General features: G+C 43.8%; 2 protein-coding genes and 1 pseudogene across 4 annotated transcripts; 2 read left to right on the top strand and 1 right to left on the bottom strand.

Annotated features, from left to right (window-relative positions):
• Nucleotides 1–24761: 24761 nt before the first annotated feature.
• LOC120065296 (myogenesis-regulating glycosidase-like) lies at nt 24762–32075 on the bottom strand. Of its 2 annotated transcripts, none has more exons than XM_039016178.1 (3): nt 31969–32075; nt 29367–29872; nt 24762–29005 (listed from the first exon to the last, which is right to left on the bottom strand). In XM_039016178.1, exons 2-3 carry the CDS (start codon nt 29630–29632, stop codon nt 27217–27219), a joined length of 2055 nt encoding a protein of 684 aa, XP_038872106.1. In that variant the 5' UTR covers nt 29633–29872; nt 31969–32075; the 3' UTR covers nt 24762–27216. The 2 variants fall into 2 exon arrangements, with proteins under 2 accessions (XP_038872106.1, XP_038872107.1); XM_039016179.1 differs by lacking the exon at nt 31969–32075 and adding an exon at nt 31404–31524.
• On the top strand, nt 30427–55568 carry LOC120065297 (cysteinyl leukotriene receptor 2-like). Of its 2 annotated transcripts, none has more exons than XM_039016182.1 (3): nt 30427–30757; nt 52587–52977; nt 53084–55568. In XM_039016182.1, exons 2-3 carry the CDS (start codon nt 52754–52756, stop codon nt 54120–54122), a joined length of 1263 nt encoding a protein of 420 aa, XP_038872110.1. In that variant the 5' UTR covers nt 30427–30757; nt 52587–52753; the 3' UTR covers nt 54123–55568. The 2 variants fall into 2 exon arrangements, with proteins under 2 accessions (XP_038872110.1, XP_038872109.1); XM_039016181.1 differs by lacking the exon at nt 30427–30757 and adding an exon at nt 51626–51893.
• Nucleotides 55569–78645: 23077 nt separating this feature from the next.
• LOC120064788 lies at nt 78646–142427 on the top strand (annotated as a pseudogene).
• Nucleotides 142428–144179: the final 1752 nt, after the last annotated feature.

Genomic DNA, 144179 nt, shown 5'->3' with positions numbered 1-144179 from the left:
CAAGAATATGCATGTCCTTGCTTCAGGTCCTGAGCTACAGGCAGTTAGACTTGGGTATGTCATTTTTGGTGAAGATTTGAAAAAAAAGGGTACGATCCTTAAGAGGATCAACATGCCGCATTTTTATACCTATTTTCCCAAAATCAATCGGTTAAGCCATTTTACCACAACTTTGGAAGTATGCTTGGGGTCATTGTCCATTTGGAAGACCCATTTGCGACCAAGCTTTAACTTCCTGACTGATATCTTGAGATGTTGCTTCAATATATCCACCAAATGTTCCTTCCTCATGATGCCATCTATTTTGTGAAGTGCACCAGTCCCTCCTGCAGCAAAGCACCCCCACAACATGATTCTGCCACCCCTGTGCTTCACGGTTGGGATGGTGTTCTTCGGTTTGCAAGCCTCCCCCTTTGTCCTCCAAACATAACAATGGTGATTATGGCCAAACAGTTCTATTTTTGTTTCATCAGACCAGAGGACATTTCTCCCAAAAGTTCGGTCTTTGTCCCCATGTGCAGTTGCAAACCGTAGTCTGGCTTTTTTATGGCGGTTTTGGAACAGTGGCTTCTTCCTTGCTGAGCGGCCTTTCAGGTTATGTCGATATAGGACTCGTTTTACTGTGGATATAGATCATTTTGTGCCTGTTTCCTCCAGCATCTTCACAAGGTCCTTTTCTGTTGTTCTGGGATTGATTTGCACTTTTCGCAAAGTACGTTCATCTCTAGGAGACAGAACGCGTCTCCTTCCTAAGAGGTAAGACGGCTGCGTGATCCCATGGTGTTTATACTTGCGTACCGGTACTATTGTTTGTACAGATGAACGTGGTACCATCAGGAGTTTGGAAATTGCTGAAATCTGAGGTCTTGGCTGATTTCATTTGATTTTCCCATGATGTCAAGCAAAGAGGCACTAAGTTTGAAGGAAGGCCTTGAAATATATCCACAAGTGCACCTCCAATTGACTCAAAGTATGTCAATTAGCCTATCAGAAGCCATGATATATTTTTCTGGAATTTTCCAAGCTATTTAAAGGCACAGTCAACTTAGTGTATGTAAACTTCTGACCCACTGGAATTGTGATACAGTGAATTATAAGTGAAATAAATCTGTCTGTAAACAATTGTTGGAAAAATTACTTGTGTCATGCACAAGGTAGATGTCCTAACTGACTTGCTAAAACTATAGTTTGTTTAACAAGAAATTTGTGGAGTGGTTGAAAAACAAGTTTTAATGACTCCAACCTAAGTGTATGCAAACGTCCGACTTCAACTGTATAAGAATTTGTTCTTAACTGACCTGCCTAGTTAAATAAAGGTTCAATTAAAAAATGAAGCATGTTTCTACTCCTTATTTACTTAGGCTTGCCATACAAAAGGGTTGAATACTTATTGACTCAAGACATTTCAACTTTCATTTATAATTAATTTGTAAACATTTCGAAAACATATTTCCACTTTAACATTATGGTGTATTGTGTGTAGGCCAGTGACATGTAATCCATTTCAAATTCAAGCTGTAACACAACAAAATTTGGAAAAAGTCAAGGGGTGTGAATACTTTCTGAAGGCACTGTATGTGACATCTTCATACACAGTGGGGTAACTTCCTGCTTACAGAAATGAACAACAACAACAATCTGCCTAGACTACCATTGTTGGCTCTTCTCAATGTAACCAAAGAACCTGAAGAGATTGAAGTGATGGGAGTTATTTATGTCTCTATCCAGAGCAATTCCAAACGCTTTGGGATTTTGGACCTGACAGCATGGAGGCATCCGGAGACCTGTGCAGGTCACAGCGTCAAAGAGAGCGTCAAAGGTGCCAGGCTGAGAGCTTCAAAGGGGCCAGGCTGAGATTGATGGCACGCATTCACTCAAGTCAAATCACCTGTCAGCTGGCCGTCGACATTGAATCCAATTTGTTTAATGTGGCCATTAACCTTGAAACACCTGGATTCATTTCCTGCCCTCCCCACGAGCTGGCCTTCGACCTTTGTCCACTTTAGCCACCTGCCGCCAACCTGTAAATGTGTTTGGTTGTTTTTTCTTTTTGTGTTCTATCCAGAAGCCTACTTTAAACATTAAACAAGGCAACATTTGTCAGTTACCCCACAATGTCAAAACCAAACACTTTCAGAACATATAACAAAGAACCATTGTCTGCAGAGAAAGAAAACAGAGAACAACAGAGAACAACAGAACAACAGCAGCAAATCCAATTCTGTGATCCCTGTTTGGGCCTATTGACCCAGACATTTTGGACAGGCACTTCAGACGGCCCTCCTGGGGTCCTGTTGTGTTTTGGGTGTTTGTTGATTATGAGCTCCATGTTTAAGTATCAGAGGATGGCTAATGAAGTGTGATGGGAGGGGAGGCAGCCTCAGAGACAAAATAATAAAGCCGGGGAACGGGCCGCTGAACCTGACACAGAAGGGAAGCAACGGGAGGGCTGGCGGGAGGGACTTTCTGCTTGTTAGCAGGAGCCCAATTTGGAATACAGTTGTGAGCCACTATATTCTCATCGCTAATCACACTCCTGTTCCTAAGCTCTCTTGCTGAACTCTATGCTCGGATGCAAAGAGAAAACACTGCCAGAGAAAAGCACTGTGAATATCAGGGTGGGAGAGTAAGTAATATAATATGTGCAGGACAAATTATCATCATTTTGTAGTCTTCAGCGTACATGAAAAGCAACTAGTAACACTTTTGTTTAGGGACCCTACAGTAAGATTATAAAACGCAGTCATAAGCATCTTCATAAGGCGACGAAGATTCATGAATGCTTGTCATCATAGTGGTTTAGAATCCCCACAAGTTTCACTAAAACACACAAACAACATGCACTACATGGTAATTGAATTGTCCCATTCATGGTACAATGTACAGTGGGAATATTGGTGTGCGACCTGGTCTTAGACCATTTCATATTATTCTCTACGTAAATCAGAGACATTCCATTTAGTATGATATGCTATGTTTCATATGGTATCTATTCATTTGTGGATGTCCGTCACCCAATCCGTATGATATGTTACAAATTACAAATCGTATTATATATTACCAATTTGAAAAACATACATTATGTTACGAATTTGATATGTTATGTTATGATATTTTACGAATTCTAGCTAGGTGGTTAACGTTAGCTAGGCTAGGGGTTAGGGTTATGTTTAGGAGTTTGGTTAAAGGGTTAAGGTTGGGGTTAGCTTAAAGGTTTAAGGTTAGGATTAGCTAACATGCTAAGTAGTTACAAAGTAGCTAATTAGCTAAAGTTGTCTGTGATGAGATTCTAACTCGCAACCCTTGGGTTGCTAGACATTCCTGTTATAGAGCCCCACAGTGGAGGTGCCATAATACCCATAACACCTAGCGGTTAAACACAGAAATGATTCCAATCGATTTTTCACCATTCATTTTTCCCATAGGGAATTTTAGAAACACTTAAAATAAGGGCTGTGTTTCGTGTAGGCTTACCCTGGCGTGACGGTTTGATAACCATGTAAATCTCTCTTGGACAAGGCAACTTTGATCAATATATTATACTTTATTTACTCTCAGATTCGAAAATGTTAATTAGCATCAAAGTAGATATCATGCAAGACTACAAATCCCTGCAAGTTCCTTGCACATCATCTCTAGATGACACCTTTGCTAACAGGTATTGTGTCAACTTAAAACTTGCACAAGACAGTTCATAGAATTGTCAATTTAAAGACGTATCCAATTTATAAATTACTGAATTTAGCTAACATTAGATAGTTAACCCCCTAGAGTTGATTGAAGCACCGGTGCGTCAATCTAAGTTACAAAACAAAAAAATCTAAATTCTAGAGATATTTGTTGTTTTTTTCTGCGGTGAAAAGTGGCAGAGCTAGAGTGGTGTTTGAACAAAACGTCTGTAGTGTCCGAATGGTTTGACCTACAAACTATTATTCTCCGTTTTCCTCTACAACCCCCACAAGTGTCAGAAGCCTAGTCTGAAGTCGGTGCTGTCTATTTGCCAACTTCTGTTTGGTAGCATCCAAACAGTTTAGGTTACAAACTACTGGGAATGATGGTGATCTCCATTTTGCTCTTTGACCCTCACAAGTATCACGGGACTCATCTGAAGGTAACCAGTTCCAGTTTTAAAAAACAAATGGAAGTATGAAGGTAGTTTTGTGCCTACACACAAAAAAAATTAAATATGCGTCAAATAAATATATATATTTCCTGAATCTTTTTAAATCACCTAGATTTAGGACAGACACTTCAAAACCATGTTTCTTATGATTTTTGGGGGGGCTGTCCTTTTTGCCATTATTGAATGTGTTATTCAATGCATTTCTATGGGCTTTAGTAGTAAAGGCCAAAATCTATATTTTATCAAATCATTTTTGATATATATTTTTTTATATCTAAAAGGGTCCTAAAATTCTAAATCAAATAGCTAAATGATCCATAGTACCCCCCAACTTCTAAGACTCTAAAGAATTGATTCTTATCTTTGCATCGATTCGGCACCCTCGTCCAGATCATGGTATTTGTAGTTCTTTCTGAAAGTCACATTAGCAGCTAACTAGCTTTTCATTTTTAGCGGGTAAATACAGGCGAATATATTGATAAAAGTAACATTGTCCTAGAGAGATTTACACGGTTATCAAAACATCACACCAGGGTAAGCCTACACGAAACACAGCCCTTATTTTAAGTGTTTCTAAAATCCCCTACGGGAAAAATTAATAGTGGAAAAATGATTGGAACCATTTTGACTGCTAGGTGTTATGGGTATTATGACTCATACTGGGGTACTCTATACACCCACCCATCCGTTGTGAGGGAAAAATTCTGTATTCACCTTATTTGTTGGATATGTAACAATTATTTACTTAAGATATTTCTGTCCTGCTAATGCTGAGTTTTATGGTGTCCACTCTAGCGTCCTGCTGAGTGTCGTGGACATGGCTTTTACTAGAGATAGCTGGAGCTGACACATTGATTGACCTGGTGATAAAACCTACAGCTGGCATTCCAGTGACAGGGTGTGGGGTGATTGTAACTGGGATAGAGAGGAGTAGAACAAAGGCCTGAATGGTTCTTAGACTTCCTGGCATCTGGGAAATTAGGCCAGGGTCAGGGGTTAAGATAACGCCAGAAGCAGATGAAGACAGGATGAGCCCAAAATGACTCATGGTGCCCCACAATCTTTATGGGAAGGCTGGAGACAGCCATGGTTGAAGCATTTTTAGGTTTGGTATATAAAGACACGGTATTCTCTGTATGATTCAAGCACTCGGTCAGACAGTCAAGACTGCTGGGCTGACGGCTTCATTATTGCAATAATTAATCGATATTAAATAAATATGATTGTTTGAAGAAGAAAGTCTCTCTCAGTACTGAATTTCCACAACACCATCCACCCCAACCAACCACCCTACTTTTGTTTTTGCCTTAAGTAACCATCTGTCTAATGTAACCATACCAAACGTAACGTATCAAACTAATTTGAGTGTCCCGGATTTGCATTTACTATGTTACATCTAGTCTATGAGACCAGGCTGTGGCGTGGGATTATCAGATGGAGGATGACAAAGTGAACGTTTTTTCTTGCTGAATCTGTAGCTTATATACCTCATTACAACTCTCTATTTTTTGTTAAGCAGTTAATTACTACATTTACATTTCTAAAGTGCTGAATAGGAGTCTGTTGGCCACAGTGCCACCATGATAATCAAGAGCTGGAGTAAGCATTTATCACACTCCACAATCCCTTACTCAAAATATGAATGTTGGGTGTTGACATTCCAATGGCATTACACGTCAAAACACTACTTTTGTCTGTAATACTTATCTTTCTGAACTTTAACTCATTGACATGTAGCCTGAGTGCCAGTCTGTTAGTGCTATCATGACAACTCCTTGTCACTTACTGTCATGCTAAACATGCTTGACAAGAACAGCAATGGAGTTGGCAAGAGCACAAACAGACGAGGCAAATTGACATGATCTAACAAACAAAAATCAGGATTCTTCTTAGTTGGAGTCTGAAACTCATCCTACATCATATGACATCATCCAACATTATAACATATTCATTGAGGCATTTGATGAATGCTCCACAGTCCGCAGAGTGAAGGTATTCATAGTGTCAAGGATATATCTTTAGCCACAAACATTTCCCTAACTCTTATATTGTTTTCAAACACATCCAACATGCTGGGGGATTTTTCTCATGGTTGGGGATGCTATGAATAAAATCATTGTGATCAGCATGGTCCATTTACACTTCAGCAATGTAAAAAACATTGCATTAACGCTAGATTAAAATATTAATCGTGTTCCAATTGTGATTAACGCAGCAGACCTCTGCTGCTTAATTTGTGCTCAAATTATCATAGAATTCCCATGAAGTGCATTGCGTGATTCGAGACCGAGCTTCTTGCTCATGAAAGATGGCAGTGGCAAGCATCGAAAGCGTTTTGTACTGGGGAGGTAAAGTTACAGTGCGGAAAACATACCTCTGGGAGTGCTCTTGAGCCAAAAGTGTCCCCAAAATGGCCAGAAATTTTGTCCAAACGCCAACTCCCACTGCTGTTTGATATTGTAATTAAATTAATCTGCCATTTTGAAAGCAATGTCCTGTTTCTTCCATGACTTTTCTTAAATATTTTTTATTTTACATTGCTCAGTTGTCAGAATTTTTTAATCACCAAATTTAAGATGAACTCAAAAAGAAAACCTGTTACTGCATTCTATTACATACTACTAATCAACTCTACAAATAAATTTGATAAAATGTAATAAATTGTAGTGTTTTAATAGCAATAAAAACGAAAATACATGCTGCAGTACTTTTTACAATGGTATTTATTTAGGTTGATAACAACACAGCAGATGCATCTCAAAGGGGACACCCGACACTGTTCTCTAGCTGGTATGCTGAGAAGCCCAGCGGTTGTATTGTTAAAGGGCACACCTCTTTACACCCAGAAGCAACAGTTTGTTAGCCTAAAGATTGTGTGGTCTAATGAGTTAAGACATGTATTATATATCATACTGTATGTGTGTGTGTGTGTATGTCTTGCACACAGTACAGAAAGGTAGCTGGGGGAACAGTGAGATAACTTTAGCTATTTTCGGTCCGAATCTTTTTTAATGCATGAATTCTGCAAAAGGGGTGAGTTGACGATCGCAAATCAAGATTCTCCCCTACAGTACACTAGGTCTGAGATGCCCTGGGAGAATTCCGGCACAGATGGGACATTCTGGGGGAGATAGATAGAAGAGACGTGTCGGGGGCAGGTTGCCAGATAGATAGACAGAGAGAGAGAGAGAGCACTAGCTGGCACACACACACATTAAGAGTTGAGTGACAGCCACCGGCATGCAGGTCTTATCACCGCAACACGGCACCTTGGCCTGTGCTATTATCGGCAAGATGGTCAGTGGACTGCCCACCCGCTGTCTCCGAGGAGAGGAGCTGAACACTGATTGGGTTTCATCTCAACCCAACCACCTTGGCTTCTCTCACAACCTGAAGTCCCAAAATATAGCAAGAAACCATAATAATCCAGCAGCAAGAAATTACATAAGCATTGATTTTACCAATTAGGTCTGTGTAATAAGCCAAAGGAAAGTAGTCCACAGAAGAAAAGCCGAAAACATATAAATAGACCTTAAAAATAGCCTTCCAAAACTTGGTACTTAGATACAATGGTCCATAGAACAAACCTCTCTTGACAATACATTATCCTTTAAACAAGTCTTCGAAAAGTTTCTCAAGTGTATTTGTAAATGGGTTGGTTATGTTTCCACTTGCAACTCCAGAAATATGTATTCAATGTTTATGTATTTCTATTGGTTGATTGAATTTACAATGCACATATCAATTAGGTGTTATGGCATTGGTTAAACTTTCAGATAGGGAGAGATAGCGAACTTAAATTCTTCCCAGTCTGATAATAACATGCAAGTGGTAGGTCATGTTCTGATATAATGTATTATATTTTCAGATGTAAAATGTTTTAAAGTTCACTATGTACATGTCCAGATGTACAGTACCAGTCAAAAGTTTGGACACACCGACTCATCTAGGGTTTTGCTTTATTTGTACTATTTTCTACATTGTAGAATATTAGCAAAGACATCTGAACTATGAAATAACATATATGGAATCATGTAGTAACCAAAAAAGTGTTAAACAAATCAAAATATATTTGATATTTGATATTCTTCAATGTAGACACCCTTTGCCTTGATGACAGCTTTGCACACTCTTGGCATTCTCTCAAGCAGCTTCATGAGGTAGTCACCTGGAATGCATTTCAATTAACTTCTCGAGGATAGGGGGCAGCATTTTCCCTTTTGGATAAATAGCGTGCCCAATTTCAACTTCCTTCTACTCATCCCCAAAATATAAGATATGCATATTATTAGTGGATTTGGATAGAAAACACTCTAAAACTGTTTGAATCATGTCTGTGAGTATAACAGAACTTATGTAGCAGGCAAAACCCAGAGGACAAACCATTCAGATTTCTTTTTTTTTTAAGTCACTGTCTGTTCAATGAGGTTTCATTGGGATACTAGATTTCTAATCAATCTGTTTGCAGTTCCTACCACTTCCACTGGATGTCACCAGTCTTTGGAAATTGGTTGAGGTTATTCCTTTGTGTAATGAAGAAGTACGGCCATCTTGAACGAGGGTCATTTGAAGTGTACTTTTTGAGAGACGCGTATGACTCTAAAAGTAGGGTCAGTGTGTTTTCTTCCTGTATTGAACACAGATAGTCCCGTCTATAATTTGATCGATTATTAACGTTTAAAAATACCTACAATTGTATTACAAAAGTAGTTTGAAATGTTTTGGCAAAGTTTACATGTAACTATTGAGATATTTTGTAGTGACGTTGCGCAAATTGGAAGCTGTTTTTTTCTGGATCAAACGCGCCAAATAAATGGACATTTTGTATATATATGGACGGAATTAATCGAATAAAAGGACCATTTGTGATGTTTATGGGACATATTGGAGTGCCAACAAAAGAAGCTCGTCAAAGGTAATGCATGATTTATATTTTATTTCTGCGTTTTGTGTTGTGCCTGCAGGGTTGAAATATGCTACACTCTCTTTGTTTACTGTTGTGCTATCATCAGATAATAGCATCTTATGCTTTCGCCAAAAAGCCTTTTTGAAATCTGACATGTTGGCTGGATTCACTACGAGTGTAGCTTTAATTATATGTAAAACATGTATCTTTCATCAAAGTTTATGATGAGTATTTCTGTTATTTGACATGGCTCTCTGTAATTACTCCGGATATTTTGGAGGCATTTCTGAACATGGCGCCAATGTAAACCGAGATTTGTGGATATAAATATGCACATTATCGAACAAAACATAAATGTATTGTGTAACATGATGTCCTATGAGTGTCATCTGATGAAGATGTGCAAAGGTTAGTGATTCATTTTATCTATATTTCTGGTTTTGTTACTACTATCTGTTGCTGGGAAAATGGCTGTGTTTTTCTGTGGCTATGTACTGAGCTAACATAATTGTTTGGTGTGCTTTCCCCGTAAATCCTTTTTGAAATCAGACATGTTGGCTGGATTCACAACATGTGTAGCTTTAATTTGGTGTCTTTCATGTGTGATTTCATGAAAGATTGATTTTTATAGTAATATATTTGAATTTGGCGCGCTACATTTTTTCTGGCTTTTGGCCAAGTGGGACGCTATCGTCCCACATATCCCAGAGAAGTTAACAGGTGTGCCTTGTTAAAAGTTCATTTGTGGAATTTGTTTCCTTCTTAATGCATTTGAGCCAATCAATTGAGTTGTGACAAGGTAGGCGTGCTATACAGAAGATAGCCCTATTTGGTAAAATCCATATTATGGCAAGAACAGCTCAAATAAGCAAAGAGAAACAACAGTCCATCATTACTTTAACACATGAAGGTCAGTCAATACGGAAAATATCAAGAACTTTGAAAGTTTCTTCAAATGCAGTCACAAAAAACATTAAGCGCTATAATGAAACTTGCTCTCAGGAGGACCGCCAAAGGAAAGGAAGACCCAGAGTTACCTATGCTGCAGAGGATAAGTTCATTAGAGTTAACTGCACCTAAGATTGCAGCCCAAATAAATGCTTCACAGTGTTCAAGTAACAGACACATCTCAACATCAACTGTTCAGAGGAGACTGCGTGAATCAGGCCTTCGTGGTCGAATTGCTGCAAAGAAACCACTACTAAAGGACACCAATAATAAGAAGAGACTTGCTTGGGCCAAGAAACACAAAAAAAAATCATTAGACCGGTGAAAATCTGTCCTTTGGTCTGATGAGTCCAACCGCCATGTCTTTGTGAGACGCGGACTAGGTGAACGGATGATCTCCGTATGTGTGGTTCCCACTGTGAAGCATGGAGGAGGAGGTGTGATGGTGTGGGGGTGTTTTGCTGGTGACATTGTCAGTGATTTATTTAGAATTCAAGGCACACTTAACCCGCATGGCTACCACAGCATTCTGCAGTGATACACCATCCCGTCTGGTTTGCGCTTAGTGGGACTATCATTTGCTTTTCAACAGGACAATGACCCAACACACCTCCAGGCTGTGTAAGGGCTATTTGACCAAGAAGGAGAGTGATGGAGTGCTGTATCAGATGACTTGGCCTCCACAATCACCCGACCTCAACACAGTTGAGATGGTTTGGGATGAGTTGGTCCGCAGAGTGATGGAAAAGCAGCCAACAAGTGCTCAGCATATGTGGGAACTCCTTCAAGATTGTTGGAAAAGCATTCCAGGTGAAGCTGGTTGAGAGAATGCCAAGTGTGTGCACAGCTGTCATCGAGTTAGCTCGTATGCTCTAATTGCAATGGTCGCATAAGCTAATACACAGTTATTTCAATGCTAACAGACGAATCACAAATCTACAGCCATCAATATGCTGTTGTCCTGCACATCTAATGTTCTTCCTTGTGTCTATCATGAGGAACAGTTTACATACACTTGGAGTCATTAAAACTCGTTTTTCGCCTCCCGGGTGGCGCAGTGGTCTAGGGCACTGCATCGCAGTGCTAACTGCGCCACCAGAGTCTCTGGGTTCGCGCCCAGGCTCTGTCGCAGCCGGCCGCGACCGGGAGGTCCGTGGGGCGACGCACAATTGGCATAGCGTCGTCCGGGTTAGGGAGGGTTTGGCCGGTAGGGATATCCTTGTCTCATCGCGCTCCAGCGACTCCTGTGGCGGGCCGGGCGCAGTGCGCGCTAACCAAGGGGGCCAGGTACACGGTGTTTCCTCCGACACATTGGTGCGGCTGGCTTCCGGGTTGGAGGCGCGCTGTGTTAAGAAGCAGTGCGGCTTGGTTGGGTTGTGCTTCGGAGGACGCATGGCTTTCGACCTTCGTCTCTCCCGAGCCCGTACGGGAGTTGTAGCGATGAGACAAGATAGTAATTACTAGCGATTGGATACCACGAAAATTGGGGAGAAAATGGGAGAAAATTAAAAAAAAAAATAAAAAAAAACACTCCACAAATTTCTTGTTAACAAACTATAGTTTTGGCAAGTCGGGTAAGACATCTACTTTGTGCATGACACAAGTCATTTCTCCAACAATTGTTTACAGACAGACTATTTCACTTATAATTCACTGTATCACAATTCCAGTGGGTCAGAAGAATACATACACATACAAGTTGACTGTGCCTTTAAACAGCTTGGAAAATTCCAGAAAATGATGGCATGGCTTTAGAAGCTTCTGATAGGCTAATTGACAACATTTGAGTCAATTGGAGATGTACCTGTGGATGTAAGTCAAGGCCTACCTTCAAACTCAGTGCCTCTTTCCTTGACATTATGAAAAAAAAAAAAAAATCTGCCAGGACCTCAGAAAAAAAACTGTAGACCTCCACAAGTCTGGTTCATCATGGGACCACGCATCCGTCATACCGCTCAGGAAGGAGGCGCGTTCTGTCTCCTAGAGATGAACGTACTTGGGTGCAAAAAGTGCAAATCAATCCCAGATCAACAGCAAAGGACCTTGTGAAGATGCTGGAGGAAACAGGTACAAAAGTATCTATATCCACATTAAAACGATTCCTGTATCGACATAACCTGAAAGGCCACACAGCAAGGAAGAAGCCACTGCTCCAAAACCGCCATAAACAAGCCAGACTACGGTTTGCAACTGCACATGGGGGCGAAGACCGACATTTTTGGAGAAATGTCCTCTGGTCTGATGAAACAAATATAGAACTGTTTGGCTATAATCACCATCGTTATGTTTGGAGGACAAAGGGGGAGGCTTGCAAGCCGAAGAACACCATCCCAACCGTGAAGCACGGGGATGGCAGCATCATGTTGTGGGGGTGCTTTGCTGCAGGAGGGACTGGTGGACTTCACAAAATAGATGGTGTCATGAGGAAGGAAAATTATGTGGATATATTGAAGCAACATCTCAAGATATCAGTCAGGAAGTTAAAGCTTGGTCGCAAATGGGTGTTTCAAATGAACAATGACCCCAAGCATACTTCCAAAGTTGTTTCAAAATGGCTTAAGGACAACAAAGTCAATGGATTGGAGTGGCCGTCACAAAGCCCTGACCTCAATCCCATAGAAAATTTGTAGGCAGAACTGAAAAAGCGTGTGCGAGCAATGAGGCCTGACTCAGTTACACCAGCTCTGTCAAGAGGAATGGGCCAAAATTCACCCAACTTATTGTGGGAAGCTTGTGGAAGGCTACCCGAAACGTTTGACCCAAGTTAAACAATTTAAAGGCAATGCTACCAAATACTTATTGAGTATATGTAAACTTCTGACCCACTGGGAATGTGATGAATGAAATAAAACCTGAAATAAATAATTCTCTCTACTATTATTCTGATATTTCACATTCTAAAAATGAAGTGGTGATCCTAACTGACCTAAAATAGGGAATTTTTACTAGGATTAAATGTCAGGAGTTGTGAAAAACTGAGTTTAAATGTATTTGGCTAAGGTGTATGTAAACTTCCGACTTCAACTGTACTTACATTTATTGTATTTTGTACTATTTTTGTCATTGTTATGATGTTTGATTACAAAATGCAGAGTCTGATATTAACATGCAAGCCACGAATCTACAGGCATCAACATACTGTTGTCCTGCATATCTAATGTAATTCCTTGTGTCTATCATCAGAGTAAACACCAATCAACTGGGTTTGATGGCTGGACAATCCTTTCTTTAAAAACACAAGAGAGTTACCAAGTACGATTACATCTGTTACATATGGAGTGAGAAAACTTGGCTTTTAAACATCTGTTACATATGGAGTGAGAAAACTTGGCTTTTAAACTATAAATATCTTCCTATTTACCAAACATTTCTGACCACAACATGCAATCAAGTCACTCTTCCCTGACACACACCCCCCCCCCCCCCCCCCCCCCTACTTTACTCAAACCAGGAAATTACTATGGGTTTGGCTATGGTGTGACTGGGGCAGAGCCCAAAGCCTATACACATCTCAAGGAAGCATGGAACCTTGTAGGTTACAAGTCAAAGAACATAAGAAGTTCAATAGACAAAGTGAGTGAACAAACAATTGAGAATGAGAATGTACCCTTAAATGGAAATGATGGGCTCATAGTAATGGCTGGAACTGAATAAATGGAACAGTATCAAACACATCAAACACATGGTTTCCAGGTGTTTGATACTATTCCACTCACTCCATTCCAGCCTTTATTATGAGCCGTCCTCCCCTCATTCCTGTGGAATGTACAGATGTAGGATCTTAATTTGATCGTCCTGTTACAGGAAATGTAAAACTTGTAGTATATTTGAGGTTTAAAAAGGCTTCTGAAGTTTGTAATTTCCCTTTATGAAAAATGTATCAACCCCTACAAAAATGTCCATTCATTATAATCCACCAAATAATTCACATTTCGTGTTGCTGCACGATTATTTCCTGCTTTAGCAAACTGGCTCAAAATAAGATCCTACATCTGTACTGCATAAAACTGTGTGTGAAAGCCTGAACAAATATGTAAAATTGTCCTTATGTGTCTGTATCTGCAAAGTACAGTAGCTCCAAAGCCCTTGTTAACCCTTTGGTTTTATCAGTCTTCTGCCAAATCAGTTATGCAGCATAACATACTTTTACTCAAAGAAGAACATATTCGCCAAAGTGGACTGTATCCTAGTAAAAACCTATGCTGAACATTGACATCATCATTTGCATGGGTTAATGTATGTATGATACATCTATATGAAGCATGGTTATGAGCAGATGTTTGATGGTTTCACAGGCCTATAAAACGACGATTGGGCTGCCCATAGAATGCTGTAGTATTGATGGATGGTGGACAGGTGGGGGCCCAGGAGCCACCCTCAGACGGGCTCTGTTTATTTATTCAGTCTGTCGTCTGCCCACATCGCCCAGCACTGGGCAGCATCCGTTACATTTAGCGACATCTACAGAGACAAAGTATGCTAATGAGGCTCCTGACTGAGCCTGTTTGGGAGAAACTGAGAAACTTAACACCATCCTCGTATGAACATTCAGGTTTTTTCGCCCAGCTATTATCATCAATCCTCCTAGGTTCTCTCTCTGCACTAAAGTGAAGTATGAATACCAGGAGAAATTAGATAAATATATAGGAAAAGGGTGAGGGTTGTTGGTGTGTTATTTTGGGTCACTTTAACATGACTGATCTTATGTTTATCTCTAATCTTTGAGGCCCTACCGTACTACTTTAGCTTTAGTAACCCCAGTCTAGATCTGGTAGGGGTATTTCTAGGTGTGGGAGAGACAACTCGGTATGCAGGGCTATGACCCTGGCCAGCCCTGTTTCCCCCATCGATCCCCAGGATCGAGAGAAGCATTGTCTCTGCAGACATGAATCACAAATCAGAGTCTAGACCTCTTAAATGTACTCAGGGGCGGCTTTAAAGGTGGATGGGTCACCATGGGAATGACAGTATCTGTGTAACCTCAAATGTATAATTCCTCAATACCACTGATTTAGTATTTTCATGGGACAAACTGACCACATCTCTGACCGATAGCCTTATAGTTGATCAGGTCTCTCCACGATTAGAGGGATAAGATCCAAATATAATTGGCATCACTTTGTCTTGCAAATATTTCATTTTACATTTTACTACTTACTACTATATTTTTTTGCCTTTTTCTTTATAGTATTGTATGCGTTGTATTTAATTTTTTCAAAATAAAATGCTCTAGTGCTCACAGAGAGGGAGTTGGATTGGGGGACATTTGTATTTTGCCTGGAGTCTCCTGGCTGCCCACCACTGTCCTTTTGAATAGGCTCCTAAAATTGTTAAGTCCATCACTAACTGTGCCTCTGTTTCCAACTCGCCACTTTCCCCTGTTCCAATTGTTGTGTGAGAGCATCCCATCTGCAGATCAGTCAGCACAGGAAAGAACACAGCAGCATGCTAGTGTGATGTGGTTGCCTATCGGGCAAATAACATTCTCCCTTCCTGTCTAGCAGCTATGTAGGCCTAGCTCAGCCATCCTAGGTTGATATCTCAAAAGTACAGTACCATCTGCAATGCATTTGCCATGGCCGCAGTTCAGGGTGCCATAACATCAACATTTTGGCTCGACTAGTGCCGATAGAAAATTCTCCAACTCATTTAAAAGGCATATTAAGGTATGCATAGATAGGGGTATGCATAGTATCAGGCTCAGAACTGAAACTCTGGCTCACTTTGTCTCCATTTCGGCTCAAATTAATTAGACTGAGCTGACACCAGAGCTCATGTGGAGGTGTATTCTGACAGTTGCTTTTTTTCCGGAGTATCTGTTGTCGTCACTTTAGTAACGCTCAGAACATCCAAGGGATTGAGGTATTGATCCACTCAGACCTTTCAAATAAACTCTGGATTAAATTTGCTTGTCTCCTCTTCCTGGTTGGTTTGTTGTTGTGAGGGAGGGTAGGGAGGGGGGGATTTGGGGAATTTAGTATGGATAAAGTATATTTTGAGTGTTGTGTTCTCTCTCTATTTATCTTGTTTATCTTCCTAACCTATTGCCCTCAACACACCCCTCAAGCACCTTCTAGAATCTAGTTCCACAGAAACATGGTCCTTTTTAGTTTTTATTTTCCGATAGTCCTGTTTAGTATTTAATACTGAGAATACCAAACTCTTTCAAGCCTAATATAACAAAGATATTTTAAATAATGCCTTTGGGGAAAAAAGTAGATTTATAGCATTGTGGGTAATACCATTGCATCATGAAATATTGATTTACCATGATGTTTTAAGAATAAACCATATACAATCTTTCCCATTGTCCATCATTTTACTAATGGAATGAACAATGTCCTTGTTATGCGGTTTTCATCCGACGTTGAGGGAGAGTATCTTATTGAACTCCTGGTAGTGATATGGAGTGAATGCCTGGTTCTAAGGTATGGGATTGGGGAGGTTCTTTCTGAGATGGGGCAGGTCGAGGGAAAGGAGGGACTTGGTGATATAAAGCATTGATCAGCATTGATTTAGTGTCTGTGCGTGCTCCAGCCTCTCTGTCTCTCCCCCCCCCCCCCCCCCCTTCCTCCATAATTACGCAGGTGCACCGTGTGCTGGGGACAATAAAAGGCACTCTAAAATGTGCAGTTTTGTCACACAACACAATGCCATGTCTCAAGTTGTGAGGGAGTGTGGAATTGGCATGCTGACTGAAGGAATGTCCACCAGACCTGTTGCCAGAGAATTGAATGTTCAGTTCTCTACCATAAGCCACATCCAATGTCATTTTAGATAATCTGGCACTACGTCCAACCTGCCTCACAACCGCAGTCCATGTTTATGACGTTGTGTGGGTGAGTGATTAGCTGATGTCAACGTTGTGAACAAAGCGCCCCATGGTGGCGGTGGGGTTATGGTATGGGCAGGCATAATCTACAGACAACAAACACAATTGCATTTTATGGATGGTAATTTGAATGCGCAGAGATACCGTGATGAGATCCTGAGGCCATTGTCATGTCATCCACTGCCATCACCTCATGTTTCAGCATGATAAACGGCCCTATGTCACAAGGATCTGTGCACAATTCCTGGAAGCTGAAAATGTCCCAGTTCTTCCATGGCCTGCATACTCACCAGACATGTCACCCATTGAGCATGTTTGGGATGCTCTTGATCGACGTGTACGACAGTGTGTTCCAGTTCCCGCCAACATTCCACAGGCCAGAATCAACAGCCTGATCAACTCTATGCAAAGGAGATGTGTAAGGAGATACTGACTGGTTTTTCTGATCCACGCCCCTACCTTTTTTTTAAGGTCTGTGACCAACAAATGCATATCTGTATTCCCAGTAATGTGAAATCCATAGATTATTGCCTAATGAATTTATTTCAATTGACTGCTGTCCTTATATGAACTGTAACAGTAAAATCTTTGAAATTGTTGCATGTTGCATTTATATTTTTATTCAGTATACTAAAAGAATCTCCCCATTAAGAAATGCTCACTTCAGTTGCTAGGTCGTCATGTGTTGTCCATGCTGGACGAAAAGGCTCATGTTTTCTCTCACTCTATCTCTCTCTCTCTCTCCACACACCATTAGTGTCTCTGAATAGCTAAGCCCCATTCTACTTCAGTTATCTCAGATCGAGGAGTCAGTCAGTGATTCGATGGGACTGTGAGCTGCCTTGCTGAGCATGTCACCCCTCCAGTGAGCAAACAGCATATGGCAGACCTGAGATCAGTGTGTGTCCCCAACAGGGGTGGGTGGATCTGAGTGTTTGTACAGGATACATCCCAAATGGCACTTTATTCCTTTTAAGTAGTGCACTACTAAGGGAATATGGTGGCATTTGGGACACAGCTCCATCCACTGAGCAGAGCACAGCAGGTCTCAGGTCTGTGGGAAAGTGTGGCTGAGAGTCTCTGCTGTGTCACAGCGGCAGGTGGCAGCTCTCCAGATGGCTGCTGAGGAGCGTGGAGGCCACAAGGCTGAAAATCCCATCAAGTCCCAGTTCCAGGCCTGTGCGCCAGTGCGCCATTGGACAGGCACAGCCAAACCCTGACACATGTCCTCTTCATGTCCCTCTTTCTTTCTTTCTAAATCATTTCCCCTCCTTTTTCTTCTTTCCAGGAGAATACTGCATGCCCAACAAGCCAGAATACACCACAGTGTTGCCCCAGGGTTCGTGCCCTCGCTTGTTAAATGAAGGTGTTGACTGGCTGATTGATAGACCCTTACCAGTCCCTGCACCTCACAAGTTTATCCAGTTTGCCTTAAATAAGAATCCTTTGTTGGGCAGCCTGACATGGGTGTTTGTTAAATGTAGAGTTTGATGGATGGCACCAATTTTACTCCAAACCCAGATGAGCCACCTAAGCAACACCCCCCCACAGCCGCCTCGTTCCACCACAGGTAAACCCCCTGTGTGCGAGAGGACAGGAGTATTCCAAAACGGTATCAATCACACCAAAGCCCACACCGCCGCAGCGCAATGTTTCAATTATACCTTCTTGGCCCCCTACTCAAAGGAGAGTCTCCAACCCTCTTATCACCGAAGTGCCCTCTTTATAATCCAAATTCATTGTTTGATTCACAGTTTTCTCCACTTCGATCACCCTGTCTAGTCTACAACACGGTCCTCCCTTCCTTACCCCAATGTGCCACACGTCACACCAACCTCAGAGTGGACAGATACTGCCGTCGTCCAAAAAGGCCGTCTTCCACACCACAGCGCACGGCTGTATCTGAAAGGCATGGTTTGAGATCCGTAGAGGCCGGCCCGGCCGGGGCTTTGTCGGTCTGCTGCAGTGGGTCGGAGACAGACAGGCAGGCAGGTGGATAGAAGAGATAAACAGATGCGAGCCCACGGTCTCCAGTGTGTCAGGTTCATTTGTTACCTGGAAGGACAGACATATTCCCCTCAGACGGGGCCACAGCAGCACCAGATGGGAGGTCAGTTCTGTGGCAGAATAAAAACCTTGGTTTAAGGATAAGGATTTTCTCGGCTGTGGGCTTTTATTTCCCTTGTGGTGCGTCCGAAGCAGCCAATACACCTAAGCACTCACAAGACTTATCCAAGAACTGTTGCTCTTTTGAACTCTTCTCTCTGCCACTCCTCCTTTATGTCGGTTTTCCACTGTCTTCTGTTTTCTTTTATGAAATTAGCTAAATGTGATGCTGACTGTCTTTTCAGATTTTGTATACAGTAATTATTTAACACAAGAGCAGTCATTTGATAGGCTACAATACATATTTCACTGAAAGGACTCAAGTCTTCAGTAATATTCTTCACTCTCAAGTGCCCTTTTCCTCTTAAATTTGTATTTATTTAAACGTTTTGACATTTAGCAGACACTCTTATCCAGAGTGACTTACAGTAGTGTTCGTACTGGTACATTATGTTCGTACTGGTCACATGTGGGAATCAAACACACAACCCTGGCATTGCAATTGCCATGCTCTACCAACTGAGCCACACAGGACCATGTAACCTGTATGGATGATGCATAAGGACCAGGTCCCATATCAACAGAAAAACTGACTATGAATACACTGAATACGGACTATAACAGCAACCAGATCAGAAACCCCTCTATGGAACCAACTGGTTGCATCCCTCATGCATGTCTGGTACCATGAACATCCACATTACCGGACATAACTGGTTTGAACATCACTGAATGGCAAACTGAACGAACGTCTCCACCATCTATGTAATTCATTAGGTGAGTTTTACTATCATACTATAGGCATCGCTATTGATTAGCCTAACTAGATTTAATCAATGAGTCTTGCATAAACCTCATACAGTTGAAGTCAGAAGTTTACATACACCTTAGCCAAACACATTTAAACTCCGTTTTTCATAATTCCTGACATTTAATCCAAGTAAATATTCCCTGTTTTAGGTCAGTTAGGTTCACCACTTTATTTTAAGAATGTGAAATGTCAGAATAATAGTAGAGAGAATGATTTATTTCAGGTTTTATTTCTTTCATCACTTTCCCAGTGGGTCAGAAGTTTACATACACTCAATTAGTATTTGGTAGCATTGCCTTTAAATTGTTTAACTTGGGTCAAACGTTTCGGGTAGCGTTCCACAAGTTTCCCACAATAAGTTGGGTGAATTTTGGCCCATTCCTCTTGACAGAGCTGGTGTAACTGAGTCAGGTTTGTAGGCCTCATTGCTCGCTCACACTTTTCAATTCTGCCCACACATTTTCTATAGGATTGAGGTCAGGGCTTTGTGATGGCCACTCCAATACCTTGATTTTGTTGTCCTTAAGCCATTTTGTCACAACTTTGGAAGTATGCTTGGGGTCATTGTCCATTTGGAAGACCCGTTTGCGACCAAGCTTTAACTTCCTGACTGATGTCTTTTGCTTCAATATATCCACATAATTTTCCTTCCTCATGCAGCCATCTATTTTGTGAAGTGCACCAGTCCCTCCTGCAGCAAAGCACCCCCACAACATGATGCTAACACCCCTGTGCTTCACGGTTGGGATGGTGTTCTTCGGCTTGCAAGCCTCCCCCTTTTTCCTCCAAACATAACGATGGTCATTATGGCCAAACAGTTCTATTGAGGACATTTCTCCAAAAAGTTCGGTCTTTGTCCCATGCAGTTGCAAACCGTAGTTTTGGAGCAGTGGCTTCTTCCTTGCTGAGTGGCCTTTCAGTTTATGTCGATATAGGACTCGTTTTACTGTGGATATAGATACTTTTGTACCTGTTTCCTCCAGCATCTTCACAAGGTCCTTTGCTGTTGTTCTGGGATTGATTTGCACTTTTCGCACCAAAGTACGTTCATCTCTAGGAGACAGAACTCGTCTCTTTCCTGAGCGGTATGACGGCTGCGTGGTCCAATGGTGTTTATACTTGCGTACTATTGTTTGTACAGATGAACGTGGTCCCTTCAGGCGTTTGGAAATTGCTCCCAATGATGAACCTGATGAACCTCACAGTCAACTTAGTGTTCTGACCCACTGGAATTGTGATACAGAGAATTATAAGTGAAATAATCTGTGTGTAAACAATTGTTGGAAAAATGACTTGTGTCATGCACAAGGTAGATGTCCTAACTGACTTGCCAAAACTATAGTTTGTTAACAAGAAATTTGTGGAGAGGTTGAAAAATGTGTTTAATGACTCCAACCTAAGTGTATGTAAACTTCCGACTTCAACTGTATATACAGAGTTTAAATACTATTTTAAATAGTATTTGAGCGTTAGCTTTAGCCTGCCTGGAGTGCCAGGCTGGACTGGGTTTACAATTTTCTATTGGTTCCATTGAAACAGGCAAGCTCAATCAAGCACAGCTAAAGTATTTGACATTTTTAAAAGAGTATTTGAACCCAGTTCTGGTTCTACCTAGCTTCACTAACCCAATGACTCAGCCCAGCCGACATCACTACTTTAGGCTCTCTGCAATCACTCAGGGCACTAAATGCAGTCTGTTGGTCAGATCTTGGTTGACATTAACTAAATAATTAGATATTCAGCAAAAAAATATGGGAGTGTATGCCTCGTTACCCCTGGCTCTTTAGTCCGGGTTTAGAAAGCATGGCCCACTTGACTTTGATTTAAGTGAGTTTGGGGGTGCTCACAGAAAAGTAATCAATCCCATACATTTGCATGGTAATCTAGTATTATGAATGGATATCCAGATTGAATTTAATCAATGAAGTTTAGAGTGATTACAGTCTTAAAAACTACCTTTTTCATTGACATTTCTTTTTGTTATTACTGTGAAAATGACTACTGTATACCTACTTTCTACAAAGGCGTTCTTTCCATTTATATCAACCTGAATTATGTTGCTATAGATGGTGAATTTCATGCTATTCCTGTCACACAAGTGCAAACACCACAGAGCCAAGATGACTACTGTTCAACCTAGCCAAAATATTTCAAATTGTGTTGTTATGGCTACAGGCCTCTTGGAGTGGGCCGGCCCGATCCATGGCTTTTAACATGAAACCAGGAGCAAACACGGCCTATGAGCAATGGCTATGGAATTCACAGTAGGACAGACAGACCCCGAAAGGGAAGTTTGGTGGGGTGGTGCTTGAGTTGAGACACACTGGCCCACGATCAGAACTGGCACCTCTCCTCCGCAGATGGACACACAGGTGGGGGAGGGAGCGTAAGGGCCCTTGCCAGATTTGTGTTCTCCGTGCTGCTCCGTGTGTGTGTTCCAAGTGTTTTCTGTTGCCTTGTTGCTGGTCACATCTGGACTGTGGTCCGCTCACCGTCTTCCTTTCTGAGGCTGTAATATGAATCTACACTGCACTCCAGTGGACAACAAAGGTAGTGCCACAAACTTAATGATTAATAAATGATGTGGTCATTATCTTCTGTTTTGATTTAGAAGACTACATTTGAACTAAGTTTTGAGTGAATGTTTAATATTTGATTGTTTAAAATGCAGCAAATACAACAGGTGTTACTACTTGTGGGAGAGTTGGCTATATGCATCATTTATAATGTATTTATAGTGGTGTGTATCATGGTCCAGTTACTTTTTTATGCTACTGGAGCATGGAGGCACAGGGTTATTATACATCATAGAATAGATATGTGTATCCACACTTTTCAATTCGTAAGAAGTGCTTCTTTCCACCAATGTTATTGCCTTCACATTAAATATGGATATTCACACATCCCTGTTACATAGGCCTCGAGGTCCTCTTTTAAAGCAACATTTGATCTTCCCCCGTCAACCCTCATTCAAAAGTAAAATTGCTTGTCTATCTTTTGTCCTATTAAAAACAATTCAAACAATCATTGCAGAAAAGCAAACTTACAATAGTATTGATTTCCTTTAACGTACAGACAGCAAATCGATGTGTCTCCTCAGCGCAGGCCGTGAGACTAGTTACATTTCAGAGAGGAGTCATTGACAAACGAAGTGGAGTTGCTCCAAGGCGCGTTCAGCGGTGTGGACTGTGGTGAATTTACCATCAAACCAGACCATTGCTATCATAAGTGGTCAGTATGTTTGTAAGACTAAAGAGCAAAGGTACCATCATCTTCACTTCCCCAATTTGGGTAATAAAAGACTAGTTATCAATTAAATATAATTTGACATTTACCAGACGCTTTTGTATAACATGTCAGCCTGTTTATCTAAGATTCTCTTATTGCGGTTACCCTATCCATGCATCTTTACCATCCCCTCACTCCGTGGCCCTCCCCTCTAATCCCAAACTACGAGATGATGTATTGATCAGAGGTAGCCTCCATGTAACCTGTAGAATTGCTTCATTGCTTTCCCATTATCATCCCATGATGGGCTGGGTCACTGAAAGCTACAAAAGGTGTCTCCCTAAGGGGATCTTATTCAACGGGGAACGGTGGAGAAATCTGCTTCTTCTAACGGCCAATTCTTCTAAGGTTGCAGAAGGTTGGAGGTTTGATCATTCTGTCGGCGAAGCAGCAGACACACGTTTCAGACACTGGACATGTATTACTGTACCATTCAAATACAAAGGCAGATAATTGACAATCATTAAAATTGTATATTATTTGCCACAACGTAAACATAAGGGGAAAAACAGAGTTATAAAATTCAAGCAAATTAAAGATGATCATTGTACATTTTAGTCATATGAATAAACGCTATGCATTGAAGACAAAGGCAACATGACTTCCATTGTATTGTATTGTTCCTAGAAATAGAGGTTAAATTGGAGTAGTTACACTAACTCAAGTTTTTTAGTGACATGTCAACGTCACAATGAAAGGCAACTGTGGTAATACTGTACCAGTCATATGAGTAGATCATCACCATGGCAATGACACTGAACAAAAATATAAATGCAACATGTGAAGTGTTGGTCCCATGTTTCATCAGCTGAAAAAGAATAATCCCAGAATTGTTCCATACACACAAAAAGCATGTTTTGTCACACAACACAATGCCACAGATGTCTCAAGTTGAGGGAGTGTGCAATTGGCATGCTGACTGCAGAAATGTCCACCAGAGCTGTTGGCAGAGAATTTAATGTTAATTTCTCTACCATAAACTGCCTCTAACGTCATTTTAGAGAATTTGGCAGTACGTCCAACCGGGCCTCACAACCGCAGACAATGTGTATCCACGCCAGCCCAGGACCTCCACATCCGGCTTCTTCACCTACGGGATCGTCTGAGTGGGGTGGTGAAGAGTATTTCTGTCTGTAATAAAGCCCTTTTGTGGGGGAAAAAACACCTGATTGGCTGGGCCTAATTTAATTTCAGTTGACTGATTTTCTTATATGTACTAACTCAGTAAAATCTTTGAAATTGTTGCATGTTGCGTTTATATTTTTGTTCAGTATATATTAAAACCTGCTCAATGTCCCTGATAACATAAGAATTAGCCTTAAAAAAATGTATTAAAAGAACACAACCATGTCTAAGTATTTTCAACAAAGCTGGTGGTGGTCCTTGAAATTCAGCATTAGGATATATAACTTTACATTTCAGCAAGATACTGAATGACAAAATGTAAAAAGACATCAAAATAATACCGAAGGTCCAAAGATGTCCTTACTTATGTCATTGAAACAAACTCACGTTTCTGTAGCTTTACTGATTTGCACCGTCTTTTGCCAAATTGGCAACAAGGGATGCAAAATAGTAGCTGGGGGTACCGGTCTTTCTGCTTAGCTAACTTAAATTGTCAGCAATTTGATGTTCTTGAATAGCACAGTTCAGTAGGCCTACCTCCACTAGTAATATGTAACCACATAAACACATTTAATTACACAGTAGCTTTTTGTAGTCGTGTGTAGAAAGAAAACATTTCAAAGTGTTGTATAAGCGTGTTGTATCTGGCTTAGAAAAAACAATGAAATTGATTGACATACACTGAGAATATAAAAAGGGCATTTCCAAAGCTATCCTCCTAAAGGAAAAGGACTCGTGTCACAAAGTCAGTAAGAAGCAAAAAAAAAAAAAAAAAGCTAACGTTGAGAACTTTTCCCAATCCATCCTTTGAGGCCATGAGCCATACATTCATTGCTATATCAGTGCGTACCTTTCTCTGACTAACAATACATTGATACTTTACTCTTTTGAACCTCACATTGTTATAAAACTAGCCTTACCATAGTCTTCACTGTTCACACAATCTTATGAAGAACAATGTGATGCAAGCAAATACAACTGCAAATCAAACTGTTTGACTTTATGGTGGTGGGAGACCCTCACAATAACTCTCCCACATACAAACAATGTAATCAGTCAACCTAATACACATCTACCTGTTCCAGGTCACATAATGCTGAACGTGTATTGATAAGCCTTCGCATATTGTGGTTTTGGCCGAATTACTACATTATGCTGTTCACTAGAAAAATATATAATAAAAAGGTACTTCATATAAAAGTTAATCAAAGCGGTTTCACCTGCAATGACAGTTCCTGCAAACTATGTTGCTATTTCACTCATGTTTTTGGCTTGCATACAAAATCTCCTGTCATGGGTAAAGAGTGCTCTGAAATTCAAAGGGAAGTCTGTCAGCATCTTGATGTTTTTGTTTTGTATGTACCAAAAGTGGAAAAAACTTAGGCTAGTTCCAGCGAGTCTTTCAGGAGAGCATAGATCTACTCTTGTAAGGTCGATATGAGAACTGCTATAAATAAGCAGAGATGTTATGGAGAAGCTTCTGCCAGTAAAAACAATGACCCCTAGGTGACCTAAGAGTTCACATTACCGCGACATGGTGAATCACACGTACACAGGTTCAATCTTTAAGGTCCCCTAGGACTGGCTAACAAAACAGTAAAATTTGCAATATAACAATTACAAAGAGTAGTGACATTCAAATATCGGTCAGAAGTATAATTCATGCAGTCATAAGTCATGCAGAAAATGTGGCAGTATATTATTTGTTAAACGGCATTTAAGACAGTCTGGATGGATATTTGACATATGTCACACACAGTGGTTCCAGTTCAAAGTTCAGTTCACTCAGACCTCATAGCATCTTACATATTGGATTATTTCATTATTGCCTACTTAAACAAAACTTAAATAGCACCCATTTCAAGTCCTTTCAATGAAGCCTGAAATGTAAAGACTATTTAGCCAAAGGTTGAGGGTATAATATTAAAAAGTGACACCAAATTAAATGGATAGTTTGTCACTTAAAACATTACAAGACTGAGAAAGTAATTAAGCTTTAAGCACTCAAAAATACATGTCTAATCACCTACTTCCATGTCAAGAAGTGGGTCCCAGTATGTCTGAGCGGCTTGTATGAGTGGAGGCTTGGAGATGCTAAAAGTGTTTATGTTAATTAATGGTCAGTTACCGTGAGACCAGCAGTCTTTTGCATGACAATAACCGGCTGACAAAATGTTATGACCGCCACAGTTCTAGTCCCAGATGGCACCATATTCCCTATATAGTGCACTATTTTTGCCTTCTACATAGGGAATAGGGTGCCATTTGGGAAGCACACAAGGTTAACACAACAGGGGAAATATGACACCCAACTTCCTGAGAAATCTTCAGGTGTAGAATCTCACGTGCACCTTCTTTTGATTTCAGAGTGGGGAGAACCTTAACAGAACAACCACTGACTGAACAATTACACACACACTGTATTGTTAAGTGCATTGACACAATAACAAAAATATCAGCAAAACCAAAAAATCATTAACATATATGTAAGTATACAAGGCATTTTCACATGTCAAATATACATCTTCCCTTCTTAGTGTGTTGACTCATAAATAAGACATGAGAGCATTCAAATATCAGCCCTTAAAAATATCAAAGACAGCCGATGACTATTCTGTTAATAGTCGACTGTTATGTCATGCTGAATAAATGTTTGGGTCATATGTCTCATGATACATAATTGTAATGCATAAACATATCTACATTCCAGAGGATGCTGGTGGGAGGGTCTATAGGAGGACGGGCTCAATGTAATGGGTGGAATGGCATAAATGGAACGGTAAACACAGACATGGAAACCACGCTTGACTCCGTTCCATTAATTCCATTCCAGCAATTACAATGACCCTGTCCTCCTATAGCTCCTCCCACCTGCCTCCTCCGCAACATTCCTGGTTTATTGCAAAGGCACATGTTTGAGCAAGCAGGAAAGGTTTCTCCTTGATCATTCTTCAATAATAGTGATTCTAAATTTACAAGAACACAAATGTGCTGTGAGCCCTGACATCAGAGAAAATACTATAAACAAATGCATGCAGGCCCACCCGCTAAGCTGTCCAGCCTTGTAACCCTCTTCACTAAACCCAGACAAAGTAAGCAATTTCATCAAGATCTACCGGGTAGTCTGTAAGGTGCAGAGGCTCCTTAATATCAAACCGTTCTCCCTTGTAGCTCCGCCAGTGTCCAGCCGGGAGATAGATGTCCCTCTCCTGCTTTCCAGGCTCCAGTACTGGCGCCACCATGAGGTCATCCCCTATCAGGAACTGGGAGTCAATCTTATAAGCAGTCTCGTCGCCAGTGGCGATCCACCACAGAGGTCGTATGATGGGGTCTCCTGTGTCCAGCACCTCCCCAGCAAGTTCCAGAACCCGTGGGGCCACTATGCTCTCATGGATAGCAGTGTACTTCCGGGCGATCTCCACCACCTCGTTATCATACTCCCAGGGGGGGATGGAGAACTGCATGGAGGGCATAAAAGCAGACAGCTCCAGCCAGCGGATGTAGAGCTCACGGTCCGGTAAAGTGCGCTCACCATCAGTGCGGTTCAGATAGGCGTTGCCACCGATCATGTCCGGTAGGATGAACTGGTAGCCGAGAATGCTGATGGTAAGCACGGTGGGAATAAGGGACTTGAGGCCTAGCTCATAGCCCCAAACAGAGTCCCGGTCAATGGGCCTGAAGAAGCAGGAGATGTTCTGGGACTGGTAGCCTGAACGCAGCTCGGCCCGCTCATTGTAAGGAATAGCCATCTCGGTGTAGCGACGGGTGAACGTGCTAGGGTCGCGAAGGGGTATTTTTGTACTGAATTGCCAGGGCAAGTAGTTTGTCTCGCCCGCGTCCAGCTTGAAGGAGGACACTCCGTACTTGGATCGTAAAGACCGCAGGTGGGAGGCGAACCAATCACGGGCCTCTGGGTTGGTAAAGTCTAGAATGCCCCCGATGCCGTTCCACCAGCTTACCAAAGCCGGAAGACGACCTGTAGGTTCTCGTACAAAAAGCCCTCTTTCTACACAGGTGTGAAAATTCTCAGAGTCATAATTGACAAAAGGGTGTGTCCAGAGAGAGACCAGAAAACCGTCTGTTTTGAGCTTCTGGAACATGGCTGTAGCGTTGGGAAACTTGGCCAAGTCAAAATCAAATTCCCCATAGCGGTTTGTGTAGCGATCGTCTAGCTCCAGGTGGCTACAGTTGAAGCCATGCTTGCGGATGTTGGCAGCAAACTTCAACAGTTTCTCTTGGTCTATGTCAGTCTTGTGTAGTGCCCACGTGGACCAGATGGGATGGCGGAACATGGCTTTGGAAGGCACCTTGTTGGGCTTGTTGAAGTATCTGCGCACCATGTACTTGTGAATGGATGTGACATCCAAGCCCACACAGACTCTGTAGCTGAGTTCAGCACAAGGTGCCTCACCAGGGTTTGGCTTGTAGGGTGTGTCATGGTACCTCGCCTGGAAGTACATGGTCTTCTCTGTGTCGTTCCAGCCAAGATGAAAGGGCACAGAGTCATTGATCTTAATGGCCGTGGCATTGGATGAGAGCCAGTAGCGTTCCAAGATGCCCCCAAAGCCATTTCGGTTTGAGTAGATATCACTGGTGACAAAAGGTTTGGGTGCCTGCTGCCCGGAGATGGATATAGGCCAATGCTGTATGGCAGTCTCGGCTCCACCATACCAGTGCGAGACGTTGTAGGTCATGGCGTGCTCCACGGGCAGGCTGGGAACCAATTCTTCCCAACGCACACGGTAGCATTGGACTGTATTGTCAAATACAGTCTGGATGAAAAACTTGAGTTTCCTATCACTGGTGCGCCCACAGCTCAGTATCTCCCCCTCCTTAGAACACGAGTCTAAGTCCAGGGTGCCAGACCTGTCATTCAACATTTAGAGAAGAATGATCAGTTACATATCACATTTCTTTGCATTCAAGTCTCAGGCTATATTCATGTTAGAGCAGTTGATTTATGGTTACATTTGGCACAAATATAAATACCTGAATAAGCTCATATTGTTTCTGAGATCAAATCATGACTAGTTTGATTATTTTTAAAGGGGAACTGTACCAGATTAGGGGGCAAGCATGCTTTCCATTCCCCAGTAGATTAATTTGAATTGGATACAGGTATATAATAGAAAGAAATTCTCAAATCACACTTTCCATAATGATTAATAGTAACTGTTGGTTAATGAATACTGATTGATGCTGTCCTATTCTGAAGCGAATCACAAACCTGAAAGACATCCTGAAGACAATAGCCCCTGCCTGGTTGCGAATGATGTAGCCATCCTTGTTAAGGTCCAGAAGTTCTGTCTTGAGCAGTTCAGCCTTGCGCAGAGAACCAATGTAATAGCACCATGCGGTCACCGCAGCAATCACCAGCACCAAGCCTAAGACACTTGCTACAACTAGGGGACGAGCGTCCCTTTTCAGTTTCTGTTTGATAGGTGTAGCATTGGTAACTGTGCCCCCTGCACCTCCTGGTACCACTTGGTACATTGTGGTTATTGTTCAACAGTCCCCCAGTGAAATGGGTTGTAAGAAATCCCTTAAATTGGTGAAAGTGTCTTTAAAAAGTAAAGCAGGAGTCCCCTGATTGACACACCAGTCACAACACAGTTCTTCCTATATGCAGAGACTTCTATGAGGCATGGCCTTGCAGACTGCCGAGGGAATGTCTTGGTTATTTCTTCAGTAGACGTTGCTCTCTTCCCCCACTATTTTCATCTGTTTACCTGCCTGAACGAAAAGAAAGATAACCGGCTTTTAGATCAAAAGTCTCAAGTCAAAGTTCACCCTAGCAGTTCTTCAGATCTAAAATCACAGAGAAAGAGGGAGAGTTTACTTGCTGCTGACCCCCTCTATAAATAAACCGCTCACCAATTGTTTGAAATCAAAAAGAAAACAAAGAGAAGATATTCACTTTCTCTACTATCACTTTCGTAGTTTCCCCTGCAGCAATACCAAAATGTTTGTTTGGTTCAAACACAGACCTAATTTGTATGCAATCAGGTAGATTTTGGAGTCGATGCAGGGCGAATTCAGGCCTACTCTGGGTCTTTTGTTCTAAAACCCCACGAAAGCCAAGAGGCACACATACAAAACATCCTGTCGCACTAAGTTAATATAATGCCAGTCACGGAACCTTTGACCACATTAGTGGAACTTAAGGGAAATGTGTAACCAAAGCAACAACTCCACTCAGCCATGGGGGTAGGTGGGAATAATCATCAAACCAGGGGCTAAGAGCTTGCCAATGCGCTGACTCATATGTAAACACACAGAAGCTTCAAACACACACAAAACCTCAAGGGTCTTCCCTGGTAGGCCAAAACTAAGCAGACAGGGTGGTTCTGAGTCATTAGATGGCTGATGTTAGTTACCAGGACAAATCCAGAGAGAAGTTCAATTCAAGATGCACCAGGCCCAGTGATATGTTCTCTGCCTCTCTCTGAAACCTCTTGCTTGCTGACTGGTATTCCTAACTGGTATGCCTTCATAGCCTGCCTGTGCTGCTGGGGGTCGATAATTGTAGTTAATTAGCAATCTAATGGTCTAATTCTGTGTTCAACCAGCCTTGCTATGGATTTTAACCTCAGCGTGAACGCCAACCAATCTTGAAGGGTAAGCAATGGATTTTACATTAACAGGCTGTGGCTGCCAGACCAAACATAGCACAAGTATTAGCATACAATTGCATGTGATAGCCAAGGTGATACCAAAAAATGCATGAATCATGTTTTTTGGTCAATGGTCTGTGAAGGTTAGGCCTACTAGTTGTCATTTCAGCTGATTTGCTATCAGCTAGGCAAATGTCTGTGTGAAATAAACAAAGTACTGACAGGAACCATGAACGTTTCACAAGATATAACAGCAAGGAAGTTAGTGTTTATTTTAGTAACCCCACCCTAAATATAAAATGTCCACTTGTTGAGTGAAGAACATATATTATAAACTGGGTGGTTCGAACCCTGAACGCTGATAAGCTGAACGCTGTGGTATATCAGATCGTATATCAGGGGTAGGACAAAACATTTATTTGTACTTCTCTAATTACGTTGGTAACCAGTTTATAATTGCAATATGGCACCTTAGGGGTTTGTGATATATGGCCAATATACCACGACTAAGGAATGTATCCAGGCACTCCGCGTTGCGTCGTATTTAGAACAGCCCTTAACCGCGGTATGTTGGCCATATGCAACACCCCCTCGAGCGTTATTGCTTAGTTATACCATACAAACTTTAACCCAACTAGTCTTTGTAATACCCATGAGAGATTGCGTTATCGCTCCAGCCAGGCATAAACCGTTAAGCAACTTGAAGAGTTGATGTGTTCTGAGAAAGCGTTTTGACAGCCTTGCAATTGACACAATACGCACGTCAGTCATTGACAGTGCCAAGTAGCTAGTTTACAACGGGTGAGTATAATTTGTGGAACGTTCCAACAGGAATCTTCGTAAATAACAAGGTTGCCAACAAACAACGCATACAAAGTTGTACAGCGGCATAATCACTAACCGGGTAGGTTGTGGGCTATTTAATTACGTTTTTCACGCACACGTTTATTCCGAAAATTCCTCCCTCTGGTAGTCTATGGACAAACATTAAGAATAAGTTACGTGGTGAGTTGATGCCTATTCGGCAGCTAGTTAGCTAGGTGAATTGATAATGCTACTTTGTATGCGTTTGTTGGCAACCTTGTACTTTACGAAGTTTTTGGAACAGATTCGTTGGAACGTTCCAAATTACACCCACCCACTTACAACTAAAACAAAATCTGTATATTAACACAATGGGTGTTTAATAGGAGAATTCATTGCAATAATACTCACCGCTCAAGGTAGCAAAATATCCTGTTCCACACACAACGCTTGTATGGTTGCATCGAGTCTGGTCGAATTGCTTGCGCTCACAAAAACAAGACTCCATAGGGTGCTTGGGAAATGTAGTTTCAGATGTGGAGTTCATACAAAAAAAGACGTTAAATCTTTTAGCTTTGGTCTCTCAATAGCTAGGTTTCCATCCAATTAGCAACAGATTTCATGCAACTATTCTAAAATCGGCATAAAAACCAAAATGAATTATACTTCTGTTAAGAAAAAAATTATTTAACCTTTATTTAACTAGGCAAGTCAGTTAAGAACAAATTCTTATTCACAATGACGGGCTACCAAAAGGCAAAATGCCTCCTGTGGGGAAGGGGGCTGGAAATAAAAATATAGGACAGGACACACATCACGACGAGACATTACAACACTACATAAAGACAGACCTAAGACAACAACATAGCATGTTAGCAACATGACAACAACATGGCAGCAGCACAAAACAGGGTACAAACATTATTGGGCACAGACAACAGCACAAAGGGCAAGAAGGTAGAGACAACAATACATCACGCAAAGCAGCCACAACTGTCAGTAAGAGTGTCAATGATTGAGTCTTTGGCCTGGGAGGGCGGTAATTCTTCCGTCGCCAGTACCCCTTGCAGGTCTTCCACTGAGAATTATTTCAGGCCCAAACACTTTTCTGATGATTCTCGTTTGACAAACATTCACTAATGGTTGGGGCGTATTCACTACCATATCATCAACACTAGCGCCACTTGCGTTCTCAATTGTTCCGACTGGCCGTAGGAGATTCTATAACCTGCCCTTACTTTTGCCACCTTGACCTCCTTCACCTTTACAGGGCACTCCAATAACTCGATCATGATCCCCACCACAGTTGCAACACTGATCTTCTTCACTCTGATTTTCAATACACTCCTTCCGCCTGCAAACATTTGCAACATGGCCAAATCCTTTACAGTTATTGCATTGTAGTGGCTTGTGGACAAATGCTCTTACTGCATACTTTACAAAAAACTAAAGAACCAATAGACTTTCTTCCTTTTCTCCATTCACCATGCGTTTCAGATGACGAGCACCAACCACATCTTGGATTCTCTTGAATAATTAAATATCTTCTTCCATCGACACCCCGGCTATGACTCTTAACAGGTGCTCTACTCCTTCAGTTCAAAGTATAATACTTTGGAATTTGACATTCTTGTGATTCCCAATGCATTCTTCTTCTGCTCTTCAGTGACACAATTAACCAGCAAAAGCCCACTCCTGGTCACTTCGATTGATTCCACTTTTCCCAAAACATGCTTTACCTTCTTCGATACCTCAAACGGATTTCCCAGATGCACATCCTTATTTTAAAAAATGCAGCCCAACAAGAAACAAATCCTTTTCAAACCTACACTCCTCATCCATTACAATTTTTTACATGTGTTTCCATCAAATTGACTTGTTGGGCATAAAAGGATATGCCTTTTGTGGTTAAATTCCCATGGACCGAATAAAAAATACAAGTTAAATGGGTTTCCATCACATTCAACTCTACTGATGGCTTTCTCACAAAATATGTTATTCCGTGATATAGCGAGTGTGCCATCTCTGGTGTTGGCAAATGGCTCTAGCCAACAGCTCACAGATACAGTGTGAGTATAGCCTATGTGATGAGATTATTATGGACAAAGACCAAGATTATTTTTATTTGTCAAACAGCAGCCAAGCATCAGTGATCATGTCACCAGAATAAAAACCTCAATATTTATTGGAAAGGAGCATCAAGCTCATCACCTTGCACTTTCACCTCCTGTGAAGTTCATCATAATTTTCATCTGTAGACTAATAAAATGCATGGTTTCCTGATGAGTCATAGTGGGAGGACCACACAACATGTCATCGTGTGACTCCCAAGTTTACTTCAATGTGATGGTTATTATATAAATATTTGCCCATAAAAGCGTTTCCACTGACATTTCTCGCATAATAACACAAAAAGATCAAACCATGCATTAAAGACTAAAACTGGCTAAAGAAAATTGTGATACATAAAATATGCCAGTTTCATTTAAGGAGCAAAAAACTGACAGCTGCCATACAGGTTGCAAAATAGTTGGGAGGAGATTTTCGATGTACCGATTCCATGGCACATGGTTTGTGAACTGATATACAAAACGATGCCGGATTCAAAACTTTGAGTTTTTCAATTTAAATGATCATACAAAATGCTTGCAACCAATATAATGTTATGTATATGGGGATACAACCATTACAGCTCTGCAGATTTTGCTGTGAAGAGACCGAATCATTAGATCACTTGTTTTGGTACTTCCCATATGTAGCTTGTTTTTGGTTGCAGGTTAAGTAATGGCTGCAATATTTATTTGGAGCAAACTCTGCAAATAGCACTGCTGGGTGATTTAAAAAGTCCTAGTCAATTGATCAATAATACTCTTAGCAAAGGTGTTTATCTTTCATTTACAATCTGTAGAAACTATGAGAATAGAAAGGTTCAGAACTTTTGGGAAACAGCACAGTAGAAAAATATATGGCAGCTAGAAACTGGATGTTCTTCAGAGATAGTGGGAGGGGTTTAGGATAGCTGAAGGCTGAGACTAAAAACAAACAAAAGATAACTAATGTAAAATATACTGTCCGTGAAAGTTATGTAGTATGAAAAAGCTGGAAGTGGAAGCCTAAGTCCTGTTGTCCATTAGGTTACTCCAATTAGGCGAGGGGTGGTAGAGTTAGGGGAAAATAATAAAGAAGGAAAATATATTCAAAAAATATATATTTAAAATAATATGTGGTACCAGTCAAAAGTTTGGACACACCTACTTATTCCAGGGTTTTCTTTATTTTTACTATTTTCTGCATTGTAAAATAATAGTGAAGACAAACTATGAAATAACACATATGGAACAATGTAGTAACCAAATAAGTGTTAAAAATATATATTTTATATTTGAGATTATTCAAAGTAGCCACCCTTTGCCCGATGAAGAGCTTTGCACACTCTTGGCATTCTCTCAACCAGTTTCATGAGGTAGTCACCTGGACTGCATTTCAATTAACAGGTGTGCCTTGTTAAAAGTTAATTTGTGGAACTTCTTTCCTTCTTAATACGTTTGAGCCAATCATTTGTGCTGTGACAAGGTAGGGTTGGTATACAGAAGATAACCATATTTGGAAAAAGACCAAGTCCTGAAGAGACATTTTAAAGTCTTTTTTTTTTTTTTTTTTTTCATGTCAGACATGAAGACAGTTGGAATTTCCCAACAAACTAACGTGTATAAATTGGATATGCCCTATCGAATGAATGCTGAATGTACTGTATGGAGTACAAATTGATACCGGTGATACACAAGATTTTGTATCTGTCAAACTGATTTGAGACAATGGTTTTTCTTTTGGTCTCATACATTGACAAAGGCCATTTGCTATTTTTACATTCAGAGGTCAGACTCTTACCTGAGTCCCTGTGATGAGTGTGGATGGAGGTCACCATGGTAATGCTGGATATCAGTCAGGGAGCCATCTGGCCTTTGTTGTAAGAACTTGGAGGAATCAAAGTTACTGTAATCAACATCAAGTCATATTAATCTTAATTATTAGTCTTCTCCATTAGAATGAATCACAGAGAAACTCAGCCAACCTTTCTTAGGAATCCCAATCTTGATTTAAATCAACAGTGTATATGCAACACTTCACTGCTTCATTTTCAGGTCTGACAATAGACTTTGCAGTGCGTCATTATAATAATACATGCACTGGTTAACTGATTTGGACAGTCCTATTAAAGAACCAAAACTAAAATACATAAGAAATGAATAGCTCATACTCTTCCCCTGTATGTTTTTCAGGAGTGGTTGAAGTTCTCTGATTGAGAGGTCAGTCATTGGTTTGTGTAGCCAGCCTGCAGAGGGCAGCACGTGTGTTGTTTTGGATGAGCTGAGTGGAGGCATTCGAGGTGGCTCTGTATCCACAGCACTCAGAGAGAGTGCACGTTTGCTATCTGGTGGGAGAAGAGCCACATAAGACACTGCACAACAGTAGGCCCTATGTAGGTGTAGCAGTGTGATGTTGTTCCCCTAGATTACGCACCAAATTGCACACAAGGACCAATTCAAATAGGCCAGGTCAAGAGGGGATGTTAATAATCTGATAATAATAATAATAATTCAGTGTATTTTTTTATTTAATTACAGCTGCATAGCTAATGTTTTTATTTGGTGTACAAACACTTTTTCATACCAATATTGTACATACAAGTGATTGTAAAAGTTTTGTATATTTTGGTTTGGCCCATCGCGGTTTATCTGTATTCCCATACCACTTTATCGTTCTCTTTTGCCTGACCCTCGGCTAGCAAGGTGCCGGAGAGCTGTGACTGCACCAAGGGTAACGTGTGTGTTGTCTCTTCGTGTGCAGGGCAAATAAAAAGAGTTCAACGAGCAGACCGTCAGTTGTGGCAGCGTCTTAATTGAAAACACACAACGCAGAACGAACCACGCTACAAACTGGTGCCGCGACCTGCCGACTGGTTAGCTCAAGCTGACCACCGGAGCTGTGCATGTGGAGGAGATGCGCGACCCGCGCATGCGCACTTGTTGATGGTTTGCTATAAGTGAATGTATACTGTAAATAGTGAAGGTGAATGTAGCATATTCACTAGATAATTGTATTGGCGTTTATTTGCATGTTTTGAGGGAATTTGTTTATTGCATTTTTTTTTGTATTTGTATACTGTAAATTACATTGTAGTTTAGTTCTCTATTGAGCCATGGAAGACTCTCAAGTCCATAAGATGAGTTATGCTGGGGATTTTGGTGTGGTTAGTGTGGGTAGAGGGAGGGGTGTCCATGCATTTACACCATTGGTACAGTCAGCTCCTGGGAGTAGAGTGGCTGCTAGTCCTGAGTTTACAAGCACTGGGAGGGGTAGGCTGTTTACTCCACCTGACCAGGGTCTCCCACCTCTGTCTCTTGATGTACCATTGTCCCCAGTCCTCAGTAATAATGGGACACCGAGTCAGCTTAGTGACCTTATTAAGCAGATTGGTTCAGAGATAGGAGAATCTATCAGAGCGAGTTTACTGCAGCCTGGGGCTTCAAGTCTTTCTCCTGCCCATTCCCCTGACCAATCCCAGCAGTTTCCCCTGCCTGAACAATGTGGGTCAACTTTTATTGATGCGTCCAAGCTGAATCTGGTTGTGAAGTCAGAGGTTAGTGCTCCACCTTTCTTCAGGGGTGATGGCTCAGATAAGTACTCTGTCCTGGAGTGGGAGGAGCTAATGGGAGTCTACCTAGAGAAGAGGGGTTACACTGGGTCTGAGAATGTTGGGGAGGTGATGTCTAGGCTCATGGGGAGGGCACGGGATGTGACCAAAGTCTGGATGCGTAACAACCCTGTTGTCACAGATGTTAAGGCAGTGTTCAGTGTTCTCAAGCAACACTTTGGGGATACTGTCTACTCAGGTATGCCATTAGCTGATTTCTATTCAATGAGACCATATGCTAATGAGGGTCCACTAGATTTCTGGATTAGGCTTAACAAAGCTGCAGAGGCAGCTGAACAGTACCTTGTAAGTGAGGGTAGAACCTTGCCCAATCAGTGCTCAGAGTTGGCAGTCATGTTTGTACGCAACTGTCCTGATAAAGAGTTGGCCCAAGTGTTCAAATGCAAACCCCTTCGTGACTGGACAGCCAGTGAGGTACAGGATCGTTTGGATGAACTGTTAAGGGAGCGTAAAGCATGTAGAACACAACTTTCACAGCAGGTGGCTGCTGTCTTCGACTCCCCCCAGGAGGAAGTGGTTCCTGAGAGCAGACCTAATGTGTCATCTTTTTCTCGATGTGGCCGTGAACCAGAACAGGCCCAATCTGTATCTGAGGGTGGGACATTAGAGAAAGTTTTGAGTATGCTAGAGAAGGCTCTTGTCAGCAATACTCAGTCTGTGAACAGAGGGCCCCGTAAACAGTTCCCCAAACGTGAGCGTGAGTGCGCTGTCTGTGGAAGCACTAATCACTGGACCAAAGCTCACTGTCAGATGCACCAGCTGTGTTTCAAGTGCTTCTCTCCTGGCCACATGAGCTTTGACTGTAGTGAGACTGGGAAGCGAAAGAGCCCTGGATGTGGACAGACTGGCAGGTCTGGAAAACTAGAAAGCCTCCATTCTGAGGAGGGCAATGTGGGGCAGGCTAATTTTTCCTCCACTGATGATGATGATATCCAATCTGTTTATTCTTATTTTTGTGAGTCAGTACCCAAGAACAACACAGTAATTTTTCAGAACACAATGAGAATTTCTCAGAATGACAGTTTGTTTTACACCACCGTGCTAGTACAGGATAAAGTTGAGCTGAAGGGGATGTTAGATAGTGGGTCCATGGCTACTACTCTGCGCGCAGATATTGTACCTCGGTTGAGGGAGGCAGGAGTGGTAGAGGGGAACTTTCTAGCTCCTTCAGACATCATACTGGTGGGTTGTGGTGGGACGCAAACTAGCCCAGTGGGCATGTGTGACTTGAAACTACAGCTTTATGGCTTCAGTTATGTAGTCCCAGTGCTTATTGTAGATGGGCAGGTTGATGAACTCATTGTTGGCACTAACGTGTTGAAGTCTCTGATTAGACAGTTCAAATCAAATGACAGCTACTGGCGGGTGGTGGGTACGCCAGGTCCTTCTGGCCAGTGTGAGGACAGCCAGTTCCTGCGTCTCCTATCAAATCTGGAGAGATGGAGAGGAGACTCCATCCCAGATAAAGTGGGCACCATTAAGTTGAAGAGGGCAGTAACGCTCCAACCCATGAGTGAGCATCTGGTGTGGGGCCGCTTACCCCCAAAGACAAAACTCTCTGTGGGCAGTACTGTTGTGGTCGAGCCCAGCACATCTCGTTGTGTGAATCGACACATACTAGTAGGGAGAGTAGTTACGCCTCTGTGGGGGGATGGATGGCTCCCTGTGAAGATTGTGAATCCAACAACTTCGCCAGTTACCCTGAGACGAAATGCTAAAGTGGCAGATGTGTACCCTTGTATTGCATTGGAGGATTTTGATGATGTCAAGCAGCAAGCTGCTTACCAGAACGTGGCAAAAGTACAATGTGACAGCTCACATGGCAGTCTTACAGCTAAGAGTTCAGTTGGTGGCAGTGTAGTTAATGACAACAGTACACTGAGCAATCTTGGACTTCAAGGCCTGTCTGTTGAGGAGTGTCCAGTTTCACAGTTCTGGAAAGACAAACTTGTCGGTTTAATTGAGAAGTATGACACGGTGTTCTCTAGACATAGCCTGGATTGTGGAGAGGCAAAAGAGTTCTGCCATCGCATACGGCTGACTGATGACCGCCCATTTCGATTACCTTATCGTAGGCTTTCTCCAGCTGATTACCAAAAACTCAGGGAAACACTGGATGATATGGAGGAAAAGGAAATCGTCAGAAAATCCAGCAGCGAGTATGCCTCACCATTGGTGCTGGTATGGAAAAAGAATGGGGACTTGCGTCTATGTACTGACTTTAGGTGGTTAAACGCCCGCACAGTGAAGGATGCTCATCCACTGCCTCATCAGGCTGATGTACTGGCGGCGCTGGGAGGTAATGCCTTCTTCAGCACAATGGACTTGACATCAGGGTACTACAATGTGCCACTGCATGAAGAGGATAAGAAATACACTGCCTTTTCCTCTCCTTTAGGTCTGCACGAGTACAATCGTTTGCCTCAGGGCCTTTGCAACAGCCCAGCTACTTTTATGAGAATGATGCTGACCATCTTTGGGGACCAAAACTTTCTAAGTCTCCTTTGCTATTTGGATGATCCGATGGTTTTTGCTAAGACGGAGGAAGAGAGTCTGCAGAGACTTGAGATGGTTTTCCAGCGGTTGCAGGAGCACAATCTTAAACTGTCTCCGTCTAAGTGCAAGTTTTTGAGGAGGTCTGTTAAGTTTTTGGGCCACATCATTTCTCAGGAGGGCGTAGCCACTGATCCTGCTAAGGTTCAAACCATTTTGAATGTGACTGAGAGTGAGATGATGGAAGCTGATGGTGTCACTCCGTCTCCTAGCAAAATCCGCTCTTTCCTTGGTATGGTAGTATACTATCAACACTACATTGAGAATTGTTCCATGGTTGCTAGGCCATTGTTTCAGCTGACTACAGGTCAGAAGAAGCCTAGGAGAGGCAAGGGCAGAAAGAGGCCTGGTCCCTCTCGCAGGCTCACTGCTGCAGACTGGACTGCGAATGTCAACTCGCTTTTGAAGCTTTGAAAGCAGCACTAGTTGACCAGGCACTGCTGGCTCATCCAGATTTTTCTCAGCCATTTTTGCTTTCTGTTGATGCATCTACTAGTGGTTTGGGAGCTGTACTATCCCAAGTGCAAGATGGGAAGGCCATAGCCAGGCCAATAGCTTTTGCTAGTAAATCTCTTAATCATGCACAATCCAAGTATCCTGCTCACCGGCTGGAATTTCTAGCCATGAAATGGGCCATTCATGATAAGTTCAGCCATTGGCTGCGAGGGCATAAGTTTACGGTGTGGACCGACAACAATCCACTCAAATATATTCTTACAAAGCCGAGACTTGATGCATGTGAGCAGAGATGGGTTGCAAAGCTGGCACCTTTTGATTTTGATATCCAGTACATACCAGGGCCCAAGAATGTCGTTGCTGATGCTTTGAGCAGAGAGCCATTTGTCCGCTCCAAAGTTCTGCACCGACTGACAAGAATTCCATATGATGTCCTGCTGGAGGAAGCCAGAGGTCTTCGACTGGATGATGTACAAGACATGTTCCGTCTCTCCTGTGAGCAGCCCGAGGCTGGCTGTGGAACGTCTATGGCTCCTGGGAGTGAGTTGAGTAGAGCTGGAGACGATGTCAGTGGGTTGGTTTCCTGTGAAGAGGTGTCTGCTGTCCTCCAGGCCCATCGCCGATGGGATGATGGCTGCCACAGTGAGGGCCGTTTCACATGTGCAGCACCTTGAGAAGTTGATGTCCATGGGTCAGAGCCCTTTACCTGTCCTTACACACAAGGAGCTGTATGATAACCAGTCACTGGATCCTATCATCAGCAGAGTAATGTTCTTTGTAGATAGAGGCCGGCGCCCATCTAGGAGAGAGCGAGTCTTTGAAGCTAAAGAAACAGTTTATACTCTAAGACAGTGGGGGAAACTCACCACGCGGTTAGGGATTCTGTATCGTGTCTCAAAACACCCAGTGAGTAAGAAGAAAATATTCCAGTATGTTGTACCTGTGTCTTTGAGAGGCCTTGTGTTGAAGGGAGTTCATGATGATGCTGGTCATCAGGGTCAGCAGCGCACATTGTGGCTCACGAGACAGCGGTTTTACTGGGAATCTATGGAGAAGGATGTCAAGGAATACGTGGCCCACTGTAAGAGATGTGTGTTGAGTAAAGCACCTGAGCCTGAAGCAAGAGCTCCACTTGTCTCCATTGTGACAACGGCACCTTTAGAACTTGTGTGTATTGATTTCTGGACTGCCGAAGATTCAAACAACAAGTCTATTGATGTGTTAGTAGTGACTGATCACTTTACTAAGCTGGCCTGTGCGTATCCATGTCCAAACCAGTCTGCTAAGACTGTTGCTCGTGTTCTCTGGAATAATTTCTTCTGCATTTATGGGTTCGCTGATTGCATCCATTCTGACAGGGGTGCTAACTTTGAGAGTTTACTTATTGCAGAATTACTTCAGTTATCTGGTGTTGAAAAGTCCCACACCACACCTTATCATCCCATGGGTAACGGTCAAGCAGAACGTCTGAATCGCACACTGGGTGGGATGATTAGAGCTCTGCCAGCTAGGTCTAAGGCTAAATGGCCTCAGATGTTGAACACATTGACATTCTCCTATAACTGCACTGTTCATGAGACTACTGGGTTTCCACCCTTCTTCTTGATGTTCGGACGCACCCCTAGGTTGCCGGTAGATGTTATGTTTGAAAGTGTGCTGTTGGATGGGGACACAGTAGATGTGGATAAGTATGTCCAGTCTCTGGGTGAGGATCTGAGAGAGGCCATGACATTGGCCCAGCAGCATGCCAGTAAGCAACAAAAGAGACAAGCCGAGGTCTACAACAGACGGTCTAAGGGTCACTCGGTGCAGAAGGGAGATAGAGTTCTACTTGCTAACAAGGGGGAGAGGGGCAAGAAGAAACTGGCTGATCGCTGGGAGAGTGTGGTGTACATAGTGGTTGCAAAGAACAGCTCACTGAACACATATCGTATCCAACACCCTACCACTGGACGCATCAAAACTGTGCATAGGAACCTGATTATGCCAGTCAACTTTCTGCCTTTACCTTCGTGGGAGGAACCTGAGGGTCACGGATCTCTATCGAGTGGTGACGTGATCTCTGAGATGTCTGCAAAGTCCAGCCAAATGGATGGGAGTGACGCCAGGACTGTCCACTGGGTAGCAGGCCTTCCTGAGTCTTCTGGGAGGATACTCCAAGAGGATGGTGAAGTCCCGGCTGATGGAAGTGAGGTGGAACAACCGTATGAAGTCCCCTTAAGTGAGGTGTGCTCAGCAGAAGTGGACCAGAGAGATATCCCCGAAGCCTACAAGAGTTCTGATTGCGAAACTCCATTCAGTGTGGATGATGTTACCTTGGTTGAAGATGCTTCGTCAGTGTGGTCTGTGACAATCTACCAGGATTCTGATCAGTCGTCTGACACTACTAGTGTTGAGTCGGTAACTGAAAGTGTGCTGGCTCCGGAGATGCGGATCTGTAGTACTCCCCATCCTGAGGTTAGACCTCTGAGCAGGGTTAGTGCTGTCTGTGACATTCCTGCTAGGTTTGTGGGTGAGGGTGTTCGGACTAGACTAGGTAGACTTATTAAGCCAGTGGATAGGCTAATCCAAACTATGTCTACACAGGAAATGAAACAGTTCTTGGTTTCTCAGTGACGGTAGGATATTGCCTACCTTTTCTTTTGTAGGAATGTAGGAATCTAAGCATGTCTTAGAATGATTTGTGGGTTTGTCTAATATATTTTACAATTCATGTAACTTTGTGTGTAGTCCATCGGCATAAAATGTATATGGCATTTTTCGTATACGGTTGAATAAGGGATTAGCTACCCCTTATTTTTCCTAATCCTTCGCGGGATAGCTTTTCAGCTGATCGACCATTTGTGGGTCTAGAATTAAGGGACTACACTGGGTTACTCTGTCGCCCTGTGGGTGTGAATTTTTTTTCTTTCTTTGCTTTGTTACCTTTGAGGTAATGTGTTTTGTTTTGGGCCTATAATCTAGTGTAAAACAGTGGGGGTGAATGTAGCAGTGTGATGTTGTTCCCCTAGATTACGCACCAAATTGCACACAAGGACCAATTCAAATAGGCCAGGTCAAGAGGGGATGTTAATAATCTGATAATAATAATAATAATTCAGTGTATTTTTTTATTTAATTACAGCTGCATAGCTAATGTTTTTATTTGGTGTACAAACACTTTTTCATACCAATATTGTACATACAAGTGATTGTAAAAGTTTTGTATATTTTGGTTTGGCCCATCGCGGTTTATCTGTATTCCCATACCACTTTATCGTTCTCTTTTGCCTGACCCTCGGCTAGCAAGGTGCCGGAGAGCTGTGACTGCACCAAGGGTAACGTGTGTGTTGTCTCTTCGTGTGCAGGGCAAATAAAAAGAGTTCAACGAGCAGACCGTCAGTTGTGGCAGCGTCTTAATTGAAAACACACAACGCAGAACGAACCACGCTACATAGGCCTACAAAATAAATACAGACACACATTTTAAATACTTTATTTGAATCCACAAATCGCATTACAGATCAAGAAGGATTCAAACATTTCAAAGGTCATATGGCCATTTATGGGTAAACAAAAGCAATGTCATACTGGTTTGGACCAGACAGCATCAGATAGATGGCCTACATGTAGAGAGACAGAGGGGCGCTGTTTCACTCGCTCAGATGCTTTCTCCTGTGAGATACATTCAGCCTCTTGTGAATTGAAGGAAAATTATGAAACACAGAGAGACTAAAAATACATTACGTTTTATTAAAAAATTGTATTGGTCCATTTTTTGGGGAAGCCTGGCTTCCCTTGGCATCCATGAATACACGCCACTGAGTTTTGCATAGTAAGTCTTGCATAGTTCGTTTAGTCTCGGTATGTTGCATTGAAAGGGGTTTTAATATTGCATTGATTCAATCACAATTCCAACAGTAAAGCGAAATGTTGATAGTGTTAACTAATGGGGAAAACTCTAGAAATGTTTCTTCCCCGGGAGAGCTACACAGGCACGCAGTTTAGAGGGAACATTGCTGCACACACACCCACAGAGAAACAGAAAGACACAGAACAAGGGGGAGATGATGAGAAGATGAAAAGTCAATGTTGAACTGGTAGAATGGAGCACAGACAGTCGTACCTGGGTTATGCTGAAAAGAGAATTGCAGGACAGGAGGGAAGAGTGGGCATCCGTTGTTTACAGCAGCAGCTGACCCCTAGAACACTGACCTGGAGGCCCTGTGGCTCATCTGTAGTTTCCTGAGCTACAGGAAGTCCTGTTTGGGCAGATGAGGAAAGAGAGGAAATAAGACATCTGTCCCTCAACTCTGGACACAGAAGATGTATGATTGGTTTTATAAGCTCAGGTGAAGCATTGTGGATAATTATGGGAATACTAGTGTAAGAAGAGGATTTTGTAACACTTGTTAGGTTCTAAATTAACCTAGTAAAACTCACGGACGATTAGTAAAGCTTAAACCAAGTTTATTCACCCATTGGGTCATCCACCAGTGGTAGTATACCCCAATTTGGGGTGGAATCTCCTCCTTCTCTCTAAACATTGCATCTTTGTTGCTAGGCAGGCCCTTAACCTCGGCCCTTCCTCACTAAACCACATCTCTCCACCCTTATCAGTGCCTGCCAACATGTGATCATCTTTCCTTCGTGATTCAAAAACAAACACCACTGCATGTTAAATAAAAAAAATAAACAAATTAGAATAACCAATCAACTTAGAATTACAACTCTTGATAACTCCATAAGAAAATAATGGTATCCCATAAGGTAATGGTAAAATAGACTAGAGACTAGTGTCTCTCATTCATATTATAATTAAATCCCACCTGTCTCGATCATTTCTAGTGAGGTTGATTCCTCTGTGTACGTGCTGAGCTTGAGCTGAGGAGCCGTGATCTCCCCAGTCTCTATACAGTACCTCTCTTACACAGAGCTGTGTCTCACTCTCCACCTCTCCTACCCCACCTTAACCCATAAGAGTATAAGCCCTGTCTAAGCCGGGGGAGGGTGGGGGGTACTACCAAGCTATATGAAATTGTTTTAAGAAGGTCATACCAAGGATCATTTTACTATTTGATTTTTAATTTTAAAACACCTTGAAGTATCAAAAATATATTTAAAAAATATATATTTGATGAATTTTTTTTATTTGGCATTACTGCTATTAGCGCATACAAATGCATTGAATAACATATTCACTACATGGAACAACAGATAGTCCCCCCTCAAAAAAAATCTAAAGAAAGTTTGTTCTGAAGCGTCTATCCTTTATCTGAGAGATATAAGATCAAGAAACATGATTTTTTCTTTTACATGTATTTGAACCCCATATTTTTGTCACTAAACAGTCTCCATATATACTTCAGTAAATGTTTTTGACTGGTACTGGGGGACCTCCACATGAGTCTTGTTAGGTCTGTGGGCATCCTAGAGAAAAACAACCAAGATGTACAGTATCAGTCAAAAGTTTGGACACACCTACTCATTCAAGGGTTTTCTTTATTTTTACAATTTTCTACATTGTAGAATATTAGCAAAGACATCTGAACTATGAAATAACACATATGGAATCATGTAGTAACCAAAAAAGTTTTAAACAAATTAAGATATATTTTATATTTGAGATTCTTCAAAGTAGCCACCCTTTGCCTTGATGACAGCTTTGCACACTCTTGGCATTCTCTCAACCAGCTTCATGAGGTAGTCACCTGGAATGCATTTCAATTAACTTCTCTTGGGTAAGGGGCAGCATTCGGAATTTTGGATGAAAAGCATGCCCAAATTAAACTGCCAGCTACTCATCCCCAGAAGATAAGATATGCATATTATTAGTATATTTGGATAGAAAACACTCTGAAGTTTCTAAACTGTTTGAATCATGTCTGTGAGTATAACAGAACTTATTTAGCAGGCGAAACCCCGAGGACAAACCATTCAGAGTTTTTTTTTTTTTTGAGGTCACTCTCTTTTCAATGAGGTTTCATTGGAAACCAGATTTCTAAGGGACCTTCTTGCAGTTCCTACCGCTTCCACTGGATGTCAACAGTCTTTAGAAATTGGTTGAGGTTTTTCCTTTGAGAAATGAAGAAGTAGCCATGTTCAGAATGAGGCTCCAGTGAAGTGTACTGTTTGTTAGAGGCGCGTGACCAGAAAGCATGCTACACATTGTTTTCCTCCGGTATTGAACACAGGTCCGTCTTCAATTTTATCGATTATTTACGTTAAAAAATACCTAAAGTTGTATTACAAAAGTAGTTTGAAATTTTTGGGCAAAGTTTACAGGTAACCTTTGAGATATTTTGTAGTCACGTTTCACAATTTGGAACCGGTGTTTTTCTGGATCAAATGCGCCAAATAAATGGACATTTTGGATATATATCGACGGAATTAATCAAACAAAAGGACCATTTGTGATGTTTATGGGACATATTGGAGTGCCAACAACAGAAGCTCGTCAAAGGTAAGGCATGAATTATATTTTTATTTCTGCGTTTTGTGTCGCGCCTGCAGGGTTGAAATATGCTTCTCTCTCTTTGTTTACAATGGTGCTATCCTTAGAAAATAGCATCGTTTGCTTTCGCCGAAAAGCCTATTTGAATTCTGACATGTTGGCTGGATTCACAACCAGTGTAGCTTTAATTTGGTATCTTTCATGTGTGATTTAATGAAAGTTAGATTTTTATAATTTTTATAGTAATTCATTTGAATTTGGTGCTCTGCATTTTCTCTGGCTTTTTGCCAAGTGAGACAGTAGCGTCCCGCCTAAACTCAGATTTTTGGATATAAATATGAACTTTACCGAACAAAACATACATGTATTGTGTAACATGAAGTCCTATGAGTGTCATCTGATGAAGATCATCAAAGGTTAGTGATTAATTTTATCTCTATTTCTGCTTTTTGTTACTCCTCTCTTTGGCTGGAAAAATGGCTGTCTTTTTCTGTGACTTGGCTCGAACCTTAAAAATAAAGGAGAGCCGCACACTCTAGGAGCTCAGATGCAAAAATATTTAATTTACCAGGGTACCCTGATGAAGACAGCTTGCCTGTCGAAACGTTGGTAAATTAAATATTTTTGTATCTGAGCTCCTAGAGTGTGCGGCTCTCCTTTATTTTTAAGTTTTCTACTCCGCTAGCCAGCACCTCGCCTAAATAGGTGTGCGTTTCTTTTTCTTTTAGATTAATTGGCTCGAACCTAACATAATCGTTTGGTGTGCTTTCGTCGTAAAACCTATTTGAAATCGGACACTATGGCTGGATTTACAACAAGTGTATCTTTAAAATGGTGTAAAATACTTGTATGTTTGAGGAATATAAATTATGGCATTTTTGTTGTTTTGAATTTGGCGCCCTGCAGTTTCACTGGCTGTTGACGAGGTGGGACGCTACCGTCCCACATACCCTAGTGAGGTTAACAGGTATGCCTGGTTAAAAGTTCATTTGTGGAATTTCTTTCCTTCTTAATGCGTTTGAGCCAATCAGTTGTGCTGTGACAAGGTAGGGGTGGTATACAAAAGATAGCTCTATTTAGTAAAAGATCAAGTCCATATTAAGGCAAGAACAGCTCAAATAAGCAAAGAGAAATGACAGTCCATCATTACTTTAAGACATGAAGGTCAGTCAATACGGAACATTTCAAGAACTTTGAAAGTTTCTTCAAATGCAGTCACAAAAACCATCAAGCGCTATGATGAAACTGGCTCTCATGAGGACCACCACAGGAAAGGAAGACCCAGAGTTACCTCTGCTGCAGAGGATAAGTTCATTAGAATTACCAGCCTCAGAAGATTCAGCCAAAATAAATGTAGAGTTCAGAGGAGACTGTGTGAATCAGGCCTTCATTTTCTAATTGCTGGAAAAAATAACACTAATAAAGGACACCAATATGAAGAAGAGACTTGCTTCGGCCAAAAAACATGACCAATGGACATTAGACCGGTGGAAAGTCCTTTGGTCTGATGAGTCCACATTTTTGTGTCTTTGTGAGACGCAGAGTAGATTAACGGATGATCTCCGCATGTGTGGTTCCCACCGTGAAGCATGGAGGAGGAGGTGTTTTGATCTCAACCCAGGTTCCCCTCTCTCTAGTCATTGTGCCTCAGATTAATCTATTATTGAGCCAGCGGCTGCAGGTTCTCTTTGTGTCTTCACTGGCGCACTACCCACCTGACAAGGTATGGCCAGGTCAGCTTCCCAAGAGTCACAGGAGCGGGGCAGCCAATTAAAAGGAAGATGGTCATGGTAAATCTGTTGGACCTTTATTAGCTTATTTCAGCTCACTGTACCCTTTAAGGATCCACTCCAGGTTATAAGTGTAGTGACCCCAACATTCTACAGTGATATACTGTAGTAGGCTACATATAGAGAGATGCACCCCCGTTCATTCGTCCTCACTTGTGTGGATTCCGAGTGCACAGTCCTGCTCACAAACTCCCGATCTCTTGCATTCTAGCACCCATCTCCCACTGGAGCCTACAAGTCTGGGGTCATAACCTCTGATATCTTGATCAACACCTCACTTAAGCCTATTACCCCTTATTTGTTGCAGGCTGCTCAATAACAATGACACAAGGCCCGGCCAAATAGTCAGCCCTTAGCCCAAGTTTTCACCTTCAATAAATACCAAAACACATCATTCCTTTCTAAAAAAAAAGCTGGCACATTTCCCACCAGCCGGCCTGAGGCAGGAATGACAGTCAATACCGGTGAACTCTCTCTCTCCCTCAATGTGTACATTTGCATCTGACATTTGCATCTGACAAAAAAAGGTCAGAAAATGTGGTTATGTGGTGACATAGAGAAGACAGAACCTACATGCCAGGAGGTGTCTAAGAAAGGCCTGAAAAATTGCCAAAGACTACAGCCACCCGAGACATGGACTGTTCTCCATACTCCCGTCCGGCAGGTAGTACCGGTGCATCAAGGCTCAGACCAACAGACTCATAAAAAGCTTCTATCCCTTGGCCATAAGACTGTTAAACGGCTAACTACTACTGTTCCCCTTATACTTACGCTGCTACTAAAATTATTATTGATTCGATTTATTACTACCACCACGCTGCTGTTCATTGATTATTGATTGCCATTATCATAGGTATTTATCTATTTATCCTGCTACTGGCCACTATTACTCCTGTTTACATGTATATATTACCATTAGAATATTACTAAAAGTATTTCTATATTCCTGCTACAGTCACTTTTCATCCCTGGTTACATGTACTGTATATCCGCCTATAATGCCTACACTGACACTCTTACATACACACACTCACATACACACACGCACCACTACGCACACACACACCTACCTCCTATGCTGCTGCCATACTATTATTATTATTATTATTTATCCTGCTACCAGTCACTTTTCCTAATCCCTGCCTACATGTAAATATCTACCTCAAATACTCCAGTATCCCTGCACATTGTACATTTACCCTGTAGAGTATATACAGTTGAAGTCGGACATTTACATACACATAAGCCAAATACATTTAAACTCAGTTTTCACAATTCCTGACATTTAATCCTCATAAATATTCCCTGTTTTAGGTCAGTTAGGATCACCACTTTATTTTAAAAATGTTAAATGTAAGAATAACAGTAGAGAGAATGATTTATTTCAGCTTTTATTTCTTTCATCACATTCCCAGTGGGACAGAAGTTTACATCCACCCAATTAGTATTTGGTAGCATTGCCTTAAACAATTTAAACTTGGGTCAAACGTTTTGGGTAGCCTTCCACAAGCTTCCCACAATAAGTTGGGTGAATTTTGGCCCATTCCTCCTGACAGAGCTGGTGTAACTGAGTCAGGTTTGTAGGCCTCCTTGCTCGCACACGCCTTTTCAGTTCTGCTCAAAAAATGTCTATAGGATTGAGGTCAGGGCTTTGTGATGGCCACTCCAATACCTTGACTTTGTTGTCCTTAAGCCATTTTGCCACAACTTTGGAAGTATGCATGGGGTCATTGTCCATTTGGAAGACCCATTTGCGACCAAGCTTTAACTTCCTGACTGATGTCTTGAGATGTTGCTTCAATATAGTCACATAATTTTCCTTTCCTCATGATGCCATCTATTTTGTGAAGTACACCAGTCCCTCCTGCAACAAAGCACCCCCACAACATGATGCTGCCACCACCGTGCTTCACGGTTGGGATGGTGTTCTTCGGCTTGCAAGCCTCCCCCTTTTTCCTCCAAACATAACGATGGTCATTATGGCTAAACAGTTCTATTTTTGTTTCATCAGACCAGAGGACATTTCTCCAAAAAGTACGATCTTTGTCCCCATGTGCAGTTGCAAACCGTAGTCTGGATTTTTTATGGCGGTTTTGGAGCAGTGGCTTCTTCCTTGCTGAGCGGCCTTTCAGGTTATGTCGATATAGGACTCGTTTTACTGTGGATATAGATCATTTTGTACCTGTTTCCTCCAGCATCTTCACAAGGTCCTTTGCTGTTGTTCTGGGATTGATTTGCACTTTTCGCACCAAAGTACGTTCATCTCTCGGAGACAGAACGCGTCTCCTTCCTGAGCGGAATGACGGTTGCGTGTTCCCATGGTGTTTATACTTGCGTACTATTGTTTGTACAGATGAACGTGGTTCCTTCAGGTGTTTGGAAATTGCTCCCAAGGATGAATCAGACCTTGTGGAGGTCTTCAATTTTTTTTCTGAGGTCTTGGCTGATTTCTTTTGATTTTCCCATGATGCCAAGCAAAGAGGCACTGAGTTTGAAGGTAGGCCTTGAAATACATCCACAGGTACACCTCCAATTGACTCAAATGATGTTAATTAGCCTATCAGAAGCTTCTGAAGCCATGACATTTTCTGGAAATGTCCAAGCTGTTTAAAGGCACAGTCAACTTAGTGTATGTAAACTTCTGTCCCACTGGAATTGTGATACAATGAATTATAAGTGAAATAATCTGTGTGTAAACAATTGTTGGAAAAATGACTTGTGTCTTGCACAAAGTAGATGTCCTAACCGACTTGCCAAAACTATAGTTTGTTAACAAGAAATTTGTGGAGTGGTTGAATAGCAAGTTTTTATGACTCCAACCTAAGTGTATGTAAACTTCCTACTTCAACTGTAGCTTCCTTTCGTATTTCTCGTGTTAGAATTTTTTTTGATATTATTTTTATATTGAATACTGCACGGTTGGGTAAAGCTCGCAAGTTTAGCATTTCACTAAATCTTCAAACTTTAAATAGAGAGAGGCGGGTCGTTGAGTTGGCACTCTGCCCAGTAGTCATACCGTTTGTGTTCCATGGAACTCCACCACGAACCCCCCCCCCCCCCTTAAACTCTGCATAAAGAGTGCACAAACTATTCAGACTCAAACAAACCGACTAACACGACTCCTGACGTATCTGAGGAGAGAAGAGGAAAGGAGAGGAGAAAAGAGAAGAGGGACTTTTAATGAAGACATAGTTTATACTATTGGGGGTGTCTTGACTAGACATACTCAGAAGACTCCAGATGTGTGTAGTTAGAGTTAAGAGACTTCTAACAATAATCTACCAGTACTGTAGTATCTGATAACACAGCAAAGGTCGACAGGCAGACACTATTTGTCCCACGAATGATGTACAACAGAATGTAGGAGTATGCTCTGACAGAATGACAAGTGAGTAACTGCAGCTCCTTCACACACATCTGTTGAAACAGTTACTTGTAGTGTGCTCACTACAAGGTGAGCACACTACATCCTGTGGCATAAAGGTCCATTTTAAGGTCCATTTTACTCACATATAAGGCTGTAGTATTTGTTTTCAGCCGAATGCTGTTTGACTGTTGTACTGTATATATAGTGCGTTGTTGTTGTTAACATAGCCGTTGCCTCAGGCTGGCAGGTATAACTGATAATTTTCCTGTGGTTTGTAACATTTGCATCAGCGAACAGACCTACACGAGCAGAACAACATAACTCGTGTTCACCTGAGGACACACTTCCTCATTCCAATGTAACTGCCTAGTGCTATTTTGGATATGGTGGTCCTGTCCAGAAACAACCACACACCCTTAAAACCTAGGTCCTAGGCAGGTCTAAGCAACATGGTAATAGTGCCACCTTTCCCTAACAGTTAAATAACATAATAGAAATGATTCTGCTGATAATGATGATGATGATTATGATTAAAAGGATGGTCAATGGTCATGATGCCAACGATATCGAATACTGTGATAATGGTGATAGCGATTATGATAATGGGAGCGATAGTGTTGATAAAGAGGGTAATAATAACGATGATGGTAATGATGATGAAGATGATTATGGTGATAGTTACGCCAATGATGATGCCTCTGTGTCTCTCCCCAGCTCCGTGGCTTGAAACGTCCCACTCGCTCGACTACACCCTTCCGCCAGTGATCATTCACCTTGGTAACCACACGACGACAGCATTGAATAGCAACCAGTCCTGTAGTGGTGATGACGAGTTCTTTAAGTACCGAGCCTACACTGTCACCTACCTACTGGTGTTCCCTATGGCGTTTCTTAGCAACATTGGAGCGCTGTTTGTGTTCCTGCGACTGATGCCCAAACGGTCTGCGTCCTCTGTCCTCATGACCAATCTCGCCCTATCAGATGCATGCTTCTCCCTCACCCTGCCGCTGCGATTGGCCTACTACTTCAGAGGCGCTCGCTGGGACCTCCCTGATTGGCTGTGCCGACTGTGTGTGTTTTGCTTCTATCTCAACCTCTACACCAGGTACAGTACACACACACACAACCTAATTATCAGAATGTGAGTTGACACTGGTTGCCCAGAAAGACACCTAACTAATAAACTATGTCTTAACTATTCTTCCCTACAGCGTTCTCTTCCTTACTGGACTGAGCGTGCTCCGTTGGCTGGCCGTGCTGAAGCCTCTCCGTCATCGAGCCTTGGCCACGCCCCTTCGTGCCTTATTGGCATGCTTGGGCATTTGGCTGTTTGTGGGCGGCGCTTCAGTCCCATTCCTGTTTTCGGGGACCAGGGTGAGGGCGGGACTAACACGCTGCTTCGAGCCACGTAACCCTGCCTCCTGGAAGATGATCTTCGTTCTCAACTACGTGGGCATGACATTCGGCTTCCTGATCCCGTTCGTCACCATCCTCGGTTGCTACGGCTGCATCATCCACCGACTGACAGCTACAGCCTCGTCAGGATTAGGGTTGACTGGTAGCCTGAACAGGAACAAGATACGTAACCAGGGGAGACGTCGGCGCCGGCGCCGGTCTCTGCGTCTGGTCGCCATGGTGATCTGCACATTCCTACTGTGCTTTCTGCCCTATCACGTGGCTCGCTCACTGCACCTGCACGCGGTGGTGGGCAGGTGGGGCTGTGTAGCTACGGCGACACTGCAGCGGGTGTTGGTGGTGACGCTGTGTCTGGCGGCGGCCAACAGTGTGGTTAACCCTCTGTTCTACTACTACTCCGGGGAGTCCTTTAGAGCGGTCATACGCAGCGCCTCGTCACGACGACGGTCCTTCTCCTCCTCCTTCACTCAGGGCAGCCTGCTGCTCTCTCGCAGAAAGAAGACCACAATGCATACAACACCAACAATGCGAGACTCACCCCTCGCTCCACCCCTAACCCTTCCTGGGTCGCTACCAGACACACCCCTCACTCCACCCCTAACCCTTCATGGGTCGCTACCAGACACACCCCTCACTCCACCCCTAACCCTTCCTGGGTCCCTACCAGACACACTCCTCACTCCACCCCTAACCCTTCCTGGGTCACTACCAGACACACCCCTCACTCCACCCCTAACCCTTCCTGGGTCGCTACCAGACACAACCCTCACTCCACCCCTAACCCTTCCTGGGTCCCTACCAGACACACAAAGCCGTGTGGAAGACAGTCTATAAAGGGTTCAAAACCTATTTGCCCTATACCCCACCTCTACTTACTGAGACCTGAACCCCTAGCTACACTCTCCAGAATCAGAGACACTTTGCTGCACATGTAAAATGGAGCCCTGAGGCCTGAACCACACACACACACCCACACGGAGACACTAACCCCCCGAGGCACTTTGTGGGTGTGCTCTCTGTTATTTCCATTCCCGCTGACCGGCCGGCAGTTGCTCATCCCTGCAATAGGCCGTGCAGCCACAGGTGCCGGGCCTACTTTTGTTTGATTGTTTATTATTCCAGTGTTAATCATTACACTCTTCATAGATGTATCATATAGGTCAAAAACTGTGTTGCACAAGTCCCACAGGCTCACATTTGTAGGTTAAATTTAATAATATCTTCAGTTGATCATAGTGATTGACAAATGTTGCCTAGATAATACATATTTAGTTTTTTCCTTGACATTGAAGTAACAGATAACTATATTTGATGCAAGAGCTTCGAACACCACGAACACCACCTCACAAAAGACCTCATCCAACATCAAGAGGCTCTTGTCCAGTTTGACATTGCATATAAAGTTACCAGGACCATTGGAGACCAGGCAGACCTCATGCAGAGATTTGATAAAGACTGTTGGCTGAAGCCAGAGTCTGGAAAGCACTCAATCTCAAGGACATCTGAGGATATCAACCATAAGTGTGCTTCTTGATCAGGTGTGTACCTGATCAAGATTACTTTGACACCTGTCAGGTTTTACCAAAGCTTCCAGAACATCCAAATAAACCTGTTGCGCAAATTGGACTATGAGTAACTAGTGTTGTGGATCAGCAACCACAAACTGAAATTACACCGTGAGAAGAACAAACTGTCTGCTCATTTGGCACACAGACAGAGGCCCAAAGTTGACAGTTGATTTCAGCTGTAGTGCTGAGACCCTAGAATAGAAATTGTTATCTTAAATGCCACAGTTAGAGAAGTAATGTAAGAAATGGGAAAGAATAAGTAGTACTGAAACCAATGACAATGTAGACTCACAAAATGTGTATTTATTTTTATAATGTTCAGTGGCGTGTTTTCATGGTTGCCAAGGGAAGCCAGGCTTCCCACAAAAAATTGACCAAAAAATAAATAATGAATTTATCTTTCATCTCTGTGTTTCATAATTTTCCTTCAATTCGCAAGAAGCTGTATGTTTCTCACCCTCTGTCTTTGTATGTGTAGGCCATCTATCTGATGCTGTCTGGTCAAAAAATAGTATGATATTGTTGCCTCCTGTAGCACTTAATGCAAGGGAGGCCAACAAGCATTTGGCCTCCTTTGATAAAAAAAAGTATAAAATAATAGCCAATCAGCGTTGAGCTAAACTGAGTGAGTTCAACTGTGAATGGTCCTGGAGCACCAAAAAAAAGTGTCAAGGGAAGCCAGTTAGGATTTGGCTTTACTCCAAATGTAATTGACAGAAATAAAACTTGAATTGTTGCATCTCGTTGTGTTTTTGTCCTCCAGTGGCGAGCTAGCTAAAATTGGTATTTTCCTAAATTGACCATGGATGGAGACAGGGACTTTTGACTTTTTAAACTCTCCGTACTGGCCAATGATTATAACGGCTAGGCTGATCCAACCATAAATTCATACATTGTTGTGCATGAGAGGATGGAAGTTCCATATGTAGCTAGATGTAGTAGGCTAATGTTAACTAGCTGGCCTGGCGCATTGTTGCCCATGAAAGGAAGTTAGGCTAGCAAGCAAGCATTTTAGTTAGATAGCCTAGGACAACAAAAAATGTAAGTCATAGACCGTTTCGTCAACATGAAAGCGAGGAGGATGGCATTGGTGTTTCTCTACAAGTAGGGTCAACATGTTTTTTCTAGTTGCACGGACGCACGCACACACACAGAGAAGTCAGAACCATGGAAAGCCACATCATATTTGGCTTACGTAGTTTGAACTATCTTTTAGTTGTCACTGTATTTGATTAAGGTGATTTGATGATGTCGAAATGGTGCTTGAATAGTGGAGGCAGCTCTTGTTTTCTTTGTGACTTGCATTAACTCTCCGTGGTTCTAAATCAATAGTCGTTTAGTAGTCCAAAAATGTTGGAAACATTAACTTGCTTGACCATGCTGTAGGTCATGTAACTGTTTGTTACATGCAATATACTTTGTGGACTTCACCGGACAAAGGTTCCTCTCCAGTTTTGATGATGAAACAAAGGTGTGGTTGAATTTATTCTGCCACTGTGACTTCTAATTGTCTTGGACTTAGGCCTATATATCACGGGTGCAAGGCATTTGAACTAACAGGTTATAGAGCAAACAACACAATTATCAAAACACAGGTTGTAATATGGCTTTTTTTCTGGCTTGGCTTCCCCAGTGATTTTATCCACGCACCGCTACTGATAACGTTACATTCTTTGTGGCATTTATTTGTGTAATTATTTTAACTGAAAATATTCCCTGTACCTTTTTTTTTGTACCATTTATTTGTGTAATTACTTTGTTATGTACTGTTAATATTCTTCCTGTTGTTGCAGTCTGAGACTTTATATAGGAATACGTTATATGGGCTGTGATATGTACACCATGCAAGAGCAGTAACACAACTGCCATAGCCTTTTCCCAATTCACTTTTTCAACTTTGAAAGTTTATAGTAGTACACTTTGTTACTTATTTCATCCAAAAAGGCAATTACAAGTTAATTTACAATAGTCATATAATCCACTGAGCATTGATGTTTCCAAATCTGGATTATTTATGGAAGTCAAGTGAAGAAAAAAAATTAAGGAACAAGTAACTATGGGTTACAGGTCACATCTTGGCCCACTCTATTCTTTAGATCAGGGTTTCCCAAACTCGGTCCTTAGGGGTGCACAGCTGTTTCAAATAATCAAAGCATGGTCAGTTGGTTATTTGAATCAGCTGTGTAGTGCTAGGGCTAAAACCAAAATGTGCACCCAGGTGGGCTCCAGGACCGAGTTTGGGAAACCCTGCTTTAGATAACTCTAAATGAGTATTAGAACAAATCTTTAAGCTAAATAATATCCTAGACTACATACCCCTTTGAAGTGTTAGGCAGATGAGACAATATTTACAGTATTAATCAACACAGGATGTACAAGTCCACACTACACAGTCGTGTTTACAAAAGCCACAAGTTGTCCCAACACTGACTCATCATGATAATCATCATCCCACAAAACCTAAGTGATGATAGACATTCGAGCTATTGCATGTCTCGTGTCAGTAATGGGAAGAGCAGAAAACATTTCCTCAATTCAGAAAAGTAAGGGAATTGCGCTCAGAATGATTTTGTTAGTCTTACTCTAATTAGCTGATGTGCAAAGCACTACCATGAACAGTTGTGTGGTCATGTAATACCTCTCTCTGTTATTGCTGATGCCCTTCACTGACCAGTCTATGTCTTGGTTGTAATTGTTGTCCTGCATGTCTCTCCTTGCAATTGCATGAGGTAGCACAATTGTCACAGCTGTTATGTTTGGGTGATATTGATTGTGTGACCTCATCATCAAAGAGCTGTAACAGTTCTGAACAAATATTCTGAAATTTCCATCCCCAACTACAACATTTTCCACCAAGATAGGACTGCCAAAGGGGGCGGAGTTGCAATCTACTGCAGAGATCTGTCATGCTATCCAGGTCTGTGCCCAAACAGTTCGAGCTTCTACTTTTAAAAATCCACCTTTCCATAAATAAGTCTCTCACTGTTGCCACTTGTTATAGACCTCCCTCAGCCACCAGCTGTGCCCTGGACACGATAAGGTGAATTGATTGCCCCCCATCCATCTTCAGAGTTCGTACTGTTAGGTGACCTAAACTGGGATATACTTAACAACACTGCCGTCCTACAATCTAAGCTAGATGCTCTCAATCTCACACAAATCATCAAGGAAACTACCAGGTACAACCCTAAATCCGTAAACACGGGCACCCTCATAGATATCATCCAGACCAACCTGCCCTCTAAATACACCTCTGCTGTCTTCAACCAGGATCTCAGCGATCACTGCCTAATTGCCTGCGTCCGTAATGGGTCTGCGGTCAAACAAGCACCCCTCATCACTGTCAAACGCTCCCTAAAACACTTCAGCGAGCAGGCCTTTCTATTCGACTTGGCACGGGTATCCTGGAAGGATATCGACTTCATCCCGTCAGTAGAGGATGCCTGGTTATTCTCTAAAAGTGCTTTCCTCACCATCTTAAATAAGCATGCCCCATTAAACAATTTAGAACGAAGAACAGATGTAGCCCTTGGTTCACTCCAGACGTGACTGCCCTTGACCAGCACAAAAACATCCTGTGGCGTACTGCATTAGCATCGAATAGCCCCTGCGATATGCAACTTTTCAGGGAAGTTAGGAACCAATACATAGCCAGTTAGGAAAGCAAAGGCTAGCTTTTTTAAACAGAAATTAGCATCCTGTAGCACAAATTCCCAAAAGTTTTGGGACACTAAAGTCAATGGAGAATTAGAGCACCTCCTCCCAGATGCCCACTGCAGTGAGGCTAGGAAACACTGTCACCACTGATAAATCTATGATAATCGAGAAGTTCATGCTTTCCACCTGGCTACCCCTACCAACAGCTCTGCACCCCCCGCAGCAATTGTTGCAACCCCTATTATTAGCCTGTTCAACCTCTCTTTCGTATCGTCTGAGATCCCTGAAGATTGGAAAGCTGCCGCGTTCATCCCCCTCTTCAAAGGGGGAGACACTCTAGACCCAAACTGTTACAGACATATCTATCCTGCCCTGCCTTTCTAAAGTCTTTGAAAGCCAAGTTAACAAACAGATCACCGACCATTTCAAATCCCACCGTACCTTCTCCGCTATGCAATCTGGTTTCCGAGCTGGTCATGGGTGCACCTCAGCCACGCTCAAGGTCCTAAACGATATCATAACCGCCATCGATAACAGACAGTACTGTGCAGCTGTCTTCATCGACCTGGCCAAGGCTTTCGACACTGTCAATCACCGCATTCTTATCGGCAGACTCAACAGCCTTGGTTTCTCAAATGACTGCCTCGCCTGGTTCACTAACTACTTCTCAGATAGAGTTCAGCATGTCAAATCAGAGGGCCTGTTGTCCGGACCTCTGGCAGTCTCTATGGGAGTGCCACAGGGTTCAATTCTCGAGCTGACTCTTTTCTTTGCATATATCAATGATGTCGCTCTTGCCGCGTTCATCCCCCTCTTCAAAGAGGGGGATTCTCAAATCCATCTCTACGCAGACGACACCATTCTGTATACATCTGGCCCTTCTTTGGACACTGTGTTAACAAACCTCCAAACGAGCTTCAATGCCATACAACACTCCTTCCGTGGCCTCCAACTGCTTTTAAATGCTAGTAAAACTAAATGCATGCTCTTCAACCGATTGTTGCCCGCACCCGCCCGCCCGACTAGCATCACTACTCTTGGTTCTGACTTAGACTTGTGTACGACTACAAATACCTAGGTGTCTGGTTAAACTCTCCTTCCAGACTCACATTAAGCATCTCCAATCCAAAATTAAATCTAGAATCGGCTTCCTACTTTGCAACAAAGCCTCCTTCACTCATGCTGTTAAACCTACCCTTATAAAACTGACTATCCTACCGATCCTTGACTTCGGCGATGTCATTTACAAAATAGCCTCCAACACTCTACTCAGCAAATTGGATGTAGTCTATCACAGTGCCATCTGTTTTGTCACCAACGCCCCATATACTACCCATCACTGCGACCTGTATGCTCTCGTTGGCTGGCCCTCGCTACATATTTGTCGCCAAACCCACTGGTTCCAGGTCATCTATAAGTCTTTGCTAGGTAAAGCCCTGCCTTATCTCAGCTCACTGGTCACCATAGCAACACCCACCCGTAGCACGCGCTCCAGCAGGTATATTTCACTGGTCATCCCCAAAGCCAACTCCTCCTTTGGCCACCTTTCCTTCCAATTCTCTGCTGCCAATGACTGGAACGAATTGCAAAAATCACTGAAGCTGGAGTCTTATCCCTCTCTAACTTTAAGCATCAGCTGTCAGAGCAGCTTACTGATCACTGCACCTGTACACAGACCATCTGTAAACAGCCCACCCAACTACCTCATCCCCATGTTATTTATTTTTGCTCTTTTGCACCCCAGTATCTCTACTTGCACATCATCTTCTGCACATGTATCACTCCAGTGTTAATGCTAAATTGTAATTATTTCGCAATAATGGCATATTTATTACCTTACCTCTCTAAATTTACTACATTTGAACACACTGTATATTGATTTTTCTATTGTATTATTGACTGTACGTTTGTTTATCCCATGTGTAACTCTGTGTTGTTGTTTTTGTCGCACTGCTTTGCCTTATCTTGGCCAGGTCGCTATTGTAAATGAGAACTTGTTCTCAACTGGCCTACCTGTTTAAATAAAAGGTGAAATAAAGACATTCAATAAAAAGTAGAGCTCCTAGAGATTATAGATTCCTTTATTGACAGGAAACGTTTTTTGGTGAAGCCGGCTATATTGTGGTAGCTGTCGGCCACACTTGATACACTAAACTTTTACCGTACCCTGTAGGTTTGACACGCCAAAATGTCTATTTTCTTTTGTAAAGTGTTCAAGCAGAGTTGTAATGCCTTCATCGACTAAATGTTGTGTGTAGAGCACATTTCTGGCAAAACAGAATACAATTTTTTCCTCCATGTTTTCTTCCATTTTCTGCAATGTTGCAAACTGGCTAGCATACGGAACAACTTTCTACTAAATGTGTCCTACCTGGTCGTAAAACAGTGACGAACATAACACGTATCACCCCCTTCAACCGGCGTGTGGGGGGAGGGTTCTTGAAATGTAACATCCAATCAAAATCTTGCCGCTGGGAGCCAGCGGACCATTCAAACCGTTTTTGCAATACTATAACAATAATAATAATTATTATAATTATAGTTATTTTATTTTGTATTTTATTTATTTATTTTTATTGCAGAAAAAACAGTATGCTTACAAGAAGTATCAAATCAAATCACCATTTATTTGTCACGTGCGCCGAATCCAATATGCCTAGTCTACTGCTGTCTCGGCTAGTTCTTATCGTTTTATTTCACTGTAGAGCCCTCAGTCCCGCTCAACTTGCCTTAGATAGGGCTTTGTCCCACCCCCCACACATGCGGAGACCTCATCCTGGCTTAACTGGTGCCTCCAGAGACGAAACGTCTCTCATCGTCACTCAATGCATAGGTTTACCTCCAATGTACTCACATCCTACCATACCCTTGTCTGTACATTATGCCCTGAATCTATTCTACCACGCTCCTTTTATTCTCTGTTCCCAATGCACTAAACAGCCACTTCTTATAGCCTTTAGCCATACCCTTATTCTACTCTTCCTCTGATCCTCTGGTGATGTAGAGGTTAACCCAGGCCCTGTAGCCCCCAGCATCACACCTATTCCCCAGGCGCTATCATTTGTTGACTTCTGTAACTGTAAAAGCCTTGGTTTCATGCATGTTAACATCAGAAGCCTCCTCCCTAAGTTTGTTTTATTCACTGCTTTAGCACACTCCGCCAACCCTGATGTCCTAGACGTGTCTGAATCCTGGCTTAGGAAGGCCACCAAAAATTCTGAAATTTTCATCCCCAACTACCACATTTTCCGCCAAGATAGAACTGCCAAAGGGGACATGTTGAAAATGTCAGTGAAGACACCTGCCAGTTGGTCAACACATGCTCGGAGCACACGTCCTGGTAATCCATCTGGCCCCGCGGCCTTGTGAATGTTGACCTGTTAAAGGTCTTACTCACGTCAGATACGGAGAGCATGATCACACAGTTGTCTGGAACAGCTGATGCTCTCATGCATGCTCAGTGAGCATAGAAGTGATTTAGCTTGTCTGGTAGGCTCGTGTCACTGGGCAGCTCACGGCTGTGCTTCCCTTTGTAGTCTGTAATGGTTTGCAGGCCCTGCAAACAGACAATGATAACATATGCTAGGGGGTACAACAAATTACAGATTATACAAAGACTTTAAAAGATGCACACATATTTTGTAACAGCTTTCTTATTGGAAGAATATAGAATGGTCTTAATGTACTGCTCAAATTCCTTATAGAAAACACGTTAGAGTTTTTTTATTAGTGAATTTACATTTATGAATATTACATTTTTCCATTAGCACAATTAGATTTAAGAGGGAAAATAGTTTTTCTTTATCCTTTTTGTAGTTAAGGAACCGAGAAGCACATTCTCCCATAAAAAAACAAAAGTCATCAAGAATACGAACAAATATAAAACTATGAATATCTTTCCATAATTTCTTTACATGTAGACAATGCCAAAATAAATGCAAAACTGTTTCTGGATGCTCAACACAAAAAGTACAGTTAATGTTAATGTCTTTTTTGAGTTTCTTCAGGTAATGATTCGCAGGGTAATACTTAAAGATCATTCTGAAAGAGACCTTGACCTTGTTAACAAACAGGCATTTGTGTGGTAATAACCAGACTTTTTTCCAACAGATATTATTGACAAATGAATTCCAGTAAGTTGTGACATAAGGAATGGATACAATATCCCTTTGAAATAAAGCACATATAGATCTGTTGGTCTGATGGAGGAATTACACTTTTCCTATTGGAGATTCAACTGGATTAAGCGAGGGTAGGTCAAGAAGGTGAGGTCTGGTTACACCTCTAAACATCATGAGAGGTCCAAATGGAATAGCATCAAAGACTATGGCGAACTCTAGGTGTAACAGGGAAATTGTAACGCGATAAAAAATTCCTCATAATTGAGTAACAAACCTTCTACATAAAAGAGTTGGCTCACCAGCAGGATATGATTATTAAACCAGTTCTTAAAAATTAAGACTTGATTCTATACAAAATATCCTTATTGTTCCAATGAAATACCTATACAGGGAAAAATTGTTTATATATTAACGACCATGCTAAGAATACGTGTCTATGAAAAGCAGATCATTTTGTAGGAAGCTTATCAATGTTATAGTTCCATTTTTTGCAATACAGACCTCCAAGGGAGCGTGACAACAACGTGATTTTGGAGGTATGGCAACGCGAGACAACTACTCACCTAGCTCTAATTTAAAACCATTTATTTGACCTTAATTTAACTAGGCAAGTCAGTTAAGAACAAATTATTATTTACAATGATGGCCTACACATTCGCAGTACCCCAGTACTCATTATTTGTATTTATGGAGACTAACTTGTGTTTACTGTACTGAAATAAAACTTAGAAATGGAACCCAGCCGGTCGCTCTCTATAATGTTCATTATGGATGATCTATAAAATCATTATGGATGAGTTGGGAATTAAAAACTATGGCATCACAATAGCCCGAAGAGAGAATGTGGAGAAAAGGAGGGATTTTAGGAAATACAGTGGGGAGAACAAGTATTTGATACACTGCCGATTTTGCAGGTTTTCCTACTTACAAAGCATGTAGAGGTCTGTCATTTCTATCATAGGTACACTTCAACTGTGAGAGACGGAATCTAAAACAAAAATCCAGAAAATCACATTGTATGATTTTTCTGTAATTAATTTGCATTTTATTACATGACATAAGTATTTGATACATCAGAAAACAGAACTTAATATTTGGTACAGAAACCTTTGTTTGCAATTACAGAGATCATATGTTTCCTGAAGTTCTTGACCAGGTTTGCACACACTGCAGCAGGGATTTTGGCCCACTCCTCCATACAGACCTTCTCCAGATCCTTCAGGTTTCGGGGCTGTCGCTGGGCAATACGGACTTTCAGCTCCCTCCAAAGGTTTTCTATTGGGTTCAGGTCTGGAGACTGGCTAGGCCACTCCAGGACCTTGAGATGCTTCTTACGGAGCCACTCCTTAGTTGCCCTGGCTGTGTGTTTTGGGTCGTTGTCATGCTGGAAGACCCAGCCACGACCCATCTTCAATGCTCTTACTGAGGGAAGGAGGTTGTTGGCCAAGATCTCGCGATACATGGCCCCATCCATCCTCTCCTCAATACGGTGCAGTCGTCCTGTCCCCTTTGCAGAAAAGCATCCCCAAAGAATGATGTTTCCACCTCCATGCTTCAGGGTTGGGATGGTGTTCTTGGGGTTGTACTCATCCTTCTTCTTCCTCCAAACACGGCGAGTGGAGTTTAGACCAAAAAGCTCTATTTTTGTCTCATCAGACCACATGACCTTCTCCCATTCCTCCTCTGGATCATCCAGATGGTCATTGGCAAACTTCAGACGGGCCTGGAGATGCGCTGGCTTGAGCAGGGGGACCTTGCGTGCGCTGCAGGATTTTAATCCATGACGGCGTAGTGTGTTACTAATGGTTTTCTTTGAGACTGTGGTCCCAGCTCTCTTCAGGTCATTGACCAGGTCCTGCCGTGTAGTTCTGGGCTGATCCCTCACCTTCCTCATGATCATTGATGCCCCACGAGGTGAGATCTTGCATGGAGCCCCAGACCGAGGGTGATTGACCGTCATCTTGAACTTCTTCCATTTTCTAATAATTGCGCCAACAGTTGTTGCCTTCTCACCAAGCTGCTTGCCTATTGTCCTGTAGCCCATCCCAGCCTTGTGCAGGTCTACAATTCTATCCCTGATGTCCTTACACAGCTCTCTGGTCATGGCCATTGTGGAGAGGTTGGAGTCTGTTTGATTGAGTGTGTGGACAGGTGTCTTTTATACTGGTAACGAGTTCAAACAGGTGCAGTTAATACAGGTAATGAGTGGAGAACAGGAGGGCTTCTTAAAGAAAAACTAACAGGTCTGTGAGAGCCGGAATTCTTACTGGTTGGTAGGTGATCAAATACTTACGTCATGCAATAAAATGCAAATGAATTACTTAAAAATCATACAATGTGATTTTCTGGATTTTTGTTTTAGATTCCGTCTCTCACAGTTGAAGTGTACCTATGATAAAAATTACAGACCTCTACATGCTTTGTAAGTAGGAAAACCTGCAAAATCGGCAGTGTATCAAATACTTGTTCTCCCCACTGTATATATATATCTTCTTCTTTTTTTCAAGCCAAATTTCTTCAGCCTCCTGAGGCGCTGTTGCACCTTTTTCACCACGCTGTCTGTGTGGGTGGACAATTTCAGTTTGTCCGTGATGTGTACGCCGAGGAACTTAAAACTTTCCACCTTCTCCACTACTGTCCCGTCAATGTGGATAGGGGGGTGCTCCCTCTGCTGTTTCCTGAAGTCCACGATCATCTCCTTTGTTTTGTTGACGTTGAGTGTGAGGTTGTTTTCCTGACACCACACTCCGAGGGCCCTAGCCTCCTCCCTTTAGGCCGTCTCGTCATTGTTGATAATCAAGCCTACCACTGTAGTGTCGTCTGCAAACTTGATGATTGAGTTGGAGGCGTGCATGGCCACGCAGTCATGGGTGAACAGGGAGTACAGGAGAGGGCTGAGAACGCACCTTTGTGGGGCCCCAGTGTTGAGGATCAGCAAAGTAGAGGTGTTATTTCCTACCCTCACCACCTGGGGGCGGCCCGTCAGAAAGTCTAGAAAGTTAGCACACTAGCTAGGTTATGAAATGCAGCTAGCAATCTAGCTAAATAGCTGATTGTCAATGCTTCAGAATTCAGAATCAATACAACTTTAACTGTCAACATATGTTACAAAAAACGTTTGCTTATCTTAGCTGGCTTGCTGCTAGCTAGCCACGGTCTGGTTGCTAGCTAGCTTGGGTAGTATTAGCTAGTTATCTTGCTAACATGTGAGCAGCCAACCACAAACTCCACGATTTAGCTTGTGTCGTGGAATTATTCAGTCAATAATATTTCTCAAATACCGGAGCTTGTGAGTTCAAATAGACTTTATTACAGAGTAACAAAATCCGAGCTGGTTCAGGAAGCAACTTATCTTTCCAGTCTCAGCACTCTCCTTTTATACAGTTTTACCCTTACATAACATGGTCACTCCACTTTATGTAAATGATTAATACCTTTTACCCATGGCCACCCTTATCTTTTTGCCTTGCTTCGTTTCCATTCTCTTATTGGCTCAGACATTAGGGCGTGACCATTGCAATGACATAAAAAGAAACAGACATGCACACTCCTACTGCAGGTGTATGTCTAATGGTGCCTATAAATGATTAACGAATGTTCCTGTCCAAAGGCCTTCATAAGACCAAGCCTGACCCAAAATGACTAGGCCTGTGTTGATCCAGTTTCGCACAATCACATGGATTCTGCTTTTATTCTGTTTACACATGTCTAATGGTTAACCCTATATTGATTCTGTTTACTATTTCTAAGAAAACAGTATATATACACTGGGAAATTCCCACACTGTCAAACATAACACAAAGTTAATGAGCTGAATCTAGCAATTTCGTCAACTATTTAAACTTTATGTTAAACAATTAAGCAAACGTTTGGTGGTAATGCTTACCTTGGTATGATAGATATCCGCTCTCCTATCAATGCATGTGCCAAGCTGCTGCCTGCTGCATTCAATTGGCGCCAGTTGTGTGCGCGGGCGTTTGAATGACGCATCCAACGTGTTTCTGATTCGTTGTCAAATGGTTTCTAATGGAAACGGCAAAATGCTATGTGAAATATTGACTAGTCTTTAATTACACTAACCTTTTTAATAGATCTGAAGAGTGATGTAGAGGATGGTGACTTTGAAATAGAGGAGGAAGTGTCTGATATGGAAGAGGATGTTGGATCATAATGAATCATACTCTGATGAGGACGAAATTGCTTAAGTGGTGATATTAATGTAAAAAAATGACACTATGGCATGGTCTTCTACCTGAGAGTCAAGGTAGAATGCAGTGGTAATGTCAATACCCATAACTTCACAGTCTATGTTTGTAATATAATGATCAACATTTGTAACATGACAGACAATATCATTCTTTTTACATTATCTTCTATACCTTTATGCATGTTTCATCCTTAAACTGTACTGGATTATTAATAAATAGTAAATGAACTGGCTTAATCAGTTAAATAACAGTCAGTATCTGTTAAATTATATGCATTCACTTTTATTGAGGTATTGCAAGTACTCATCATTTTACAGTTAATGTTTAATGTAGTGATCAATATCAGTACAATCACAGATGACAGCATTAATTTTTACATTCTCTTGCATAGTTGTATACTGTTTATAAACATCATAAATAGTTTTTTTTACTATAAGTATCTGCATTTAGAATGCAAAACTAAAGTAAATATCCATAAAACAATGGTAAATAGTTGTTTCTTTATAATGTGTATTACTGTATTTCTACAGCTTATTGTTGTGAAAAAGGATGCATGTCTGTAAAAATACAGGAAGTTTCATGTATTTCACATTTACTGACGTTTTCTATTATTCTACACTACGAAAGTTAAATATAAGTTTATCCCTGTAATTTCACAGTATTCTACCATTATTCATAAATACAGAAAAAGTATTGTAAAAAATACATTTTTTACAGTGTATAGACAGGTGTGTGCCTTTCCAAATCATGTCCAATCAATTGAATTTACCACAGGTGGACTGCAATCAAGTCTTAGAAATAGCTCAAGGATGATCAATTGAAACCGGATGCACCTCAATTTCGAGTCTCATAGCAAAGGGTCTGAATACTTGTTATTTTTCGGTTTTTTATAAATTAGCAAAAATTTGTTTTCGCTTTGTCATTATGGGGTATTGTGTGTAGATTGATGAGTAATTTGTTTTATTTAATAATTTCAGAATAAGGCTGTAACGTAACAAAATGTGGAAAAAGGGAAAGAATCTGAATACTTTCCGAATGCACTGTACAAAAATCACTGGTGGGAATGAATGATTTCTGGGCTCTGGCGGTTTTGTAAAGATGGACTCTGTATCAGCGGCCTGATGGTAGGAGCTGTTACTCCTGGTTGAGTGGGTGTCAAGTCAGTTGCAGTTCTCACTCGTGCCCTCACTACTCTCTCCAAGAACAGCGCTTCCATGTTCTTGAGATTAACTCCACTGATTTTGCTTGACAGCTTTACTATTTTGTGTAGTTGGTTTTTATTCGCGATGGATAGCTGATTGTACCAGGCTTGAAAACAGGAAGTGAGAACACTCTGAACAAAGGATGTGTAGAATATGGTTATTCTTATTATATTTACTTAATCTCCTCATGAAATATAGTCATTGTTGTCCCTTTTTGTTTATATGTTGTGTGTTTGCAGTCCAGGAGAGTTTTGAGTCAATTATATTTACAAGATATTTGTACTGCTCAACTGATTATATTTGTTCTGAGTCCATGTGAATGGGCCCGGTATGGTCTTTTATAGTTCTGCTACTGTTTGTAATTTCCTTGGGGTTTTTCCCACTAAAAATGAGTCTGTTTTCCTTGCACCATTGGGTGAAGTGTGTTATTTCTGTCCTGTAGTCATCCTTGGAACCCTCTATATTGGTGGTTAGTGGGTCCGATGTATTTGTATTCAACCTCACTCTTCTGACCTGACTGGTGAGAAACCACCTGATCCAGTTGATGAGACGCGCGTTTACGCCCATGGTCGCAAGTTTGTTCACCAGAATACCAGGGTGTAATGTGTTGAAGGCAGATAAAACATCTACTAAAAGTATTCTATCATATGAACGTGGTTTATCCAGTTGCATGTAGATTTTATGAAGAAGGAAGAGCAGTGCATCTTCAACTCTGCGCCTGGTTTATATTCGAACTGGAACAGGTCCAGTAGGCTCTCCGTGTGCCGGAGGTGTTCCAGGACAATACGCTCCAAACATTTGATTATCACTGTGGTCCAGGAGATGGGACGATAGTCATTCAGGGATTTGGGATTATTCTCTTTGGGAATTGGCCCAATAGTTGCACTTTCCAGATTTGGTGGATTCTGCAGCTGTCCAGTGACATTTGAAAACGCATTCTATTGATGTCAAACAGTTGCCATTTTCACTTCCTGATAATCTGCCGATTTAGACCATCACAGCCTGTTGCTTTCCGAAGATTAAGATTAGAGAAGCACCGAAGAACATCCTTTTCAGAGATGATTATGGGACTGTCATTCAGGAGGGTTAAGTTCATTGGCTAGATTGTTGTCAGTAAGAGGCACTGCTGCCAAGGTTTTCTCCATACCCATCATTTGTTTAATACATTTCCATGCATCCTTTGTTAGTTATTTTCAGGCATGTTTTCCATTTTGAGTTTGTAATCTAACTTGTTCTTTTTGATCTGTTATTTGATGTGTCTGTGTATGGATTTCGTCAGAATTGTGTCCTTAGCACTCATTGGTTTTTGCTTTTGGTCAAGCTTCCAGAAAATTTGAATGGAAATGGCACTCCACTAAACTGGAAGTCTTCTGATTAGCTTGGAAAGACAGTTCCTTCCAATATCGAAGAGCCCTCACTGCTGGTAAACCTACTTTTCCAACCTAATTGAGGAGAATAAAAACAAGCCAACATTTATTTTTGATACTGTCGCAAAGCTAACTGAAAAGCAGCAAGAGAGGATGGACTTCACTTCAACAGTGATGAATTCATAAACTTCTTCGACGAAAAGATCATTAGAAAGAAAATGACAAACTCCTCTTTGAATCTGCATATTTTCCAAAAACTCAGTTGTCCTGAATCTGCACAGAACTGCCAGGACCTAAGATCAATGGAGACAAGTTTCTTAATCCTGTATCTCTCAACACATTCACGAAAATAGTCATGGCTTCTAAACATTCCAGCTGCCTACTGGACCCCATTCCAAATAAACTACTGAAAGATCTAATTCCTATGTTGAACATAATAAACAGCTCCCTATCCTGCAGATGTGTACCAAACTCACTAAAAGTTGCAGTAAAAAAGCCTTTCCTGAAAAAGCCAAACCTTGACCCAGATAAAAAAATTTAACCTTTCGGCCTGTATCGAATCTCCCATTCCTCTCAAGTTTTGGGGAAAAACCTGCTACGCAGCAACTCGCTGCCTTCCTGAAGACAAATCACAAATGCAAAATGTTCAAGTCTGGTTTTAGAGCCCATGATAGTACTAAGACTGTACTCGGGAAGGTGGTAAATTACCTTTTAATGGCGTCAGACCAAGACTCCGCATCTGTCCTTGTGCTCCTAGATCTTAGTGTCGCTTTTGACACCATCGATCACCACATTCTTTTGGGGAGATTGGAAACCATAAAATGGGTCTACATGGACTGGTTTTTGCCTGGTTTAGATCTTATCTGTCAGAAAGATATCAGCTCGTCTCTGTGAATGGTTTGTCCTCTGACAAATCAATTGTCAGTTTCAGTGTTCCTCAAGGTTCGGTTTTAGGACCACTATTGTTTTCACTACATATTCTACCTCTTGGTGATGTCATTTGCAAAAACAATGTCCACTTTCACTGCCATGCGAACGACACATGGCTGAAACATGGTGAAGCCCCAAAATATCCTACCCTGGAAGCCTGTGTTTCAGACATAAGGAAGTGGACGGCGGCAAATGTTTTACTTTTAAACTCGGACAAAACAGAGATGCTAGTTCTAGGTCCCAAGAAACAAAAGAGATCTGTTGTTTGATTTGACTATACAAACATCAAGATTAATTGCCATCTCAAATAACATTGTGAACGACCTCGGCTTTACTCTGGACCCTCATCTCTCTTTCGATGAGCATATTAAGAAGATTTTTCCATCTTCGTAACATTGCAAAAATCAGAAACTTTTTTGTCCAAAAATTATGCAAAAAAGCTAATGCATGCTTTTTTCACTTCAAGTTTAACTACTGCAATGCTCTACTTTCCGGCTACCCGGATAAAGCACTAAAACTTCAGTTAGTGCTAAATACAGCTGCTAGAATCAAGACTTGAACCCCAAAATTGGGTCATATTACTTCAGTGCCAGCCTCCCAACACTGGTATCCTTTTAAGGCTAGGGCTGATTTCAATATTTTACTGCTCATACAAATCATTACATGGACTTGCGTCTTCCTATCTCTCCGATTTGGTCCTACACGTACGCTACGGTCACAAGTTGCAGGCCTGCTATTGTCCCGAGAATTTCTAAGCAAACAGTTGGAGGCAGGGCTTTTTCCTATAGAGCTACATTTTTATGGAATACACGTAAGAGACGCAAACTCGGTCTCGACCTTTAAGTCTTTACTGAAGACTTCTCTTCAGTAGGTCCTATGGTCCAGGGGTGTCTGGCCCAGGGGTGTGAAGGCGAACGGCAAGGCACTGGAGTGACATACCGCCATTGCTGTCGCTGTCTGGCTGGCTCCTCTCTTTCCACTGGGATTATCTGCCTCTGACCCTATTACGAGGGCCGAGTCACTGGCTTACTGGTGCGTCACGTCGTGCCAGGCTTTTTTCACTATACTCCACTTGAGTGGGTTGAGTCATCGACGTGGTCTTCCTGTCCGGTTTTGCACCTCCTCGGGCTTGTGCGGTGGAGATCTGTGTGTGCTATACTCAGCCTTCCCCCCCCCCCCCCCCCGTCTCAGCCTCCAGTATCTATGCTGCAATAGGCTGTGTGCTGGGGGGCTTGGGTCAGTCTGTAATCTGGTGAAATTCTCCTGTCTTATCTGGTGTCCTGTGTGAACTTAAGTAAGCTCCCTCTAACTATCCCATCTCTCCTAGGACCATGCCTCAGGACTACTTGGCCTGATGACTCCTGGCCGTCCCCAGTCCACCTGGTTGTGCTACTGATCCAGTTTCTGCTCCTTTGCCTGTGGCTATGGAACCCTGACCTGTTCACCAGACGTGCTACCTTACTGTGCTGCTGCTCCAGTTTCAAGTGTTCTGCTGTGGATATGGAACCCTGACCTGTTCACTGGACATACTACCTTGTCCCGGACCTGCTGTTTTCGACCCTCTCTCTCTCTTACTCTCGCGCACCTGTTGTCTCAACCTCTGAATGCTGGGCTATGAAAAGCCAACTGACATTTACTGCTGATTGGGGTTTTAGGCTGGGTTTCTGTATTAGCACTTTAGTGACATCTGCTGATGTTAAAAGGGCTTTATGAATAGATGTGAGTAGATTTAATGGTTTAATCTACTTTTAGCTAAAACTAAAAGCATTGGATTTGTTTCAAAACATTCGATAAGACCTAAACCTCAACTGGAGTTGTGCATAAAGCGTGTGGCCATTGAGCAAGTTAAGGAAGCTAAACTCGTAGGTATAACATTGGATGGTCAACTATAATGGTCATGTCATATTGACAAAGTTTTTGTGAAGATGGAGGGATATGTCTGTTATAAAACTATGTTCTGTGTATTTTAGACCAAAAAAGCAAATGTACTAGTTTTTCAGGCTATGGTCTTGTCCCATCTTGATTACTGTCCGGTAATATGGTAAAGCGCAGCAAAGAAAGACCTTGCAAAGCTGTAGCTGGCTCAAAACAGATCAGTACGCCTTGCCCATAAGTGCACATACAGAGCTAACATCAACATGCCAGTCTTTCCTGGCTGAGTGTTGACGAGAGATAAACTGCTTCTCTACTAGTTTTTATGAGAAATATTGTCTGCATAATTCCAGATTGTCTGCATAATACAATAATATACATCTCAGACACCCATACATAACCCAAAGACATGCCAACAGGGGTATTTTCATAGTCCCCAATTCCAAAACAAATTCATGGCAAAGTACATGATTATATGGAACTCCCTTCCATCTCCAATTACACAAGCAACAGCAAAAGTACCTTTTAAAAATTGATAAAACAACATCTCATGGCACAATATGGACTGTAAAATCACACACAGACATTATGTAGTTTTATTGTTTGTACAGTTGAAGTCGGAAGTTTACATACTTAGGTTGGAGTCATTAAAACTTGCTATTCAACCACTCCACAATTTCCTTGTTAACAAACTATAGTTTTGGCAAGTCGGTTAGAACATCTACTTTGTGCATGACAAGTAATTTTTCCAACAATTGTTTACAGACAGACTAGTTCACTTATAATTCACTGTATTACAATTCCAGTGGGTCAGAAGTTTACATACACTAAGTTGACTGTGCCTTTAAACAGCTTGGAAAATTCCAGAAAATTATGTCATGGCTTTAGAAGCTTCTTTAGAAGGCTAATTGACATAATTTGAGTCAATTGGGGGTGTACCTGTGGATGTTTTTCAACGCCTACCTTCAAACTCAGTGCCTCTTTGCTTGACATCATGGGAAAATCAAAAGAAATCAGCCAAGACCTCAGAAAACAATTGTAGACCTCCACAAGTCTGGTTCATCATTGGAAGCAATTTCCAAACGCCTGAAGGTACCACGTTCACCTGTACAAACAATAGTATGCAAGTATAAACACCATGGGACCACGCAGCCGTCATACCCCTCAGGAAGGAGACGCGTTCTGTCTCCTAGAGATGAACGTACTTGGGTGCGAAAAGTGCAAATCAATCCCAGAACAACAGCAAAGGACCTTGTGAAGATGCTGGAGGAAACAGGTACAAAAGTATCTATATCCACAGTAAAACGATTCCTATATCGACATAACCTGAAAGGCCACTCAGCAAGGAAGACGCCACTGCTCCAAAACTGCCATGAAAAAAAGCCAGTCTACGGTTTTCAACTGCACATGGGGACAAAGATCATACTTTTTGGAGAAATGTCCTCTGGTCTGATGAAACAAAAATAGAACTGTTTGGCCATAATCACCATCATTATGTTTGGAGGGAAAAGGGGGTGGCAGCATCATGTTGTGGGGGTGCTTTGCTGCAGGAGGGACTGGTACACTTCACAAAATAGATGGCATCATGAGGAAAGGAACATTATGTGGATATATTGAAGCAACATCTCAAGACATCAGTCAGGAAGTTAGAGCTTGGTCGCAAATGTGTGACGACCCTCCCACTCTGTCTGCCGTATTCTCTCTTTGTTCTTGTTTCCTTATTAGGATGTCGGTGGGCGGAGTTGGGGAGGGTCGTCAGCTACATGGGAGACACCTGGGCCCGGTGTCTCCCAGGATAAATACACCACTTCCCCATTCATGGAGAGACTCTCTCCAGGCAGACACCTTGATAGATTTGTTTGTGTTTCTTGGTGGTTTTTTGGTTGTTTGTTTTAGCATCTTTCAACACCCTGCATTATCACATTCATGCATGCAAAACACTCACTTACACTACTGATTACTGATTACACACACCATTGTATGTTATACTTAGTTACTTTAGTTAATAAATATATATTTTGTTACTCCTTTTCTCCACGTTGTCTCCCTTTTGTTACGGGCTTTGAGCCGGTTCGTGACAAATGGGTCTTCCAAATGGACAATGACCCCAAGCATACTTCCAAAGTTGTGGCAAAATGGCTTAAGGACAACAAAGTCAAGGTATTGGAGTGGCCATCACAAATCCCTGACCTCAATCCTATAGAAAATGTGTGGGCAGAACTGAAAAAGTGTGCGCGAGCAAGGAGGCCTACGCACCTGACTCGGTTAAACTAGCTCTGTCAGGAGGAATGGGCCAAAATTCACCCAACATATTGTGGGAAGCTTGTGGAAGGCTACCCGAAACATTTGACCCAAGTTTAAATTGTTTAAGGCAATGCTACCAAATACTAATTGGGTGGATGTAAACTTCTGACCCTGTCACGCCCTGACCATAGTTTGCTTTGTATGTTTCTATGTTTTGTTTGGTCAGGGTGTGATCTGAGTGGGCATTCTATGTTGTATGTCTAGTTTGTCTATTTCTATGTGTTTGGCCTGATATGGTTCTCAATCAGAGGCAGGTGTTAGTCGTCGTCTCTGATTGGGAACCATATGTAGGTAGCCTGTTTTGTATTGTGGGTTGTGGGTGATTGTTCCTGTTTCTGTGTCTTTTTGTATGTCACCATATGGGACTGTTGCGTTTTCGTTCATTTTTCCGTTTTTGTTCTTTGTTTTCAAGTTTTCTAATTAAAATGGATAATCATCACGCTGCATTTTGGTCCTCCGATCCTTCTTACTACTCCTCCTCAGATGAGGAGGACGACGATCGTGACAGACCCACTGGGAATGTGATGAAAGAAATAAAAGCTGAAATAAATCAATCATTCTCTCTACTATTATTCTGACATTTCAAATTCTTAAAATAAAAAGTGGCGATCCTAACTGACCTAAGACAGGAAATTTTTACTATGGTTAAATTTCTGAAAATCTGAGTTTAAATGTATTTGGCTAAGGTGTATGTAAACGTCTGACTTCAACTGTAGAGTTCAGTGTGTCAAATCGGAGGGCCTGCTGTTCGGACCTCTGGCAGTCTATGGGGGTGCCTCAGGGTTCATTTCTCAGGCCGACTCTTTTCTCTGTATATATCAATGATGTTGATCTTGCTGCTGGTGATTCTCTGATCCATCTCTACGCAGACAACACCATTCTGTATACATCTGGCCCTTCTTTGGACACTGTGTTAACAAACCTCCAAACGAGCGTCAATGCCATACAACACTCCTTCCTTGACCTCCAACTGCTTTTAAATGCATGCTCTTCAACGGATTGTTGCACGCACCCGCCCGCCTGACATCACTACTCTGGACGGTTCTGACTTAGGTATTTGTAGTTGTCCACATATTCTAGGTGTCTGGTTAGACTGTAAACTGTCCTTTCAGTCTTAAATTAAGCATCTCTAATCCAAAATTAAATCAAGAATCGGCTTCCTATTTCACAACAAAGCCTCCTTCACTCATGCTCCCAAACATACCCTCGTAAAACTGACTATCCTACCGATCCTTGACTTCGGCAATGTCATTTACCAAATATCCCCCAACACTACTCAGCAAACTGGATGTAGTCTATCACAGTGCCATCCGTTTTGTCACCAAAGTCCCATATACTACCCATCACTGCGACCTGTTTGCTCTCATTGGCTGGCCCACACTACATATTCATCGCCAAACCCACTGGCTCCAGATCATCTATAAGTCTTTGCTAGGTAAAGCCCCGCCTTATCTCAGCTCACTGGTCACCATAGCAATACCCACCTGTAGCACGCGCTCCAGCAGGTGTATTTCACTGGTCATCCCCAACACTTACTTTGGCCGCCTTTCCTTCCAGTTCTGTGCTGCCAATGACTGGAATGAATTGCAAAAATCACTGTAGCTGGAGTCTTATCCCGATCTAACTTTAAGCATCAGCGGTCAGAGCAGCTTACCTGTACACAGCCAATCTGTAAATAGCACACCCAACTACCTCATCCCCATATTGTTATTTATCTTCTTGCACCCCAGTATCTCTACTTGCACCCCAGTATCTCTACTTGCACACCATTATCTGCACATCTATCACTCCAGTATTCATGCTAAATTGTAATTATTTCACCTCTATGGCCTATTTTTGCCTTACCTCCCTACTCTTCTACATTTGCACACACTGTACATAGCCTTTTCTGTTGTGTTATTGACTGTACGTTTGTTTATCCCATGTGTAACTCTGTGTTGTTTTTGTCGCACTGCTTTGCCTTATCTTGGCCAGGTCGCAGTTGTAAATGAGAACTTGTTCTCAACTGGCCTACCTGGGTAAATAAAGGTGAAATAAAAAGATGCTTTATTAATTTCAGGCCCAGGCAATTTGGCTGGGAACCAATCCTTTTCCAGATATTTTAGGGATCTCTATAGATGTACAGATGTAGGCAAACGTTGGCCTTAGCTAGCCTGTTTTATACTTTAAATCTGGCCCAGCACCTCTAATAAAGAGTATATTTTATGTATCATTGCATTGAGCTTTGTCAGTCCAGAGAGCCCGGGTGTCACGTTTCTGACCTTACTTTCTTTCCTTTGTTTAGTCTTTATTTAGTTGGTCAGGACGTGAGCTGGGTGGGTATTATCTATGTTGTCTGTTTCTATGTGGGGTTTCTTGTTTTGCCTGATATGGTTCTCAATCAGAGGCAGGTGTTAGTCATTGTCTCTGATTGGGAAGCATATTTAGGTAGCCTGTTTTGTAGTGTGTTTTGTGAGTGATTGTTCCTGTTCGTGTGTTCATCTGGTCTGTGTTCACTAATACATTCTATATCCAATAGATGGCGCCATGTACCATCTGTTTCAGGCTGATTCCCCAAAGATACACAGTACAGAATAGTACTATAGATTTTCAAAACATATTATTTATTAATAATGTTTGCAGGGTATGCATGCTGCCAGGCCTTCCTTTTTATAACAAAAACAAGTATATAGACAGAATGAATGCATTAATAGCATCTATAGACCAGAGTAAAGTTTGTTTTGTCCAAGCACCGTTCATTGGTTTCATTTTCGTTCCTACACAGCCTTTTTTGTGCCACAGGGCTGAACATTGTGAAAAATCTATCTTTAAAAATCGGGGCAATTCTCCCTTTTTGCACAGTAATAGAAATCAATAAAGCATTGCAGTCACATGTAGATTTCCATGTGTATCAACATAAATACAAAAACCTTCCGCATCAGGCCTGCTCTTAAAAGGTTATGGACTGTCATTCAATTTCTAAAGCCCAAATGTGGCCCTTGAAATTGGCAGTTTACATGTTTTTTCCCACTTGACCACATCACTACTGTAATATTCATATGTGTAAACATACTGAATTATAATTGGATGCATTTTACCGCCATATCATACTGTGCTATGATTGGTTAAGACCACCCAAATGGTTAGGTGATGGGCAGTTTGATCCTGGTTGGCGATACGTGAACATGCCAGTTATAGCTAGCTAATAAAGAGCTACGTTAAGAAATATCCTGTAGTACTGCATTTTATTATTTTGTACAAAGTGTGCAAAACAAGACAACTACTATTGTGTGTTTTCCACTCTGTACTCCGTCTGTGGCTGGATCGCTCTATCCGATTGTTCCTGGGAATTTAGTGGGAGTAAAATATCCAATACAAATGCCAAATGAGCAATGCATTGCTGCTCGGAACTACAGCCTAATAGATATTATCAGGGAGCTGAGCGGTTCAAATTAGAAATAAATGATTTTCCATGTCTCCTTCAGCTCAATCAGCCAGCTCTGCTCTGCCCACACTTCCATACTGAGCCCAGTGAAAATACAAAGAATCCATCTCTATCCAAGTGTCAGACTGCTCCAAAGTGTCTCTCAGTACCCTGTTGCTAGGTAACGTCTTTAGAATGCTGCTGTTCATTCAGACTTCCCAACCATTCATGTGTTGCTGTATGCCTCTCGTCGCAGAACTTTTATTAACATCCCGACTAGTAGCTGCTGCCTTCATTGCTTCCTGTTTATATTTAGAATGCATGGACCAACAGCAGCACTGCTGGAATACAAGAGACATTGTTGCATTATAGATATATTAAACCACCAAGAGCTCCAAAATGTATGACCAATGACCATAGAAACTGTATGTGCTGGGTGTGGTGGGGTGGTAATGCTTGTCTTTTTGCTTGGTTTGAAACGAAAACAAAATACACCTAGCCATTTGGTCACACAAGGCTCCAGTCGGTCTGATAACATATGACATTTTTTACCTTTATTTAACTAGGCAAGTCAGTTAAGAACAAATTCTTATTTAAAATGACGACCTACCAGGGGAACAGTGGGTTAACTGCCTTGTACAGGGGCAGAAGAACATATTTTTACCTTGTCAGCTCGGGGATTCGATTCAGCAACCTTTCGGTTACTGGCCCAACACTCTACCACTATGCTACCTGCCGCCCCGAGATATGATTGTCACGGTACTATGCGTGTTTGTGTTTAATTTCCGTGTATGTGTTGATAGGCGATTGAGTACCTTCGGGTAGAGACCTGATGGCTCTGATGAACAGATATGAAGAGCAGTTTGATGAGGCCATGGCCCAGTTTTACCTGATCAAATGAGTGGGCCGCCATTCCACTCTGTGTATCAGATGGGCTTTTTAATACGCTCAAATGTGCTGCACACCTGTGTACTGCTTATGTGAATCCCAGAATAGCATTGTGACTGGTAGAGTCAAGGTTCAAATAAGGTTACTACAAGGATAAGAGCCAAATAATAGTCACTCTTTGTTAGATCTCTCACCTGGGTTGTCAAATTGTTTGTTCTGGTCTCGGCTCCTCCCTGTCCTTCCATTCCCATTTGCTTTCTCCTGCATTCTCTCACATCCTCACTTCTTTCCTGTTGCAGAGATGTCAAACCAGAGAATGTTCTCATTGATCGCATGGGATACAACAAGCTAGCAGACTTTGGTTCAGCTGCCAAGCTCACTGCTAATAAAAAGTTAAAAGCTTTACTTTGAATGATCACACATCAGACAGTGACACAATTGTAAATACCAAAGGTAATGAATATACTAAAGATGATTCCTTATTTTTCATTTTGAATGTGTGGAGAAGGTTCCGCAAATTTTTTTTAACACAAATGGAATGCAATGGAAAATCGTTAACGACTCCAGCCACCCAAGCCATAGACTGTTCTCTCTGCTTCCACATGGCAAGCAGTACTGACATCAACAGGCTCCTGATCAGCTTCTATCCCCAAGCCATAAGACTGCTAAATAGCTAACATAATGGCTACAGGGACTATCTGAGTTGACCTTGTACTGCTTTTTGTACCATCTCTATGCCCACTCACAGGACTCTACACACTCACTGCACACTCCAACATGCACATAACATGCACACACATTTATACTGACTCCACACACACTCAAATACAATCATCATTTATACTGCTGCTACTCTGTTTATCATATATCCTGATGCCTAGTCACCTTACCCCTATACATATCTACCTCTATACATAGTATCCCTGCACATTGTAAATATGGTATTGGAACTAGGGCTGTTGTGGTGACCGTATTACCGCCACACTGGCGGTCATGAAGGCAGTCAAATTCCACGTGACTGTTTAGTCATGGTAGTAAGGCTTCTATAACCTCTGATGCTGCTGATGGTCATTGAAGCCTACCAAACTTGCTAACTGCCTGGTACTCAGCACTCCATTGTCCCTCTAATCACTCTGATATCAATGCAAATGTAATCGAAAATCTAATCAAACACTTCATGAGAGCCCATGAGCTCATGTTGCATATCATTTCTATAGGCTATGCAATTGCGTGAGAAAACAGTGATGGCCTCTTAAATAGAGGATCCCATCAACTTTCTATAGGCTAGGCCTACAATATTTATTTCTCAACTTTGCTAATATTAAGCGCATTGCTTCTCTTTACAACAGGAGTATAACCTACCTGGCTGGCATGAAAATTAACCACAGGAAAATAATCCTCCAATCGCTATTTAAGTGCATAGATAACAACTATTTTCTTCCCCTGCCCCAGTTGAGACAGGTGCATGATAATGGTCCAGTCTAAATCAAAACAAATTTCACACATATAATATTTAGTATATGTGAAGACAAGATTAAATCAAGAAAAGTCTGATGGGTGATAGGCTAATATTATCACTTGAACTATATATTATCACTGATGCCCAGCATAAGGCAAGAAACAATGCATTACTTTTTTTTGCAACTTTTTTTAAATCAATCATAGTCGCACACCTCATGTAGCCTAGCCCATAGGCCTATATGTTTTGATAAGGTTTGTATCACAACTAAAGTGGCCAAATAACTTTTTTAAATTGAGCACATTAATCCGCTTAACAATGGGTGTAGAGCCTAACTGGCATACATACAGTTGAAGTCGGAAGTTTACATACACCTAGGTTGGAGTCATTAAAACTCGTTTTTCAACCACTCCACCAATTTCTTGTCAACAAACTATAGTTTTGGCAAGTCGGTTAGGACATCTACTTTGTGCATGACAAGTCATTTTTCCAACACTTGTATATAGACAGACTATTTCACTGTATCACAATTCCAGTGGGTCAGAAGTTTTCATACACTAAGTTGACTGTGCCTTTCAACAGCTTGGAAAATGTCAGAATGTCATGGCTTTAGAAGCTTCTGAAAGGCTAATTAACACAATTCGAGTCAATTGGAGGTGTACCTGTGGATGTATTTCAAGGCCTACCTTCAAACTCAGTGCCTCTTTGCTTGACATCATGGGAAAATTAAAAAAAATCAGACAAGACCTCAGAAAAAAAAATTGTAGACCTCCACAGTCTGGCTAATCCTTGGGAGCAGTTTCCAAAATGTCTGAAGGTGTCACGTTCATCTGTACAAACAATAGTACGCAAGTATAAACACCATGGGACCACGCAGCCATCATACCACTCAGGAAGGAGACACGTTCTGTCTCCTAGAGATGAAGGTACTTGGGTGCGAAAAGTTCAAATCAATCCTAGAACAACAGCAAAGGACCTTGTGAAGATGCTGGAGGAAACAGGTACAAAAGCCAGACTACGGTTTGCAACTGCATGTGCAACTGCACATGGGGACAAAGATCATACTTTTTGGAGAAATGTCCTCTGGTCTGATGAAACAAAAATAGAACTGTTTGGCCATAATGACCATCATTATGTTTGGAGGAAAAAGGGGGATGCTTGCAAGCCGAAGAACACCATCCCAACCATGAAGCACGAGGGTGGCAGCATCATGTTGTGCGGGTGCTTTGCTGCAGGAGGGACTGGTGCACTTCACAAAATAGATGGTGTCATGAGGAAGGAAAATTATGTGGATATATTGAAGCAACATCTCAAGATATCAGTCAGGAAGTTAAAGCTTGGTCGCAAATGGGTGTTTCAAATGGACAATGACCCCAAGCATACTTCCAAAGTTGTGGCAAAATGGCTTAAGGACAACAAAGTCAAGGTATTGGAGTATCACAAAGCCCCGACCTCAATCCCATAGAAAATATGTGGGCAGAACTGAAAAAGCGTGTGCGAGCAAGAATGCCTACAAACCTGACTCAGTTACACTAGCTCTGTCAGGAGGAATGGGCCAAAATTCACAAAATGCTTATTGTGGGGAAGCTTGTGGAAGGCTACTCAAACCGTTTGACCCAAGTTAAACAATATAAAGGCAATGCTAGCAAATACTAATTGAGTGTATGTAAACTTCTGACCCACTGGGAATGTGATGAAAGAAATAAAAGCTGAAATAAATAATTTCCTCTACTATTATTCTGACATTTCACATTATTAAAATAAAGTGGTGATCCTAACTGACCTAAAACAGGGCGTTTTTACTAGGATTAAATGTCAGGAATTGTGAAAAACTGAGTTTAAATGTATTTGGCTAAGGTGTATGTAAACTTCCGACTTCAACTGTATGCAGTACATGAGTTTCAGGTTTGGGGATGATAATTTTCACCATAAAAATGCACCTTTGATAATAAAAGCATTACATGCATAATCACATTTGCAGTCACTTTTGATGGTGTTTTCCTGCTAAATGGAACATTTAGCTTATAGCCTACTAATCTGTGTGCATTGCTGCATTTTTAATGTGAAGAAATAGCCTAATAGTTTATCAACATTTTAAGCTAAATGTTCTGATCTGTTGCGTTAGCCTTATTGCATAAAAAAAGATTTTGGGGATCTAGTGGTTCTATTAATTTGGGATCTATCACATCCCACAACTGTCCCAGACTATGTTGTATATTTATTTCTCGCACAATAGAATACATCAACTTTTGTACTATGGGGATAGTAGATTGACATTGGCTAGTGCTTTTGCTGTTTGTTAGGCCTACTCATCTTGTTGGCTGACAAAAAGTAAATGTGGACAGTTCTTCCAATATGCGCCTCAGAATTGGATAAGGATGCACGCAGTTGTGTTCCCGATGTGTCTGTCTTCACTTGTAGCCTGTGAGAAAGACCCAATCACGTGACGGAGAGCCATGTGAGTGAGAGGTGTTTCAGAGCACACAGCATGCAGGGAGAAGGGAATTATAATTATTATACTCTGCCCAAGGGCACAATGGCCTCTGGCCCCAAAAGGCATGGATTTTTTAGGGGGCATTACGGCCACACAAAGGGGATGCTGCTGGGAAATTCGAGGCATTATCAAGTCCTTGTCAAATTGTGAGTGAGAGATTGATGAAGTGTGTACAGCCAGCGCAAAAAAAACAAAGCATATCTCATGCCTTTCTTGCGACTTTTTTCAAAATCATCATTAGAGTTGCATCATGCTATCAGACCTCAGGATAAGTCCAGGATGCAGACAGGTCGAAGTAACAAAAGTTTATTACAAAAACAGGGGGCAGGGAAACGACAAGTCAAGGGCAGGCAGAGGTCAGTAATCCAGAGCAGAGTCCCAAAGGTACAGAACAGCAGGCAGAGGTCAGTTATCCAGGGCACTGTCACAGGGTACAGAACGGCAGGGTAAGGGCAGGTAGAATCGTCAAAACCTGGAAAACAGGAACTAGAGAGAAAACAGGAGTATGGCAAAACCGCTGGTAGGCTGAACAAGACGAACTGGCAACAGACAAACAGAGAACACAGGTATAAATACATAGGGGATAATGGGGCAGATGGGTGACACCTGGAAGGGGGTGGAGACAAACACAAAGACAGGTGAAACAGATTAGGGTGTGACAATGCAACCTTAGAATGTAATACAAATCTAAACATATAGCCCAACGTTTGTATCACAACTAAAGTTACATAAATAACTAAGTGAAGCATATAGGAGTACCTGTTTCTTTGTTAACTGCTTTTATTCAGCTTTGTTCAATTGTATTCTTCATACTATAAAATAATGCCACGGAATTCTAAGCAAATCTTGTCTGCTAAATTAACTAGTGCAGACCACAGCCATATGGCATAGCCAGATCAGGACCAAACGGAGTATGCGTTTCTGTTCTTCTGAAATAGGTCTAAAGAAACATGATATGAAGAAAATGTAGTCTGTCTAAAATAAATAATGGATTTATAGGGAAGGTGTAAGCTATATTACATGGATTTATTAGACTTTTTAAAATGTAGATGTTCCAAAAGGTTTGCACCAGTGGAAGCCAGGAGATGCTAAATGTGTTTAAGTAAAAATGGTCCATTACCATGAGTCCAGCAGTTATTTGCTTGACAATTACCAGCTGATGAAATTTTGTGAACACCACAGCCCTAATTGGAACTGACCCTGTATATGTCTTCTTACTTTCTCATGTTCTTATTTCTGGAGTGTTTTTGTTCTACCTTATGTTATTTGTAGTGCTACATTGATATTGATTACTGCATTGTTGGGTTTGGAGCTTAAAAGAAAGGCCTTTCACTGTACTTGTGCACGTGACATTAAAACTACATGTTTACTGTTATATTTATGTTGGTATCTGGTTTATACTGTAATAGCAATAAGGCACCTCCTGGGGTTTGTGATATATGACCAAATTACCACTGCTAAGGGCTGTATCCAGGTACTCCACTTTGCATCGTGCATAAGAACAGCCCTTAGGCGTGGTATATTGGCCAATATACCACACCTCCTCGGTCCGTATTGCTTAAATATAATAGCAGTTATAACTTTCATATAATAACGTTGATTAATGTGGAGATGATGACTAAGGTGACAGTAACTCGGATGTCCATTTTGCAGGTGGTAACCCCCAGGGTACCTGTTGGGGCGCAGTACTACCTGTCCTCTGAGGTGTTGAGAGCTATGAAAGGGGGTGTCCCAGTGTAGCTACGGCCTGGAGTGTGACTGGGGCTATTGCCTACGAGATCATCTACATCAAGTCTCCCTTCACTGATGGCACCGCCACCAAGACCTCCCACAATATCATGAACTTCCAGGTAGACCCTTTTCCAATATACACAAGGGCTTGAATTGCCAGGGACTTCACAATACGATATTATCACAATACTTAGGTGCCAATACAATATGGATTCTCACAATTCTATATGATTCGATACTGCGATTTTGTTGTGATTTGATTTTCCAAACATATTACTCACCATGTCTGCTGCAGAGAGCATGAGAAAATGTGTTTTGACGAGACAGACCCACCACTCAATGTGCTTCCGAATAAAGAAAACATATTGTACACAGCGTAATCCACACACACACGCACAGTAGTAGTAGCAGTAGTAGGATTCACTACAGTCTGGCAGGAGGCCAGCTCTCTCCAGAGGAGGGTGTTGATGACAGATCACTGTGTGTGGGATCCTCAGGTGTGTGCTGGGTAAAGGCTGTGTATATATATACACACACACACACACTATGTATAGCCTATTCATTACACTAGGATGAGGTAACATATTCATGAGAGAAAAGCTTGTGTGTTAGAGTTCAGAATCACTGAATAGCACTGAGATGTGATTAGAAGATGGCAAGAGCCTTTAATTGACCAGATATGGCAAATTTCCTCATTGATGGTCACTATTTACAATTGTTGTCAGCGTAAATAGTCAAACCTGTGAAATTAGAATTATTGTGAGTAATTCTATTTTTATAAGAGGATCTACTGGAATGTCTTTCCTTCCATGAAATAACTGATGTGTTGACCCCAGTGGAAATAAAATTGTAGCGAAATTCAGTTGTGTCGCTTGTCCAGGCACTTGATCATAGAGCTACTGTATTAGGATCCTTTGTTTAATTGACATGTTCTGTTAATTGTCTATCATATCAGATGTAGCCTGGGTAGCCAGATTAAATGGGCTATTTGTCAAATATGCTATAATCAAAGGAACGTTAGTGAATCTAAATACTTCATGGGGATAAAATGCTGTTAAAGATTATCATTAGATGGTGTGATTGCTGTGTGTCTGAAATGCAGAATTGTGTGTGGGTTTGTGTGATTGGTTTGTGTGTTGTGGGGCTGTGTTTGTTGACAATTGAGTGAGTGCAGAGCAGAGCAGATAGCCTAGCACGCTATAGGGCTCCAGCTGATTAGCCGGAGCTGCTGCAGTGAAAGAGAGAGAGGGAGACACTACAGTGTATGTATTAGTGGGAGAGAGGGAAGGAGACAGAGGAGATTGTGTGTGTGTGTGTGTGTATGCCAGTTGCGGCGCTACATCCCCTCTCCTGCCTCACTCTTCTATCACTTCCCCCATTTAAAAAAAATCTGTTGCCTCTTTCACGGCTTACCTCTCTCACACTCTCCCCCTCTCTTCCTCATTCGTTCTTTTCTCCCTTCCCTCCTCCCGCAGCCCTCGCTCCCTTCGTTCCGACGCTCCGCGCCGAAGATGATACCTCCAATTTTGAGGAGCCTCCGGAGAAGCATCGGCCCTGGCAGGCGGATGGCTAGCGAGACCCTGTGCGGCCGAGCTTCCAGGGCCAGGACCTGCCCTTTCTAGGCTGGTTCTTCAACAGGGCGTTGACAGCACTGGCCAAGTCTGAGTAAGTACTGTACCTTGAGCTGCGTCAGTCAGTCGAACCCCTCTCCTCTCCCCTTGATAAGTGTCAGTCACAGGTGGTGGCTGGTTTGCCTTGTGGGTTGAAATTGAGCATTGCCACAGCAACACTCTCCAGGTATCCTCCAACCATGTCTTTCTATATGCTGCCTGGGTCTATTGGCTGTTTTTTTCTCATCTGCAGTGGCAGTGCTTGGCTGGTGGCTTTATAATGGCTTGGTGGCAATGTGCTGTCAGACAGAATGAGGGGATTCCCCCCCTCTCTCCTGTCTCCTTGGAGACAAGCCCCTATTTCATGCATTCTAACTGACTGTTTTTACCATTGAAACACAGCTGTCTGTTTGAGAAATGAATGTTGGGATTGAGAATAAGAGGAGTGCCAGTGGTTTGTTGGCATCTGTCTACCTCTTCGACTGCTGTGGAGATCAGACCGATCAGAGCAGTGTGGTAGGAGAATGTAGCTTGCTTCTATTATTGAACCTTCACAGAGCTGGTTGGTATTCCGGTGAGTGTCGATGTCGTGCACTGCTGTGAGGTAGAGGAAGACTCTCCCTCTTCTCCCCAGTTGTGTGCATGTTAAGGGGCTCTGTCTTTGTTATTGCCCCTTGGTGTATAACGGCTTTGCCAGTTTAACAGCGGGGTGGTTTGTTTGATAATTGACTCAACTAGTTAGGGGTTTGCTAAATGCTAATTCCCTAATAATGCCCCAGCTGCATTTCTAGCACTGACTGTTCCCTGCGGCAGGTTAATTGCAGAAGCTGCTAGATACAGAGGAGCAGGAGGACAAAAAGACAAAAAAATACTAAACAAAAAGCAAGATTGGGCTAGTCAGAGAAAGGAGGGATGCAGATTGGTGAAGATAATGTATTTTTATGGAAACCAGGATGTTTTTTGTCTCCACCCCCATTGTTCTCCCTTTCTTTCTCTCTCCCCCGCTCTCTTCCCGGTTTTTACATTCACATCTTTTTCTTCTCTACCACGGTGCTGTAGAGCTCTAACAAACAGTGATCTGTTTTTGGTTTTCTTTTTTGCTCTTCTTTTAATGACAACAAACAAGCAGCTCAATCAAGACAGAAGTTTGTGTTACCTATGCAGATTTTATTAAAATGCTCATTATGCCCAATGATGGGAAAATGCAGATCAATCCAGGCAAAATGCAAATCGACATCTGTTTAGCAGACTAGGAGCAGATGGGATCTCCTGTAGCTGACCTGTGCAAACATGTAACCACACAGAACCTGCCCAGCCATCAGTTCTGGCTATCTTAGACAATGTAGCCAGCACTGACCATCCATCTATTACCTCTGCACAGTGTGATGCCGGCAGCAATACCCATCGTGTGTTCGCTGTTGACCAGCCTCCGTCTCTCCCAGGGGCATTGAGATGAGGGATATATCTCGCTCAGTACGCCCTCAAGGAAAACTGGTGCTGATTTTGTTGGATGCATGTACCCATTTCTGTCATTTCAATGTATCAGTCAGTTTCAATCTGTATTAATGTGTTGGTGGTCCTGATCGCTCTAGGAAATGTGCTATTGTGTTTACACAGCAGATTTCTAGTTTGGCATTTGACTATTTTCTCATGGTTTGTATGTTCATAATGTGACGGACCATTTGTCGTTATGTAAACAAGATTCTCTATGATAGATATTGGTGAAAGTGGAATCTATATTGTTTTCATATGCAAATATTCATTAATGTCATTCACATCTTTTTATAGTAGTCAGGGAAAATACAAAATGGTTCAAACATAATCCTTTTTGATTGAATCTATAAAAACATGTTTTCCAGAGCCAGAAAACTAAATGGATCCCTGTGAGATTTAAGCACTTCATTTCTATGATATACTGTGATCTGTAGTGGTGAAGGAATGACAGCAAGAGAAGTCTTCATTTTTTAAGAATTAGGTCTAGACATCATTTGTTTACTCCTATGACAACAAAAACATAAGCCTGTGATAAAAAAACAAGTGAAGAAAGTCTCTTATTTTAAGTCGATAGTTCCGTCCTCCAACATCAAGCGGTCGATTTATTGTACCTTCCCTTTAATATCTTAATCCTCTCAATTAGTCATCTAAATACCACACATTAACCTTCTAAGCATGAGAGGATTGACTTCAAATTCAATGTCTGCCGACTCTGTTTTGACTTTTCAGATTGACTCAACATAGTCTAGAATAGATGGACGCTGTACCAAATTATATTGAGAGGAGAAATAGGCCTAGTTGCTTTGAAGCAAAGCTAAATGAAATGGTATTATAAATGCATTCTTTTTTAGCTTGTATGGCAGTCATGAAATAAGCTATTGAGTGCCAATAAAAATTACACATATTTGTCAAACTCAAGGAGCATATGCCTTTGCGTTCAATTCAAAATGTATTTATTTTTGTCAAAGAATGGTGTATTAAATTTGTTCTCCCCTATGTCTTTTCCTAGGCCAGTGGCGTCAGGCCTCAACTCTCCTGCCAAAACCAACTCCATGGAGAAAAAGCTTCATATTACAAAGCAAAGATCTAGTTGAAACTCATTGCAAATGTCACAAGGTAATGTGCAGCTTTTGTTTTTTTTCGCTTTTCCCCCTGGAAATGGGCCACATGTTAATGAGCATTTTATCTTTATTTTAATAACTAATTGAAAATCACGGAGAAATTAGGAGATTGTAGTGGAGTTAGAATGTGGATGATGCGCAGCATAGCATACATGACAGACTCTCTAGCTGGGTATTGATTTCAGTGCAACTATAACCAAGAGTCTTATCTAGAATCAGCTTTTAAACCAATCAATAACAGTTAATTAATTATGTATTGATTACCAGATATCGCCTGCCCTATCTTGTGACATTTACAGTGATATAGAGCAAACTTTAAATATAAGCACCTTTTGAGTGACAATATCCCTTCTCCTTTGATAAAATTGTATACAACTCTGAGAAACCTTTGGAGTGACAGTACAATATTACGTGTCGGTGTCTCTTGTGGCTTACGCCCTAGATGGAGCAGGAGATCTCTAGGTTTCAGCGCAAGATGACTGACCTGGAGTCAGTTCTGCACCAAAAGGATGTGGAGCTTAAGGCCTCTGAGACCCAGAGGACCATCCTGGAGCAGGACCTGGCCACCTACATCACAGAGTGCAGCGTGAGTACCTTATTATAGTGCATGATCTCAAAATATGTCAGTGTGTTGGTTTCTTATCTACATCTATACGTACAGTAACTACATCAGAGTTCAGTTCAGTGCGACTACCTTATAGCGTGTACACTGTTACATCCATGTTGCAGTAAAATACATGTTGAGGTGACATATTTTAGTGCATTGGGATTCAATTACAAAGTAACACGTGTGCATGTGTTTTGTGTGTTTTTTTGTGCATGCATGTATGTGTGTGTGATATATGCGTTTCAACAGAGCTTAAAGCGCAGCCTGGAGGCAGCACGTGTGGAGGTGTCTCAGGAGGATGACAAGGCTCTGCAGCTGCTGCATGACATCCGAGAGCAGAGCAACAAGATGCAGGAGATCAAGGAACAGGTAGAATTATACTCCCTTACGGTGAACATCATGCTTACTAAACTCACACCAAGGGTCGTATGCATCAAGCATCTCAGAGTATGGGTTCTGATCTAGGATCAGACCCCCCTGTCCATCCAGCTTAGCCTATCCGTATGACGTAAAAGGCTAAACGGATCCTAAATCAGCACCTACTCTGAGACACTTGATACATACGGCACCAAACCTACTAACTAACCCTCTGCCTTTGAGTTGTAACACAAACTAAGGCTGTGTCCAAAACTCAAGACATCTCCCCTTGTTAGATGTTCTTCTAAAGGAAACACAATTTTGTAGACTTTCCCAAAATCTAGAACAAATAAAATGCACTCTAGTAAGAACCAATGATGTATATCTATGATCAGGACTCCTGAAATCACTGAATGGTTGATGAGAACCATTTTAGTTCATTGTGTAGCCTAGTCCTAGCCAGTCCAGTGTTACTGTTCTGCTCTTCCATCTCTGACTCATTATGCATTATACGGTCATCATTGGAACATCCATCATACAGGAAACGCTTTCACATTTGCAATGCATATACACTTTAATTCAGTATATTGCACTCATTACCAATTCCTCTCACTATAGTATTTATCTTTATTGTAACTCAATTGTGTGACCCTTCAAACATAGACACAAGGACACACACACTATCCTTTGTAGAAACTAGCCTGGCGTAGCTCTGCAGTCTAACTCTCTGGTCTGCTGTGAATCTCTGGGTGAATGTCTGTGGTAGGACATCTAGGAGCCAGTGGATGATGCCCTCTGTGGCAGGCAGCAGTATGAGAAAGGGAGAGTTCCACACCCACCATAGGGATCAGGCTTAGCAAGCCTCTCTTAGTCTGTGATTCATCATCATATACTGTCCAGCAGCAGAAAGGCTCATTCTACGGCTGTTAGTACAACAAGCCGTTTATACCCACCGTCTCAATGAGAAGCTCATTCTACAGCTGTTAGTACAACAAGCCGTTTAAACCCACCGTCTCAATGAGAAGCTCATTCTACAGCTGTTAGTACAACAAGCCGTTTAAACCCACCGTCTCAATGAGAAGCTCATTCTACAGCTGTTAGTACAACAAGCCGTTTAACCCCACCGTCTCAATGAGAAGCTCATTCTACAGCTGTTAGTACAACAAGCCGTTTAACCCCACCGTCTCAATGAGAAGCTCATTCTACAGCTGTTAGTACAACAAGCCGTTTAAACCCACCGTCTCAATGAGAAGCTCATTCTACAGCTGTTAGTACAACAAGCCGTTTAACCCCACCGTCTCAATGAGAAGCTCATTCTACAGCTGTTAGTACAACAAGCCGTTTAAACCCACCGTCTCAATGAGAGGCTCATTCTACGGCTGTTAGTACAACAAGCCGTTTAAACCCACCGTCTCAATGAGAAGCTCATTCTACAGCTGTTAGTACAACAAGCCGTTTAACCCCACCGTCTCAATGAGAAGCTCATTCTACAGCTGTTAGTACAACAAGCCGTTTAAACCCACCGTCTCAATGAGAAGCTCATTCTACAGCTGTTAGTACAACAAGCCGTTTAAACCCACCGTCTCAATGAGAGGCTCATTCTACGGCTGTTAGTACAACAAGCCGTTTAAACCCACCGTCTCAATGAGAAGCTCATTCTACAGCTGTTAGTACAACAAGCCGTTTAAACCCACCGTCTCAATGAGAGGCTCATTCTACGGCTGTTAGTACAACAAACCAGCGCTGGTCGGATATTATCAATTAGAAATGGGTTTGTGAATCATGTTCATCTTTCCCTCGATCCTGACTAGTCTCCCAGTCCCTGCCACTGAAAAACATCCCCACAGCATGATGCTGCAACCACCATGCTTCACAGTAGGGATGGTGCCAGGTTTCCTCCAGATGTGACACTTGCCATTCAGGCCAAAGAGTTCAATCTTGGTTTCATCAGACCAGAGAATCTGTTTTCTCATGGTCAGAGTCTTTAGGTGCCTTTTGGCAAACTCCAAGCGGGCTGTCATGTGCCTTTTACTGAGGAGTGGCTTCCACTCTACCATAAAGGCCAAATATATACACTCCTTTCTTGAAAAATGTATATCTTTTCACCTATTGAAACCTGGGATTCATACTTTAGTGGTAACATTACTGTCCTTTACTTTCATTGAAAAATATCCTCAACTTGCTGATAGGGAATAGTGGAGGAAATTGTTGGAAAGTTGTGTGCTCACTATTAGTAAGGGGAGACGGGGAAATTGTTACAAAAGTCTTTAGATCTATTATAGACATGTTGGCGAACCTATTGGACATAGGCCTTCAGTGTGTGACCGGCTCTTGATGATAAAAGGACAGCAACCGTAATTCCAGCAATCATGTAGGAGTGCACTTTTTGTAAAACACAAAAGGGCTAGTGGTGTAGTGGAGGCTATACACAGGTAGGTATACGCCCGATACCCAATTGTTTTTCAGTGGGCATTGCGTACACTCACTTCTTAATCCCTCCTGTTGTGTATCAAAGTAGTGTAGTGGAGGTATAGACATATTAATAATGTAGTACAATAGCGAAATCATGCACAAAGTAGCCTACACATTCGCAAAGCACGTAAAATATATTCACATGCGCACAGCCTAGTTTCAGCATTATATTATCTGCAGGCAGCAAGAGCGTGTAGCTCTCAACTGGTTGTCACATGGAGCAGCTCACAGAAGAATGACATCGGTAGCCGGTAGGTATTTCAACTTATGATACACTACACGATCAAAAGTATGTGGACACCTGCTCGACAAACATCTCATTCCAAAATCACGGGCATTAATATGGAGTTTGTCCCCTCTTTGCTGCTATAACAGCTTCCACTCTTCTGGGAAGGTTTTCCACGAGATGTTGGAACATTGTTGTGGGGACCTGCTTCCATTCAGCTACAAGAGCATTAGTGAGGTCGTGCACTGATGTTGGGCGATTAGGCCTGGATCGCAGTCGGCGTTCCAATTCATCCCATGGGGTTGAGGTCAGGGCTCTGTGCAGGCCAGTCAAGTTCTTCCACACCGATCTCGACAAACCATTTCTGTATGGACCTCGCTTTGTGCACGGGGGCATTGTCATGCTGAAAGAGGAAAGGGCCTTACCCAAACTGTTGCCACAAAGTTAGAAGCACAGAATGTCATTGTATGCTGCAGCGTTAAGATTTCCCTTCACTGGAACTAAGGGGTCTAGCCAAAACCATGAGAAACAGCCCCATACAATTATTCCTCCCCCACCAAACTTTACAGCTGGCACTACGCATTTGGGCAGGTAGCATTCTTCTGGCATCCGCCAAACTCAGATTTGACGTCGGCCCGCCAGATTTTGAAGCGTGATTCATCACTCCAGAGAATGCATTTCCACTGCTCCAGAGTCCAATGCCGGTGAGCTTTACACCACTCCAGGCGATGCTTGGCATTGCGAATGGTGAACTTAGGCTTGTGTGCGGCTGCTCAGCCATGGAAACCCATTTCATAAAGCTTCCGACGAACGGTTATTGTGCTGACGTTGCATCCAGAGGCAGTTTGAAACTCGGTAGTGAGTGTTGCAACCGAGGACAGATTATTTTTACGTGCTTCAGCACTCGGCGGTCCCGTTCTGTGAGTTTGTGTGCCCTACCACTTCGCAGCTGAGCCGTTGCTGCTCCTAGACGTTTCCACTTCACAATAACAGCACCTACAGTTGACCTGGGCAGCTGTAGCAGGGTAGCAATTTGACTAACTGACTTGTTGGAAAGGTGGCATCCTATGATGGTGCCACATTGAAAGTCACTGAGCACTTCAGTAAGGCCATTCTACTGCCAATGTTTGTCTATGGCGATTGCATGGCTGTGTGCTCAATTTTATACACCTGTCAGCAACAGGTGTGACTGAAATAGCAGAATCCACTAATTTGAAGGGGTGTCCACATACTTTTGTATAATATAGTGTATCTACCAGTAAATGCTAACTAAGGCAACAATGGGTATGCAAACCAGGGATTGAACAAGTTTGGTCCTTAGTCTAGTAGGTTAGTAGGCTATTTGCGAGTCATCCTGACTGTTTGCATGAACATTTCTAAAGGCTGACAGAATGATATAATGCTGACTTATCAATGGGGAGGGCATTTGTTTTGCTCAATTGAATTAAAAGGCAACTACACTTTCCAAAAATATGTTTTCGATTTTTCCCAGACCTCAAAAATGGTCTCTTGATGTGGTTGGTTTAAGTATTGTTGTGGACATCAGTGTGAAGATCTGAAAAATCAATAGGAAAATATAGAATTTTTCACACAGGACCCACTACACCACTGCATAGGGCCGATTTGAAAGACAGCAGTCCATTCACTCCGACATAATAAGTCAGTAGGTCCCAATCATAAGAATACAAAAACAACCATTAGGCAAAGCATTTCCCAATCGAAATGTACCACTACTACAACGCATTGCAAAAAACATTTCCCATTTAACACACAAAGTAACCACTGATCTAAGGTTTAAATGCAACAATGTTTCACACAGGTTATTTTCAAAGAGATGGCTAACAACAGCAAGCGTGCTGCAATAAAAAAAACACAGTTCCACTCACCAGATGATGATCATTTGCAACTTTACTTCTTGTTGAAAGTTATTCTTGAAAAGGGAGAAGCTAACAAACTAGCAACAACATCCTCTTCGATAACACCTGCTGCAGCCGCTGCAAACTAACCTACAACAAAAGCTAGCTAGAACTTGGGAAAACTACTGCTCACTATCAGACAGTGACCGGTTGGCCTTTAAGAAGGCAGAAGTTTCCATTCATTTTTGTAAAAACAGTCCCACCATTACAAGTCAATGTGATTGGTTGATTCTTCTGTCACTCCAAAATGTTGCCCTAATACATTTGATTAGTAGATGCATTCTATCAAGCTTCTGATGGCCTGCTAGGCAATGGCTGACTTAGCTAGCTAAATATATCTCCCCAGAGACCACAAATGAAAAATCCTGATTGGATCTTTTTTTCTCTTCAGTGTTAACCTTTCTAACAAAAACTGAACAGATTAAATCAGAACATAATTATATTATTAATCCTTAGAATTTCTATGAAAGCGTAGAAGGCTCTTATTGTTCCCCACTGTGTTTGGGTTAGTAAACTTTGGTGAGTGGCTCTATTTGCCCTCAGCATGCATTTCTTTTCACCATTCTGAATGTCTAAAAGATCCATATGTTTTTTCTGAAATATGAACACAGAAATACTGCACATTTTGAACTCTTATTGTGGTGACGATTTGACAAAATTACAGTCATGGTCTTGAATTGGACCCAACATTTTCTGGTCTCGGACCGCTCGTCTCCCTCCCGGTCTCGGTCTTGACTCGGTCTCACCCCCCTCTCCGGTCTTGGTCTTGACTCGATTCTCTCCGGTCTTGAATAGGTCTCGCTTTAGGTGGTCTCGAACACAACACTGTATATTATGTCTCTTCCTTTGCCTTCTGCTCCAGGAGTACCATGCCCAGCTGGAGGAAATGCAGGTCACTATCAGACAGCTGGAAGAGGACCTGTCGGCCGCCCGGCGCCGTAGTGACCTGTACGAGTCAGAGCTTCGAGACTCCCGGAACACTAGCGAGGAACTCAAGAGGAAGGCTGTGGACTACCAGCAGAGAATCCAGAAGGTGTGTGTGTGTTTGTTTGTTTGTTTGTGTGTGTGTGTGTGTTTGTGAAACTGAGTAGGCCAGGAGAGGAGGTTTTTCCTGTGTTGCCACTGAAAGTAATCTACAGTTGTTGTGAACTGTGAATGCTAACATGTATGCATGTCTCCTCAAGGCGAAGGAGCAAGGGAAAGCCGAGGTAGAGGAGCTTCTTTGCAAACTGGAGAAGGTATGTCCTAATGTCCTGTCCATGGATGAACTGTACTGCTGAGGAGATAATAGACAATGTGCTCACTCATACTCTTCAAAATGGTTGGGTTCTGAATCCTCGTTTTGTAAAGTCCATAGGGAATGAAATGGATAATATCAAAAATGTATGTATTGCCTTGCACTGATGCGTTTTGGCCTCCGCCTTCTTCAGCATGCAGAGATTGGATCCCATTATTAATAGATCAATTTCACACATTGACATTACAGTCAGCTAATCTTTCACACTGTTTTTCAGACCAATGCTGAACAGCAAGTGAAAATCCAGGAACTCCAAGACAAACTTTCCAAGGTACATTTTCTATTGTTTTCTTCTGACGAGACACTATGGGAATTGCTTGAACTGATAATTAGAAATGTTGTTAGATATTTGCCAAAAAAGGTTGACCTATCCCTTTAATGGACCCAAATTAATAGTTAGTCATCAGCTGTCATCACTGTGGTCCAATAGGTACAAAGCGCTGAATAGTTTTGATGTAATGAGTCATTGACATTCACAATTGACACAAGTTGTGATAAAAAACTATTCTTGGCTAAATGCTCTCGAGTGGCACTGCATCTCAGTGCTAGAGGCGTCACTACAGACCCTGGTTCGATCCCGGGCTGTATCACAACCGGCCGTGATCGGGTGTCCCATAGGACACCCGCACATTTGGCCCAGCGTCGTCCGGGTTAGGGGAGGGTTTGGCCGGGGTAGGCCGTCATTGTAAAATAAGAGTTTGTTCTTAACTGACTTGCCTAGTTAAATAAAGATTAAACCCAAAAATAAAAAGCAATTTATTTGCATTGTGTCATGCCCTTTGCTCCCTCTGTGTTGGAAAACTTGGCATTAAAAAGTAATGAAGCCTAAGGGGCTTTGTTGTCTCCACACGCTGTTTCGTTTGACCCTTGACCCCAAGGCTGTGAAAGCCAGCACAGAAGCCACAGAGCTGTTGCAGAACATCCGGCAGGCTAAAGAACGTCTGGAGCGGGAGCTGGAGCGCCTGCGAAGCAAGGCCGACCCCAGCGACACCCTCCGACGACGTCTCAGAGAGACCGAGGTACAGACTAGACAGTCATATTTGTGATTGTTTGTTTTATTGTTTGCATTGTAATATCCATGTATTTCAGTGTTGTTGACTGTCCTGTGGGTATTATTATGAACTTGAACGTTGTGTGTCCTGCAGGAGGGTAAGAAGACCCTGGAGAATCAGGTGAAGCGTCTGGAGATGGTGGAGCGGAGGGAGATCAAGCTGAAGGACGATATCCAGACCAAATCCCAGCAGATCCAGCAGATGGCTGATAAGATCCTGGTGAGAGATGAGGGATAAGGTTCCTCTTAAAACGCTGACTCCCCTCCACTCCTCTATCCCTCTCTTCCTTACCCCCTTATCCCAGAACACAGGGTAGAGTGGGCACATACACACACACAGTCGTATACATATGCACAGTCGGATGCACACACACACACGCACACACAGGGAATACCCTGCTTGCTGCCCCATGGCATGCACACACACACACATTTCTTTCTCTTGGGATGTCCCGCCTGCTGTCACGAGCCACAACAGATCCGCCGCTCACACAGGGGACGTCTTTCCTTACACATTCCGCTGGCTGTGCTGCACTCCAACATGAAAGGCCACCACTACCACTGTGTCATGGACAAACAGCTCTTCCAAGCGAGTTTCTCTGTCATGGACTTAGTGACAGTGTGGATAGTGCTTTCATCATCCATACTGTGTTTCCTTTTATGTTCATTTTGTAGTTTCTTCTTGTTACTTTGTGTACATTGTGGATATTCATGGCTGTGTGTGTTTTGGCTGGTACAGGAGCTGGAGGAGAACCTGAGGGAGACCCAGTCCACAGCCCAGCGGATGGAGGCTCACCTGGTGCAGAAGGAGAAGCTCTACGAGGACAAAATTAAGGTAGAGTGGACTTTCAGTCATCCTTGCAACCTGCATGATGAGCATGCTGTCTTTCTATATTGAAAAGTGTGGACAAGTCAGCTACCTGGTCACCTGGCTTTGTTGATCCCCTTCAACCAGGGGTCATGTTCAATACGGTAGACCGTGGCAAAACAATGTTTGCAACTGAAAAACAGAAATCTGTGTTCTTATTGGACATGGTCCGGTAGTACGTCTGCATTTCACTGTTTCAGTTTTTCTCCCTGCTGAACACTATCCAGGTCCTTGAGGCCCAGATGAAGGTGGACCTGGCAGACAAGGAGAGCTTGGAGTTCAAACGGGCCCACCACCAGGAAGAGGCCCGGGAGAAGTGCAAGCTCCAAAGTGAACAGAAAGCAGTAAGGACCATTTTCACAGAGATGTATATAAATAATACAATGTCAGAGAAAGAAGTAGAACACAATCTCATCAATTCTGCTCCAGCCTTATTTCTCCTGTTCAATTCAGTGATCAAACAGTGCTAAGAAACCAACATGAAACAAGGAACTGCCAAAAAAGTTTTAACTAGCGTACTCTGCACTTTTTACCTGACTGCACTTTGAATCTAGTTATTTAAAATAGTTCTGCACAAAGCTGTGTTGATTGTCCATACAGTAGGTGCAGGACTGTGTAGTGCAACAGTGCTTTCATTTTGGAGAGGAAAATTCTGTGCAAAGTGAACATTAATGTGAATTCAATCGCTTGTATGTAAGTCGGTCAGTCGCGAGACTGTAGATAAAAGTGGAGATGAGAACATTGAATGAAACGCATCATAAGCTGCATGTTATTGACCAGAAGCAAGCCAATTTAAGCGAGCAAGCTGAATAAAAGGGGCAGTGTATGCAGGAGCCTCAGAGATCTCTGCTACAGTTTGTGATTGTTTGAGGACAGATTCTCTGACATGGTTATGGGCTAAGTTCTGTTTGTTTTCTTTGGCGCTACGCTCAATTTGTCAACGGGAATCTTGTGGAGGTTAAAGGCTGGGATAATTCAGAGTATTCTGTTACACCGGGTCACTCTGCAAAGTCCTGGATTAAGTCTGTAATCTGGTTAATGTGATAGACTTGAGTTAGCTCCCGCTAATAGGCTTTTGGACCAAAGCCAGACGACATTTGACATTGACAGAAAGAGATTCTGGCCTGCACCTAAATGTAGCTTTAGCCTATGTATTCTATTCTTTTAGCGTTTCAATACAGTAGCTACAATCAGAGCCATATGTTTCATTTATATGGCTTTTATATTTAGTCCCAGTCTGAATATATGGGTCTGGCTACAATCTTCTACCATTTCTTAAACAGTTTCAAATGTCTGTGTTTTGATGGAAGTGATGAACAATGAACAGATATTTTTGTGTGTGATGAAAGCATTTTGCTTCATAAATAGATAGGATCACTTTGCATCCACGTCTCAATTATTGTGATACAGTGCTGCCTTGTGACATTTTTCACACCCGCCCTGGCACAGGTTTCAATTTATGTTCCCTTAAATTGAAAGGTAGAAATGCATTAAATTAGTTTTTTATTTCACATATTATTTCAAATATTTACATCAAAGTGTGATGCACTTCCTTTTTTTCCAGACTATCAACGCTATGGACTCCAAGATGAAGAATCTGGAACAACGGATCGCCGAGCTCTCCGAGGCCAACAAGCTAGCCGCTAACAGTAGCATCTACACCCAGAAAAACTTGTGAGTCCTAACAGTAGCATCTATATCCATAAAAAACATGTGAGTGTGGTGGCCTTCAACTGGGACTCCACACCCAACTAAACCCTCATGCCATCCCTTTATAGAACCAAAGTTGCATACAATACCAAATAAGTTTACTATTATCCCCCAAACAATGCATTTGGGTTGAAACCTCAATGGTATTCTCTCTCTCGGTCTCTCTGTCTGTGGTTGTGGTTGTGGCAGGAAAGCCCAGGAGGAGATGATCTCGGAGCTGAGGCAGCAGAAGTTCTACCTGGAGTCCCAGGCGGGGAAGCTGGAGGCCCAGAACGCCAAGCTGGAGGAGCACCTTGAGAAGATGAACCAGCAGGAGCAGAGCAAGAGGAGCCGTCTGCTGGAGATGGAGACCAGGCTCAGAGAGGTCAGAGTTGAAGTGAATTGAATTAACATTATTGATCCCCAGAGGGGAATTTTGACAAATGGGAGAGGATCCAGAGGAAAGGAGAAGGGGCCACTTGTATGGCGCAACAATAAGACTTTATTGGCTGGTTTCCTAGACACTGATTAAGCTTAGACCTGGACTAAAAACCATGCACATCTCCATTGAAAGTAATTTCTAGGCCAGGACCAGGCTTAATCAGTGTCTGGGAAACCAGCCCTAAAAGTGTTGACTTTGGCTGACATTTACACAAAGCTACTTGCATGCAACTTCAGTTGCAGTTTCAAGTGATACATCACCTCAAGCAACTTTACTGTTCCAAAGAAACAATTAATGCCTGATTAGACCCACACCCATGTATTATAAAATCCAAAGCAAAGCGATGACCCTTTAACCTCTGACCCTTTAACCTTTGGTATTCTAGATGGGCCTGGAGCATGATGAGCAGAAGCTGGAGATCAAGCGTCAGGTGACGGAGCTGACATTGTCGTTGCAGGAGAGGGAGTCCCAGATCAGTGGGCTGCAGGCAGCACGCCATGCCCTGGAGAGCCAGCTGCAGCAGGCCAAGACAGAGCTGGAGGACACCACCGCCGAGGCCGAGGAGGAGATCACCGCCCTCAGGGTAGGAGAGGATATGAGAGGACGTTGGCAGGACAACCAGACAAGTCAACCTGCACAGCCATACACGCACATACACAACCAACCTGCCTCATGTAAATCACACCAGAGGTCAAGAATAATAATACATAATAATATATGCCATTTAGCAGATGCTTTTATCCAAAGCGACTTAGTCATGTGTGAGTACATTTCAGTTGCGGGTGGCCCCAGGAATCGAACCCATAATCCTTTTTGTTTCTTCAGGCTCACAGAGATGAAATCCAACGCAAGTTTGACGCCCTGAGAGACAGTTGCTCAGTAAGTGGAATTCCAACAAATTCTAAACGCAGGAAATGGTAGTATAGCATGTTGACTTTTTTGTGCGTTCAAGCAAAGCAATGAAACACCTACTTATTGAATTATGTTTGGTTGTGTGTGTTTCCCCCCATCAGGTGATAACAGACCTAGAGGAGCAGCTGACCCAGCTGAGCCAGGAGAACGCCGAGCTGAACCGACAGAACTTTTACCTATCCAAGCAGCTGGATGAGGCCACGGATGAGACGGACGACCGCCTGCAGCTGGGGCAGGACGTGGACCGCCTCCGCCGCGAGGTGGCCGACCGAGAGATGCACCTCAACAACCAGAAACAGGTGACAGACATTTGCTCATCATTTGTTCTCTCTAACTTCCTGAATGTTTGTTGAATGTTTGTGATACTACGTTCAATGACTGAAGAACAGCTGGACCTGGGGCTGGGAGATATGGCCAAAATATCATATCATATGGTATTTTATAAATTTTTTACAGTATTTTGTGTTTTAGATTAATAAAAGTTCTAAATTTGCTTTATGAGTAGTGCGTGACCCTAGGGTGGCAACACATATATTCTAAGTGATTTCAATGGGTCTTTCTCCATTCTGATTGTTTTATACTGTTCAATTCAACTTCAACCTAAAATAATTTCCTGCATTTCCATCAATTTCCACATTTCCTGGACTCATTTGAGATCATTTCCACACTGCCACGATATGGGCAAAAATACTAGGCCTTATTTTTAACCATATGTCGCAATTGCGATTTAGATCAAAACACTTGGGTGAACTTTTGGAATCATGGAAATATAATGTTTATTATAATTATATTGTAATGACCCGGCTGGGTCATAAAAGGAAAAGAGACGGACTCTAGGTGTGCAGGTCAGAACACAGGTTTATTCCTAAACTGGGCTATTGTTCAGGCCACAGCCCACGCCGCTAAATACCGAACGTACACATTTATACCATGTCGAGTTAAGGGTCACTCTCATAGGAACAGATCAAGGTCCCGAACAGAAGAGAGAGAGATGACACAGTAACCCCTATTTATGCATTTCCAAACCCCGCGGGATTACCCATCATACCCCCCCAACCTTTCCATCTGTCCTGACATATTTAACCCCTGCTAGTAGCCATGAGAACCATAACACACCCACAAACACAGAACACAATACCGGGTCGTTACATAGCCCCCCCCTTTCTAAACCCTAGCCCCTAGGGTTACACAACAAAATCCTTAAAACGACCCGGAGGTCGCATCAGTCTCTTGGGCCTCCCCGTGCCTCTCACCGGTGAACCCCCAGAACACTCCTCTGCCCCAATGTCATTTCCAGCGCCCTCCGAAGAAGCAGCCCCCTCCCCAGGCTCAGGTTGCGCTAGAGTCTCCTCGTTAGACTGTTCCCGTGGGCTCACATCAGAGACCTCACTCCCATTCCCTACCGTTTTCCTCCCTCTGTAGGGTGCCAATCGATCCCGGTGGACCACCACCTTCCTGCTCCGTGGGGGACCTCCACCCGGTACGTCACCTCCCCCACTCTCTCTATCACCAGACACGGCCCCACCCATGCACTGTCCAGCTTTGGGCACCGCCCCTTCTTGCGCGTGGGGTTGTGAAGCCACACACATTCTCCCGCTCCAAAGTGCCTCCCCCTAGCGCGCGAGTCGTAGTGGCGCTTTTGGCGCACCCCTGCGTTCTCGAGTTGCTCTCTTGCGAAGGTGTGAGCCGCTTCTAACCGGTTCTGCAGACGACGCACATAGTTCGGGCCAGGCAAAACCCCGTCGTCATTATCAGGAGGGTGGCCAGACGTCAGTTCGGCTGGGGTGCGCAACTCACAACCTAACATTAGTAGTGCTGGGGAGCACGCAGTCGATTCTTGAACAGCCGACCTACACGCCATAAGAATAAACGGTAAGTGGGTGTCCCAATCTCTCTGGTGTTTTGAGGTAACGATGGCCAGCTGCTGTGCTAATGTTCTGTTAAATCTTTCCACCAGCCCATCACTCTGGGGGTGAAGCGGAGTAGTGCGCGTCTTCTCCGCGCCTAACCGTCTACACAACTCTGAGAACACCCTTGACTCGAAGTTTCTCCCCTGGTCGCTGTGAATAGACTGTGGCACCCCAAACCGACTGATTATTCCCCCCACCAACGCATCAGCTACTGTCTCTGCCTCCTGGTCTGGGAGAGCGTAAGCCTCCGGCCACTTGGTGAAGTAGTCCATAGCGGTTAGAATCCACCTGTTACCGCTGTCTGTGGTTGGAAACGGCCCTACTATGTCTACCCCCAGTCTCTCCATGGGCTCCCCTACTGGGAATTGTTGTAGGAGGGCGTGTGACTGACCTGGAGGTCCTTTTTTAGCAGCACACTCGTCGCACTGCCTACAAAAGTCCTCAACATCCCTCCTGTGCCTGGCCCAATAGAAGCCTTTACGCATGCGCTTTAACGTTTTGGAGACCCCAAAATGCCCTGCGCCTACTCCCCCATGAAGCTGCTGTAACACGCTCCCCTGCAGCCTTTTGGGCACCACTACCTGCCACGTAATTTCTCCAGTCGCTGGCTTTTTCCACCCCCTCTGGAGCACTCCCTCAGCCACTCTAAGGACTGTGAATTTAGCCCACAGTCCTTTGGTGACTGGTGATAGAGGGGCTACGTCCCCCCACGGCGGTCGTCTTCTCTCTTCCACCCACCGCAGCACAGGACGCAGCTCTGCGTCCTCCTCCTGGCGACGCCTCCACTCCCCAACGTCCACAGCCTCAAGCTCCCGGCACTCTGTCACACTCAGCTGACTCACCGTGGCGGTGACTCCCTCCTCCCTGCACAGTTCTCTCTCTCGCTCCACCCGTTTGGCGCAGTACCCACAGCCATCCTCAGCACACGGGCGGCGGGACAAGGCGTCTGCATTGCTGTGGCGAAGGCCGGCTCTGTGCTCCACCTGGAAGTCGTAGGGTTGCAGCTCCTCCAGCCAGCGGGCAATCTGACCCTCTGGCTCCTTGAAGGAGAGAAGCCACTGCAGGGCGGAGTGATCCGTCCGGACCACAAACGGCAGGCCCCCCAGGTAGTACTTGAAATGGCGTACTGCTGCCACGACAGCCAAAAGCTCTCTCCTTGTCACGCAGTAGCGTTTTTCAGCCTTATCAAAAGTTCTGCTGTAATAAGCTACTACGTGTTCCCCATCAGGACCACGCTGAGCCAGCACAGCCCCCAAACCCTCATTGCTTGCGTCGGTGTCCAGGATGAACGGACGGTTCGGGTCTGGTGAGGCCAGGACAGGGGCCTCCATCAGGGCACGTTTGAGGGCCTCAAACGCCCGCTGGTGCTCTTCGGTCCACTGAAAAACAGTGTCCTCCTTGAGAAGGTGGTTCAAAGGAGCCGCTACCCCCGCAAACCCCTTCACAAACCTACGATAGTAGGATGCCAGCCCCAGGAAGCTCTTAACCTCTTTTTTCCCCCCTGGAACTGGCCACCCCCTCACAGCCTCTACGTTGTCTGGCATCGTGCTGATGCCCTCACCACCCAGCTGATGCCCCAGGAACGCCACCTCCCTTTGCATGAAATGGCACTTCCCCGGATGTAATTTTAGCCCCGCCCCCGAGATCCTCTCCAACACTCGCCTAATTGCCCCCAGTGCCCCCTCAAACGATGTGCCGTGCACCAATATGTCGTCTAGGTACACAACACACTCGTCTCTCGGAACCCCCGCCAGCACTCTGTCCATGAGCCTCTCAAAGGTGGCAGGAGCATTACAGAGCCCGAAGCACAGCACCTTGAACTGCCAATGGCCCCTATCTGTGGAGAAGGCCGTTTTTTCACGTGCCCCTGGCGAGAGGGGCACCTGCCAGTAGCCACTGCGCAGATCAAGGGAGGAGAACCACGAGGACCCTCTCACGTGGTCCAGCGACTCATCAATCCTCGGTAGGGGATAAGAGTCTTTAGTGGTGACAGAATTTAGGCCCCTGTAGTCAACACAAAACCTAAGTTTACCCCCTTTCTTAGGCACCATGACGACCGGCGCGGACCATGGGCTATCTGATGGCTCAATGAAATCAGCCCGCAACATGTCAACAATAGCTGTGTCTGCTGCTTCCCTCCTGGCAAGGGGAATACGACGGGGCCGAATTTTAATGGGTCGGGCGTCCCCAGTGTCTATTTCGTGCTGAACTAGGTGCGTTTGTCCTACCTCATCTTCCCCCCAAGCGAAGCTATCTTTAAAGTCCAACAGCAGCTGCTTTAACTGTCTCTGTTGTCTCTCATCCAGACCCTGACTGTTCTTCAGCCACACAGCCTCGACGGCGTCGATAACTTCCTCCTTCCCCCCGTCGGGCTGATGGGGTGAAGGAGCCAGTGTGTTTTGGGCTACTGGGCTGCCTGTGCTTGCACCATGATGGGGAGTGAAGGCCGTCGCCGCCGGAGACAGCTGCTGGGATGGCACAACGACCAAGGGAGCAGCCGGGATGACCGGTGGAGTTTCTGCAAGCTTGGAGGAAGACGGAGGGACAGCCCTGCCCCCTGCTGGCCCTCCCGAAGGCGACATTCCCACTGTGGGCCCCCCCGACAGCCTCAAAGTGCCCGACGCTAAGTCCAACTGAGCCCCACAGTTTTTCAAAAAGTCCATTCCCAGTATACAGGGGTCCTGCACCGCTGCTACCCACACCGGACACCCCACAGTTCTCCCCCCCACAGTCACAGATAGCTGACACTTCCCTAACATGGGGGCTAGCTCCCCCGTGACAGTCCGTAGCTGGACAAGGGTCGGCTCCACCCGCACCCCAACAGGTAGTATGTCTGGTCTCACCAGGGTTACTGTAGAGCCCGTGTCGACCAGGGCCAAACATTCCACCCCCTCTACCTTGACGATGACATTGCAGAAGTCCCCAACGGTGGTACGTCCCACCACAACTACCGGACTAGGAAACACGGCGGCAGCTACACCCTGGGGGAGCAGGTCCCCACCCTCTTGTCTGCGCTGCTGGGTACCTCTTTTGCTTACAGTGGGTTCGGGGGCGGGGGGGTGGGCCCGCGCTGCCCCCTGCGCGAGAACCCGCTGTCGTTTCCCTGGTGACGGGAGAATCTGCCACACTCCCGCTGAATGTGGCCAGGCTGGCCACAACCCCAGCAGACAATAGGAGTTGAGCTGACACTGCGACGTTGCCTGGAGCCCCTCTCCATGACAAGCGAAGCAGTCTTGACTAGCCCGCCCAACTCGTCAACCCACTCTGGTTTTGTGACCCCTGGCACCCCAGCCACCGCTGCTCTCACCTCTGGTTGACTGGCGACTTCCACTCTCACTCCCTCACCCCAGATCAGCTCCCTCTTCCTGGCTATCTCCACTGCAGCCCGCAGAGATGGTGGGTCCGCCATCTGAACATGCTTACCCAGTTCGGTGGAAGAGAGCGCTCTAATAAAACTGTCCCGTGCCAGCTCGTCTTGCACCCCAATCGGCATAGTTGCATAAGCCCGCCTGGTCAGGCTCAGAATACCACTTGCCAACGCCTTTAATGATTCCCCCTGAAGTCTCTTTTTGTTACTCAGTTCAATCCGCAGCATGTTGGGCTGCGCGTCGCTGCCGAAACGGCCCCCCAATGCCTCCACTAGCGCACCGTAGTCGCCCCTCTCGTCCGGGGCTAGCGTTAACAGGCATTCCGACGCCTCCTCTGCCAGGCTCAGGGCAAGCTGTAACGCTTTCGTCTCGTCAGACCACCTCCCGGCTCTAGCCAACAACTCGAATTGAGTGAAAAAAACTTCCCATTTACCTTGTCCATTGAACTTTGGTAGTTTAGCCGCTACCGTGGCTAATGGCAATAGGCCGCTGCCATCTCTGTTTACATAAGCAGGCCCAGCCATTTCCGCACCCGGTGACGTCGATATCCCCGTCGCCGTGACGTCTGCTCTCGAGCGGTGTGAAGGAAAACCCGCCAGTTCTGCCATCCTGCTGACTGACAATTTAACCTCCGCCATGTGGCTCTCCAGCTCTTCTACGGCAGTCGCCGCCTGACCCTCCCGACCGGGTACCCTCGAGCCCACAACGGACACTTTGTCCGACTCTTCCTTAATTTTCCGCCTCGCCCCAGGCATCATGACCGTCGATGCGAGTCACGCTAAAGCCAACCCGGCCTATACTGAACAGCTAACTCGCCTAGTCTCGATCCCGTAGTTCGAAAGCACTTCTGACACCAATGTAATGACCCGGCTGGGTCATAAAAGGAAAAGAGACGGACTCTAGGTGTGCAGGTCAGAACACAGGTTTATTCCTAAACTGGGCTATTGTTCAGGCCACAGCCCACGCCGCTAAATACCGAACGTACACATTTATACCATGTCGAGTTAAGGGTCACTCTCATAGGAACAGATCAAGGTCCCGAACAGAAGAGAGAGAGATGACACAGTAACCCCTATTTATGCATTTCCAAACCCCGCGGGATTACCCATCATACCCCCCCAACCTTTCCATCTGTCCTGACATATTTAACCCCTGCTAGTAGCCATGAGAACCATAACACACCCACAAACACAGAACACAATACCGGGTCGTTACAATATAGTTAGAATATAAATAATATTGGGCACTTTGAATACAGTGTTGCTTGACATATAAATGAATGAAAATGCCATGGACGAGTTATTGTGACAGGGTAGGAACCAAAGTAATGTTCCGTGTTTCCTAGGGGACCCTATAATCTTTGGCTACATTAAATCTTTATTCATATAGCCAACACATTCATGCTTCGCCTATTCCCCATTGATTTAGAAGACACTGTTGCGCAAACAACATGCTGAATTAGGCCTGCACCAGCACTGGTATCAGGCTGTATTAGCTAGCTACGTTTGCTCTGGCTAGTTAGCTAGCCAGCGATTAGCATTAGTGACTAACACGATTTAGCTTAACTTGCTAAGAAAATGCAAACTAGCTGTTTGCAGATGTAAGAAACACAAACTAATATTGTAATTATAGAACGCTTGTGGATTTATAATAAGATCAAATTGGAAACAACATTGTTGCATGTGCTGCATTGACCATGCAGACTGAATGAAAGTGTCTCGTTGTCAAGCCTTATTTTAGCGCCCCAAAAACGTAATACTTCTCCCCTTTCCAACACAATTTCTCCCCTTTCCAACATAATCAATTACATGACCTAAACGCTGCCCGTTTCTGCATAATTCAAGCAGGCAATGAGCCCCGTCAGGTCTTTTTAAGAATGGCAGGTGGGGAAGCGAAACTAATGCGTGATAGTGAGAAGGAGAGATGTTGTGTGGGAAAATTGCTTTTTTTCACTCGATTTGTCCAACTTATCACCTTATTGCCTCTAAAATTTAAATAAAACACTATAAAGAGTTTATATAATGTGTCATTACATACCTATTTGAAGGTTTGTGTCGAATTTGAATCGGGTTTTTAGGGCGGTGCTAAAGTGATCTTAGAAGTAAGCAGCGGCTTTGAGAATGATGATCGCATGCAATGATGATGCAAAAAAATGACTAGGTATCCCCCCCTTACCTCCGTCACTGTCCATTTCTTGTTTTTAAACGATGAGAGAAGTACTACACCTGGTGGAGAGAGATTGTAAGACAGAAATAGTTGCTTTATGCGTGCTGTACGTTACGACATGACACGTCACGATGTAACGGAGGGTCAGTTTTTTTCAACTTTTCTCCAATACTATAGAGCCATTACCATGTCGATCAACGCTTGAATAGAAACCTAGTTCACACCCCCGATTTTGAAGTCAACACAGTCGCTCCAGTCCCATTCGTTTTCTTTGTAGCCTCGTTTGAACGTTGCGGTTGCGCACATTTGTACGGAATGGGGTGAGTTTACTTTATACAGACTCAGCATAGGAAGCGACAAGTGTATCAGGTCGTTATTGCGAAAGAGATTGTGTTCTCAATGATTTACCTGGTTACATAAAGGCATACCTAGTTACATAAAAACAAAATAAAACAAGTGACTGGTGTGCCTGTAGAACATTGAGACTCTGAAGACAACATGCAGCATGCTGGAGGAACAGGTTGTGGAGCTGGAGAGTCTGAATGATGAGCTGCTGGAGAAGGAGAGACAGTGGGAGGCCTGGAGGGGAGCACTGGAGGACGAGAAGAACCAGGCCGAGAGGAGGACCCGAGACATGCAACGCCTGATGGACAACGAGAAGCAGAACAGGCATATACACATACGCACGCCGGGTATCATACACACACGTAACATGAGCAGGCATTATACACACACGCACAAGCGTTAATATGTACACAAATTCACATGTGTCATACACACCCATACTATCATACATACACAGATCATACATACAGACACCCATACATAGTACATACACATGTGCTCATCTCATATTGACATTCGCAAAGGCCGGCACACAAAACACACACTGCCATCTCACAGACTAATCATACAAACATAGCTTCCTACCAACACACAGCTGTGCACACACAGTGAATGTTATGTTTGTGTGCTCAGGCTGCGTGCAGACCAGCGCAGTACAGAGTCTCGCCAGGCAGTGGAGCTAGCGGTCAGTGAGCACAAGGCGGAGATCGTGTCTCTGCAGCAAACTCTGAAAGAACAGAGATTGAAGGCTGAGAGTCTCTCTGATACGGTGAGTCTTGTGTAGAGCGTGACACTAGCAACTCCAGGTTTGTTGGTTTGATTCCTGTTGGGGTCAAATATACAAAAATAAATATGCAATGTAAGGCACTTGGATAAAAATGTCTGCTAAATGGCATGTTATATTATTATGATTATTTTACACACATTTTGAATCTGTATGTTTATTGTCAGCTGAATGACCTGGAGAAGAAGCACGCCATGCTGGAGATGAATGCCCGTACCCTGCAGCAGAAACTGGAGACAGAGAGGGAGCTGAAGCAGAGGATAATGGATGAGGTAGAAAGTACCCCACAATGCTCATCTAGGATAAGTTTTGCCTTTTAAATCATAATGAATAAGGTAACATGGACAATGGGGGGCTGATCCTAGATCAGCACTTATACTCTGAAACTTTTTGTGAAGACGAGCCCCATTGATATAAGACTGTAAAATAAAGAGTTAACAAAATAGCTTTTAGCTTGTCTTGGAATGATGTGTGTTTGTGTGGTGATCTACCCACCACAGCAAGGCAAGCTGCAGCAGCAGATGGACCTACAAAAGAGCCACATCTTCCGTCTGACCCAGGGCCTGCAGGATGCTCTGGACCAGACTGACCTGCTGAAGACTGAGAGGACTGACCTGGAGTACCAGCTGGAGAATATTCAGGTGACATTACGCTCACTCCCACTTAGACTGCTATTACACTGCTGAGCTGGGCTGTACTGGCCTGGGAGATATTCATTAGGCACCAAACGGACTGAAACAGGGAAGGACTGTGTGGTCTTGTCCAATAAGAAACGCTCATTTTCGTTTTCTGTGGCAAAACACTTTGAAAAGTTTTCTGTTGTGTTCCCAAATGAATATGACACAGATTACGCATACATCCTCCATAGTTGCTGGAACGCAGCTGCTACAGCTAGTTCAATTTGAGATGTTAGCTGGTACTCTTATATTGAGGCTGATTCTGAGATGTTGCTCCTCTCCCACCACACACAGGCTGTCTATTCTCATGAGAAAGTCAAGATGGAGGGCACCATTTCTCAGCAGACCAAACTGATTGACTTCCTACAGGCCAAAATGGACCTGCCCACCAAGAAAAAGAAGGTGAGAGAACTTAGTGCTGGAAATGTGGTAAATGGCAGAGTCTGCATAGAAGCAGGTATTTATTTTTCTTCGAGCGGTCACTCACTACACACGGATGTTTCAATTATCGTGGTCCTGTGTGGCTCAGTTGGTAGAGCATGGCACTTGCAATGCCAGGGTTGTGGGTTCGATTCCCATGGGGGACCAGTAGGAACAAATCTGAAAATGTATGCACTCACTACCGTAGGTCACTCTGGATAAGAGCAACTGCTAAATGACTAAAATGTAAGTGTTATGTCAATGAGAATGAAAACAGAGACAATACATTGTAATGTTACTATATGTGAGAGTGATGCTAACTCTTTCTGAAGCTCCATCTAACCCTTTCTTTCTCCTGCCAGGGTATCTTTGGGCGTCGTCGTGAGGAGCTGGGGCCCAATGGGAATGGAGCTGGGGGATCCGGGGCCCAGGCTCACCCGGCGCTGCCCATCCAGTACAGTGACATGAAGGTGGCCCTGGAGAAGGAGAGGACACGCTGCTCAGACCTGGAGGAGGCTCTGCAGAATATGAGGATAGAGCTGAGATCACTAAGAGAAGAGGGTAAGAGGGTGGGTGGTGTCGCCAACAACCTATTGCAGGATTTAGACCCATATTCATAAAGCCTCTCAGAGCAGGAGTGCTAATCTAGGATCAGATCCTAGATCCTGTCCATGCAATATTATTCATTATGATCTAAAAGGCAAAACTGATCCTAGATCAGCACTCTTACTGTGAGTTGTTTGTGAATATATGCCCTGATGGTTGTCATAGTGTTTGGTTCAAATCCTGGACTGTATCCTGTCCTTTCGTTGATCTAACATGATGATCTAACATATTGGGGAGAGCAGTCCAGTGGAAGTGAGAAGACGTTTTTAAAGTATTTGAACACGGTCATTGTATATTGATGATGGGGATTGTATATTGATGATGGGGACATGAAGCAACGTTTCTGGTGTGTCGAAGTGTGCCAGATATGTACCCAAAGGCTAATGTTTCCCCTGCCTTCCTCCCTGGGGGTGGCGGGTAGCCTGGCGGGTAGGAGCGTTGAGCCCGTAACCGAAAGGTTGCTGGATCGAATCTCCGGACTGACACGGTCAACATTTGTCGTTCTGCACCTGAGCAAGGCAGTTAACCCACTGTTCCCCGGGCGCCGTGGATGTCGATTAAGGCAGCCCTCCGCACTTCTCTGATTCAGAGGGGTTGGGTTAAATACAGAAGACCCATTTCCTTTGAACACATTGATGTACAACTGATTAGGTATTACCCTTTCCCCCCCAGCGGCCCATTTCAAAGCCTCAGAGCATGCTCCGGCCACGCCTGCCTCTGCCCGCCAGCAGATACTCATGTCGACCATCGTCAAGTCCCCTGAGCTCCAGCCCAACCCCAGCATTCTACTGGCACCATCCATCTCTGCCCGCTGCAAGGAGAGCTCCACGCCCGAGGGTAAGTCCTACAGCCCCTGCTCTCTCTTGTCGCTCTCTCTCTCTCTCTCTAATTTTCTTGCTCTCCTTGATCTTCTGCTGTCACCTAGCCACTTTTAGAACTCTTTTTTTCTCCCTCTTATTCTGCTCACAGAGAAGCGAAGAGTAACTTTTGAAAGTAAGTGTATTCCCAGTTTGAAAATGTTTTTTGAAGAGGTCACCATCTTCCACCTCAATGTGCTTGTGTTCATCTCCTCGCTGCAACTGGTTCATGGGGCACATTTACAACGCTAGCCTGCATCTGAGGTGCATGTGATGCAGGGTTTCCATTAGCCGGTAAATGCTGTCTTTTGGCCATTTTCTTTTTTTAAACCAAATAAATAAAATTGTTGCCAGCCAAATTGTCCTAAAAAAAAATCCATTGCAAAAGAATGCTTTTTATTAATTGATGGAAGTACCAGTAGATGGGCTCCAACTTCAAAGGCTAATATGCTTCATAGGCTAATAAATCATCAAGCTGCTTGGAAATTAGTGTCTGGTGTGTGTTTCTATTTTTTACTCACGCAAAAGACACAAGGTACTTCAGTTAAGTGTACCCAGACTGGGAAAAATTGACGAAGATTGTGTTGATTATCCCTGTTTCTAGTGTGAGGGGATTCTTTCTCCAAAACAGAGTAAAGACTGCCTCAAGATCACGCCTTCTTGAGGACAAAGTAACGAGGCTGATGCGCATCGGATGGTGCTCCAAGGAGTTGGACGGTTTTGACTTCCCAACAGCAGCGGCTCACTTTGAGCAGGCCATTGTCTGCCGCAAACACAAGTAAATTAGAGGCAAATTCTTGTGTTCGTCAGGCCTGATCCTAGAAGTTCTACTTTAAATGGACAAAAAATTAGCTTTTCTTTCAAAAACAAGGACATTTCTAAGTGACCCCAAACTTTTGAACGGTAGTGTATATTATATTCATTATTGATTTATAACAGGGATGAAGATAAAACTTTCAATAAAACTTGTCATGTTGGTATAAGGACATCGTTCTACTTTATTTTATTAACTTTACAGGCTAATTTATATTCTGGTAAAATGAATTTCAAGAATCTAAATGTGATTTTGAGCACCTTGGGTGTACGCCCTAATGCGTTAAGCACCCGATGCATATATGAATGTTCGGTACATTTCTCAAATGTCCTGTGTATTGAAATCTTTCCAGTCACATTGTCCAGCGCCAAAGTTTCCTAAAAGAAACCATGATGTGATGCTGTCAGGGTTATTGGCTGAAGGAACAAGTGTTTAGAGTATCAGTGGGCAAAAATAGAGAATGATTCAGAATCCACTGAGGAAATGCTCCATCAGTTGGTCAACAAGATGTGGGTGGGTCTTGGCAAATGTAACTGCCACGGAATTATATTTTATTCTGTGCCAAACGCCCTCAAACGCAAAGAAGAGGGTGAGGATCAGGACTTCTGGTTTACAGTTCCCTGCACTTGTTGATAACAAAATCTGAAAATACTCTGGATACATTCAGTAACATAAGAAAATGACTGGAAAATGTGGGGTATGTGCAACATAAGACAAGAAAATGACAAGTGTTTGAGTGAGAGGACTAACTGGTGTCTCCAAGTGGCCCCACACATCTCCAAAGTGTGCACAGTTCCTAAGTAATTTCAATGCACTTTCAGAACAGTCTTCAACTATAAGGTGATTTTCTGAGCTCTCCTAGCTGTGCCGTTGAGGAACTGGACTAAGCACACTTGTAGTTGTTTTGTTTGGAACCCAATCACACACCATCCAAAAACATCCCTTTATAAATTGCAATCTGGGTCAGGTGGACAAAGCTTTTCTATTGCCAACATGACTAGCTAAGTTATAAAATACGATCTTACAGTGTTAGGCTTTCCCAGGGCAATTCAGAGAAAATATGTTTTGTGCGCGTAGAAAGTAGTCGTGTGCATTCAGGTGCATGTTGCGCTGCAAATTCTCTTCACAATAGACAAACAGACGCATTCTGTTCAGAACAACCCAGGGTATGACACCATGTCATCTTGTAACTGTACATCTTGTAACTGTACTGTTGACACTGTATATGACATGAGCTTTATGATCTGGAAATGTGAAGTGCACATTTGGACTCACTGTTGTTTGGCTTGCTTGTATGACATCAAAGCGGTATTTATTATAATCCTCAACATCTCATCTTGGAAATAATTTACAGCAATTCCCTCACTCAGACAACAAAAAATGTGCAAAAGTTTCCCAATTAGCGGGAGGGATGATGGGGGCAACTTCTTGTTGTGTGCAATGCTCAAGTTCAGAAAGGCTGTCAGTCAAAACCCATACAGGGCTGTGAGGCGCTGAGCTCTGACATCATTTATAGCATGTTAGTATACAGCCACTGCGTTCCAATTTAGGTCCTTATCACTGCCCAACTCTGCCATTTTCAAACCGTATACAGGTATGAGTGTAAAGGGTTAACCAGCCTTTCTTTTTGCAAAACTGAGTAGATCTGAAACCATTACCCATCTTTTGTAAATACATACACACATTGTCATCTGCATGATCCAACTCATAGTCATGGTTATGTCACTAGAACAGAGAACATGCAAAGGCAGAGAATGTTTTGGGTATACTATGCCTCGTATACTTGCTTAGTCTTGCTGTCAAAAAACTGCTGCTTATGTCAGGAACATTTAAGTGACAAGAACAATTTGCAAGGTATAAAGTGCATTCGGAAAGTATTCAGGCCCCTTGACTTTTTCCACATTTTGTAAAGTTGCAGACTTATTCTAAAATTTATGAGGAAACCATTTAATCAATCTACACACAATCAAATCAAAGTTTATTTGTCACGTGCGCTGAATACAACAGGTGTAGTAGACCTTACAGTGAAATGCTTACTTACAGGCTCTAACCAATAGTGCAAAAAAAGGTATTAGGTGAACAATAGGTAGGTAAAGAAATAAAACAACAGTAAAAAGACAGTGAAAAATAACAGTAGCGAGACTATAAAAATAGTGAGGCTACATACAGACACCGGTTAGTCAGGCTGATTGAGGTAGTATGTACATGTAGATATGGTTAAAGTGACTATGCATATATGATGAACAGAGAGTAGCAGTAGCGTAAAAGAGGGGTTGGCGGGTGGTGGGTGGGACACAATGCAGATAGCCCGGTTAGCCACTGTGCGGGAGCACTGGTTGGTCAGCCCAATTGAGGTAGTATGTACATGAATGTATAGTTAAAGTGACTATGCATATATGATAACAGAGAGTAGCAGCAGCGTAAAAAGAGGGGTTAGGGGGGGAACACAATGCAAATAGTCCGGGTAGCCATTTGATTACCTGTTCAGGAGTCTTATGGCTTGGTGGTAAAAACTGTTGAGAAGCCTTTTTGTCCTAGACTTGGCACTCCGGTACCGCTTGCCATGTGGTAGTAGAGAGAACAGTCTATGACTGGGGTGGCTGGGGTCTTTGACAATTTTTAGGGCCTTCCTCTGACACCGCCTGGTGTAGAGGTCCTGGATGGCAGGCAGCTTAGCCCCAGTGATGTACTGGGCCGTACGCATTACCCTCTGTAGTGCCTTGCGGTCAGAGGCCGAGCAGTTGCCGTACCCGGCAGTGATGCAACCAGTCAGGATGCAACCAGTCAGGATGCTCTCGATGTTGCAGCTGTAGAATCTTTTGAGGATCTCAGGACCCATGCCAAATCCTTTTAGTTTCCTGAGGGGGAATAGGCTTTGTCGTGCCCTCTTCAATACTGTCTTGGTGTGTTTGGACCATTCCCAATACCCCATAATGTCAAAGTGAAAACAGGTTTTTAGAAATGTTAGCAATTTTATATATAAAAATTAAAAATACCTAATTTACATGAGTATTCAGACCCTTTGCTTTGAGACTCGAAATTCAAATCAGGTGCTTCCTGTTTCCATTGATCATCCTTGATGTTTCTTCAACTTGATTGGAGTCCACCTCTGGTAAATTCAATTGATTGGACATGATTTGGAAAGGCACACACCTGTCTATATAAGGTCCCACAGTTGACAGTGCATGTCAGAGCAAAAACCAAGCCATGAGGTCAAAGGAATTGTCCGTAGAGCTCTGAGACAGGATTGTATCGAGGCACAGTCCTTGGAAAGGGTACCAAAAACTTTCTGCAGCATTGAAGTTCCCCAAGAACACAGTGGCCTCCATCAGTCTTAAATGGAAGAAGTTTGGAAACACCAAGACTCTTCCTAGAGCTGGCTGCCCGGCCAAACCGAGCAATCAGGGTGGAAGTTCCTTGGTCAGGGAGGTTACCAAGAACACGTCACTCTGACAGAGCTCCAGAGTTCCTCTGTGGAAATGGGAGAACCTTCCAGAAGGACAACCATCTCTGCAGTACTCCACCAATCAGGTCTTTATGGTAGAGTGGCCAGACGGAAGCCACTCCTCAAAAAAAGGCACATGACCGCCTGCTTGGACTTTGCTAAAAGGCACCTAAAGGATTCTCAGACCATGAGAAACCAGATTCTCTAGTCTGATGAAACCAAGATTGAAGTCTTCGGCCTGAATGCCAAGCTTCACATCTGGAGGAAACCTGGCAACATCCATATGGAGAAGAATGGTGGTGGCATCATCATGCTGTGGGGATGTTTTTCAGAAGCAGGGACTGGGAGACTAATCAGGATTGAGGGAAAGATGAACGGAGCAAAGTACAGAGAGATCCTTGATGAAAACCTGCTCCAGAGTGCTCAGGACCTCAGACTGGGGCGAAGGTTCCCCTTCCAACAGGACAATGACCCTAAGCACACAGCCAAGACAACACAGGTGTGGCTTTGGAACAAGTCTTTGAATGTCCTTGAGTGGCCCAGCCAGAGCCCGGACTTGAACCCATTCAAACATCTCTGGAGAGACCTGAAAATAGCTGTGCAGCGACACCCCCCATTCAACCTGACAGAGCTTGAGAGGATCTGCAGAGAAGAATGGGAGAAACTCCACAAGTGCAGGTGTGCCAAGCCAGTAGTGTCGTACCCAAGAAGACGGTACTGAGTAAAGGGTCTGAATACTTATGTGATATTTCATTTTTTGATTTTTGATTAAAAACATTTTTTTTAATGAAAACCTGTGTTTGCTTTGTCATTATGGGGTATTGTATCTAGATTGATGGGGGTGAAAAAACTATTGAATCCATTTTAGAATAAGGCTGCAACGTAACAAAATGTGGAAAAAATCAAGGGGCCTGAATACTTTCTGAATTCACTGTATGTGCAAGACCACTGCAAACTCATTCATTCTAGTTTTCACAAATTTTTCTCCCTCCGTCTTGTTGTAGAGTATGGGCGTCGTGTGAAGGAGAGGATGCACCACAACATACCCCATCGTTTCAACTTCGGACTCAACATGAGGGCCACCAAGTGTGCTGTCTGCTTGGACACCGTGCACTTTGGACGGCAGGCCGCCACCTGCCTAGGTTAGTAGGTCCTACTGTACTGCACTGCCTTTCTTCCTCATCACTGTTGTGGTAGCACTGCTGTTGAGTTCATGAGCAATGTCCCAGACCACTGCATTATGTTCATTACCAGGGCTCCAGGCTGTGTCTACCTGCCCGGATACCTCTTTCGCTTTGGCCTGCTGCTGTTTTGATCGAGCCACGCTCTCCTTTCTTGGGGAACAAAAATGCTCCCGGAGAAAGAAATGTGTTCTGATTGTATAACATTTTGAAATCCAATTGCTGGCAAAACACCGCTATCATGTTTTCACAGCTGTAAAGAGGAGGTTCTCAGCTTTCTGTAGCTATAATTTCAGTTTTTTAACTTTGTGCTGATTAGCAACTATTTTACAACTGAAATATTTGATATAGCTTTGAGATACAGAGGGCGCAAAATTATTAAGTGCATTAGCCATTGCGATTGCATAGATCTCATTGGGCGGTAGGCTACAACTGCAAAAATAATTGGGACATTACATTTACTTTTAGATTAATACATGGCTACTAACAGTGGCCTAATTGTCAACCCAAGATGACAATCACTGGATTAGGAACCAAATTTAAGTATTTAGAATCACAACATGAAAAGATGATGAAACAACCTATTTTTTGTATACAATCTCAGTAGTCTATAACACTTTTTAATAAAGCACGGTCAATGACTTTCTAAGATGATATAAAAAAAAATAATCTTGTGTGACGCTGCGCAAAAAATTGGTGGGACCAAATAATGGGCTGGTGCCACCAACCAGTGCCATCAGGGGGAAATGTTAGTCTAGAGCCCATACTGTATTTCAACTTTTTCTTGAAATCAAACTTTTCTAGCTTGTGGTCATTATTTTCTATAAACATTTTTTCAATTATTCCTGACACTCGTATACAGGTATGAAGATAAAATGGATTGACAACACAACTTCTCAGAATACTTGTTTACAGCCACCATAGCTCCAAAAACCAACCCTACAGAATGAATGCCTTTCCTTCTCTCTCTTCCTGGTCTACTGTAGAGTGCCACATCCTGTGCCACCCCAAGTGCTCACCCTGCCTCCCTGCCACGTGCGGCCTGCCGGCGGAGTATGCTACCCACTTCTCAGAGGTGTTTTGTCGGGAGAAGGCCAACTCCCCTCCCCTGCAGCTCAAAGAGGCCGCTGGCCATGTACGCCTGGAGGGCTGGATGAAACAACCCAGGTCTGTGTACTTATATTTGTCATGGTTCCACCTGTCACCAGAGGGCGGCAGAGACCATCCTAGAGCCAATTATGACAGTCAGGTGTGTTCTATTACTCATTATGATTTCCCCTTTCAAAAGAGATGTGTTTTCTGTTTCTCTTTGCAGAAGCTAGAATTGTTTACCGTGTGCGTTCGTTTCCTGAGTGAGTTTTCGAGACTTAGTGTTTGTTGTTTTTTCAAGTGTACTGTGATCCTGCGGATACCGTTTCTCAGTAAAGTATTATGTTTATCCTTAACCTCTCTTGGTTAGGGGGCAGTATTTTCACGTCCGGATGAAAAGCGTGCCCAAAGTAAACTGCCTGTTACTCAGGCCCAGAAGCTAGGATATGCATATAATTGGTAGATTTGGATACGAAACACTCTAAAGTTTCTAAAACTGTTAAAATTATGTCTGTGAGGTATAACAGAACTGATATGGCAGGCAAAACCCAGAGGACAAACCATCCAGCCTACCACTGTTTTCAATGGCTGTCACTTTTATTATAAGGCAAAATCCTCCCAGATTGCAGTTCCTAGGGCTTCCACTAGATGTCAACAGTCTTTAGAAAGAGTTTCATGCTGGTTTTTGGAAAAATTATTTGAGGCTGAAATTCTGGTGGCCCAACATGATTGAGGAAGTGAGATCCTTTGTTGCGGCCTGTTCCACCTGTGCCCAAAGCAAGTCCTCATGACAGCGACCGGCTGGGTTGCTCCAACCTCTGCCATCCAAATAAAATTTTATTGGTCCTCATGGTTAGCAGATGTTAATGCGAGTGTAGTGAAATGCTTGTGCCTCTAGTTCCGACAGTGCAGTAATATCTAATAAGTAATCTAACAATTTCCCAACAATGACCTAATACACGAAACTCTAAAGGGGTGAATGAGAATATGTACAAAAGTATATGGATGAGCGATGGCCGAGCGGCATAGACAAGGTGCAATAGATGGTATAAAATACAGTATATACATGTGATATGAGTAATGTAAGATATATAAACATTATTAAAGTGTCATTGTTTGAAGTGACTAGTGATTGGGTCTCAATGTAGGCAGCAGCCTCTCTGAGTTAGTGATTGCTGTTTAGCAGTCTGATGGCCTTGAGATAGAAGCTGTTTTTCAGTCTCTCGGTCCCAGCTTTAATGCACCTGTACTGACCTCGCCTTCTGGATGATAGTGGTGTGAACAGGCAGTGGCTCAGGTGGTTGATGTCACAGGAAGGCCAAAAAGATCATCAAGAACATCTGTTGTTGTAGGTGTCATGGAGGGCAGGTAGTTTACCCCCGGTGATGCGCCTTTACCACACTGTCACAGGGTTACCTCCATCCCAAGGGCTTACGACTATCTTGGTGGTCGTTGATCAGTTCTCCAAGGCAGCCCATTTCATTGCCTTACCCAAGTTGCCCTCAGCAAAGGAGAGCGCTGATCTCATGATTTAACCATGTTCTTCGAGTACACGGACTTCACCAGGACATTGTCTCGGATCATGGGCCACAGTTCATCGCACGGTATTGGAAAGCCTTCTTCTCCCTGTTGGGTGCGTCGGTGAGACTCTCCTCAGAGTTCCACCCACAGTCGAATGGGCAAACGGAGTGGGCCAACCAGGAGCTGGAGAAGTTCCTCTGCTGTTTCGTCTCCATCCAGGCCAGCAACTGGAGCAAGGCGGAGTATGCTCACAACACACTGCCGAACTCGTCCACTTGTCCCCCCCTGTTTCGTGAACAAGAGGCCAAAGTGGGGGCGCCATCAGCCGAAGCATTCATTCAACGATGTCGCCGCACCTGGATCAGAGCGCGATCCTCCTTGCTCCGCTCCTCTACCCGACACCAACACCAGGCAAACCAACACCAAAGGCCTCTTCGGGTCCTCCGACCGGGTCAACGGGTGTGGCTGGTCTACCTGTGATCTTTCCTTAAAGGTGGACTCGCGGAAGCTCGCGGAAGCTCTACATAGGACCATTCAAGATCCTGAGTCGCATCAACCCATTCACCTATCGTCTCCAGCTTCCCAGGTCTATGAGGGTCTGTCCATCCTTCCATGTCTCCCGTCTCAAGCTGGTAAGGACCAGTCCCTTCTCAACCCCCACCCCCACCCCTGCCCCTCCGCCCCCTCGACTTGTTGATGGTCGTCCGGCCTACACTGTCCGGCATCTGATGGAGGCTCACCGGGCCCGAGGTACCCTGCAGTACCTGGTGGACTGGGAGGGCTACGGCCCCGAGGAGTGGGCGTTGGTGCCAGCCCGGGACATCCTGGATCTGGGATTTCAACCAACTACGTGGTGTTTGCCCTGTTTCCGCAGCTGGAGCCATTCCTAGAGGGGGGGGGGGGGTACTGTCATGATTCCACCTGTCACCAGAGGGCGGCAGAGACCATCCTAGAGACAATTATGACAGTCAGGTGTGTTCTATTACTCATTACGATTTCCCCTTTAAAAGAGATGTGTTTTCTGTTTCTCTTTGCAGAAGCTTGAATTGTTTACTGAGTGAGTTTTCGAGACTTAGTGTTTGTTGTTTTTTCAAGTGTACTGTTTATCCTTAACCACTGATTCCTTGTGTGGTCTCCTCTGCACCTGGGTCCAACCCTACCATGTCACAATAGTAACCGCTTTATTATGGACATTCTTCTGTTTACCTGCCTTACCTTGCTTTATGTAGAGCACTTTGAGAATTTCTTGTAAAGCCATTTTTAAACTAAACTTATTTTTCCTTCCCTACTCCTCCTCTTCCTCCTTCTTGGGCATGAGCTCTGGGTATGGCACTTCACAGGGAAAATGTAACACCTGTGAATATTCTGGTTCATAGTGTGTGTGTGTCTGCAGGAACTCCAGGCGTGGCCAGCAAGGCTGGGAGAGGAAGTATGTGGTGCTGGATGGGACCAAGGTGTCCATCTATGACTCTGAACCCAGAGAAGGTACTGCTCCTTGACTTGACTCTCCTTTTGTGTTTATTCAACAGACTGTTTTGGCAGTGTTTTCATGACCATGGTCTCCTGGGACTTGTCCAATAGGAAATTATAATTATTTGTTTAGCATTGCAAACATTTTTGCTGCGGTTTTCTCTAATGAATATGACCCTGGTGTGTTTCCAGACTCTCTGAAGCCAGAGGAGGAGTTTGAACTGTGTCTCCCTGACGGAGAGGTGACTATCCATGGAGCTGTGGGAGCCTCGGAGCTCATCAACACGGCTAAGTCAGGTACAGTTACAGTGTGCCTGTCTAAGGAGGAGTAGGGAAGGAAAAATAAGTTTAGTTTAAAAAGGGCTTTAGAAGATATTCTCAAAGTGCTGGTACAGGTTGTGTTGGTACAGGTCCACCTGTCTCAACTTCTGTTTTTCTGCAAAATTCCACCATCTGGAACAAACAAAGTTAATGGTCCCTACATTAAACCTAACAAAAGTTATAGATGACTCCTCCAGATATTACTCATTTAAGTAGCTTAATCAGGTGTGGGTGTGTGATCAAGTCATGTTTCTTCAATCTGTCATCGTGTTGTGTTGGTACTCTTTGTGCAGACATCCCATACATCCTAAAGCTGGAGTCTCACCCCCACACCACCTGTTGGCCTGGCCAGTCCCTATACTTCATGGCTCCCAGCTTCCCAGACAAGCAGCGCTGGGTGGCTGTCCTGGAGTCAGTTGTAGCTGGCAGCAGGGGCTCCAAGGACAATGTTGAGGCTGACGCGGTGAGTGTGTGTGTGTGTGTGTGTGTGTGTGTGTGTGTGTGTGTGTGTGTGTGTGTGTGTGTGTGTGTGTGTGTGTGTGTGTGTGTGTGTGTGTGTGTGTGTCTGTGCATATCTCGAGAGCCATCTTCAATCTCTAGTCAGTTGATATTTGAAGTATTGTTGTAACTTTTAATCTCTCCATCTGAGTTCTCCTGCTAGTGCATTAGAGTTTATAAATTAACCACACTCAAACATGAAAGAGCAAGACTTGCTTGGAGAGTAGGGTCAGGTGTATTCACACTCAATAGTCTCTCTTTCTCTCCCCTTCCCACCCCTTTCCCTTTCTTTTTGTCTGCATGTTGTCCCTCTACTATCTGTGTTTGTTGTCAATGATTTTTATGTATGAATACATATTTTACGCATATTTTACACTGTATGTGTAAATATACTGAGGTGTTGTTGACCACACTGTAGACAGCTGTTCCTAAAAAACAGAAGAACCTCTCCCCATTGGTCCAGGTAAAGATCTGCATGAGTCTGCCTTATGCTTGGGCCGACAGAGCATGCAGACACACACTTACTGTATACATGTACAGACATATCCAAGCACACAAACTACACGTCACTATCACGCATACAGTAAATGCAAACACACTCTCACGCCCTGAAAGGCAGCCACATGCCCACACATGCAGCACTCATGCAGCGCCTGTATGTGAGATGGCACTGTTGTGCAGCTTTGTCCCCTGGCTTCATGCATGCACTTCCATGTTAATGGTCATGTACTCTACGCCCCACCAATGCAGCCCAACGATTGATTGATCAATTGGTTTTGTCTATTGTTTAGGGATTGATAGTTTCACCATCCATTGCTATGTCTTTATAGTTGTTTCAAGTGTCTGTTGTTAATTTAGATTTTTTTATTTCCCCCCCCCCCAAGTGTCCATATCCAGCAGCTCACAGTCATGTCTGTGTTGTCACCTGCTCTGTCCTGGCACACTCTTGCCTCTTGTCACAGCCATTGTGCATATAACCTGCTGAACTGTTGCTTTCCCTCTCCTATATGATGACAGAAACTTCTAGGGAATTCTCTGCTGAAGCTGGAGGGAGACGACCGGCTGGATATTAACTGCACCCTGCCCCTCACCGACCAGGTAGGACCTGCAACTAAACCATGCTACGGCCTTGAGGTATACCTTTTATCATGGATGGAATAATACTTGGCTATCTAAATAGATCATTCACAAGAATGTGAAAGAAACATGGCTGTATTTGCTCAATTCTCAACAGCAAAATATGTATGCGATGGGTTATGTTGCTATTTCCCCATTCTAACTGTGTGGCCTTCTCTCTCCCTCTCCATAGATAGTGTTGGTGGGCTCTGAGGAGGGCCTGTATGCCTTGAACGTCATTAAGAACAGCCTGACTCACATCCCCGGCCTGGCCTCCGTTTTCCAGATCCGGATCCTCAAGGAGCACGACAAGCTGCTCATAATTACTGGTCAGTGTTGGGGACAAACTGTGTCCAGGCAAGGTTGCTGTAGCATGTGAGCGTAGTTCACCGAAACAGTTACAGCATATTAGTACCACGATTATAGAGAATGTTAATACAGTGTAATATCTGTTTATTATCCCATCTCTGTTATTGTGTGTGGGATGGAGTGTGCAGTTTGTACTGTAGGTGTTTGTGCTTACTGTAAAAGTACTTTGTGACAACTGCTGATGTAAAAAGGGCTTTATAAATAAATTATTGATTATGTCTATACCATGTCTGGTCCAGGAGAGGAGCGGGCCCTGTGTCTGGTTGAGATCAAGAAGGTGAAGCAGTCACTGTCTCAGTCCCATCTCCCGGCCCAGCCAGATCTCAGCCCATACATCTTTGAGACGGTCAAGGGATGCCACCTCTTCTCCTCTGGCAAGGTGTGAGCCACCAATTTATGTTTCTCTTCATGGATTTTTTCACCTTATCGAAATAGAATTAAACATTGTTTTCTGTTAAAATAATCAGTCTCAGTCATAGCGCATAGCAAATTATTCACACACCGTTTGATGATGCATCAAGTTGTCTGTTAAATTCCTTGACACTGTAGACACACAACTGATTACGCCATATCTCTGGAGTGATTGTTGTCTGACTGTTTTGCTTTTGTCCCTTGTGCAGATTGAGAATGGCACATGTATATGTGCAGCCATGGTCAACAAGATCACCATACTGCGCTACAACGACAGCCTCAATAAGTTCTGTATCAAGAAGGAGATTGAGACGTCAGAGCCCTGCAGCTGTATCCACTTCACAGGCTACAGCATCATCATCGGCACCAACAAGTTCTACGAGATCGAGATGAAGCATTACGTGCTGGAAGGTAGGTCAATGACTCCTCACACAGGATGCAAGTTAATGGTAGATACTTATCTCGGGTTAAATGGACTAAAACAGGGAGGGCCTACCTGGACTTGTCCAAAAATACATTTTTGTATCGTTGGTTGATTGATTGGTGTGGTGACCTCCCTCTTGCAGAGTTCCTGGATAAGAATGATGTGACGTTGGCCTCGGCCATCTTTGCAGCCTCCTCCCACAGTTTCCCCATCTCCATCATCCAGGTCACCCAGGCACCGCAGAAAGACGAGTACCTGCTCTGCTTCCACGGTCAGACACATGTTTCATTCACATTCATACACATTCTATAGGCCGTGTGTGTGTGCGTGTTTGTGCTCGGCTGGTTGTGAGAGAGGGAAAGTGTCTGCTGTCATTATGATTAGTGAAAGTGCTACTGTCAATTTCCACACAGTTTACCTCCAAGAATGATTGATAATTTCTGCTTGTGGTGATTCCCTGTCCAGAGTTTGGGGTGTTTGTGGACGAGCACGGCCGCAGGAGTCGAAGTGAGGACATCCAATGGAGCCGTTTGCCTCTCTCATTTGGTAAGTCAAATAATGTTTTACCACTATAAGGATAATCTCGGAAGGATTGAAGCATTGCCATTTAGAAAAGTGTTATAAGACATTATAAGGGCTCATACATGCTTATAACACAGTGCTCCTCTCCATTTCAGCCTACAGAGAACCCTACCTGTTTGTGACCTATTTCAACTCGTTGGATGTGATCGAGGTCCAGGGCCACTCTGCTCTAGGGTAATATCACCTCCCTGATCCTTTAGTTTACTGAAACCCTGAATGAGTTAGCATAACATTGTAAGATTTTTCAATGGGGGTATTGTGTCTTGTTCAGGGCCCACTCGTACGCTCACCTAGACATCCCCAACCCGCGCTACCTGGGCCCAGCCATCTCCTCCGGGGCCATTTACCTGGCTTCATCCTACCAGAACAAGCTCCGGGTCATCTGCTGTAAGGGGAACCTGGGACAGGAGGGGGAGCTGCAGAGGAATGGCTCTGGACGCAGGTACATGGCTCTTTTTCTTATTTATTTCTCTCTTTCACTCACTCACCCTACACTCACTCATTCCTCACCAATGCTGAGCGATTAACTGAAATGTTGGTAAAAATGTTTCGTTTTTTAAACAACCAATTGACAGACCTTTGTTAAATTATTTGAATTCCATCTCCTTCGTTTTTTTTCTGTGAGCTCAATGCGCACATTGCATAGTTTCTCTAGAGATAAATCCGATCAAGCCCGAACTATGCGATGTAGTAAGGAGTTGTAGTTTCCAACAGGACAAAATTCTACATAGTTTAGCTCTGAAAACGTGGTAATTACTAAATCCATTGCGCGCCGGTATATTTATTTTACACTTGCTACATAAGGTTAGTGTCGGGCAGACACAAGAGAGAAGACTGAGTGATCAAGAGGGATAGAAAGCAGTTGCTTGACGAGGTATAGTATTTGTACCTGACAATACATGATTGATAGTTTGTATTCAGCAGTCATAAAAGTATGCCTTATTTACTTTGAAGAACTACTAAAATAGTGATTTTGTCAGACAGCAAAGACAGCAGCTCTATAGAGATGAGATGATGACATGAAATAAAGTCATCAAATAAAATGTAATGTAATATTATTTATTATTATGTAATAATAGTTATTATAAAATGTAATAACTGAAATATTTTATTAAAGTAATGTGAATGAATGATGCTTAATAAATGAGTAATGAGCAGTCACTACCATCATGGGGCTTTCATTCATTGTTTTATTCTGTGTTACAGCATTCAACCCACATAATGCATAGTGCATTAAAAAAATATTGAAATAGAAAACCGTGATTATTTTTTTTATAATCAATCCGAACCAACCACAAAAAGCACTACTCACTCACTCACTCACTCACTCACTCACTCACTCACTCACTCACTCACTCACTCACTCACTCACTCACTCACTCACTCACTCACTCACTCACTCACTCACTCACTCACTCACTCCCTAACACACACAGAAACACACGCATACACACCACTTGGGTTTGCATGCATAGAGATACAGTCCATCATTGCTTGTTTGGTGGTGGTACAATCGAACAATGGGATTCTTCGTCACTAAACCTTCTGTTGGCTGGGCTAGTTAGTGGTTAAACTGGTTAGTTGAGGCAGAATTGGGCCGGTCATGGTTACAGTATGACTTCATTATGATTTCTCCTCTCTCTAGGTTTCATTTAGCTATTGTTTAATTTCCACCAGTAATCACTGTGTGCACGATGGTGGTGTGGACTGGAGCCTCTCACTGGTGGCACTGGTTGGCATTCAGTTGGCATAGTAGGGAGCGATTTCAGTGCCAACAGAAATTGAATTCCATTATTTTGAATTTGTATTAGGATATTAAATTTGAATGTGATGTTTTCTCATTTGTAATGCACAAATTGAATTCATAAATTGAACTTGTGTTTCATGAGTTAAAACGGAATTGAGGGGAACAGAAAACATCCATGTTCCAGAGAGTCTTAGCTTTCAGGAATGGGGTTATAATAGTGTATAGCCAAAACGGTTCAAACGCTAAAGCCAAATTCATAGGAAGAAAATAAATTCAACATGTCACATTGGCTTCAGAAACCGGCAGAAGCTTCTGTTGACCACAAAGAGTGTTTGATTCTAGCTGTTCTCCTCTACCTTTCTTGGCTGGAAAAGTGCCAGGATGTTGTCTCTGGTTTTGAATCTGAATTTAGAGAACTGAATTTGAAAACTGAATGCAATATTAATTAATTTCAGTTTCAAATCATGAAATGCAAATTCAGTTTATGAATTCAATTATTTTATTTGTGCATTACAAATGCAAAAATATTAAGTTCAATACCTAATACAATTTTAGTTGCCACTGAAATTGCTCCATAGCATAAGTTGCCATACACGTGGCATAGTCTGGCATACTAGGTGGCACCTGTCTGCATACGGGTGACAGGTTGGCATACATAACTTGTGAGCTTTCTGGTAATGGTATTCTTCCATCTGATACACCATGCATATCTGAGACCTGGATTAATGCTGGTGTTTATTCTTTGCAGGAGGAAGTGTGCCTTTTACTTAAACATGGCATTACTTAGACATTGTCTATTTAATAAGTAAAATAAATAATGGTAAATAAAGTATGGTTACTACTTGTATTTTCTGAGACTCCCTGTATCTACCAATCAAACAGCTGTATTAATGTAATATTGCAGTGACAGTTTGCTTAGAGTTAGCTTTTTTAACCACCCTCCCATACAGTGCTTTTGACCTTGTGGGTTTCATGATGTTTAAAGAACAGAAGAGAGGGTTGAAGAGTGGCATAGGGTTCATTGCAATTTTTCTCATCTTCACCAAAAATATGTTTTACTATAAATACATTAGAGTACAAAGACAGAATTTGAGAAGGCCATCCAAAGTGTAATTTGTCAACCATTATCCATACATCGTACTCTTTCTGTGCAATTTAGGACAGAAAAATGTATGTTAGTTAAAGTGCTAGGAAAATGACCAGCTGGTGTTGTCATATCATTGATTCCATAATCCTCCGTGTAATATAAAATGGGACATTTTACTTCTGGAGCGAACATGGTGACTATATGACAAAATGTCTTTGGCTCTCCAATCCATCGATGGATACAAATGTGCAGTGACAGAATCAACCATATCTAATTTTTGTCCTGTATACTTGCTCATGTTTTGTCTCCTACTGTGACAGTGGCTAACCCATTAGCTGTTTGCATAATCTTCAGTGATTTCAATTAGAATTGCTTTCTCGACATCCAAAGCCATTGCTTGCCACTGTCTTGATTTAATTTTACATAGCTATTGAGAGTATTATCATAGTTATGATTGACTATAGCTTAAAAACCTCTACCGCTTCTCTCTCCCGGATCCGGGATCCTTCTCATCAAAAAAGCTGACTAGCATAGCCTAGCCTAACGCGACAGGGATATCATATTGTCACGTTCCTGACCTGTTTTCTGTTGTTTTGTATGTGTTTAATTGGTCAGGGCGTGAGTTGGGGTGGGTAGTCTATGTTATGTGTTTTCTATGTTGGGTTAATGGTTTGCCTGGTATGGTTCTCAATTAGAGGCAGGTGTGTGTCGTTTCCTCTGATTGAGAGCCATATTAAGGTAGGTTGTTCTCACTGTTTGTTTGTGGGTGATTGTTCCTGTGTCTGTGTTTACCACATGGGACTGTTTCGTTTGTTCGTTCGTTTTAGGTAGTCTGTTCCTGTTCGTGCGTTCTTCGTCTATATGTAAGTTCGTTTGTTTCAGGTCTGTTGCCTTCGTTTATTGTTTTGTAGTTTGTTTCTAGTGTTCATTAGTGTTTAGTCTTTCATTTAATAAATTATCATGTATTCATCACCCGCTGCGCCTTGGTCCGTTCATTCACCACAAGACGAACGTTACAGAATCACCCACCAAACCCGGATCAAGCAGCGGGTTAACGGGCAACAGCGACAGCAGCAGTGGTTCAAGGAGGAATGGACATGGGAGGAGATTCTGGACGGAGAAGGACCCTGGGCAGAGCCAGAGGAGTGTCGCCGCCCAAAAGCGGAGCTGGAGGCATCTAAAGCGGAGAGGCGGCATTATGAGGCGCTAGCAAGGCAGAGCGGCTGGAAGCCCGAGAGGCTCACCCAAAAATTTATTGGGGGGGGGGGAAAGGGTAGTGTGGCGAGGGCAGGTAGGAAACCTGCGCCCACTTCCCATGCTTACTGTGGAGAGCGAGAGTACGGGCAGACACCGTGTTACGCAGTAGAGCGCATGGTGTCTCCTGTACGTGTTCATAGCCCGGTGCGGGTTATTCCACCTCCCCGCACTAGCCGGGCTAGATTGAGCATTGAGCCAAGTGCCATGAAGCCGGCTCTACATATCTGGCCTCCAGTACGTCTCCTCGGGCCGGTGTACATGGCACCAGCCTTACGCATGGTGTCCCCGGTTCGCCAACACAGCCCAGTGCGGGTTATTCCACCTCCCCGCACTGGACGGGCTACGGGGAGCATTCAACCAGGTAAGGTTGGGCAGGCTCAGTGCTCAAGGGAGCCAGTACGCCTGCACGGTCCGGTATATCCGGCGCCACCTTCCCGCCCCAGCCCAGTACCTCCAGTTCCAGCACCCCGTACTCGCCTTATGGTGCGTGGCCCCAGCCCAGTACCACCAGTGCCTACACCACGCACCAGGCTTCCAGTGCGTCTCCAGAGCCCTGTTCCTCCTCCACGCACTCTCCCTGTGGTGCGTGTCTCCAGCCCAGTGCTTCCAGTTCCGGCACCACGCACCAAGCCTCCTGTGCGTCCTCAGAGCCCTGTACGCACTGTTCCTTCTCCCCGCACTCGCCCTGAGGTGCGTGCCCTCAGCCCGGTACCACCAGTGCCGGTACCACGCACCAGGCCTATAGTGCGCATCGAGAGTCCAGTGTGCCCTGTTCCTGCTCCCCGCACTAGCCTTGAGGTGCGTGTCTCCAGTCCGGTACCACCAGTTCCGGCACCACGCACCAGGCCTACTGTGCGCCTCAGCGGGTCAGAGTCGTCCGTCTGCCCAACGCCGCCTGCACTGCTCGTCTGTCCAGCGCCGTCTGAGCTGCCTGCCTGCCCAGCGCCGTCTGAACTGCCTGCGCTGCTCGTCTGCTCAACGCCGCCTGCACTGCTCGTCTGCCCAGCGCCGTCTGAGCCATCCGTCTGCCCAGCGCCGTCTGAGCCATCCGTCTGCCCAGCGCCGTCTGAGCCATCCGTCTGCCCAGCGCCGTCTGAGCCATCCGTCTGCCCAGCGCCATCTGAGCCATCCGTCTGCCCAGCGCCGTCTGAGCCATCTGTCTGCCTAGCGCCATTAGAGCCGCCCGTCTGTCCCGAGCCATTAGAGCCGCCCGTCTGTCCCGAGCCGCTAGAGCCGTCCGTCAGTCAGGAGCTGCCAGAGCCGTCCGTCAGTCAGGAGCTGCCAGAGCCGTCCGTCAGTCAGGAGCTGCCAGATCCGCCAGCCAGTCAGGAGCTGCCAGATCCGCCAGCCAGTCAGGAGCTGCCAGAGCCGCCAGCCAGTCAGGAGCTGCCAGAGCCGCCAGCCAGTCAGGAGCTGCCAGAGCCGCCAGCCAGTCAGGAGCTGCCAGAGCTGCCCTACAGTCATGAGCTGCCCTACAGTCATGAGCTGCCCTCCAGTCATGAGCTGCCCTCCAGTCATGAGCTGCCCTCCAGTCATGAGCTGCCCTCCAGTCATGAGCTGCCCTACAGTCATGAGCTGCCCTACAGTCATGAGCTGCCCTACAGTCATGAGCTGCCCTACAGTCATGAGCTGCCCTACAGTCATGAGCTGCCCTCCAGTCATGAGCTGCCCTCCAGTCATGAGCTGCCCTCCAGTCATGAGCTGCCCTCCAGTCCGGAGCTGCCCTCCAGTCCGGAGCTGCCCTCCAGTCCGGAGCTGCCATTCAGTCCGGAGCTGCCATTCAGTCCGGAGCTGCCATTCAGTCCGGAGCTGCCATTCGTCCTGAGTTGTCCCTCTGTCCTGAGCTACCTCTTTGTCCTGCGCTACCTCTTTGTCCTGAGCTACCTCTTTGTCCTGAGCTACCTCTCTGTCCTGAGTTGTCTCCTCTATTTTAGAGGGGCGTTGGTGAAGGTTCCTGGACCATGGTCGGGGGCGAGGGTCGCCACTCAAAGGACGCTAAGGAGGGGGACAAAGACAGTAGTGGAGTGGTGTCCTCGTCCACCGCCGGAGCCGCCACCGCGGACAGATGCCCACCCAGACCCTCCCCTTGAGTTTTAGGGGTGCGCCCGGAGTTCGCACCTTGAGGGGGGGGTTCTGTCACGTTCCTGACCTGTTTTCTGTTGTTTTGTATGTGTTTAATTGGTCAGGGCGTGAGTTGGGGTGGGTAGTCTATGTTATGTGTTTTCTATGTTGGGTTAATGGTTTGCCTGGTATGGTTCTCAATTAGAGGCAGGTGTGTGTCGTTTCCTCTGATTGAGAGCCATATTAAGGTAGGTTGTTCTCACTGTTTGTTTGTGGGTGATTGTTCCTGTGTCTGTGTTTACCACATGGGACTGTTTCGTTTGTTCGTTCGTTTTAGGTAGTCTGTTCCTGTTCGTGCGTTCTTCGTCTATATGTAAGTTCGTTTGTTTCAGGTCTGTTGCCTTCGTTTATTGTTTTGTAGTTTGTTTCTAGTGTTCATTAGTGTTTAGTCTTTCATTTAATAAATGATCATGTATTCATCACCCGCTGCGCCTTGGTCCGTTCATTCACCACAAGACGAACGTTACAGAATCACCCACCAAACCCGGATCAAGCAGCGGGTTAACGGGCAACAGCGACAGCAGCAGTGGTTCAAGGAGGAATGGACATGGGAGGAGATTCTGGACGGAGAAGGACCCTGGGCAGAGCCAGAGGAGTGTCGCCGCCCAAAAGCGGAGCTGGAGGCATCTAAAGCGGAGAGGCGGCATTATGAGGCGCTAGCAAGGCAGAGCGGCTGGAAGCCCGAGAGGCTCACCCAAAAATTTATTGGGGGGGGGGGGAAAGGGTAGTGTGGCGAGGGCAGGTAGGAAACCTGCGCCCACTTCCCATGCTTACCGTGGAGAGCGAGAGTACGGGCAGACACCGTGTTACGCAGTAGAGCGCATGGTGTCTCCTGTACGTGTTCATAGCCCGGTGCGGGTTATTCCACCTCCCCGCACTAGCCGGGCTAGATTGAGCATTGAGCCAAGTGCCATGAAGCCGGCTCTACATATCTGGCCTCCAGTACGTCTCCTCGGGCCGGTGTACATGGCACCAGCCTTACGCATGGTGTCCCCGGTTCGCCAACACAGCCCAGTGCGGGTTATTCCACCTCCCCGCACTGGACGGGCTACGGGGAGCATTCAACCAGGTAAGGTTGGGTAGGCTCAGTGCTCAAGGGAGCCAGTACGCCTGCACGGTCCGGTATATCCGGCGCCACCTTCCCGCCCCAGCCCAGTACCTCCAGTTCCAGCACCCCGTACTCGCCTTATGGTGCGTGGCCCCAGCCCAGTACCACCAGTGCCTACACCACGCACCAGGCTTCCAGTGCGTCTCCAGAGCCCTGTTCCTCCTCCACGCACTCTCCCTGTGGTGCGTGTCTCCAGCCCAGTGCCTCCAGTTCCGGCACCACGCACTAAGCCTCCTGTGCGTCCTCAGAGCCCTGTACGCACTGTTCCTTCTCCCCGCACTCGCCCTGAGGTGCGTGCCCTCAGCCCGGTACCACCAGTGCCGGTACCACGCACCAGGCCTATAGTGCGCATCGAGAGTCCAGTGTGCCCTGTTCCTGCTCCCCGCACTAGCCTTGAGGTGCGTGTCTCCAGTCCGGTACCACCAGTTCCGGCACCACGCACCAGGCCTACTGTGCGCCTCAGCGGGTCAGAGTCGTCCGTCTGCCCAACGCCGCCTGCACTGCTCGTCTGTCCAGCGCCGTCTGAGCTGCCTGCCTGCCCAGCGCCGTCTGAACTGCCTGCGCTGCTCGTCTGCTCAACGCCGCCTGCACTGCTCGTCTGCCCAGCGCCGTCTGAGCCATCCGTCTGCCCAGCGCCGTCTGAGCCATCCGTCTGCCCAGCGCCGTCTGAGCCATCCGTCTGCCCAGCGCCGTCTGAGCCATCCGTCTGCCCAGCGCCCGTCTGAGCCATCCGTCTGCCCAGCGCCATCTGAGCCATCCGTCTGCCCAGCGCCGTCTGAGCCATCTGTCTGCCTAGCGCCATTAGAGCCGCCCGTCTGTCCCGAGCCATTAGAGCCGCCCGTCTGTCCCGAGCCGCTAGAGCCGTCCGTCAGTCAGGAGCTGCCAGAGCCGTCCGTCAGTCAGGAGCTGCCAGATCCGCCAGCCAGTCAGGAGCTGCCAGAGCCGCCAGCCAGTCAGGAGCTGCCAGAGCCGCCAGCCAGTCAGGAGCTGCCAGAGCCGCCAGCCAGTCAGGAGCTGCCAGAGCTGCCCTACAGTCATGAGCTGCCCTACAGTCATGAGCTGCCCTCCAGTCATGAGCTGCCCTCCAGTCATGAGCTGCCCTCCAGTCATGAGCTGCCCTACAGTCATGAGCTGCCCTACAGTCATGAGCTGCCCTCCAGTCATGAGCTGCCCTCCAGTCATGAGCTGCCCTCCAGTCCGGAGCTGCCCTCCAGTCCGGAGCTGCCCTCCAGTCCGGAGCTGCCCTCCAGTCCGGAGCTGCCATTCAGTCCGGAGCTGCCATTCAGTCCGGAGCTGCCATTCAGTCCGGAGCTGCCATTCGTCCTGAGTTGTCCCTCTGTCCTGAGCTACCTCTTTGTCCTGCGCTACCTCTTTGTCCTGAGCTACCTCTTTGTCCTGAGCTACCTCTCTGTCCTGAGTTGTCTCCTCTATTTTAGAGGGGCGTTGGTGAAGGTTCCTGGACCATGGTCGGGGGCGAGGGTCGCCACTCAAAGGACGCTAAGGAGGGGGACAAAGACAGTAGTGGAGTGGTGTCCTCGTCCACCGCCGGAGCCGCAACCGCGGACAGATGCCCACCCAGACCCTCCCCTTGAGTTTTAGGGGTGCGCCCGGAGTTCGCACCTTGAGGGGGGGGTTCTGTCACGTTCCTGACCTGTTTTCTGTTGTTTTGTATGTGTTTAATTGGTCAGGGCGTGAGTTGGGGTGGGTAGTCTATGTTATGTGTTTTCTATGTTGGGTTAATGGTTTGCCTGGTATGGTTCTCAATTAGAGGCAGGTGTGTGTCGTTTCCTCTGATTGAGAGCCATATTAAGGTAGGTTGTTCTCACTGTTTGTTTGTGGGTGATTGTTCCTGTGTCTGTGTTTACCACATGGGACTGTTTCGTTTGTTCGTTCGTTTTAGGTAGTCTGTTCCTGTTCGTGCGTTCTTCGTCTATATGTAAGTTCGTTTGTTTCAGGTCTGTTGCCTTCGTTTATTGTTTTGTAGTTTGTTTCTAGTGTTCATTAGTGTTTAGTCTTTCATTTAATAAATGATCATGTATTCATCACCCGCTGCGCCTTGGTCCGTTCATTCACCACAAGACGAACGTTACAGAATCACCCACCAAACCCGGATCAAGCAGCGGGTTAACGGGCAACAGCGACAGCAGCAGTGGTTCAAGGAGGAATGGACATGGGAGGAGATTCTGGACAGAGAAGGACCCTGGGCAGAGCCAGAGGAGTGTCGCCGCCCAAAAGCGGAGCTGGAGGCATCTAAAGCGGAGAGGCGGCATTATGAGGCGCTAGCAAGGCAGAGCGGCTGGAAGCCCGAGAGGCTCACCCAAAAATGTATTGGGGGGGGGGGAAAAGGGTAGTGTGGCGAGGGCAGGTAGGAAACCTGCGCCCACTTCCCATGCTTACCGTGGAGAGCGAGAGTACGGGCAGACACCGTGTTACGCAGTAGAGCGCATGGTGTCTCCTGTACGTGTTCATAGCCCGGTGCGGGTTATTCCACCTCCCCGCACTAGCCGGGCTAGATTGAGCATTGAGCCAAGTGCCATGAAGCCGGCTCTACATATCTGGCCTCCAGTACGTCTCCTCGGGCCGGTGTACATGGCACCAGCCTTACGCATGGTGTCCCCGGTTCGCCAACACAGCCCAGTGCGGGTTATTCCACCTCCCCGCACTGGACGGGCTACGGGGAGCATTCAACCAGGTAAGGTTGGGTAGGCTCAGTGCTCAAGGGAGCCAGTACGCCTGCACGGTCCGGTATATCCAGGCGCCACCTTCCCGCCCCAGCCCAGTACCTCCAGTTCCAGCACCCCGTACTCGCCTTATGGTGCGTGGCCCCAGCCCAGTACCACCAGTGCCTACACCACGCACCAGGCTTCCAGTGCGTCTCCAGAGCCCTGTTCCTCCTCCACGCACTCTCCCTGTGGTGCGTGTCTCCAGCCCAGTGCCTCCAGTTCCGGCACCACGCACCAAGCCTCCTGTGCGTCCTCAGAGCCCTGTACGCACTGTTCCTTCTCCCCGCACTCGCCCTGAGGTGCGTGCCCTCAGCCCGGTACCACCAGTGCCGGTACCACGCACCAGGCCTATAGTGCGCATCGAGAGTCCAGTGTGCCCTGTTCCTGCTCCCCGCACTAGCCTTGAGGTGCGTGTCTCCAGTCCGGTACCACCAGTTCCGGCACCACGCACCAGGCCTACTGTGCGCCTCAGCGGGTCAGAGTCGTCCGTCTGCCCAACGCCGCCTGCACTGCTCGTCTGTCCAGCGCCGTCTGAGCTGCCTGCCTGCCCAGCGCCGTCTGAACTGCCTGCGCTGCTCGTCTGCTCAACGCCGCCTGCACTGCTCGTCTGCCCAGCGCCGTCTGAGCCATCCGTCTGCCCAGCGCCGTCTGAGCCATCCGTCTGCCCAGCGCCGTCTGAGCCATCCGTCTGCCCAGCGCCGTCTGAGCCATCCGTCTGCCCAGCGCCATCTGAGCCATCCGTCTGCCCAGCGCCGTCTGAGCCATCTGTCTGCCTAGCGCCATTAGAGCCGCCCGTCTGTCCCGAGCCATTAGAGCCGCCCGTCTGTCCCGAGCCGCTAGAGCCGTCCGTCAGTCAGGAGCTGCCAGAGCCGTCCGTCAGTCAGGAGCTGCCAGAGCCGCCAGCCAGTCAGGAGCTGCCAGATCCGCCAGCCAGTCAGGAGCTGCCAGAGCCGCCAGCCAGTCAGGAGCTGCCAGAGCCGCCAGCCAGTCAGGAGCTGCCAGAGCCGCCAGCCAGTCAGGAGCTGCCAGAGCCGCCAGCCAGTCAGGAGCTGCCAGAGCTGCCCTACAGTCATGAGCTGCCCTCCAGTCATGAGCTGCCCTCCAGTCATAAGCTGCCCTCCAGTCATGAGCTGCCCTCCAGTCATGAGCTGCCCTACAGTCATGAGCTGCCCTACAGTCATGAGCTGCCCTCCAGTCATGAGCTGCCCTACAGTCATGAGCTGCCCTCCAGTCATGAGCTGCCCTCCAGTCATGAGCTGCCCTCCAGTCCGGAGCTGCCCTCCAGTCCGGAGCTGCCATTCAGTCCGGAGCTGCCATTCAGTCCGGAGCTGCCATTCAGTCCGGAGCTGCCATTCAGTCCGGAGCTGCCATTCAGTCCGGAGCTGCCATTCAGTCCGGAGCTGCCATTCGTCCTGAGTTGTCCCTCTGTCCTGAGCTACCTCTTTGTCCTGCGCTACCTCTTTGTCCTGAGCTACCTCTTTGTCCTGAGCTACCTCTCTGTCCTGAGTTGTCTCCTCTATTTTAGAGGGGCGTTGGTGAAGGTTCTTGGACCATGGTCGGGGGCGAGGGTCGCCACTCAAAGGACGCTAAGGAGGGGGACAAAGACAGTAGTGGAGTGGTGTCCTCGTCCACCGCCGGAGCCGCCACCGCGGACAGATGCCCACCCAGACCCTCCCCTTGAGTTTTAGGGGTGCGCCCGGAGTTCGCACCTTGAGGGGGGGGTTCTGTCACGTTCCTGACCTGTTTTCTGTTGTTTTGTATGTGTTTAATTGGTCAGGGCGTGAGTTGGGGTGGGTAGTCTATGTTATGTGTTTTCTATGTTGGGTTAATGGTTTGCCTGGTATGGTTCTCAATTAGAGGCAGGTGTGTGTCGTTTCCTCTGATTGAGAGCCATATTAAGGTAGGTTGTTCTCACTGTTTGTTTGTGGGTGATTGTTCCTGTGTCTGTGTTTACCACATGGGACTGTTTCGTTTGTTCGTTCGTTTTAGGTAGTCTGTTCCTGTTAGTGCGTTCTTCGTCTATATGTAAGTTTGTTTGTTTCAGGTCTGTTGCCTTCGTTTATTGTTTTGTAGTTTGTTTCTAGTGTTCATTAGTGTTTAGTCTTTCATTTAATAAATTATCATGTATTCATCACCCGCTGCGCCTTGGTCCGTTCATTCACCACAAGACGAACGTTACACATATAATATAATTTTCATGAAATCACAAGTCCAATACAGCAAATGAAAGATAAACATCTTGTGAATCCAGCCATCATTTCCGATTTTTTTTAAATGTTTTACAGATTAAACACAATATGTATTTCTATTAGCTAACCACAATAGCAAAAGACTCAACTGCATATTTTCACAATTTTTCTACCGCATAGGTAGCTATCACAAAACCGACCAAATAGAGATATAATTAGTCACTAACCAAGAAACAACTTCATCAGATGACAGTCTTATAACATGTTATACAATAAATTTATGTTTTGTTCGAAAATGTGCATATTTGAGGTATAAATCATAGTTTTACATTGCAGCTACCATCAAAAATATCACCAAAGCAGCCAGAATAATTACAGAGAGCAACGTGAAATACCTAAATACTCATCATAAAACATTTATGAAAAATACATGGTGTACAGCAAATGAAAGATAAACATCTTGTGAATCCAGCCAATATTTCCGATTTTTTAAGTGTTTTACAGCGAAAACACAATATAGCATTATATTAGCTTACCACAATAGCCAAACACACAAATGCATTTATTAGCAGCAAAAGGTAGCGATCGCAAAAACCAGCAAAAGATATAAAATTAATCACTAACTGTTAGTGGAATTAAATAATTCCTCTAATGTACTCATTAATTAAATTCAATCTGTCTATTTATAAGAATTTGTAAGATACTTATTAACATAAAATATACAGGATACAGTCTTATTAAAATTAGATAATAGTGTTTATTCTCGGAGCACGCTGCCATTTGATCATAAACACAGGTTTATATACAAGATATGACGTCATAGGTTACAGAATAAGTCTCATTGTCCTGACAAATAGAAAACAGGTTCAAAAGTTCATTCCAACTTCACAGCACACACACATGACACATAATATAATCAATTATCCTGAAGGCTCACTATAATTTATTACCACTTTAGCAGACAACTCAAGATAATGGAAGACCTAAAAAGTTACCCACAGCCTTATCTAAACATCTCAGGGCTAAGTTGGGTCAGTTCAACCATAGTTTAACGACCCTTTCTGCTTATTTTATAACCCACAACACAAATCTCTTTTCACCAGGCGTGCAGAGTTCAATTAGTTATAGTTTTATCTAAAGCTAGAATTTGTTTTAACTATTTATTAACAAAATTCCTAACACTAACCTTGACCAACTTCATCAGATGACAGTCTTATAACATCAGGTTATACAATACACTTATGTTTTGTTCGAAAATGTGCATATTTAGAGCTGCAAACCGTGGTTATACATTGTGAATATGTAGCATCGATTCACCAGAATGTCCGGAGCTAGTTTGGACACTCACCTAATCTGACCAAAGAACTCATCATAAGCTTTACTAAAAAATACATGTTGGACAGCAAATGAAAGATACACTGGTTCTTAATGCAACCGCCGTGTTAGATTTTTAAAAATAACTTTACCATAACAAACAGCTTACGTTATAGCGAGACAGCGCCCGCCAAAACCGCGGATAATAGGACTCAACATTTTACACAGAAATACGAAATAACATCATAAATTGTTCTTACTTTTGCTGAGCTTCCATCAGAATCTTGTACAAGGAGTCCTAGGTCCAGAATAAATCGTTGTTTGGTTTTAGAATGTCCTTCTCTCCTGTCGAATTCGCTCCACAAGGCTAGCCAATGTTGATGACGTTCCCAATTTCTCTCGACGCAGAGAACGGAAAACTCCAAAAGTCCCATTAAACGTTGAATAAACTGATGAAACTCGGTTGAAAAAACCTACTTTATGATGTTTTTCTAATATGTATCAAATAAAAACAAAGCCGGAGATATTAGCCGTGTATACCGAACGCTTATCATAAGACAATATGGAGGTGCTTCCCGCGCCTAGGTAGAGAAAGGAAATTCTGGACACGTCATTCCAAGAGCTCTTGTTCGACCTCAGATCAAGCTAGACACCCCATTCCACCTTCCACTGCCTGTTGACATCTAGTGGAAGGCGTATGCAGTGCATGCATATCCATAAATATAAGGCAATTCAATAGGCAGGCCCTGGAACAGAGCATCGTTTTCAGATTTTTCACTTCCTGTCTGGAAGTTTTCTGCAAAATGAGTTCTGTTTTACTCACAGATATAATTCAAACAGTTTTAGAAACTTGAGAGTGTTTTCTATCCAATAGTAATAATAATATGCATATTGTACGATCTAGAATAGAGTACGAGGCAGTTTAATTTGGGCACGATTTTTTCCAAAGTGGAAACAGCGCCCCCATATTGACAAGATTAATATAAATATATATATTTAATGCACCACTTTGTACCAGATCACTTCTTTAAGCTGGATGCATTAGTTGCTGTTTCATGGTTCTGTTCAGTAACTTCATCCAGATACTCCCCCTCACATCACAGCAGCAGTACACTATGCAATGCTGTTTACCCTGTGATCTTTGTCCTGTGGCGCCCTGCCCTGCCCTTTCCATCTCCACAATGAGTCTCTCCAATGCCTCCTCTTCATCCACAGCCCCAACAAGCGTGGGCCGCCCTCCTACAACGAGCACATCACCAAGCGCCTGGCGGCCAGCCCCGCGTTGCACGGTGACCCGGGCACGCCACACCGCTACCGCGAGGCCCGCACTGAGTTCCGCCGCGACAAGTCACCCGGCCGCCGGCCACACTCGGTGGAGAGGGAGAAGTCTCCCAGTGGCAGGATGATGATGGACCCACGTCTGGCCAGGTCTCCAGGGAGAGCCTTGGGGGGGGACCTACGCCTCGGTCGCTCCCCAGGGAGGTTGATGGACCGGGATGTGAGGAGGGAGAGGTCGCCGGGACGGGGGTTCGAGGAGCAGCAGCATGGAGTTCGCCAGAGACTCCACACCAGCTCCGGACGCACGCCCCTCACCACAGTCAACAAGGTTAGAAAGTAGACTATGTATGCTTCCCAAATAGCCCTAACACCCTATTCACTGATTTCCCTTGCCTGATTTACAGGACATAACATGAGTGGTATTGGGTGACTTGTGAACCCTTTTCCCTATTTAGTGCACTACTTTGGACCAAAGCTCTGTCTTTTTCAATATGGCATAATTTTGATAGATTCTTTGGATATGCTGATTTGCTTGAAAATGTATTTTTCTATAAGACTTTGCTATTTCAGTGATCAATCTTCTTTGATCAAGCCTTAATGATACCAAATAATGTAAATTCCTCTGCCTAACTTCTGTGTTAGTGCCCTAACACCTGACCCGATCTGTCTCTGATCTTTCTGTACAGGTGTGGGATCAATCATCTGTTTGAGGAACAGCAATGTCACACCAGTCAGAAGAGTGACATCCCCCTTACCCGGGTTAGGGAATAGGAGGTTGGTCAGAGTATTACATCACCTAGAGAGCCCAATAGGAAAAGCAGCTAAAGCGTTGAAGACACACTGTCAATGCTGAATGTCAGAACTATGGGATTTTACTAGAATAAATAATGGTTAATGCAATGTTGATATACAGTAACAAATAATTTTTTATATCCAACATTTGACGTCTACAAGGACCAAAACACCTTAAACAATATTTGTCACAAACACTGAGATAAACGCTTGGAATATCTGCTCAATTAAATCCTGGAAATTTACAGATAAATCTCAGAGTTTAGAAACACAACTAAACGTTCTCCTGGACTTTCTCTCTCCCCTGTGCATATCAGCTAGATCAGTGGTGGGGATCTCCAGTCCTAGAAGGACACACTGTGTGCAGGCTTTTGTTACAGCTCAGCACTAATACGCCTCATTCAAATAATCAACTAATCAAAGTCTTTAATTTAAATCAAGTGTAATTAGGTGTTTGTTAGAGCTTATCTGGAATAAAGTCTACACACACACACACTGCAGCCTTCTATGATTAGTCCATCCCTGAGCTAGATGACTACACTAAAACGCACTAAAACCGCACTACCCACAATCCCCAGCACCAGCTGGCTCTTGCAACAGGACCTTTATAAATAACCATAATGCTAATTGACACTGTAAATAGGCAGACTTAGGTTTCTTCCAAAATGGCACCCTACTCCCTATACACTGCACTACTTTTGACCTGGACCAACAGGGATCTGGTCAAAAGTAGTACTCTATATAAGGAGTAGGGTACCATTTCAGACAGAGCCATGCTTTTTATAGATACTGAAAGGGAACCTCAATGCTGGAAAAGCCACATCTATTTTTGTTAAAGAGAAAAGTGATTGTTACATGTATGTGTCTTCTTAAATGTCAAATGAATATTATTGTTTTAAAACGTCCTTTATCAAGTGAGCATTTTGCCTTGGACCCATCTTGTGTAATGCACTTCTACACGCAAAAGCAAACATGCGGCTTGAGAGATCATTAAGCTTACAACATACTACTTCAATATTCATTTTTTTACAGCAATCTCCCTTACCCTCTTGTATATACCCCCCAAACTGTTGTTTATGATTGATTGATGAAGAAAAAAATGTAGTTTGACTGATTTGTCAAAGGCATGGATGTACTTAAATGAAAATCAAAAAGAAATATCCTATGCTCTTCGGCATCATATTAATTTCAGTGAACAATGACGGCGATTCGACACTGGAGCATGTGAGCGATAGGAAAAATTATATTTATACATGTTTTAGTTTGCGTTAAATTTACATTTTATGGGTGACATTTTCCTACTGCTGAACACCTCACGCAGCAAGAACATATGGTATTTTCAGTCACATAAGCCTACTCTTTATACTTTAATATATCAACTTACTTTTGATGTACTTATTCTTTATATTTGCTTAACATCAGCCCCCCCACACACATACAAACAAATGATTTATATTCAAGTGAACAACCATGACGACCAAAATTCAGTGTAGCAGTGAAAGGTCACGTAGCAAATTCTTGTACAACAGGTTAGCCTACATGTGCAATAATAAACATTTTGCTCACATCCTCTATATGCATATTTTACTCAGCATCTGGGCGGGAGTGTACAAGGTTGTAAATTGACTTAATTTCATACATGCCTATCAATTTAACATCTGCTACCTAAGTCCATCCCTCTACTTTTTCACTTTTTGGAAACTTTGCGAGCAGCAGAATACCAATGTGAGATCGGTGCATTTTGCGGACGCCGTTTAGACGAGAAACATGTCGCCCTGTTCTCGATATGATGATGTTGATGTCTTACAAATGATTTACTAGCTTTCCCTGTAGATTTTGTCACACAATATTAAACATAACCAATGTCTTTACTTACTATCGTATCCTGTTGTTTTGATGTTTCTTTTATCATTTTTTTAAAGAGGAGATCGGAATTCCGATCAACTTACATTTGAAGTTGGAAGTTTACATACACTTAGGTCAGAGTCATTAAAACTCGTTTTTCAACCACTTCACAAATTTCTTGTTAACAAACTATAGTTTTGGCAAGTCGGTTAGGACATCTACTTGTGCATGACACAAGTAATCTTTCCAACAATTGTTTACAGATGGATTATTTAACTTATAATTCACTGCATCACAATTCCAGTGGGTCAGAAGTTTACATACACTAAGTTGACTGTGCCTTTAAACAGCTTGGAAAATTCCAGGAAATTATGTCATGGCTTTAGAAGCTTCTGATAGGCTAATTGACATCATTTGAGTCAATTGGAGGTGTGCCTGTGGATGTATTTAAAGGTCTACCTTCAAACTCAGTGCCTCTTTGCTTGACATCATGGGAAAATCTAAAGAAATCAGCCAAGACCTCAGAAAAAAAGTTGTAGACCTCCACAGTCTGGTTAGTCCTTGGGAGCAGTTTCCAAATGCCTGAAGGTGTCATGTTCATCTGTACAAACAATAGTATGCAAGTATAAAGACCATGGGACCACACAGCCGTCATATCGCTCAGGAAGGAGACGCATTCTGTCTCCTAGAGATGAAGGTACTTTGGTGTGAAAAGTGCAAATCAATCCCAGAACAACAGCAAAGGACCTTGTGAAGATGCTGGAGGAAACGGGTACAAAGTATCTATATCCACAGTAAAAATGAGTCCTATATCAACATAACCTGAAAGGCCACTCAGCAAGGAAGAAGCCACTGCTCCAAAACCGCCATAAAAAAGCCAGACTACAGTTTGCAATTGCACATGGGGATAAAGATCGTACTTTTTGGAGAAATGTCCTCTGGTCTGATGAAACAAAAATAGAACTGTTTGGCCATAATGACCATCATTATGTTTGTAGGAAAAAGGGGGAGGCTTGCAATTCAAAGAACACCATCCCAACCGTGAAGCACGGGGGTGGCAGCATCATAGATGGCATCATGAGGTAGGAAAATTATGTGGATATATTGAAGCAACATTTCAAGACATCAGTCAGGAAGTTAAAGCTTGGTCACAAATGGGTCTTCCAAATGGACAAAGACCCACAGCATACTTCCAAAGTTGTGGCAAAATGGCTTAAGGACAACAAAGTCAAGGTATTGGAGTGGCCATCACAAAGCCCTGACCTCAATCCCATAGAAAATCTGTGTGCAGAACTGAAAAAGTGTGTGCGAGCAAAGAGGCCTACAAACCTGACTCAGTTACACCAGCTCTGTCAGGAGGAATGGGCCAACATTCAGCCAACTTAGTGTGGGAAGCTTGTGGAAGGCTACTCGAAACATTTGACCCAAGTTTGTAGCAATTGAAAGGCAATGCTACCAAATACTAATTGAGTGTATGTAAACTTCTGACCCACTGGGAATGTGATGAAAGAAATAAAAGCTGAAATAAATCATTCTCTACTATTATTCTGACAATTGACATTCTTAAAATAGTGGTGATCCTAACTGACCTAAGACAGGGAATTTTTACTTGGATTAAATGTCAAGAATTGTGAAAAACTGAGTTTAAATGTAGTTGGCTAAGGTGTATGTAAACTTCCGACTTCAACTGTATGTATTTTCTTGTTTTTGATGGGACAGATGTAAGTACCTGCAGATGGGGAGACAGATATATAGAGAGGGGTACAGAAAGAGGTTAAGGGCACAGACAG

Source organism: Salvelinus namaycush, chromosome 20 (genome assembly GCF_016432855.1).
Source record: "Salvelinus namaycush isolate Seneca chromosome 20, SaNama_1.0, whole genome shotgun sequence".
NCBI classification, from domain to species: Eukaryota; Metazoa; Chordata; class Actinopteri; order Salmoniformes; family Salmonidae; genus Salvelinus; species Salvelinus namaycush.
This window is presented reverse-complemented; position numbering and strand designations above follow the sequence as displayed.

Coding starts and splice junctions, on each gene's coding strand:
- LOC120065296 (XM_039016178.1), bottom strand. CDS start 29,632: ATGTACCAAGTGGTACCAGGAGGTGCAGGGGGCACAGTTACCAATGCT. Junction 29,006..29,366: donor GTCTTCAGGATGTCTTTCAG/GTTTGTGATTCG, acceptor GTTGAATGACAG/GTCTGGCACCCTGGACTTAG.
- LOC120065297 (XM_039016181.1), top strand. Junction 52,978..53,083: donor TATCTCAACCTCTACACCAG/GTACAGTACACA, acceptor TCTTCCCTACAG/CGTTCTCTTCCTTACTGGAC.